A 108,770-nucleotide genomic window follows, 5' to 3' on the forward strand; every position below is an offset into this window, starting at 1 on the left:
TGCGTAGTTTTTAGTAAAACAAAGCAGTAACGTATTCTGCACACATGCCAGACATACGACGGAGGAAGAAGAGAGCGCAGGTCTGACCTGCCTGCGACCTGACTGGTCCCCAACAGAAACTACAAAGACTCACTAGAGTCTAGCCCAGCGTTTCTACAGCGATGTACCTTCAGATGATTTATTGTGTGGTTCTCAATGCTAGGATGCATTTTAAATGTTGTGTGAAGTAATCCCATTACAAAGCTGCCCTTTGTTTCAGGCCTGCAATGCAAGGGTGTATGCATGAGTGTATATTATAGCGCTACATTAAGATGATGTGATGAAACATCAGATATTTTACATTCCTACTGTATGGAATAAAAACGACAGTAAAAGTCACCTAAATATTCTCCTCCATACATTCCCAACTTTTATGACTTGCATAGAGTGTTTTATTTTATTTACTTGAAAAGTGTGTGTCTGCTTTAAATTATAAGCTAGCTACTTTTTTCAGAGAGGAAACTGGAACAGGATCAAGTAAAGATTTACAAAGTAATATAATATTTACAAAATACTTGGTGGAACATCTCACAACAAATTAGTCTAACTAGTTACAGGTCAGCGGAAGTAAACGGAGGGACAATGCTCAAAATCACATGTAAATGACCCTGATCTTCCAGCCTCTAACTGCATTAAAAAACAGCTAAGATTCAGTTCTGGAAATGGCTGCACAGCCTCGGGAGTACCGCCAGCAGAGAGAGTTCATCTCTGCACTCGGTCGGTCTCGTTGCTAATTTATGACCACTGACGTTGCAAACAAGAAACATTAGTAAACAAACCTCTTCCACATACTTCCCAGGCTGAAATTCTTTGGTTGAGGTTCTTAAGGCTGCGAAACAGCGCCGTAATAATTTATTCTTCTCCCAGAAAAAGGGGAGATACAAATAAAAGAGCAGATGTTGTTGTTCAGCGGGAGGACGAGCGGGAGAAAAAGTCTTGGATAAAGTGTTTGTGGCTTTCATCCTTGGCTGACCCGGGCCTAATCATCACCCCTGAGCCAAGTCCAATCTGTTTGTGTTTCGGATGATTCCTGAGAAAATCATGAGATAACTGTTTCCAGAGCGTCCACAGAATATTTTTTGATGAAGTCTGAATTTGCTGAAAACTCTGCGGCGTAGCAGCGGGGACGGTAGTGAGGGTGATGCTGCAGACGCTCATAATGCAGAACACACTGGAAAAGTTGTGACCCGGTGTGCTGGGAGACCACCCCTCTCTGAGCTTATAAACAGCTGCTGCAGATTCAGCCCGTCCTCCTGCTTCCCCACCTCCTTCACACCCCTCAAACATAATGTACCTTGCCACCATCTGTGTAAACAGGCTTGGCGTAGTAAGAACGGCAGCGTCTCATCTTGTTCTCACCGGGTTCGGGGCCTCAAAGCCCCGTGTGTCCCCGGCTCCGAGGCCTTTAGCGTGTTGTCAGTGGAGGGAGATGGGGAAAGAGCAACAAGGGGATAAAACCATCCTCCTCTTGAGCTTCTGGTCTGGAGCTTTTTAAAATCAATCCAAGGGTAAAACCCTTCAGATTAGCCGGGAGGCAGGAAGAGGAGTCCTGCTTTTTTAATTTTCGGTTGGATGCGAGCAGAGCAGCACAGAGCTGGCTGGGCTTCTCATCCTCTACATGAGGGGGCTCTCTGGCGCTCGCTTCACTTTCTGGGCCCGTGCATTTTTCTGTGTTTGCGAGTGTGCTTCTTGGAAAAGCGTTTGTTTGCTCAAGAGCTTTATTTACATCCACAGGCACTTTTTGGACGCAGTAAATTGATTCCAGGCCCATTCCTGGGTCGTGTCCATCAACTCTGCCACAGTCCACAAACACTCCGTACACAGCGGGACCATTCTCGAAAAGCCCGCCGCTCGCCTGCTCGCCGTGGCACACAGAAGCCATTTTGTGGGAACGTCTTTAAAGTTCGGTCGAGGGCTTGGGTGGTTTGCATTTCACATGTTAACCCTCTACTCTTACTCTTACCTAGATCTTAAATCCCCCACCCTCCCCTTCCTCCGGCCCTGCTCCACTCCTGTTTTTCCAGCCCGTTTCTTAAAAGCAGCTCTGCGTCGCAGGGAACGTCGCAGGAGTTGTGTTGTCGATAGACTCGGAGCTGCTTGAGGAAACCGCAGGATAACCACTAGAAAGGGGCTCAGACAGATAGCGGAGCGGCACTCCAGCAGCTCTCTGTGTGTTCAGTCACAGCAGCCAGATTGTCACACGCGGCTTCTTCGTCGCCGGTCCGCCTTTTTCCTCCAGGAATGCGTGGAGAGCTGTGCTTGTTTGTTGGTAGGGGCATTTCCACAACAAACATGTCTCAATCTTCCAGCTACATCCTCTTAGTTTTCCAGCCGGCCCTACTGGAAACCAGAGGAGCGTGGAAACACATGTGTTTGGCCCCACGCCGTCGACAGATAACCGTAGTATCCGAGGAATGTCTGTAGTCCTGATAAGGGACGTCATTGTCCAGTCGGTTCAGAAACTTAAACGATGCTCCCCGACAACCTCTGACCCCCCGACCGGTGCTGGTGTCTGAGCTGGCCCACAGGGCCTCTCTGTGCGCAGCACAGCTCCCCACCCAGAAAAAGGCACAGAATCAAGCCTTTATACGCTGGATTTGTTATGGTTTTTACTTCTCTCACCTCTTTCACACTTTTTTCCAGCAGCACAGCTTTTGCTAATATGAGGAAGGTGAAGATGTTTGTCTGTTCTGAGCGTTCAGTCAGTGGTGTAAAGTAACCAAGTACAAGTACTTCGTTATTGTACTTAAGTAAGATTTTTGAGAATTTGTACTTTTATTGATACTTTCATTTTTCTGTACTTTTACTTTTACTTCGTTACATTTTCAAGGAAAAAATCGTACTTTTAATCCGCTATATTTAAAATTGGACATGTCGTTACTCGCTACAAATTAAAGGGATTGTGACATGAAAAACACATTTTTCTTGATTTTTTGTGTTTTGTTGGGTGTCTTGACATCAATTACACCCAAAAAACAATGAACTTTTAACATTCAGTGTATTGTGTGCTTTCTGGGATTTTCCGCATAACTGTGCAAAAACGGCGCATCTGGTTTGGTGGCGGATCGTTACGTAACGATCCGCTAAATCACCGCCCCCTCCACCCAGCTCCCTGCCTCCTCTCCTCTCCAGCGCACCATAAAGGCTGATTTATGGTTCCGCGTTACACCGACGCAGAGCCTACGGCGCAGGGTTACGCGGCGACGCGCACCGTACGCTGAGCCCTACGGCGTAGGCTCTGCGTCGATTTAACGCGGAACCATAAATCAGGCTTAACACGGAGCTGTTTAGAGCCTCTTCTCTTCTCATCACCGGAGGAAAACTGCTAAGAAGACCCGCGGCCACTGACTGGACTTAAGATAAGGGGACAGTGCTGCTTGCATGCCTTTATTTTTATGATTGTTTGCTGTGGTTCGCCCTCCTGCTTTTCCGTGCATGCTTCGCCTGTCGCTCCCGGCTTAACTCTCCGACGCCGCTGTGAGCGTATGGCTGGAGGAGGAGGAGGTTTGGAGGAGGAGCGGGGAAATGATTGACAGGAAAGGGGGGAAAGGAAGCATTTTTCACGGCGCAAAAAAACACTGTAATAAAAAGCCAGGAATGGAGTACTAGAGTGAAGTTTTTCTTGTTACACTCTTTTAGACACATTTGAGGGATGTTGGCCAAGACTTTTAATAGTGTTAAAAGCATGTTAAAAATGATGTCACAATACCTTTAAAGAACAGCACAGCAGGGGCGAATTTATGGTTCCGCGTTACACCGGCGCAGAACCTCGCCGTAGGGTACGGGCCCTGCGTTGGTGTAACGCGGAACCATAAATCAGCCTTGAGCGGCAGCCGAGGCGTGTCCATGCGCACCATTCTTTGATTCCACCCCTTCTAAGGTGGTTTTGGCATTTAAACGTTCAAAAGTCTCATCCTTTATCAGCTGGGGTTGCTTAATGTTGTTACTGCATACTACAGGCTGGGGGTGAACCTGTCAGTGGGGCCAATGGGGGACAGCAGCAGTGATGAGCAAAGGGAGAAATTAAAATGGGGTAATGGAAACAAACGCTAAAGGGGTCAGAATAATATCACCATTATTTAGAGTTGTAAGCAAATTCTTGGATTCTTCATTTCTTTGCAATCCTTTTGAAAATAATTTTGTACTTTGAATTTTGTACTTTGTAGGCTACTTTGTACTTTGTACTTTGTACGTCTTACTTTTGTACTTAAGTACATTTTACACCATGTACTTTTGGTACTTTATTATATTTAATTTGACGTACTTTTATACTTTTCTTAAGTAATGTTCTTAATGGGTACTTTTTACTTTTACTTAAGTAATTTTCAAGCAGAAAATCTGTACTTTTATTTAAGTACAATATTTTTGTACTTTTTCCACCTCTCCGTTCAGTTCCCATTAAGACCTCCCCCCCCTCGTTTCTGTGATTATATTAGCTGGAATCTGGAAACAGAGACTGTAAATACAATTTGCGGCAGTGAGAGGTGTATGAGCACAGCACGCTGGTCATCTGCTCACTGGCAGGCCTTCCCTGCAATTCAAATGTTAAGTAATGGGTCATAACCTGCGTTTGTTCCAGGATAGCTAGTCCCTTTGGCAGATTTGAAGTGAATATTTGTTCATTTTTTATATTTTTGAACCCTTTCTATGTCTCTTGACTCTATTTGATTCATTCTGCCCATTTTACATTTAAAAAATGTTCCAACTCAGTTATCTCCTCGTGTCCACCATCCTCTTTGACAGATGTCTCCCTTTCGTGTGGCAGCGCCTTCTCAGCCCTAAAATAACAGTAATATTTGTCAATTCATATTTTAAAACCATCTCTTTGTCGCATGACTCTGTTTGATTCATTCTGCTCTTTTTATATTCAAAAGTGAAGGAACTCAATTATCTCTTTATGTCCACAGTGCTCTTTGGCAGACGTCTGCCTGTGTTTCTGGCCTCTGGTGTGGGAGGGTCTCCGGGTCCTAGAATAACAGTGCGAGCTGTGGAAGTGAGGAGGCTGGAGCGGCTCAGAGAGCCGTGTTGTTGCAAAGGCCAGGGGCAGGGCCTCCTATAGGCGTCCCGTTTGTCTTGGCCCAGCATTCCCAGCCTCTCCGAGCGCCCCTGTGGTCAGCCTGTGGGTGTGGAGGCAGACGCTCACATTCCCCCCAGCCCATGGACGGAGGCATCTCAGCCCATTCCGTCCGTGAGCGCCGTCTGAGGACAATCCCAGTCGCACAGTTGCACCGAGTCACCGCTGATCGCTATCCAACTTCTTATCAGTTCAAATACAAAATGCGAAACCCCTCTGATTTCATCTCCTATCCTGTTTTTACAGAAGGCCCACCTTCTCTGCAGCTGTGAGAATACATTCTGACAAAGGATTATGCACGAGCCCCCCCATTCCTCTAAATTTGCTGAATTTAATATCCACGTGAATAGTTGCGCCGCCGAGATGAGAGAGGCGATAAGATATCTTTTTTCTTTTTTGTCTCAGAAACCATAACACTTTGAAGCTGTTGAATCTTGAAAACCTAAATCAAATTGGACCAGCTTACAGTCGATGTGTTATGTGCACATATCGTCTGCCAATGTAGCAGCAATATAAACCATCTCTCCTGTTTCCTAAGAAGCACCTGTGTTTGGAGACTTAACATTCCACATACTTATCTGACCCAAAAAAGGACTTTGAGCATAGCACACATGTATTGAATAAATTGTACTGTACCATGAAGGTGCACAGTTGCCAAAGGGGTTTTAATAATGTGTCAATAATGTGTCATCTGGCTGCCGGTATGTGGCTTGTCTGAAAATGTATAATTTCAGTTTTTTTTTTAGTTATTGCACACTTTGTAAAATAAAATATGCAAAATGTAACAGCATAATTTTCCACAGAGACTTAAATGTGGACTATTTGACGATCGGCAGTAGGGCGTGAAAAAGTAAAAGAATTTATTCAACAGACTTAATGCTGCACGGCAGAACATCCTAAAGCAAACAGTAGAAGCATTAAAATAAGGAACTAAAACTTAGCATGGGAGGAAATAGAAAAAGTCGGGGCTACGTCCACATAAGTCTGTTATTGTTTTAGAGTTTTAACCTGAAACAGATCTGCATCCACGTTAGCCGCTCAACTCCACGTTGGAGAAGCTCTCTGTCCACATCACACCGCCATAAATGCGTCTCACATGCTCGTACATGCTCTGCAGGCATGTGCACCATGTCAAAACAGCCTAAAATAAATAACTTTTGTTGTATATTGTGCAAATAATGTCTTTCTTCTTGAGCATGTAGGCTTTTGCAACATTACCTGGTTGATTACTCTGTTGTTGATACACATCTGTGTGTTATCTTCCGAGGACAGCCACATGCTATAGGCTAGGGAGATTGGGGAAAGATACGCGGAGACCCAGAGGAGCCAATCATGGAGCACATCCGTGACGCAGCAATGCTTTCATTCAGAAATGCTTTCAGTTCAACGGATTCAGAATGCAGCTGAACAAACTATAGTATATTGAACCTGAAATGAGGGAAACTGGACTTTCTGTTTCAGACAGCAAGATAAGTTAAACCAGAGGAAGAGAGTTAACTCTAGCCTGTTTCAAAAAAACAAGGTAATTTATATTTAGAATATGTTACCATGGTAACAGGTTTTGCTCAACAATCTGCCCCCCCGCCCACCCCTCCCTCCATAAAGCTAAATAAGTTTAAATGTCATTAGGCAATGAATCTTATCTTACAACACACATTTTGGAGACGGCTGTGAACACTGGCATGTCTTGAGCTGCATTCTCATTCTAATTTACTTCACTGTGCAGCACTTTGGTCCACTGTAGAAGCTTATGGTATACAGGTATGGTATGGTATTGATGATGGAGGTTCGCTATAACAACAGGAATGGCAAACATGTTACAAAGATGACAAGATTTCCTGTCCACAAACCCATAAGGGTCAAGAAAATGGCAAAAAAAGGTTCTTAAAACCTGGCTCAAAGTGAATCTTAACTGCCCATCATCTACGTCCCACCACTTGTCACTCATGCAATATTATAGAAATGAGTAAATATTATTATGCAATAATCCTTTCTGGAGTTTCCCTCACCACTGCAGTCACACGGCTACTTTTCCACTCAAATATGTGCTCAAATTCACCTCATGATTGTAATAAAAGGTCTGATTTGGCAAAGAAAAGTAGGAGAATCTCCTCCATTTAGTTGATGTTGCCATGGTGAGCCACGGTATTGGTGGTCTCTTGTGTACTCTCCTAATTCAGAGTCAACACAATCTGAGTTGCCTCAGCTAACTCTAAACTCCTGATTTGAGCTCATCTCAGGGTTTGTTGGCTCTGAATAAGTATCCCAACTACAAAGCCCCTGTTCATCCACGTTAGGCTACAACAGCTGCACTTACAAACTTAAACGGGGTCAGTGGTGGATCAAAAACCACAAGATAAGTTTAGCATTTTCACATGAAAACAGGTTGATCTGAACGTGACCTCAGGAACAAATATTTTGTTGATAAAAGAAAACCAAAGGGAGAGAAACGACCAACACGATCAATAACAGAACCCGAGGATGAAAAATTAACAGAATGACAAAAAAGCCCTTTCAAAATAAAAGAAAAGCTAAGATGAAGCATGGGAATTTAAAGGGAAGAATTAAAACAAAAACAAATATTTTTAAAAATCACAACAAAACCCACAAACCATGAGCGTTTCCTTGTTGTGACAACTGCATACTGTAAATGACAAGCCTCTGGCACTAACCACTGCTGAAAACAAAACTCCAGACTCGGACCCCCTCCCTCTCTCCACTGTTTTCCTTTATGCAGACAGAAACAGCACACACACAAACACACATGCACACACACACATACACACACATACACATACACGTTACAACAGACATGCAACTTGCACTCAAGCCCCTGTTTGACCTTTTAGCGTGATCCAAACAAACATCCGCTGGCCCCTTTAAGAACCGCATTGTCTGGATACATTGGTCTATTCTCCCGAGGAATGGTTACTAAAGAAAACATAAATTTAAAGTTTGAATGCTAACACGGTTGTTGACTTGCATGTGACTACCACACCGGCTCATTCATACTGCAGGGGCCTTTAGCGCGACCAGTCAATGGTTGGACTGTTGACCCTTCACCCGGGTCGTAACTCACGCTCGCGGGGCCACCGGGGCTCGCCGGGTTACTCCAGTACGGTGGTGTTCTTTCCAGCGTGATAGTCTTTAAATGGAGGGCTTGAATGGACGAGTTTCTGCTGAAAGCCACAAGGGCCCATATTGGTAGCATTAATCACCGTCAGGACTGGGGCTGTTTTATAGCCAGGAGATCTCCATTTATTTGCCTAATTGTCCCAGTGTGTCCGCTTTTCCCCCGCTACTCCCCACACGGCCCTGCAAGTAAGAAGAGACAGGAAAGATGAAGAGCAACGTGAACCTGGATTACCTCCGTCTGCGTTTCCATCTCATTTTGACTCTCCCTCACGCTTGTGCCTCGGTCCACACGCGCAGGCACAGGTGCTCATCGCTAATCATACCAGGATATTATTAGTCCCAGCCTGGCGTAGGAGTGTGGGGAGATCTAAGTTTGCATAGTGTTCAGTCCCCGTTGGGCTGTTTTTAAATCCAGCAGAACAAGGCCCCTCTGTGGTGCTGCTCCTGTCAAAGTGTTTAAATTAGAAAGAAAGACCTCTCCCTCATGTTTTCGGGGGGCTTTTACTCCTTTTTTTTTTTCCAGAAATGCAGGCTTTTCTCCCCTCACATTATTGCTGCTGTAAAGCACACCAACACAATGCTCTCCCACTTTGTCTCGCAGGAACGGGGCACACCCACCCCACTCAATCATTAGCACACAAACAGACAAATGCAAACACGCAGGCCCCACCCCCACCCCCACGCCCACCCCCCCTGCCTGTTATCCACGGTGTATATAAAAGCTGGATCGAATTGCACCTTGAGCTTAATTGGCGCGGCTGTACAGTGTGCCGCTGTTGACAGTGACAAATCGCTCTTTCAAAGCCCCAGACAACGTCTGCCCACTTCCACGAAGAACGCGGGACGAGAAACATAAGTTAATTGCCCCCTGGCAGGCGTTCAAACTGTGTTGTGACTGCACAGAAATTCTTAGCAGTTGAGATCTTTGGAGATTCATTTATTCGTGTCGATCTTCTCTTCTTGGCGGTGCCTGCCTGCAAGGAAACTGGAGGGCAGCAAGGCGTGCTCCGAGGGGCCTCCTGTCTGCGTTTCGACTCAACTAGAGCCGGGCAAAAAAAATGTTAACTGCACGGCCCGATCACGTAGCCGCCCCGGCTCAGGTTTTTCTTCCACTGAATCTCTGCCATAAGAGCAAACAGTTCACAGATCACATGAGACACCTAATTCAATTAGGAGCAATCTGTTATTTTTAGGAGCTCAGATGTGGCAGTGTGAATAAGAGTGTGTGAGAACACAAACGTATATGTGCACAGCTGTCAAGGCGGCGTAGAGGAAGGTGTCTCAGAAATCCTCCAGTGTGAGTTTGCATATTAGTCAGTGTTTGTTCTGCATTAAGCTCAACTGGGGAAACTCTGCTCATGCTAGTTGTCTTCGATATATAGTGCTGCTTTTTGTTTACGTTCCATTTTACTGATGAACGTCTGACGAACTATCTCAGAATCAGAGGTGTCAAGTAACAAAGTACAAATACTTTGTTACCTTACTTAAGTAGAAATTTTGGTTATCCATACTTCACTGGAGTAATTATTTTTCAGACGACTTTTTACTTTTACGCTTTACATTTTCACGCAATTATCTGTACTTTTTACTCCTTACATTTTAAAAACAGCCTCGTTACTCTATTTCATTTCGGCCTTTAAAATAAAACTATCCAGTTAAATTGCTCCATCCGGATAGAGTGAATTTGGTTGTGGTTGTTTCAGATGTTCTTGTCCAGTTTTGTTCTTACATCCGTTCCCTCAGATTCCTGCAACTAAACTTGGATGTACATTCCAATAAAGGTTAGGATAAAAGATAACACGCCTCTGAAGTTTGACTTTTTGCACCATTACAATACTTATAGGCAACTAGTCATCATATCTCCTGCTCTCTGAAACACATGTTAATGCTCAATAGTACACATATATGGTTCTTTAATATATTTGCATTATACTAAGATGCATTCATTTTCATTGGCTTTTGTCCTTAATGGCTTTTTCCCCCCTTACATTACTTTTACTTTTATACTTTAAGTAGTTTTGAAACCAGTACTTTTATACTTTTACTTGAGTAAAAAACTTGAGTTGATACTTCAACTTCTACAGGAGTATGTTTAAACTCTAGTATCTATACTTCTACCTGAGTAATGAATGGGAATACTTTTGACACCTCTGTCAAAATCAGAAATCAGAAGAAAGAAAAGGCAATGGTGCAATAGTGTCCATATAAGTGTTGGAGACAAATAACCTTAAAGTTATTGTAACCCCTGGGGTTCAGGAGGAGAACAGCGTTGGGGACAGAGGTCGGGTCTCACAGGCCGGACAGCAGAACCTGCGACCAGACGGCAGATGTGTGTCTAGTCCGTGAGAATGTGACGAGACGGGCTGCACGCCTGCTGCTCATGCACGGGGCTCAGGTGGCCGGCAGGAAGTCCAATAATCTCAGAACACACCCTCACTACGTTGTGCAGGCGGTTCCTGTCCTGCAGGGTGATGGAGTGATCCCAGCAGCACACGGAGAAAGATAAAACACTCTCCGTGATGTGTAGGGGAATGTCAGGAAGATGTTCTTGCTGACAGAAAAGCAGTTCAGTTTCCTGTCATCAGCTAATTTCAGCAGGTGACAGTGAGGTTGTGTAGGTGAAAGTATGAGTAGCAGCAGGGAAAGCACCCAACTCTGCAGGGAGCCTGTGCAGGTGGGGAGGATATCAGAGAGGTTACTGTTAATCCGGGCCGGCTGGGTTCAGTTGGTGAGAAGGTCCAAGATCCAGGGTACGCGCTGACTGCTCGTGTCGAAGTTCTGATGGAGGATGTGGGGGTGCAAAGTGTTAAAGGCAGTGGAGAAGTCTGAAAATAGGAGCCTGGGCAAATATGGCATACTGCAAGCCTTTTATTATATCTCTTGCAGAGAATATGTTAAACACAACAGGAAAGACGATCTGCTCACTGTCAGTCTGAGAGGAGCTTTGAATGCAGACGGGTAGAAAAACAAAACCGTGAGGAAGAACAGAGCAGCAGATGACTGTGAAGTCACTGCAGATGAACAGGAAGGAAGTAAAACAGCAAAAAAAAAAGGTAATATTCTCAGGGGAGCTTTTTAAACTTATATTCAACACTTCATTTCATATTCCCAACATTAACGCTTTCCCAGTAAAGAAAATGAATGGCTTTGTTACAGATCACTGGAGGAAAGGGGAGGAAAGGTATGTTGTTGTAGAAACATGAGGGAATGCATACTCCTTGCTCTCCCGGCTGCACTTAAAAAGTGTTTAGTTGGATGTAAGCTATATGTCCTATAGCCAATAATTGTTATGAGAAAATCCAGGTCATGAAAAAGGTCACACTTTTTGATGATTGATGTGCATTGGCGCTGTGATGTGTTCAGAAATGCAGAGAGCTGGAAGGACGGTTCATCCCATTTCCCGCTCTGAAAACGAAGATGAGCTTGATTAAACTAAACTCTTCCCAGATCTTCTACGTGGTAAAAAGAAAGTGACTTTCTAAAAATGTCCTACTACGCTATTAAAATGCAGAATAGATAGATAGATAGATAGAAGTTTATTCATCCCCGAAGGGAAATTCAACATGGCCCTCAAAGAAGTGGTCTGGATTAAAATGATTAAAATAGCTGCTGTGCGACAAAGCTTGTCAAACCTGGACGCTCTCGCAAATTTGTCTTCCTAAGAAGTGTAAACAGACCACCATAGAGCAGCAGGAGCAGCTAATATTGCACGAAGGTGGTCTTGCAAAGCGGGAAAGCAGACTGGAGCCCGTCGAGCATGACCAACCGGGATCCTTGTAGCCGGTTAAAGGTACAGTAATGTGCAACATATCACAGGCAAATACACAACAGAGTATTAGGGTCAAACTAAGACAAAAAAAAAACTGTCATAATGATATGAGAAAAAACAGTCATAAAATTACGAGAATAAAGGCAAGGCAAGGCAAGGCAAGGCAAGGCAAATTTATTTATATAGCACAATTCAACACAAGGTAATTCAAAGTGCTTTACATTGACATTAAAAGCGGCAAGACATAATAACAAATGGGTAAGAATAAGAAAAGAAGTAAAATAATAAAAGGCACAAGCTGTTAAAAAAAATAAGGGCAGTAGAGTAGAGTACAGCAGGTTTAATTTAAGAGTACACTTCAGTAAACAGTAATGTTTTTAACCCTGATTTAAAAGGAGCTGACAGTTAGAGCAGACCTCAGGTCTACAGGAAGTTTGTTCCACCGGTGAGGAGCAGAATAACTGAACGCTGCCTCACCTTGCTTGGTTCTGGTTCTTGGGACACATAATAAACCAGATCCAGATGAACCTCAGGGGTCTGGGAGCTTCATAGGAACTAACAGATCAACCATGTATTTTGGTCCAAGACCATTCAGTGCTTTGTAGACCAGCAGTAAGATTTTAAACTCTATCCTTTGACTCACTGGAAGCCAGTGTAGTGATTTCATGACCGGTGTAATGTGGTCCAGTTAATAAATAAAGTCATAATGTTGCGAGAATAAAGTCGTAATATTACGAGAATAAAGTCGTAATATTACGAGAATAAAGTCATAATATTATGAGAATAAAGTCGTAATGTTAAAAGAATAAAGTCGTAATTTTATGAGAATAAAGTCGTAATATTATGAGAATAAAGTCGTAACATTATGAAAAATAAAGTCGTAACATTATGAAAAATAAAGTCGTAATATTACGAGAATAAAGTCGTAATTTATGAGAACTCTAACAGGAAGAGCAGTCTTCTCCCTGTGTTAAAATGAGGAATATTGAACGTCTTGTGAAATTATATTTTGGTATCAGTTTCACAAATAAGGAATAAAGGAAATACTTCATCTTTTGGCACATCAGCATCAAATTATTATCAGTATAAGGACGAGGAAAAATCTTTATGATCATCCTCATTGTTTCCTGAGAAACAACAAAACCTCTTTGAATGGAAGCAGATGGAACTACCGCTAGCCTTGCAGTCGACCACTACTATACTATACTATAGTATACCAGACAGCTCCTCTTCCACAAAAGATGCATGTGCTCTTCCTGTTAGAGTTCTCATAAATTGCGACTTTATTCTCTTAATATTACGACTTTGTTCTCATAATATTACGACTTTATTCTCTTAATATTACAACTTTATTCTTGCAACATTATGACTTTATTCTCGTAATTTTATGACTTTATTCTCATATTATTATGACTTTATTCTTGTAATTTCCAATTTTTTTTTGTCTTAGTTTGGGCCTAATACTCCGTCGTACAAATAGGAAATGAAGCAAAATTGTAAAAAATGTGATGGCAAAAAACTGGAACATCAACGAGATCAAAGAAGCGCCTGCTGCTCACGCTGAGGACCAAATGTCTCAGCAGAACAGTGGCCCTACACGGGACATGGTCATCTCTGATAAAACAGCAGAAATGCTCTGCAAAACAGGCGTCTACAGAAGCAGGTCACAAGTTATTAATTAATCCAAATCCCTTTGAGCCAAAGAGGAAAAACATGACTCCAATGATGAGCAGGGTTGAAGTGGACGAGAGAGACATTTTCGATACGTACAGCTCCATATGGACAACAGCTGCCCCATAAATCCTGCAGTTCTGGTGAGCCGTTTGAACAAGACAGTTGACCTCCAGTGTGAGACTGCAGATTTTTCACTTTCGTTTTGTCGCTCTGTTTTGTTAAATCAAGCTCGTTTGCTACAGTTTCGGCATAGTTAGGACTAAAACACGCCCGTTTACACACTTGTGTATTTATAATGATGCTAACAGGCACCTGCTGTATCTGGAGTTTGTCCCTGCTCACCTTGCTACCATTATCGTCATTGTAATAGCTCCAGGAGCATCTGTAATTACCACAAACCCTTTTCTCCTAAAACCCACCAAAGATGATCTCAACAGTTATAAAGCAAAAGTTGTAGCTATGTTGCATTTTTTTCCCAATATATTTTAAGGTACGAGGAAACAGGCACCACCTTTTTCGCAGGCGGCTTCAGCGGTCTGGGTGTGTCTTGTCCTAAAACAACCTTTTCTTTCTCATTTTAATTATTTCTGACACAGACAGCGCAAAGATTTAGGTCGAGCCGGATTCTCAGACATGACTTCATGCAGCCTTGGTGGTTTTTATTTTTTCATTTTGTTTTCAGAAACTCACCGCGTAAATCCACATTTCAACACTTCCTATGGGTGAAATATGTGTGTGTGGTTCTGTATATGTCTATAAAAATAACATACAACATCTGGTTATATGAGGAGCTCCGGTTTCTCCCGATGTAACATTGTTTTTACAGCTGTGTAAGGCATCGCGCAAAAAGCAAGACACGCACGTGGTTTTCAGCTTTTGTCAGCGTTTGGTCTAATTGTCTCTGTCCCCTTTCCCCTCTCTTCCCTCATATTTTTCATTCTTCTGCCTCCCCTCGTTATCTTCCATCCATCTCTCCCCCGTCTCCATCTCAGACCTTTCTGATAACCTGGCAATGGATGACTTCACCTTCCAGGAGCAGCTGTTGACCCCTCGGCTGGCCACCGCTGGAGTGGGCGGCGTCTCCTCACCCGCCGCTCCCCGCAGGACGAGCCGCCCGGCGTCGCTTCTGTTGGCGGCGCTCGCTCTGCTCCCGTCGTACCGACACTGACCCGCCAAGGTTTGAAACTGTGCAGGAGCTGAAACCTTTTGGATTCTGCTTTCTGATGCAAAGTTCAGTGGGTCATGAAATGAAGAATAACCAACAGAAAACACATCTCTTAATGTATCTAAAGTAAAAACCTGTTTTGTTTAATTTCACAAAAAAAATTGGTGTTCTTAACTAAACCCATGAAAGGATAGTTGATTAAAAAAAAAGACATCATGAACATAATAGGCCCGTATAATGGTCTACTTCCATCCCGCTTATTTCAGCTCCTGTGCCCTTTCTCATATCAGCTCCCTCTGTAGTGGCGGACCGTTATCTCTCCCCTGGATCTGTGAGTGAGGACCAAACCCACACGAGACCTTTTTTACAGCGCTCCCACTCAGTCTGAACCAGCCCCGGCCCGCAGGAACAAGCCCGAGAACAAGCAGCAGTCAGCGGCTGACATTTTTCTTCACGACAGTAAATCATTTCTCGCCAGCGCCGGACATGAGGAGTTTTAATAAGCATCTCTTTCCTTGACGGGGAATCACGTGTAAAAAGAAAAAAAACATGCACATCCTAGCTACTACTTTAATCTCTGTGTTTCAGTCTGACTGTTTATGTCCCAGTGATATCTAGGCTATTTTCCTTCACACGTTCACCTGTTTATTTGGGGATGAAAGGAACGATCCAGTGGTTATAAATCCTTAAATTGGTTTTTATAAATGTACAGGTGTATATTTCTCTGTGTTGGTGCCATGTTTATGAAACAATGTGATCGTGGACTGAAGTACTAGCTGGACGGTGACGCATCGCTGCAACTTTCCAGCTTGTTCTTTGCCCTCCTGTGCAAAAAGCAAGCAGTGATATGAAATATAAATATGTATAAAAGTGTGTAAATAAATCTTGTTATGCTTGTTTGCATTTGAGCTCATGCATTTTCAAAGTCTGGCATTTATATTTAATCACTTGCTCTTCTTTGTTTGCAGATTCAACCCAGAAATCACATTTCTTTTCATTGTTTGTTTAAATCTGCCTGCTTTTCAAAGTCAAATGTGATGAACAGTGAAGCCCGACTCTGTGGTTGTTTATACTTGATGATGTGTGATGGATGTATGCAGACATTAATTAGAAACTGAAAGTTATCTGCTGCTGACGCGGCAGCGCGCAGCGTGGGCCGCGCTCTCAGCCCCTTGTTTGTCATATCTGAAAACAAGTCTGGCCGACTCCAGCTTCACATGTGGGGTCCGGCTCACTGAGCACCGGTGACCTCACACTGGACCACCTGAACAAGCTGCAGCCACAATTTAGCTGATTATCCTGGCAAAATATGAGTGAATCCACGTTGAAATATGGTTAGGCAGAAACATTCAATCCATGTGGAATCCATGTTGAAGCCTGGTCTGCAACACAAGAATACGTTGATTCAACATCGATTACACGTTGGCATTAGAATTGGATGATTGATTGATGATTGATCCACCATAAATCGTCGACCTTAACCAAAAAGCAACCTTTTTCACCATAATTCTACATTGATTTAACACATTTTGCTATCCGGGTAGTCACATCTTTTTTTTTTCATGATAACGGTTGTTATGAATAAAGGTTAGAGTCAATGTCCGATCCATGATCTATAACTGGTGGTTGATAAATAATAAATGCTTATTGATGCATTTGTTGTTGTTTTTTTTAATGTTCATGGAAAAGGTCAAATGTAAAATAAACATGTTTTGGGTTTTTTTGCTTTGTGTTCCACTAATGAAATATCTTGATGAATGTAATTAAAAAAAATGATTTCAAATCTATATAAATCACAGTTTGAAAGAGAGATTAAAACTGAAACTCCTCTACAGGGATGAAATTAAGAACTTTTTTTTTCAAATACTATAGTTACAAACTGACGTCGTGATTCTTTAGTATTCGGCTTGAAATCAAATCAAATCAAACTGTATGTATAAAGCACTTTTTATCCACAAGTAACGCAAAGTGCTTTACATAATAAAAATCAACATTTAAAAGCACATCTGGTCATTTTCACACACATTCTCATTTTAATACCCACACAGCACAGGTGAGGTTCTCTGGTCGGCTGTAACACAGATGAGAACCGTAGTAGTGGAACGAGGTCTTGCCAAAAGTTTTTGTTCTTACTTTAGGAACAATTAAAAGGCTGGTACCAGAGGACCTCAGGGTACGGGAGGGTTTATAATTTAAAAGCAGATCAGATAAATAAGAAGTCCTGAGACCATTAAGACACTTGTAAACTAATAAAAGAACCATAAAATAAACTCTGAAACGCACAGTAACTTTAAGACTGAAAACTGGAAGACTGGAAAGAAACATGTTTCCAGAGGTGTCAAGTAACGAAGTACAAATACTTTGTTACCTTACTTAAGTAGAAATGTTGGTTATCTATACTTCACTGGAGTAATTATTTTTCAGATGACTTTTTACTTTTACTCCTTACATTTTAAAAACAGCCTCGTTACTCTATTTCATTTCGGCCTTTAAAAAAAAACTATCCAGTTAAATTGCTCCATCCGGATAGAGTGAATTTGGTTGTGGTTGTTTCAGATGTTCTTGTCCAGTTTTGTTCTTACATCCGTTCCCTCAGATTCCTGCAACTAAACTTGGATGTACATTCCAATAAAGGTTAGGATAAATGATAACATGCCTCTGAAGTTTGATTTTTTGCACCATTACAATACTTATAGGCAACTAGTCATCATATCTCCTGCTCTCTGAAACACATGTTAATGCTCAATAGTACACATATATGCTTCTTTAATATATTTGCACTAAGATACATTCATTTTCAATGGCTTTTTTCCCCCTTACATTACTTTTACTTTTATACTCTAAGTAGTTTTGAAACCAGTACTTTTATACTTTTACTTGAGTAAAAAACTTGAGTTGATACTTCAATTTCTACAGGAGTATTTTTAAACTCTAGTATCTATACTTCTACCTGAATAATGAATGTGAATACTTTTGACACCTCTGCATGTTATACCTTTTTTTCAAATGCTGAGGTCCTACTGATTTACATGTGAAAGTTTGGGTTAAAATGCCCCAAAACTACAGCAGCGCTCCTTTCAGCCGCACGTTACTTTATCTGTTCACGAGTCAGTTTTAATGGCGGAGCGGTCCACGCCTGTCTTCTGGGAAGTGTACCTCTTTTGAAACCGGGGTCATAGCTTTGCGCTGCCCACATGATGTGAAGTCGGGAGGAGATATAAATAGTGAGGCCAGATAATTATACTCTGAGCTGGTCGGTGATGCAACAATACCCTGCAAGTCTATTCTCAGAGGCCGCCCAGACTAAGGGAAGCGCTTGTGTTGTGGTGGGGTTTTTCATTGTCTTAGCTGAGATGAACTGACCAGGTCTAAGACTTCTGGATGAGAGATTCAAATCAAGAAAGGAATAAATACAATTTTGATGTGGCAGCCATTTAAATAATGTTTGAAATATATTGTCTGAGGCTTTTAAATCTAATCAGCTCCGTTAACCCTCTCTCCTTCCTGCTAAGTGCTACAAATGCTCCTTGGAGGAAAGACCTCTTTACATTTGGACTTCACACGTGACCCCACCCACCATTACACCAGGGTGGGGTGAACACTGATCCGTTGTGCTTATGAACACACTAAAGCGTGTTGTAGTATTATTGATTTACCTCCTGAACACGCGAGGTCGCGTTAAGGTGATGTCAGAGACGAACTCGGCATGTCCAAATGCGTCGGGAGCATTTTGGTGTCAGCTCCTCAGAGTCACAATGCGGATGTCTCCTCTTGGACTTTGCCCAGCTTTCAACACGGGGGGGGGGGGTGATTCATTGTTCAAACAACAGCTGCCAATTTGTACATCAATAGTAGCCACGCTTTGTTCAGGTCTAGATGACTAGCTGACGGTTTAGCAGGCGTGGCTGAGAAGTCACTACAACGACATGCACACTCCTACACATCATAACTATAGTCACACATCAGTCCCATCGATTATGGTGCCTCCCCTCTCCGCCATTTAATGTGTTTAACATGTTTGCAGCGAGGAAAATGCTCCAGATGTGACTCATCTGCAGCTTAACATCGAGCTACGTCGTGCTTTGCGTGGATTTGTTTCTCGACTGACCTGAGACCAAACTTTCTGTTGTGTCAGGTTATCTAGTCGGTGAGAGAAGCCACTCGCCTCTGATTAGTCTGAGCAAAACAAAGCCAAACGACCCCCACTTGGGGGAGGGGTATTAGTGTCAGGTGGACTGAATTAAGTAACATAAAGTTGCCATGGCTGTCTTCCAGGCAGAGCTTTCCTGGAGTTGTCAGATTTCCTTATGTGAAAATGTGGGAGGTTTATCTAAGGGAGATTAAAGCAAAATATCACCAGGGCGAGTCCTGAAGCGCGGTGAACATCGCACTTATGGCTGTTAGGGAACACATCTTCAAGAGGTGCAATGAGAAAAATAAAGCAAACAGCCCCTCGGCAGCTGTTATGGCGAGGACACGGGGTGTTGCGAGTGTATGTGTTACTTCATGTGCTTTCCACCCTCTGATCCACTTCAAAGCCCTTCATGAATCGTGTAATTTATGTCTCTGGAACGGTCTTGTAGTTCTCCGGCTCCTCAAAGCAGCGCGTGAATCATACGTGTTGGTCTTTGGATCGGTATTTGTCTTTCCCCTGGCAGATGATGAGACGCTCCGGGCACAAGATCTGCACTCTCTGCGGTGTTTTCCTACAATGAATGCAATTAGTCTCCCTCGCAGACTCACCTTAACCAGGTAACAGGCGCCCATTCACACTCCAGCAATAAAACAGTTCATTAGCTCTTAATTGTTTGTATTTGGGCTCATTTTTTTGAAAGCCCGTCTGCAGGCCCATCAAGCAAGGTCGACCCCTCACAGCTCCTGCCTTTGCAAACACACTTGAAAATCCCGTTTCAGCGCCCCAAACGCCCCGCCGTAACTTTTCACTCTCTGCCCAGCAGATCGAGATAAAAACCCCATTATCACCCAGCTGTGCCTTTCTCTCCCGAGCTGCACCGCAGCTTTTAAGATGGAAAAGAGACTGATTATTAGGAGATGAGCAAACGCTGGCTGCAGGGAGAGCCGCAGCCAACCCGGGATGGGGGGTTACTCTCTGAATGCTAATGCGAGGCTGGAGAATGGGCAAACAGGTCTATTGAAATGCAGAGTTCACATGTTTTCTTAGGGTAATATTAGGGCAATGTTGAAAAAAAAGCCCACATTATGAGAGTTAAAGGTCAATTTGACGTTAGTCAGCAGCAGCAGGGAGAACTGCTGACTAAGGGGAACTGTTGCGTTTTTTCCGTCGGAGCGATTGACCCCCCCTATGAACATTTATTTCAGCACTATTTCCCTGTGACAGAGGGATATTTGGGCTGGGCTAACTTTGGATGGTCATCAAACAGTGCACATACATTAAAATAACAACGTAAATCAGGTGTTTCAGAGTGTATCGGCTTCCCAGTCTTGTCCAATTTTTACCAAGCTGGATGTCGAGATTCCTCAACCACGGGGAAAAGCCTGGGACATGTCATGCCGCTCAAAGCTCATTCATGTCTAATTACCATGGCACTAGACCATTTTCTTAGCCTTTGTTGGCCCATTGAGAGGAGCTCCAGGCCCACGCTCTCCCATGCGCACAGCTCCAGCATCCTCCTCCTGCTCCTCAGCAACCCCTGGCTTCCCCTGCAGCAGCCGCAGTCACGCAGAATGAATGGAGCCACCTCAGGAATGTGGACACAAAAGGAGGAATGTCATTTTGCTGAGTGCTACTACCCCCCGCACCAACGGACATGTGCGCACTCACACCACACGCACACAGGAGCACCCGGCAAGTCCAGACATGAAGTTAGAGCTCCTTATGATTGTTCTCATCGTCCCCTATTTCAATTAAGGGATCTGATCACAAAATTGAGTCCAATAATTTATGGAGATCGTGGAATTAAATTTTCCATCTTTGGGGATTTAAAGGAGATTTGTCCCAATATCTACCAATTTTTCACTAAAGATGGAGAGACTGGCCCAGGCGTGACAGCCAGCACTGACTCAACAAGCCGATGGTTTGATTTTCACATTACTGATCTAACTTAATCTTATCCGAAAAGAAACACTTTTTTTCCTGTGTGGCAAGAAGGTCACAGGTCACATAGAGCAGCGTGACACGAGATAAGGCCAAGTGGACCTTGAAATGCAAAAATATGTGATAATAAGCAGAACTTTGCATCGACTTAAATCAACGCTACAGCAGCAACTTTAAGGACAACTAATGAACAAGATCATCTTCTGTTTTGCGTACCTCAGCAAATCATGATGATGCTGAATATGCACTTCAATGTGTGATTATGGATCCTCTCTTCATGTGAACTCTAATCAATGTCCACTTTTACAGTTCCATGCCCACAGAGACTGTTTGTCGTACTTTACACTCCTGTTATCTGACAGGCAGCTGCAGATTTGAAATCTTCTCACAGAGCAGCGCTGACCCGTGTTTGTGTACAGAAAAACCCTGCAAGTCATTTTTTCCCCTCACGGTTACTAAAACACTTGTCAGGAGTAAACCCCTGGACTTTAAACAAACTGTATTGTCTTTTAAACACAGACCAAAAAAAAAAAAAAACCCACTTGGACAAAGACTGTGTTTGGTGCCAACTGGTAATAAAAGCATAACTGATGATAACGGCACGGATCAATGTGCAAGATGAGATCATATCGAGGAGGTCTAGATTTAAGAGTCCTTGATGTGGTTTGTGCAAACCATCAGCAAAGTAAATGAAAACGGTTTATTGACACTAATTGCTTCACTTATTTGGAATTAGAGATGTGAAAGACACATCAGGAAAGTCCGTTAACTTCAAAGAGGCTTTATCTGCTGCTATCTGCCACCCTGACAGTAAAAACAGATAAGAAACCCCCTTGTCTCTCCCCAGGTCAAGCAGGGGTCTGCAGTGAGAGGGATCGTGATTGTGCAGAGCTGGTTTCGGGACTACTTCTTTGCCCAGTAATAAGTCAAGGCCTCGCGTTAAGCCCCTGCGAGTAGAGGCTCCACCCTCAGCTCCGCTCCTGCTTCCCAACACCAGTTGCTGGCTCCCTTTCTGCTCCAGACTTTGCAGAAACTTAGCCAGGGCTCCATCAGATCCAGGGCTGGAAGTGTGCAAAAACTCCACTCCTGGTGTTCCCGGCGTCCCAGGTCTTTGTCCCCCGGAACTTCGCTCGCTCCTCCTGGGTGTCCACCGGGGCTCTCTCCGCTCGCATCTGGATCCCAGCGCGCCCTCGCGTCCCGAGCCACGGCAACAACAACCAAACAACCAAAAAACCAGCTAAAAAAACCCCAACAACAGCCACCCTGAGCAGAATAACCCAGCACCCGGTGTGTTGAGAGAGAGAGAAGCAGAAAGAGACGGCGGGAAGGAGCCCACCTCTCCCGGCACCTCCGCAGCCTCCGTCCGCCCCGGAGCCACAGCAGCAACTCTGATTGTTGAGGGGGGAAGAAAAAAAAAAGTTTTCAAAACCAGTTTTTGCTCCTAGTATTTGACTTTTACCTCAGTGTCGAGTCTGGTACTCGACATTGAACCGGCGTGTGTGTAAGTTGTGAACATAGGAGAGGGGTTTGCGGCTTTTTTTCGGTGTTTTTCCCCCCTTGTTTCTGCTGCTGCTGCAGCGGTGAATGAAGCGCGTCTCCGGGAGGAAACTCAGCGTGGGACTCGCACCGACTCCGTCTGAACTTCCACTCACCTGAGCGATTATACACCAAATTTTTTTTCTTTTTTTCTTTTTTTGGCTGTTTCCCCCCACCTGTCGAGGCCGAGCACAGACATGGAGGCGCTGGTGGTTCTGCTGCTGGTGTGCACGCCGGGCGTGTGGTCCGTGTCCGGCTCCGCGGAGCCGCGGCTCAAGAACTGCAACGAGGTGCGCGCAGCCTACAGCTCCAAGGGCTTCAACGTCAACGATGTCCCCAACAAAGGCGTCAACGGTGGGTTCACCCCCCCTTATTTCTGCTGTTTACGGGCCTGTTTTAACCTCGGGGGGCCCTGGATCCCCGGTGGCCCCGGGACTAAACAAGTTAAGGCTGATTTATGGTCCTGCGTTAAATCGACGCAGAGGCTACGGCGTAGGTTGCGCGTTGCCGCGTACTTACGCCGTAGGCTCTGCGTTGGTGTAACGCGGAACCATAAATCAACATCAGACCGGGACTCATAACTCCATCCTGTTAAACATTGTGCAGTTTTATGGTTAGAGAAAACACCGGGCACATAATGTGCCTTTATTCAGGTCAATATGTAACCATGGTTAAACTTTTTTTATTATTATTATATCAGAATTAGAATCAGAATCAGAAAAGGGTTTATTGCCAAGTTTGTTAACACACACACAATTAATTTGTTGTGGTGATTGGTGCAATACAATACAAATATAAAAACAAATATATAAGAGATAAAATAAAATGTATAAACAGAAATGTACAATATGAGGTTTTAAAGTGCCGGATATGAGTTTGTACAAAAAGTGACTTAGGAAAACTTAGGACAGATAAAATGTATAAACAGAAATGTACAATATGAGGTTTTTAAGGTGCCGGATATCTAACGAGTATATCTAACAATACTGGTTATTGCAGCGCATTAACTTCCGTGAGGAAGACTGTCCAGCCGGCCACACTCCCGCTGCTCCGTGGGGTAAACACGGCTGTGTGTTAGGAAACACTTGTAGGTAATTCCTAACAATGAGGAGGTATAATCATCGGGGCCGCCCGGCGCGCCCCCGCCCGGCGCGGCCCTGGCCGTGTTTATGTCCGCGCTTCCTATAAGGCTGTGAAGTGCTGCGATCCAGTAAACACGACTGGAACCGGCTTCCCTTTTAGTCTCACTTTATGGTGTAACCCTTTTCCTTTGTGTTTTGTGGAGCTGTAGGACCCCCCCCAACCCCCCACCTTAGGGTGAGAGAGAGCACATGACGGGATGTGGAGCACCAATGATGGGGCTGATATGTTGATAATCAGTGGGGTGAGGGGGCAAATCAATGAAGCCAATCATGGGAGAAAGCTTGGTAATAGACACTTTGGCAAGGAAAAAAAAAAAGGAGAAAGGGGGGAGAAAAAGGGGGGGTTACAGTAAACACTTGTGGGGAGCTGGGGATTAAATGCTGCTGGGTTCTGCATACTTGCATCACTCTCACTTCCTCCAATCCTCCTCTTTTGTGTCTTTTGGTTTTGTTGGTTGTAATAAATGCTCAGCGCCGACCCATTCGTTCTGGGCTGGTTGTTGTGATTATGAGATTATACATGTAGGTCACCTAGGTGTGGCTACTCACATGCTTTTTTATTTGGAGGGGGGTATTTGATGCAAGATAACTCTGAAACCTCCTGGCCGCCAGTATTTTAGCACTCTGTTTCTGTGATCACATTTAGTGTGATCTGGTTATTCTTGCAACGCTTTCATCTGGGTAGTTAGAGGAAGGCCAGACTGTTGCACGGCTAACCAGGATGCAACTAAAGAGAGACCTGATTTGATTTCTGAGTCTCACACCAACCCGACAGGTCCTTTTGTGTGCGTGTGCTTGTGCTGGGGATGTTTAATGTCGTAGAAGCCCCCCTGACAGGCCGGCGTGGGTCAGGTTGACTCTCCTGCGTGTTCTGGGGGTCTGAAGGCGGAGTTGTTTCTCAGGTTTGTGGGCCTTTTTCCCTGCCACAGATTCCTGGTGCGTGTCTGGGCTTCAGGCCCGGCCGGCCTCAGTGAGCGACTCTTTGTCATTGATAGACACTGAGATAATTGATCCACAGAAAACAACACGGCCTACTGTCATTAATGAGTGTGTTTGGGGGGTGGGGGTCCCCGCTCACAAAAGCCCCACGTTCTTGAGATTCCTCGTGTTGTTGGTCTGAAATGGCTTTGGTTGAACCCGTCAGCGTCTCAGCTCCGCTGTAATTACTGCACAGCACGTCTCTCTCAAGCGATACACTTCATCCTTCCTTTGTGTACATGTGTCATAAATGTGATTTGTGGAATTATGACTCGATGAAGACGAGGGATTCGGAGATCGCGTTTTTTTTACGACCGCAAACATCTTGTGTTGTTGTTGGCAGCTTTGCCATAAGAATGTTTGTTACCATTGAAATTACTGTCGGGCTCATTGGGAGCCAGGCTTCAGGATTCAGCTCAGATATTTGAATGCAGGAAAAGTGAAGTGGAAACTGTGATTGCTTGAGCACAGGCGAGGTGAAGTGGTGCACGGGAAACAGCGAGCGTGGTCGGAGCATTCCTCTCTCATCCCAAGATATCGCTCGTTCACCACTCCCGTGGAAGCGGTTCAGGGCTCCAGCTTCCGGGTCTCGTGTCTGCTGGCGGAGGATGTGTTTTGGGGCCTGCGGTCGAATACCTCACATAAACGGGGAAGAAATTACACTAACTCTCCTAATGATGACAGATAAATAATGTTGGTAATCTTGATGTAAATGGTGGTTTTACACTCTGTCAGCAAACGGCGTGTTTTTTCTTTCTGTTCTCAACAGTTGTTTGATGGTGTGATGAATACTGTAAAGTATCTGCTGCACAGCTGGAATAAGGGCCAGCTCTTGAAGCGCTGCCTGAAACGCGTTGACTAAACCGTGTTAAAGGTTACTCTTCTGCAGAGCTGGATGCAACAATTCGATGGGGGGGTTATGGGGGGGGGGTCCAATCTGCTTGAGTTAACTCTGGCAATCAGGCTCGGTGTCATGCTTCAGGTATGGGACAATCACGGAGATCAAAGGGACGAGTGTCGGTTTCCCTCTCCCTTCAGCACGTGGAACATCCCCAGCTCATAATCACACCAGTGCATTATGAGTGAAACGTGAAACGTGCATGACCTCAGTACGCTGGCCCCTCGGTAAGCCCGAGACGCTCTGCAGCCTCGCACTGTAAGAGATCCTTCCCTCTCCGCCAGCGGCGGCGCTCCCTACATCATAACCGTTTGAGAAATAACAGGCCATGCCACTGAAGCAACATTTGGTAGATAAGATAAGAGCGGGGAATTGGAGCACGCCGTCTGTGAGAGTTTGGAAAAGTCCAAAGATCAATATTTGAGTGACTCTGCTCAGAGCAGTTCCCCGGTACTCTACTCTTTTAATATTTAACCAATATGCAACCCGCCAAGAGCCTTGCGTCCCCCTTCCAAGGTTAATCCGCCAGACTTCTGCTACATTATAAGTTACTTCGTTGAGAACGGCTTCAGCGCCGCTCTCAGATGAGAAGTATAAATCACCGTCTTGCTGCGTGTGCACAGTTAACCTTGATAAGTCATTTTCACACATGGACACTGGAGAATTTCCTGAGACGCCACGGAGAATTAGGCCTGGACTTTCTCAGGAGTGGCTGTGCTTCACAGCGGCTGATCTGTTCTCCCGGCTGTAAATATGCAGGATTGGTGGCTCAGGACACGGGCCGCGCCGCAGGAGGATCAATGCAGTGTTTTTAGTTTAATGGCGCCGTTGCACGAACTCGGACATATCTGCAAATGTTAGCGAGCAAACAGAGACATTAATATCCCTCGACGGGTATAAATGCACGAAGGTGCTACTTTCGTTATCCAGATATGGCCTGATGTGTTTTTTTCCCTTGGTGTTATTACCAGGTAGTTGTGTGGGTCAGCCTTCGTCCCGTCTAGCAGAAATGCTGCAGACATGTCTCCCGTGCACGCCCTCAGGGACATATTTCTCCTGTAATGTTATAAACCCCCCGCCTTATTGAAATGCTTGAAGGTTGGAGACTTTTCCTCTCATGGCACATGGAGACTGTAAACAAGTCTGTTTTGCTTTTAAGTCCCCGGTTCTAGTTTTTATTTTGTAACTGAAGGCTGTAACATTCAAAAGAATAAGGTACGGTTGCACGTTGTTTCTTTTTCCTGAGCCCGTGCTGATAGGTGAGACAAAAACAACTTTATAAGCCCGGATAGGTTGTTTTTTTTTTCTTCTTTTCCGCCAGATATGAAGGGACGAAACTGATTTTAGGTGTGTCATTCACTCGACAGTCTTTAGTCCCACCCTTTAGATACGGCTGCTCTCGGTGCTACATTCATACATGTGAGTCTGACTCACACTAGCCCCGCTGAATTAGTCATAGTTTGTCAAAGCCACATCTTGAATTGGATTTAGACTTTTATATCCGTTAATTTATTTCAGCCCATTACAGTAAGGGTATGATCTAGTGTGTGCGCCTGTATCTGTGTTTTTTAAACTAAAAAACAAGTTTATTCCCCTGGACAAGGCCCTCTTTTTCCCACAGAGATGGGTTGCATTAATGTCAAACACTTGTCTAACGGAATGAAGGAGGTCCATATATCGGAAACACCAAAGCCAAAGTATGAACAATCATCTTTTATGGCGTTCCTCAGCGATGGGTTGAATCTCCTCAGTGTTTTTCCCTTGAAACAGTTCAATAAATTTCCTGGCCTGCTTTTATACCGTTTTATTATATTATGTTTTTGTCGGTTTCTTAAAGCTGCTGTTGTGATTTTGTGTTTTGACACTCGGGAGTTCTTTGTGGGCTCTTAGCCACCCGCTCGGCCTTCGTCGCTGACAGGAGTCCACAATCACAATCCGAAGGGTTTTCTGCCAGGACGGTGGACTGGTGCGGTCTTAAGTATGTGATGGTTTGAAAAAGTAGGCTTCAAGCACATGGCTGGACCTGCTTCTCAGTCAACTGCAGTGAAAATGTGGCGGTTCCTGTTGGTCTCTGCCCCCCTAAACGTGAATCACCCTCTCCGAGTGTTTTACGAGCCTTCAGAGTAATTGGGTTTTGGGTATTGTGGGGCCGTGTAAACCCGGGGGAGCCCGTCTGTGACATCTGTAGTGTCCAGATGGGGCCAGCAGCTACACGCGCCCACCAGCTCTTATCGCTGTCCTGCTATCACAGCATGGTCGCCCAGCGATCGCCGGCCGCCGTGGCGTCCTGTCGCTTTAATCGCCACCCCGAAAACAAATCAGCAGTGAAAGTAGCTGGTTTCGGGGTTGGGTGGACCCGGGTTTGAAATGTTTTGTCATCCCAGACCTTGTTTAGACTTTGAACAGCCGTCATCAACAACAGTGGAATGTTAAGTTTCTCCTCTTTTAGTATGCTCCCAGTGTAGAAGCGCTTCAATAGCTATGTGTGTGTGTGTTGGATGAATGTCCGTTATCCCATCACTTTACATCCTTTTGCTTTGGTCCCCCCCCTCCCTTCCACCCCCAAAAAAAGGAGAAAAAAAAGTGAGCGACAGATCAGTGGGGGGTAGATGCTCTGTGTGGGAACAATTGAGCACCCCCTTTTCGGCCTGCCTGCCTCCCCCCTCCTTGACACATTCCTCACCGGACCACCAAGACCTCCACACAGGAGTCCCGGAGCTGGGAACATACAGCAACAAAGAGAGCGCTGGAGGGACTGACCGAGGCGTGCAGAGAAAGAGGGGATTTGACTGACAGGAAAGAGTTTTGTAGCGGGGTCAAGCTGAATCTCTGGGAGAAGAAGTGGGTCAGGCCCGAGACCCACGGTGCCTGTGTGGGCAGCGGGAGTCTTGGCAGCTAACGATATGCACACATGCATTGTACGTCCAGCTTGCCTCCTCGTCTGAGAGCACGTGCCTGTCCAACACCATGAAAGGTTGTGAGGGAAGGTTTGCAGCGAAGGCCTTCCCGGGCCAGTTGGGCCACTTTTGGCCCCCGTTGTATGCGGCTCGAGTCTTTGCTGATGCAAACTGAGAAATCCGGATCTGGCTTTTGTGGTTTTCTGTATTCTGAGTTGAGAGGAGCAGCCCTCTGAAACTCTTACCAACATGTCCTATTTTCACGTTGGTAGAAGTGGGTTTTCTCTCTTCCCCCCACTCTGACCGACTGGCACAAACTGCTGCTGACTCTCCAGATCCTCCGAGAGGTTTGGGCCCATTCCCGCTTGTCATATCTCTTTCTCAGTTCAGAAAAGCTGCACCAGAAAAGATGAAGTGGATATGTCCTGGCACATGTATATGGCTCTGATTTCAACCTGTGACAACAAGGAGAAAAACCCACAAGGAGTTGGCTCGCAGTGTGAGATGAGATAGCTTAGCAGACAGAAAACAAGACAGCTGGGGAAATTTTGGTTTTCAGTTACATAAATAGCTCTCTCTGTGTAGAGTTAATTACCCCAGCCTGTCCCTAATGAGCACCCCTGGTGTACCGGGGCAGATGATGCACAGATTATTCAGGCAGTTTTGAAATCGCACAAAGCGTGATGCGATGCACACGTGCGGCGCAAACAAACACGCCGGAGACGAGCTCAGCTGTAAGCCTGTAAAGACTTGTCCACACAAACATAACGCAGTGTAAGTGGACACAGGGAAAGCTGAGAATGTGACGAGCCTCAGAAATCAGAGTTGCAACAGAAACTCCTTAAGTCAGCAGAAAAAGCCTGTAACATTCTCCAGCCAGACTCCTGGCCAGTCCTGCCTTTTCCTCCCATTATGAACCATATTCCAGTACAAACGTCTCCTCAATGCAGCCACTTTCACATCATAGCAGTTCTCAGGGATCCTTGGGACTGGGATTTCCTTGCTGCTCATCATCTTCGTTAATGGCACTTCCATCTAAATAACATGGAAAGATCTGGTCCAGTTGCTGGTGGGTGATTTCCTTTGACCTGGGCGAAACGGTTGGTCGTGTTTCGTATGGCGGACCAGATGGTTTTCATTGAGTTTTTCTATTGTTGAAATGGCCAATAAAGGAAAGATGGCAGTGGAGGTTCCTGCCACCGTCCCCCTGGTATCTAGGCAGCAGCTTTCGTGTCAGTCACCTTGTTGCTGGTGTCACTCAGCCAGCGGTAAGGAGCGTGGCGAAGGGCTGCCGGCTCTGATCCCAGACTGCAGGGGCGGCCGCGCCGAACCCACTCGCCTGACATGAAAGGCTGCTCGATGGCCAAACTGGTCTCGTGGCGTTAGCCGCCAGATGGGCCGTGCGGTCATGATGTAGGTGTAACCCGACCACAGTTAATTGATTTGCTATGAAGCCGCAGTGAGCTCCAAGTCTGTGTTGATAGTCATCATCGTTAGGATTGGTGTGACTCGTCAGAGGCCTGTGTGGTTTTGGAGAAGTGAAGAAGTGAAGGCCGGGGGCTGGCCTGGGTGTTGGGCTGAAACCTCAGGTCTGGGAGGAGGCCAGAGGAGCTGCACTGCCCGCTAATTACTCCCAAGACCGGCATCAATACTCCCCCAGATGAGGCGCAGCTTACATTTCCAAAACTACAGTTAGCTCAATATCTATTTGCTCAGTCCCTCTGTGTGCTGCTTGCTCTTGCATTTATTTCCATATAAATTATATTGTTTGAGATCAAACCCCTCGTCTTCTGTCAGAGGAAGCCAAAAGGCGGGTCTTTAGCTGCTCCTTGCAGCTTTGTGAAGTTGATGCCATGCGTTAAAAGCAGATCATCAGAGCTTGGATTTAAAACATGAAGGAAACAACAGCAGACAGCCTGCTGGCTGAGGGCCAGCAAGCAGGGAAAAGAGGGGGGGGGGTGCACATGAAAGGATCAAATACTGTGTTCAATGATAGCGCCAAAGCTGCAAATCATTAGATCAGTTTGGGGTTATTTTTTTTGCTAGTGATAAAATGAGTCGTTATGCGGGAATGCAGGACTCTGGACGCGAGTCTGACATTCTGTGAATTGCTGGGATGGCGAGTAGCTTCGGTTCATCGATGCGTCGTGTGCTTTTCATCAGGAACAGACGGTGACGGCCATGACTGATGGCCATTATACCATTGTAGAGTCCGGTTTTGACTTTCTGGTCCCTTTGACGGGCAGCAGTGAGTGGGTCTCCTCCCGCCACCTCTGCCGGTGTAATGTTTCCTAGGAGCCAACAGGTATATCCAAATCTTTGTTGCCCTTTTGTCGCTTTGAGCTCCAAGAAATCTGATCCCGTACCTGACCTCATTCTGCCTGGGGGGGCTTTGCCAGGCCTCGTCCTCCATCAACATCTGGGAGACTTCAGCCGCCTTTAATTGTCTATTATAAACATTGTCAAAGACCTCCGTGTCCTTTTTTTAAAGACGGGCTTGTTGGCTTTTGCTTGCTGCGGTGACATGTACCATTTGCATCTTCAGTCATCCCCAAAGCTGTTGCCGGTTCCAAGAAAGTTGATTCTTGTCATGCGAGCTTTCACGGAGAGCTGCAGCTTGCACAGAATGAATGCGAGCCCACCTCAGATGTTGTGGTCGGTGGCTCGTGCAGAGTTTGGGACCTAACCGTAAACCCACCGGTATTCCGATTCTCCGACACCACGACAGTGCTCCTGCAGGGTCCCACGGTAGAGCGCTCGGCCGCAAGTGAAGAGTGTTTTTTCATTTTCTCCTTTTAAAGTCTGTTTTCATTTGTGTGCCGAGAGTCAGTGGAAAGATGGAGGTCTGCTGTAGAGGGACAAGCCAGGAAGGTCTTTTGTGCCTCTCTCTCTCTCTCTCCCCTTGTGACGATCACTCTGTGCTGTAACTTGTTCTCCCCATTTGTCTGCAAAATCTCTGCCTGTCTCTGCAAATCTTAAACATAACAGCCCCGCTCACGTTTCCTCCCCACGCACGTGCACACGCAGGCGCGTGGACCGGCCGAAGCGTCACGGGCGAAACCTGTAGCGAAAGCAGTGGGCCGAACGCTGGAGAATCCCGAGTGGACGAAAGGCACGAGAGGTGTGGAAAGGGTGAGAGATTAAGACGAGCTGTTAACGGGAACCGTCTCCTCCCGACTCCCACGGCTTCCAAGACAAGATTCCCAGCAGAGTTTGAGAATGTAGGAGAAGTCTGCTGATGTACTTGGAGGCGTGTTGTCGTTCCCCCTCTTACATGTGAATCCAGTCTCTGTACTTGGCACCGATAGCTAGGTAAGAAAAGGAAGAAGAAGAAGAAAGATTGGGCTTTTTTTACAAGCATCCAGCAGTCAGCAGTTGTTGATTTATTCACCAGCGGGACGCGTGGAGCACGCTGTGACAGTTGCCCAAACTCGATCACATCTCGAAACAAGCCGCTTGTGTGTGAAGCATGACTTCCTCGTAACCGGGTTAAGAGGCATCATGTCTTCATGGTTAGAGACAGAACTGGCAAGTGTTGAAGGTCTGATATTTTTATGATCTGCTGTCTTAGAAGCTTTGTTGTACTCAACCTCTGTCAGACCTCATTGCTCTTTATGACCCGAATGTAAACCCTGTTAAATGTCACAAGAGCATCACTATGGCGGCTCTTGTCTTTGAGGATTTAATAACCAATGCCTGACCCTGACCTCACAATTTCCATCCCAGAAATATCCTTATTTTACTTTTGCGGCCTGCAGAAGCCCGTGACGAGCCGCGCTTCATGCAGTGACGCCCATTAAGCGTGAAGCGGTCTCGCAGTCCCAACGCAGTCTGCAGGTGAAGTGAGAGTAGGCACTGGACAGAGACGGAGAGTTTGGTTTCTGACTTGTTGAACGTATTTGGGGAAGTGCAGGAGCAAATCGAAGCCTTGACAAAGCGCTGACCTGGGAAGTGGTGAAGGCAGGGAGCTTTTGTGTGGGGAGACAAAGCCGGAGATGCCGGGCCGGGACGGGAGAGGGGAAACGGACAGAGCGAGAGGCCGGGGCAATGTTGTGGAATCTCCCCAGGGGCTTCTGGGTAAATGTTCATGGATGACAGCATTTTGGAATTTCACAAATGGAGAGTTTTAATTGGCCCGAGGCCCCGACTGGTCTGGTAATCAGAAATGGATTCAGGTGGCAGCGGGGCTCGGATTTATGGATCCCAGCGTGTGCGTTTGTTTGCTATATGGACTGGCTTTTGGAATGTGCTTCACATGTTGGAGAATAACCCGGCACGAGCGTTTTTATGTGGCATTTCTTTACACTTAACACACTTTGTGTGTAAAATTCAGGATATGATGCAGGGTAGGTTTTAATGAGTCCCTGCTGCGTCCAACACAGAACCAGACATGTTCTCCTTCCCTGATCCCACCAGACAACGACTTCAACCCAATCAGGTTTTAATAATCAGGCTTTTGAGCCGATTCTGATCGTATTCCTGATTTATTTAATGAGACATTCTGTTACACAGATATTAGTCGAGGCCTGTTAGCTCACTAGTTAGCTGAAAGCTCTCGCTCCAGAGAGTACTCTCCTGGAGCAGAACTTCCTGCATCATAAAGGGATCGTGAGCATTGTTCTCTGCGCCATAAATCTCTCATTTCATAAGCAGCACTAGTGTTTCCTGAGCTTACCATTACTGAGGGATTTCCTCCCACTTGTAGATCCTTTTATTTATGGGTGTTGCTGATGGTCTGTGTGATTGTTTGTCTGCTCTAACCTTCGACACCTCAGGCCTAACGCTGCTCCGCTTCGCTTTATTGGTGCCGTCGTATTTGGGAGGGAGGCCTGGTCGTCGGTCACCGCACGCAAAACCACTGTTCTCTCTGTAAAAGTGTCAGGAAAATGTAGGAGTATGTTTGTGAGGTTTTTTTTTTTTTTTTTGTGGGGTTTTTTTAAGGCTTGCGGAGCATATCGTGAGCAGAATCAGTCAGCCGTGCTGTGGTCGAGGGGTTCGGTTCAGTAATAAATATAGATTTACAGAGCACAGTCTCAGATTAGCAACCAGTCAAGACTGTCTGGGCGTCTCGATTGATCAATCTTCTAATCTGCATGTGCTGCAAGGATGTGATTAAATATAAAGCTAGCAGAAGTTGTGGGGCAGAACTGCTAACATATAGGTGAGGAGCTGCTGGAGATGAAGCTGCTCTTCGTCGGCCGTCTGGACCAGCGAGCAACGGGCTTGCAGATATGGAAATCATTGAATACTTTCCAGTTCTGATAGGTCAACCTGAATGTGAACTTGTACAGTTTAGTTTGGTCTCCGCTCTTGGGTTTTATGAGCAGCAGTGAGGCTAAAAGAGCAGGAGCATCCGGACATCCAGGAAATGGTATCAGTTTCAAGATCTTGTACACATGACATCTTTGTCTCTCGTGTGGAAAAATGGATTATCTTTGGACCAGTACCGCCTAGTGATGTATAGAGAGTATATAAATACAGTTACTATGACGGCAGACTTAAGGCTTTGCGTACTAACATCCTGTAATTGTTACATTTGTGCCACCAGTGTTTTTTACACTCTGGACCGAGCAGGACAGAAAAACGTGATGTTTCGTGTGCAAACACACACAGAACCAGCACTGTGGAGCCCCGAGCACAACTCAGGTCTGACGTAATCGGAGCGTAACCCCTGACGTGTGCGGTGCACGAGTTAGGTCAGAACATTTCATGTTCTGGTCCAGTTCAGCGTTGGTATTTACCATTTTCCTAACCACTACTTCTTTGTAAGTCACTCCTTTAGTACTGTACTCTGGCTGATGTTATTATTTAATTATGTTTATATATCCTCTCAACACCGAGAGAGATTTATCTGCAAGTGATAAGACGATATCAGAGTTACAGTTTCATGCGAGTCTTGTTTGCCTTGTCCTGTACTTCCTTATAATAAAAGTTGTGGCCATGTAACACTTGTAGTCAAAACCTTAGCATGCTACGGGCTCGTTTGTAAGGGTGTCAGGCTCCCGAGTCGAGGAGAATTGTGTCAGAAATCTGGGTTACTTTAGAAAATAAGATGCAAACCAGAGATGTTCACGTCTGGCTGTTTGTGCAGATCCACAATAGCTGGCTGTCCTTCAGACACTTGGACATGAACCAAAACAATCACTACAGGTTAATTGACAGCCAGAACTCCAGTCCCAGCAGGAACACTGAGCACCCATTAGGTAAACGCTTAACTTTTACAAATAACACGGATGGGCACTTCTGCCTTTGAAGAAGTCTCCTCCCAGCATGTTCAGAGCTTGTTTTTTTGTTCTCTTTACCTTTTGTACAAACTGGCACCTAAACAAACATGACCGGCTTGGCCAATGCTCATAACCTGTCGCTGTGATATATTGAAGGTGGCTGAGGTAGATAAAGGCAGGTGAAAAGGTTGCCCTGCTCTGATCAGCGCCAACAGATGAGAATGTTGCAGCGATCCTTGACACGCGGTCACATGGCTCCTGCAGCCGTTAATAGTTTTAAACATCCCAGGACCGTCAGTCTTTCTGAGCTGGTTCAAGAGAGGAAATGCAGCCAAACCCCCGCCCCACCCGGAATTTTCAAAACCAAATATTAGCTACAGTGCAAGTTGATAAATTTGATTTAATGACTCCACTTACAAGCAGTAAAATTGAGTTATTAGGAGAGACGAAGAGCATTTATCAGTTAAACTTTAATTCAATTCAAAATAGTTTAATAATCCCAGAAGGGAACTTAATTGTTGCATTTAAGTCTTATCAAGAAGTCGGACTTTAGGGGGAAATGGGATTGCTCAAATCTACGAGTGTGTTTTCAACAGGCTGTGTGTGTGCGTTCATCCTTTTTAATCAAATATCTGTGAATGTGAGGGTTTACTGGGTTTTAGCCGGTCAGTGTTGAACCTCCGTAAAGTTGTTTACATGTATAATACATTCAGGAAATGCTTGAGGTTTATTCCGATTATGGACCGACATATTTTTCTGCTTTTGATGATGCAATCGTACATTTATGTTTCTTTAAAATCATCTAAATGTTAAATGAATCGGAGACGTGGATGTAGAGCTTAACATTTTCACATTTAATCTACTTCAAAACAGATTTTAAGTTTGCTGAATGTGACCGAGCCAGTCTCGGTTAGTTTCAAAGTAGAAACGACCTGAAGTAAAACACACAGGCTGCAGTTGTGTTGACTGGCGGTCCCTGCAAGTGTTGTCATGCATTTCATGGATCCCATTCCAGAAGAATCTGCGGGTTTGGACCGACGTCGCTCTCGGTGAAAACCACCGGGAGCCTTATGGAGACCCGTCTGGTAACAGAAAACCTACGTCATAGCAAAACCCTCATAGACAGAGAGGCAGCTCGTTCTCTGCAATGCAGAAATCACAATGGATGACTTCACTCCAGCAGAAGAAGATGTGGTGAAAGTTCAATAATGATAGATAATATTTGATCCCGTTTCACTCAGGTTACAGAATGGAGTGCTAATGCATAGAAAACACAACAATATTGGTTTAAAAACTTGCTCCATGGTTGCGGTGCAGCGTTCAGGTTTTACAATCGCTCTGAGAAAGTGAGTCAGGTGAGTCACTTCTTCCTGGAGAAAAAAGGTTGCTTCAAGTCAGCAGAAATAATCTGAATCATCACGAGATTTTACCAACAGAAAACTCTTGAGTAAGTTTATACATCACATTTAATCAAACTTAATCATGGTTTGTTTATATATGTATATATATGTGTGTGTGTGTGTATTAGTGCTTGTGCTTCAGAAACATGGAGAATGTCGATTTACCCCAGAAACTATTCATGTTTGGAAGTCCTGGCTGCTCCACGATCCACGTGACTTCCACTCTCTCCAGCTCCATACGTGCACACGTCTGTGAAACTGTCGTAACTGTCTCATTAAATGGTGCTGGCCCTGATCATCTCCATATGAACACTTAAATCTCTAATAATAGTTTCAGCACAACTCCTCTGGCAGAGTGAACAAGACACCCCCAAAAAAACTCCCTCCCCCCCCAAAACTCCCTCTGACATGAAGGCTTTGAGCAAGAGGCCGCTGTTGTTGAGAAGCAGACCGTAAATGTTTAACTCCTACATGTTGAAAATAAAACGGAGCTCTGGACTTGGCTCACCTAGTTAGAGTTTCCACGAGCGGGCGGGAGGTGTCGTGTAGGAGACGCCTCCTGCCCGCCGCGGACTTGTCCAACCAGCACGGCGCTGCTTTCCAGTGGGTCACTTTGACTGTACGGGTTTGGATTTCATAAAACCACACACACATGTTGCCTAACACTTTTCTCGTGAGGGGGGGGGGCTTTCATTTCAAGGTGAAACAACTTTTAACAGTTCAAACAAAACAGGTACTTTCCATAGTAATTACTGAAAACGGACTAAAAGCAGTCATTCTGACACGTTTGCTGTCAGATTATGCTAATTTCTGTATCGAGGCTTGCATTCTGGGGATGAAACACTGAATTAGTGACTCAGACTAATTAGAGAGGCTTTTCCTGAAATGGATAAATGGCACTTTGGAGCGAGCAACGTGTCAGAGGACTTTATTATTTCTGAATTCCAGACAGAGACCACAAATGCAGGGTTCTCGCAGATGAAAGTGGGCTAACTCCAAGAAAAAAGGGCGATTTGACAACTTGCTGCAACAGGAAACTACTTAATAAGGGAATGAGTCAGAAAAGGCAATTGGTGTGATTTAGAAGGTGAAATATGCAGCTGTTTCTTCTCGTTTTTCATCTCCTTTCAATTGTGGTAGCGCCACACGGCCCCCTCGCTTTTTCTTTTTCTTCTTAAAACCATTGACAATTTCTTCTTTTTTTTTTTTAATTTTAATGCCTATAATAGACATCATGAAAAGCGAACACCTCAGAAAAGCCACAGCACCGACTCCACCGCCGCCACGGGTGGAGCGCATGTTGATCGTGCATGACAGGATGTGGAGTAGAAAAGAAAGTTACCCAACAAATGGCACCGATCCTTTAACCCCCGGCATAATTACACCCTAGACGGAGGTGAAGAGCAGGAGCAGAATGTTATGGCTGCAGGGCGTGCAAATTTACACCGCGCCGCGTAACGCTCAGTGTACCGGCGGTGCTCGCCAATTAATTGTCGACCTTTTGTATTCCTGAATTGTTTTGGCTTCTTCACACATGCCGTAACGCTCGGAGGCCTCGCAGACGGTTACGAGCAGCTTGAAGTCAGTTCACACGTTGTTCATGTCTCAGAAATATCTCATCCGCCGTCTCGAATGACTGGTTAGGGGATAGATCCGTACATGTAGAGCCGCATAAAATGTCAACGCGCGCTGATGGCTGTGTGAACGCTTAAAGCAGGGCTACAGTCACAGACGACCAGGCTCCAATTAGTGACAGATGAGGGTCAGCGGTTCATGATGTGCGCTACCCCGTGGCCTCCTCCTCCACTCCCTTTGCAGTTTTAAGTGGAGTTGAGGGAGCGACGGAAATAATCCTTGATGGACTTTTATGACCTCAAGTCGGAGTGTGTGCGAGCGTCGCCGCTCACGTTGCCTGCGAGCATCTGCGGCCTTGTGGCTTTTTAATTGCCGCTGTATGTGGCTGTCTTTTTCTCTTTTTTTTTTTAATGCAGTTTGTGGGCTGGTATGTTTTTTATTGGCGCGATCGGGGACGAGAATCCCTGCCTTTGGTGGATGTGCTGGCTGTCGTGGGGGGTGGGGGGGTCAGAGGACACAACCTCTCTCAGAGGAATTGCTGTTAACCCCTGACCCCTGCTAGTTAAGCCTGCAGGGTGGTGGTGGGCGCGGTGGAGGTGGAGATGGAGGTGGTGGTGGAGGGGGGGGGGAGGACACTTTGAGGTCTGTCTGGTTCAGGGGCACATGATGGCAGGCAGAGGGGGTGGCGAGGTGTCTAATCTGGTTTTTGTCTGTGAGGTGTTTCCCCCTCCCCCCACCGTCCTTCCTATGAGAACGGAGTCGGAGAGGCAGGACAATGTCAAAGGGAAGTGACTTATTTTATGAGCCATTTAAAGGGGATGGTGGTCCGTCCAACAAAGGAGAGGCAGAGAATCAGCGGAGAGCCGATGAATGCCGCGACACACAGGCCCGTGTTTGTTTACAAGATGCCGCTCTCTTGTCTCCGCCACCATAAACGGCAGTTCCCCTCTTCTAAGTGACACCACCACAATGCTGTGGCACTTTGTCTTATCACTTCTTTAAATGATGTGGGAACCCGGAGGGCTTGAGAGGCCTGTGAAAGGAACGGGGAGACAGTTCGTAGAAGAAGAAGCAGCTGATGCATCAACCCGACCGACTTTTCCTGCAGAATAAATACCGAGCTGGAAGCGCGCCGGTCTGCGTGATGCTCATTTTGGTCACTTTTGTCTGACTTTTTATCGTAGTGGAGACATTTTTTCTCCCTGCGGTTTTGAGAAATTGGCCGTCCCAAATGTTTAGCAGGCTGACAATCCTTCAGTTTTTCAGAATGCTTTGAGGTAACAACGTGACATTTGTGCAGACATTCCTGCGACATATTAACGGTTTCAACTCTTATTTGTGTACTTTGGTAACTGGGGCTATTTTCCACACGGACATAGTCCTCTCGGTTGTGTGCCTTTTGCTGTGGGCAGGCGGGGGGCCCTGCGAGAGGAAAGACTAGTTGGCTCTTTCACCTAAATGTTCAGCTTGTGTATGCGTGTGTCCGTGTATCTCCAATCATGCGCGTACAAAGAGCCATGTGTCGAGCGGCGATGTGATGTGTGAATATGTTTACACAAGGGCTGCCAACTGTGCCTGCCCATGAGTGGCCGTGTGTGCATGTACATGCATATGAGCTCAGGAGGGGTTCGGGGAGAGCGGGTGATGCCTGGAAGCAGAGAGATGAGTCTGAGGAGAAGTTTGAGGGAGGAGGAGTCACTTGAGGCTTATTTGGACTTGATCCCAGACAGAGGGGTCCACTTTATGGCGCCAGGGAGCATCCCTCCCTCCGGTGCCCTGTTTAGACGATTGTATTGCTATGAGTCACTTCTGATCCCGTTGGACTTTTTCTCTTTAACATTTAAGACACATGGAGAACTTTTTTTTAAAAGGTAGCGCTTGTCACTTAGTTTGATAGTGGATCGTGTTCATTTTTAGATGAGTAGCTGGGAAGCAGAGGTGTCAAGTAACGAAGTACAAATACTTCGTTACCTTAAGTAGAAATTTTGGTTATCTATACTTCACTGGAGTAATTATTTTTCAGACGACTTTTTACTTTTACTCCTTACATTTTTACACAATTATCTGTACTTTTTACTCCTTACATTTTAAAAACAGCCTCGTTACTCTATTTCATTTCGGCCTTTAAAAAAAAACTATCCAGTTAAATTGCTCCATCCGGATAGAGTGAATTTGGCTGTGGTTGTTTCAGATGTTCTTGTCCAGTTTTGTTCTTACATCCGTTCCCTCAGATTCCTGCAACTAAACTTGGATGTACATTCCAATAAAGGTTAGGATAAATGATAACATGCCTCTGAAGTTTGACTTTTTGCACCATTACAATACTTATAGGCAACTAGTCATCATATCTCCTGCTCTCTGAAACACATGTTAATGCTCAATAGTACACATGTATGGTTCTTTAATATATTTGCATTATACTAAGATGCATTCATGTTCAATGGCTTTTGTCCTTAATGGCTTTTTTCCCCCTTACATTACTTTTACTTTTATACTTTAAGAAGTTTTGAAACCAGTACTTTTATACTTTTACTTGAGTAAAAAACTTGAGTTGATACTTCAACTTCTACAGGAGTATTTTTAAACTCTAGTTTCTATACTTCTACCTGAGTAATGAATGTGAATACTTTGCTGGGAAGGAATGCACCTCCTAAAGTAAAACACGAAAAATGTGGCAAGTGGGAAGAGGTGCCTCCTTAAAGCGCCCGTCATCTATTGTTCTCATTAGTGGCTGGACAGATAACCTGCGGTGAAACACAGTCAGCAGATTCCCAGACTTTATCAAGCCATGTCAGACTACTGTTGCGTTGTATATCTGAACAAGGCTGCTGTGTCTGTGCCGGTCATCAGTTCGGGGGTGGGGGGGCTCTTTAAGTGCTGCTGCAGTGATCTATATAAATGCATTCAAAATGTTAAAGCTGGTACGAGTCGTGAGCTAGGAAGGCCTCGTAGCAGCATGCACAGCCAGCCTGTAGATGGTTTTTAGTCTGAAACAAAGCAAAGGTGGTTCCTGTTGTGAAGCATCTGTCTCCGTGTAGAGCTCAGATACTTTATCGGAGGTAAAAAAGTCTGTTTGAAATGTCACATTTTCTCTCCCGCTGCGAAAACGAGCCAACGAGAAACGGGATTTGTATATAAAAGCAATATATGGCGCATGTGCTGCCGGATCTCGGCAGGCCTTGGGGCGTGTGCAGCAGCTGATCCCCCTCCTGGGTTTTCATCTCCATGCGGTCACAGGGGAATTGTACAGATCCACTGTTTTTAAAAAGAATTGCATAAATTGTAAACCTCTAAATGAAAACTATAAAAAATGTCCAAACGCATACTTGCAGAAGCAGCTAATACCGTTTTTAGACGCGCCAGCAGCGTTTCAGCCACGTGGATATGACCGGGCCCAGTTTAATATACAGGATTCCTGACTTGGTGGTTTCAAGCCAGAGCAAAGGAATCTGGGATTTTGAATGAGGCTGCTTTTTAAAGAGGAGGGGGGAAATAAAATCAAGGAAACACATCGGGCTATGTCAAAAGCTTCAAGTAGCAGGAACATGTTCACGCACACAGAGTCAGTGAGCACAAGCCGGTGGGGAAAACTAAACAGACTGTTGGTGCTGAGATGCAATGAAAGGATCCCTGTGTTCTCGGAGATTCCAACAGCCATGTTTAAAACAAAACATTATTGCAGCTGTGACTTTGCATTCGCCCTCCTCCGACCCTCCTTTTTAATTGAATGTTTAACTCTCTTCTGGCAAAGCTGACGGTTTATATGTTTTATCAAGACCGTCGGGGTTGTGTCACAGCACAAGCTGTCTGTGTTTTGTAATGAGTCTCATGGTTGGTTTCATAAGCATGTCTGCACTGATGATTAGCTGGGAGAAGCTAAACGTCCGCCCTCAACGTTTGTACCAGCTCATTCCCAAACCAGAGAGATGTTTTTTGTTTGGAGTTGATCACTTGACACCCCGTGAGCTGGATTACGTTTGCGTTTTCCTCTCTCAGCGCAGCGTGACTGTAGATTTGCTTCGTCATCCACAGAGGGGCCGTCGTCAGGGTTACGATTATCAATATCTAAAAACCAAGCGTGGATGAAGGAAATTTGACTTCCACGTGTTGCGGCATTAATCAGCCCGAGGCTGGAGTCAACCTTCTCACCTGCTAAGTGGGTGAGAAGTTAATCCTCCGCTCTTAAAAACGGTGTTGTAGAAGGACAAAGCACTCAGAAAAAGCCTATCAATCAAAACGGAGGAGTGCCAGGATGAGAGCAAATCTCCGTAGAGTGGCCTGCTTAAGGCTCGGAGCTGAGCTACCTGGAGGAGCGATACGCTTGATATGGTGAATGGTGGCGCTGTTGAGAGGGCTGGGGATCCATTCAAATGTCAAGATTCGATTCCGATTCTTAAGATTCAGAATCGATTATCAAGATTTGATTTGATGCGATTCGATTCGATTCCAATATTGATTTGAGTTAGTGTTATTAAAACGTTTTTTTGAGCTGTTGCATGAATTATATGACTGTAGTTATGCAAAATATTACTACTAGTATTATATTGAGATTCAACAGCAAGTATTGGCAGCTAATGATGCTGTAAGGACCAATCACCTCCCAGAATGCTGATAGAACTGCTTTCAGAAACATCATGTGGGTCAGAATTATCAAACAGATCCAGGGAGGAAACGGAGACGGATGAAATCGCTTTTATTTTTTCCCACATTCCGTTTTCATTTGTTCCATTTTTGGTCTATTTTGGTTTTTAATTTTTGAGCATTTGGTTTTTAGCATTTTTTGCAAATGTAACCCCAAGACAGTATATAAAGTAATGAACAGGGTGCTTGCGCAAGTCTTGAAAGTCTTAATAAGTATGGAATTTTGAAACACTGTTTTCCAGACCTTGAAAAGTCTTGAATTTTGTGTGAAAGTCTTAATAAAGTATGGGGAAAAAATGTATGGTAGAATTTTACAGTATGCTCAAAGGCATTGTGAAATGAGAAATAGAAAGGTAGGCTATAAAACTTATAATTTTACTAACTAGTCACGTACTGTCTTCACCTAAAGGAATAATATCCAATCAACGCTTGCCTAGCCTACTCTGGAACATTTCGTGATGTTACTGCTGAGGTCGATTGCCTAGTGGTCAACAGAAATGGGTTGTTGCGTGTTTTCGAATTTATGGCTATAACACCCGAAATTTACAAGTGCGTCTTGGGAAAAAAAATATCGGTTTTAAAAAAGTCTGGGAAAAGTCTGGAATTTTAATTTGGAAAAAGAGCAAGCACCCTGATGAAATATAGACAATTTATGCAATTATAACCTAACACTTTAATGTTTTCATACCTTTAAACATATTTAAAGGCAAAAACATGGCAGCAGTTATTCTCGTGTCCAACAAAACATTCCTTTTTTGGGGATAAACAAAAAAATAACCAAAATTTGTAATGTAATGATGAAAAAAAAAAAAAATAGATAGATAGATAAATAAAATTTTAAAAAAAATAAAATAAAAAAACCCCAATAAATCGATCTTTAGACATATGAATCGATTTTTAGGAATTAATATGAGAATCAATTTAGAATTGGGTAATCGATTTTTTTCAACACAGGCCTAGCTGTTGACTGTGTAAAACTGAGTATTCAGCGGGATGCGTGACTGACGGGCTGTTCTCTCTTGCAGGAGCCCACCTGAAGGTGTGTCCGCAGGGCTTCTCCTGCTGCACGGAGGAGATGGAGGACAAGCTGAGCCAGCAGAGCCAGGCGGAGATCAAGGCCCCCGTGTCCAGGCTCAGCACCAGCCTGCAGTCCACCTTCAAGCAGAGACACGACCACTTCGACAGTAAGCAAACACACGCGCCGTGCCAACCTCCTCCATTGTAGCACTCGCAGTTGGGGTTTTTGACGAACGCCTCCACCTGCTGGCGCGCCGCTCGGAGCGGAGAGACGGTTAGCATGTGTCCCGCGGCCCGTCCACCTGTCTCTCAGCGATTTGGCTCCTCGCCTCATCAAATCCTCTTCCTCCGTAGCTCTGCTTCCACCCCTCCTATTAGCTCCCCTTCTCCCCGGAGAGACGTGCATGCTTCCAGACAGACCACACACATCTCCAGATTTTGTCTTCGCTGTACTTCCTGTTCCTCTGTGTGTGTGTGTGTGCGAGCACATGTGTGTGTGCCTGTAAATATTGGGATCAGGTTTCCCCTGCCGGGGCCCTGGGCGCATGGGAACACGCAGCAGTGCTGACTCACAGGGGAAGCGGGGACGGGTCTGAATGCCCTCGGCCAGCTGACCAACCGGCCTCATCGCCCTGCAGCTCTGCAGAGACGCTGGCCGGCCCGAGGGGAGAGGCCGGAGGCCCGAACAGACCCAACGGAGGAGGAGGAACAACCATTGGATCTAAAATACTTTAGATTCTGGCTTGTTAAGGAAGAATGAGTTCAAAATTAGCCGCTTCCTCGTCATCTGTGTGCATAGTTAATGTGCATTTGTGGGCCTTTGAGACCCGAGTGTCTGAGAGCTAGTGAGGGATAGCCGGCAACAGGGAGCGTGTGTATTGCAGCCAGATGTTAAGAGGAATGTGACGTGTCGGAATGCAGTGGCTGCTCGGGCCGTCCCTCCCCTCTCTCTCTGTTACTGCCCTTTGTCCCCGGTTCATGCCTCTCTCCCAAAACCCCCCTCTCTCTGCCCCTCAGACTCCTCTCTCTGTCTGTCCATCATCCTCCCATGAAGGCGTTGCGCTGCGTTCATGCTCCTGCTTGAAACGTCCGTGCTGGGCTGGGCTCCGTCCTCCCATCTCGAATGGCGGGGGCAGTTTCAGTTATTGGCTAATCTTTCAGTCACTTGTTTATTCTGCTGTAATGTCATCACTGCGGAAAATTCCCTCCGGCTGCCAGAGCCGAGGATGTTTTCAACCTGTTGCAGACATTTTCAAGATGTAGGAACAGCCGTGGCTAAAAAACGGTCTTTTCCGTGGCTGGTTTTGAGGAACCGATACCTGAACCCAAAGTATATAGTCACGCACTTGTGTGGAAGCTTTGGACTAGAGTTGCTTTCGTCAACGAAAATGATGACTAAATATCGTCGTCAACGAACCTTTATCACCTGAGGAAAACCAGACGCAACGAAAATGCTGGTCATGTGATAATAACGATAATTAAATATACAATGTAGTATCGTAGACGAATAAAAACAAGACTAAAATGTAGATTACAAAATAAAAACTCTGCTAAAATGTGTCTTCATTTTCGTTGACCAAAACGAGACGAAATGTTCTAACAAAGATCCTTAATGTCCATGTTTTCAGTAGTTTCCTCTGGTTTAGTTCTGCTGCTGGTGACGTTAGTCCTCAATCCCAGTCACGCTCTAGGTTCACGTCAGTTTAAAACAAAGTTACATAGAGAAACGCGGGGATCTGCTCTGGGGCTGGAGAAGAAGAAGAACCATCTTTGGATACACTTTCCTACATAGACGTGGAAAAGAAAACCCAATGTGTCGTCGAAAAACAAAAAGATGGGAAGAAATTGCAGAAAAGTAAATATGTTGTAAACTCAAATGAGAGTCTTATGTATCCGGGATGAATGTATTCTTGAGTCTATAAGGTAACAATAATATAATAATAAGATAACCTTGTTTGAATTATAAAATGGGTTTGACTAAATCCAATCTTTGACTAAAACTAGACTAAAATGGTCCTGGACAATTCTGACTAAAATAAGACTAAAATGCTCAGACTTTTAGTCGACTGAAACTTGACACGACTAAAAGGAGAATGAACGAGACTAAAACTAATAAAAACTAAAATGATAGCTCGACCCAAAAACTAAAATTGAAACAGGCTGGCAGAAACAACACTACTTTGGACCGGTTAGTTTTGTCATCATCGACTCCACTTTTCCCAGTCGCATCCCACCACACAAATCGTTGTCATGGAAAAGTGATAGCGGGATCTCACACAGTCGGAGCCCAAAGCTCGTCTCTCGGCTGACAGAAGCAGCCGCAGGGACTTTCTGCTCTTCTTTAATTTCCTCCCTCTTTGTGGCCCGTCCTGCTCACAGGTTGCTGCTGTCTCTGACCCATTAGGTGAGGGGATCTCTTTACAAAGACCTGCTGTGCTCTCCACTACCTGCCCCATTAGCCCACCTCTCACACGAGGGCCGGTAACGGGCTCGGGTTACGGCCCCCATCGCTTCCTGCTGCAACGTGGAACACCTTTAACGCAGGCACTTGCAGTGGGCGACGCCGTCACAGGATGCATTTATCACCCTGTTTATAGTTCCTAACAAACCCGTGCAGCGGTGATGACATCGCCCAAGCCTTCAGGAGAAGTGGGAGACGCACGAGCTCGTAAACACAGCTGCGACTGTACGTGAAGACAAACGCCACAGCGCTGCACTTGCACACTAACAAACTCAGGAAGTGGTGTATGTGATTAGGCTGGGCTCTCATCATGCGCCTGGGGCAAGGAGTCACGGCCAATTAAGACGAGAGCCAGAAATAGTTCTCTCCCCTCTCTGCGTCTCGTCACAGTGGGTTTGTTCTGGCCGCGGCCCGTCTGTCCGGTTGCAGTGACCCTTTACAGCAGAGCGAGTCCATGTCTGGGAATTAAACACTTGGATTAAGGCCCTTTCTTGCCTTCCAGACAGACACACACACACACACACACACACAGGCCATCTGAACCAGTGGTTTCCAGCAGCAGGAGGGACGGCATCCCGTAAGAAAAAAGGGAGAAAGAAGCTCAGGGACTAATTGGCGCAAATAGGATGCAATTACTGCCTGGGCTGAGACTGGGAGGAGCAGAGTTTATAAGGACAGTGGCGGGAGGTGTGAGGGGACGAGGGGGAAGCTCCCTGCAGGAGGAAGTGGGAGGAGGCCGGGCAGCTCCTCAGCTCCGGTGATTGATTGGGCCTGAGATTATTGCACATAATATAGGCCTTTCTCAGCATGTTGGAGTGGCCGCTGTGGCCGCTGCGGCCGCGTGGAAGAGAGACGGAAACTCTGGGCCGAGTCGTCCGTTTCCCTGACATTAGGCTCCAGATTACACTCTCTTTTTTTTTTTTTGGTGTAACCCTTCACCCAGATTCTCCCGCACCGCTGAGTGACACGGACTTCTCTAATGGAAAACTCTTGAGGGAGCGTTGAGCTCCTCGGCCTCGGCCCGCTGGCAGAAGGCAGCATGTCATAAACTGTGTTTTAATGACAATGCAAGATGCTTGTGCAATGCTGTTCATGCTCCAGACTCCTCAGCCTTGGCCAGCGGGCCTCCGGGCTGCTAACCCCCCCCCCCCTCCACCCTCTCTCTCCCGCCGCCACCGGTCACACGCCCTGCACATGCCCCTCCCTCCCGGACCCGCGCTTAGCGCTGCAGCATGGAGGCATTATGACTCCAATAAACTGCAGGAGGAAGATTCACGGTTCAGGACTGGAGACGTTTCAGGTTTTCCCGGTGGTTCATGCCTCTCCCTCCTCCTCCTCTTCGCTCTCTCGCTCGCTCGGTCTCCTTTCACTGACTTTCAACTTGTGGCTACTATGACATTCCAGCGGTGGGGGTGGAAGCGTTTTCTTTTAATCTCTGTCAGTGGAGCATGGAGCCCGGTGCCCTCTCCCCTGGCTCTGTGTATGTGAGCGTGGTCGGGGAGGGAGGGGGCGGGGGCGGGGGGGGCCGTGATGGAGGGGCTGCAGTGTTTCCGGTATCCTTGGCGACACAGTGGGGATTTGGAGTTAAAAAAGCCCTCAACTTAACCCGCCCCAAGACTCCCCCACCCCTCCCCTATCTCATCTCTTTCTTTTTAGTGTGTCAGTCTGAAGTGGAAGTGACAGCACTACTTGGGGACTGTGTGTGTGTGTGTGTGTGTGTGCGTGCATGTGTGTGTGTGTGTGTGCATATGTGTGTGTGTGTGTGTACTGATGGCAGAGAGCGTTTAGTGACTCCCCCTGTGAGAGCATGGGAACTTTACATGTGAAAGCGCAGTGGGCATCCAGAGATGCTGCAGCAGGACAGGAGCTCTGCTCCGTACGGGTCGACCAGAGAGAGGTGGAGAAAGGATGGACTTATTTATTTATCTATTTATTTTCAAGTATGAAGGGGGGGGTCAGAGTGTGTGTGTGTGTGTGAAACTGAAGGTGAAACATTTTCAGGGACTCAGGAATTCCCATTTTGTTCAGATTAAGAAGACTGGGAGGGGCATGTGAGGAGTGTCCATAGGAAAAGAGGTCTGGATTATTGGGGGGGGGGGGGGGGGGTTAAAGCGGTGGACTGGGGGGTGATGGACATTCCTCAGGATGAAGTAGGTCATTGTTCCCTGTCTCTAGTGAAGAGAGCTCTCTGAAGTAACTGATGAAGTGAAAGCGGCGGAGGGAGGGAGACGCAGAGCTGCTGGATGGGGCCGGCAGTGTCCGTATACGGGAGGGGGGAGGAGGAGGAGGAGGAGGAGGGGAGGGGAGGGGGGGGTCGCATTATTCAATTAATCCTATTGAAAATGCCTCTGAAGGACAGTGTAAGAGAAGCTGGCAGAGGGGAGAGCGAATGGATTGTGACAACAGAAAGATGTGGTTGGTGGTCAGCTTGAAGGGGCTGATGTGGGGAGACAACTCTGGCCGGTCCACACAGGCCGGGGGCGCGGGGAGGGGGGGGGGGGGGATTGTTGCGCATGACAGAGATGCTCCAGATCACCTTTTACCCCCCCCTGCTCCCCTCCTTGATGTCAGAGCAGGGCCTTTCTCATCCAGATCTGCAGCCGCTGGTTGTTATCGTTGGGACTTGAAGAGTCGGGGAGTTGGCACATGCGAGGATGGATGGTGTCATTCTGATTTCAGAGGATGGCACCGACTCAAGTTGACTCAGAAAGCAAATATTGTTTTTGATGGGCTTGTTTTTTATTGCTATTGGTTACATTTGTGGTGATGTTTTAATTTGAATGTCATTTCTATGACATAACTGGTAAGTCAGTGTTGCAAGCAGTATTTTATCCTCGCTTTTATTGTCTTTTGTCAACTTCCCCGGTTATTCCTCGCCCCTAACCTTTAACCCCCCCCCCTCCTCCCTCCTGTCTCCACAGAGTTTTTCCGTGAACTCTTGAAAAACTCTGAGGTGTCGCTGCACAACATGTTCGTGCGCACGTACGGCATGATGTACGTGCAGAACGCGGAGCTCTTCAAGGACTTCTTCCGGGACCTGACGCGCTACTACGTGACCGGCAGCGCCGCCATCAACCTCGACTCCATGCTGTCGGAGTTCTGGGCCGACCTGCTGGAGAGGATGTTCAAGCTGGTCAACGTGCAGTACGAGTTCAGCGACGCCTACATGGAGTGCGTGAGCCAGCACACGGAGCAGCTGCAGCCGTTCGGCGACGTGCCGCGCAAGCTCCGCATCCAGCTGACGCGGGCGTTCGTGGCCGCGCGCACCTTCGTGCGAGGCCTCGCTCTCATGCACGATGTGGTCAATAAAGTGTCCACGGTAAGTGAAATATGCTCTTTTGTCTTTGCCAAAAGAGGCTGCAGCTGTCCCCCGCTGATAGTTGAGCGGGTTTTCCACGTCCATCCCTCCCCTCAGTGTCTATGACTTCATATCTTACTTGGAAGCGCTGGCTGCACAGCCTCCGATAACATAAACCTCTTTGTCTCTTCAAGCATGACTTGTTTTTCCATTGTACCGAGTGATTCATTGATGATTAGATTATTCTGTTTGGTGGAGTTGGCTTACTGAAGTAATGGCCGAGCTTTAGAGTATGAGTGTGTCCATGAGTGTGTAGGATGAGGCCGTTTTCCTGGATTAGTGAATCATTGGAACTGCCGTCTGCCTCCTCCAGGTCAGCGCGTCTCCCAGCTGTGTGCAAGCGGCTACCAAGATGTTGTACTGTCCCTACTGCTCGGGCCAAGTGGCCCTGAAGCCCTGCCAGAACTACTGCCTGAACGTGATGCGCGGCTGTCTGGCCAACCAGGCCGACCTGGACACGGAGTGGAACAACTTCCTTGGTGAGCAGACATGAATGATGCCGGTTAGGCCAAGCCAATCCCGATTCCACACTCTTATAACTTTTAGAGCTCTATATATTTCATTTTGCCCCAGGGTATATTTATACAACCTCGTGCTTTTGTTCTCATTGCCATTTTCCTTCTCATATTTCATCAGCGACCTTAAGCTACATCTCATCTAATCCGGATGTACCTACATGCAATGTGGATTTAATGGAAGAAATGTGGCAAAAAACCACATATATGTATACATAAGGACAGTGTTTATTGTCTAAAGTCATGTAGAGACTTGTCCTTCATTCTTTAGCCTGCTGTTTAAGTAAACCAGAGGGAGGAGCGCAGAAGTTCTGAGTCGTGGGCCTCCGAGTGAATGAAGCTCTCGCGTTGCGTAAACACGGACCATGATTACAATCGGGTGGTTCACATGTCTGTTAATCTTTACAATTTATATTAGATGTGTCTTACATGTCAAGGCAACTTCTGACACTGCTGGTGTCTGGTTTCTGCTGCAGCTTTTTGCTCGGCTTTGTTTTACATTGGCCTCGTGCTGCCACCTAGTGGATGATTTATGAAATGCACCCTGGTCCTGGGGTAAAAAAAGAAATTCAGCTGTTTCTTCTCGGTTTTTCGTTCGTTTTTATTTATTTCGAACATGTGTGTGTGTGTGTGTGTGTGTGTGTGTGTGTGTGTATGTATGTATATATATATATGTATGTATATATATATATATATATATATATATATGTGTATATATATATATATATATATATATAAGAATATATATATATATATATATATAAGAAAAAAAGATAAGAGAAACAAATACAGATGGGCATTCCGCCACATAAAGAAAAAAAAAAAAAAACGCATCAAAACACATATTTCAGTTACATGTTCGAAAAGGAGTGGGAGGAAGTATAAACTTATTTAATCCCACCCCCTTTCCACAACTAAACATAAATTATATGCCTGTATTTACACTTTATACTATACACTAATTTGTATAAATAAATAAATATATATAATTTTTACAAAAATAACCTGTTTAATACCAAATGTAAGCTCTATCATAAATATAATATAATTATGATATAAATATAATATAACTATGATATAAATATACTATGACTATGATATAAATATAACTATGATATAAATATAATACGTATATCTATACAAACATACAAAGACAACATGACAAAATAGCAGAACACACACACCTGCTGATCTTTAAACACAGTCTTCACTTTTATACCTCAAATAAACTATGTCTTTATATTTCTTTTTAAATTGTTTTATGTTTGTACATTCTTTTAACTCCAAGTTCAAACCATTCCACAGTTTAATTCCACAAACGGATACACAAAAACTTCTTTTTGTTGTACGCACAAGTAAAGATTTGAAGTTTAGGTTTCCCCTTAAATTATAACCCCCTTCCCTCCCAATAAATAATTTCTGAATGTTATCTGGTAGCGAATGATTTTTTGCTTTAAACATTACTTGTGCAGATTGAAATGCCACTAAATCCATGAGTTTTAGTACTTTAGACTGTAAGAATAGTGAGTTAGTGTGATCTGGATATCCAGCCGTATGAATGTTTAAAGTTGTTGTGTTCTGGTTTGCAGATGCCATGCTCGGTCTAGCGGATAGGCTTGAAGGTCCCTTCAATTTTGAGTCTGTCATGGATCCAATAGATGTTAAGATTTCGGAGGCCATCATGAACATGCAGGAGAACAGCCAGCAAGTATCCCATAAAGTGAGTATCGTTTTAACTTTGTTGTTGACCAAAATAGAGAGACTATTTAGAGCCACTAAAAGTACTCATTCTTCTTGGCTTGTAACAGGTTTTTCAAGGATGTGGGGTGCCTAAACCAACCACAGCGTTCCGTAGCACGCGCTCTGTGAAAGAAACGGGCTTTACTGGCCGTTTCCGCCCTTACAGTCCGGATGCCAGACCCACTACCGCTGCCGGGACCAGCTTAGATCGACTGGTAGGGGCTTGGAGAGCACAGAGAACAAAACACTTACTTTTGTCTGGGTGTGTGTGTGTTGATCTAACCGATTTATTGTATCTGCACAGACGACTGAGGTGAAGAAGAAGCTGAAACATGCAAAGAAGTTCTGGTCCACACTGCCAGAGACGGTGTGTGCAGGAGAGAGCATCGCGCCCCGTGACGAGTGCTGGAACGGCACAGCAAAAAGCAGGTAAGACCCCAAGAGCCCAAAAACTTAGTGCATGCAAAGTTTACGTAAGAGCTGGACCAACAAGCGTCTTCTCGTGCTCACGCAGTTATGAATCGGATGTCATCGGCAACGGGCTGGCCAACCAGATATCCAACCCAGACGTGGATGTGGACATAACCAAACCTGACATTCTGATTCGGAGTCAGATTGCCGTTTTGAAGGAGATGACGAGCTGGCTCAAAGCAGCGCACAGCGGCAACGACATCTCCGTGGAGAACGGTGAGGATGCAGAAAAACCTGACGTCTGCGGCCGTAGCCGCACCTGCATGACCTTTAGTAGGGCTGGGCGATATGGACCAATGGTCATATCTCGATATTTTCTAGCTGAATGGCGATACTCGATATATATCGATTTTTTTTCTGTGCTATAATTGGGGTTTCCCCCAAAGCATTATAGCATAGCATCTCTTTTAGCTTCATTTTTTTCTGAGGCAAACCCTTAAAAAACAGTCAGTTTTAATACAAAGCCTCGTGCCAAATGTCACACAGGTACCTTTATTAACAGAGGTCTGCACAATATCAACATGTATAAAACAAATGAAATAAAAATAAACTGCCTGCATATATAGAATAAAATGCTTCTTGAATAAAATAAAACAAATATCCGTTTCCTGCATAACAATTAAATTAAAATACACTGTGCAATTAATACAATGTAGACAGTAACAGGCAGACTTTTCCACTGAGGTTGACAGTTGTGCAAATAACAAAACATTTGTGCAAATCTCAAATAAAACATTCAAGTCAATTTGTCACAAAATAAGCTATATCAAAATCATAATTTTTCTTTTTCTTTTTTTTTTTTTTTTTAAATCGATATAAACGATATTGTCTCGTACCATATCACGTTTGAAAATATATCGATATATATTAAAATCTCCATATATCGCCCAGCCCTAACCTGACGTCTGCGGCCGCAGCCGCAGCCGCACCTGCATGACCTTTTAGGTTTTACTGATTCATTTCTGTTTGCAGATGAGGGTGGCAGCGGCACGGAGGAGAGCGGCAGCGGCTGCGACTCGCCGTCTTGCGACACGGACGAGGACATTTACTTCTCCACCCCTCCCAACCCCGTGAAGCCGCGGCTGGACACGGTGCATCGAGCTTCAGCGGGCGGCGTGGCCTCGCGGGGGAGCGCGGCGCTGGCGCTCTGCGGCCTGGGCCTGGCCCTGCTCGCCTCGCACATGAGATAAGACTGGCAGAAGCGGGAAGAAGAGAGGATCAGGAATAATAGAACGAAGGGGAAAACTGTCAGAGAGACTTTAAAAAAAAAAAACTGCCTTCAGGACCTCAGACTGTCCGCTGTTGAGGGGGGAGACTCTTCTTGATATAACAATAACTTCACTATTAACTATTTGTATGTTTTTAAGGACAGCGGTGTACAGCAATGTGGTTTTCTTTTCAAGAAATCTAACCCCCTCCCTCCCCCCCCCGATAAACCTATTCACCAAAGGCTCCTCCGGAGCTTCCTTACGGTTTTGCTTGCAGGATTACAAACATTTATATCATTGTTTTGTTGTGGCGTCTCCACCTCATGATTCATGATTCATGTCGTGCCTTCTTCAGCGGTTGCCATCTGATATTAGGAAGGAAGTGCGGTCGAACGGGGCTCGTCTCCGTCGTTCTGAGGATGTTGTTTCCTTCCATTTATCAGAGTTTAAATGAATAATAGAAAAATGGGTTTCGTTGCAGCGCGGCTATGAATGTTTGGATTTCGTAGCGGCTGCCGTGCACGTTCTGAATGTGCGTCACTGTGAATGTTTGGCTCCGCTCAGAGATATCAGCCTGCTGCCGGCCTCGGCCGCGGAGCAGCTGGAGCTTTTCTGGCGAGATGATGAAGAAGAAGAAGAAGAAGAGCGGCTTTAACAGGATCACAGTGACAAACGCAGGTAGTTTCGTTTGACCCAAAGATGGAATCATTACTCATGGGAGCCGTGGGGGCGCCCGGCAAAGGGCACACCTGACTATTGTACGCCTGCTACGAGCATTATCGCGACCTAACCTTTAATTTCCTCGTCGTTTTAATTTTTATTTTCCAGTTTAAGCAGTTCGTTAGTAAGATTATACCTCATGCATACTCTCATTGTCAATGCAAACTGGTGATGCTGACTTGAAAGGATCTGATAAAGTTAGATAAGTGGCTGGTGTTCCCCCGTAATTAACCCGGAAGAAGGCAAAGCTGGCAAAGTCTCGGACGTCCTTGTCGGTACTGGAAGCTCGGCTCAGCTCGGCTCAGCTCGGCTCAGCTCCGCACCGACGGTCTGACCCGATGGAGTGGTGGCTGAAGAGAAAAACAGGCGTGGACATGTATGTTCAGAGCATTTCATACTAAACCAGAGGAACAAAAGACCGTTTTGATCAAGAGAAATCAGAAAAATGCTATTTTAATACAGGGTTTAATGTTGAGGAGGTGTAACTATTAACAATTATTTTAGTATGAAGATATATATATGTGGTACTACAGGCGGATGGTTCTGGTAGTTTGATGGCGGAAAAGGACGTCGTGCACAGGTAAAGGGGGCACTTGTAGTCGGTGTGCACAGTCGCAGTATGTTTTTCTCTTTTCCTTCCGTACCTCCACCCCTCATCCGCCCCCGCCCGTATCAATGTACTCATCCTGAAATATTTGATCTACCTGTTCTCATCGTCTCAGCGCTAGGTGGAAATGCTGAGTGTCACAGTAACGTTTTTATTTGTTTTTTCCATATTTGGTACATTATTGGCATCTTGTCACGTGTAAGAAAAGAAGAATGTAGATGTTGGTAAATGATCAATATGCACAGATCCCCCGAAGCACAATGAAAGTTCTTCTCTATCTTCTATTTTGATAATCAGGTTTGTGAACTGCTTTATGTGGCTATTTCAACTTTAAACTGATGCTGCCTCCTGTAGCTTTTGTACAGTAACTTATATCTGTATTCGAATGTCATTGCAAAAATGCTTTTAGAATTGACTGATTATCCCAAATATAGTTTCTAGTACATTTCCGAGTGCACAGCAGAGGTGGAAAAAATGCTCATTTACCCACGGTAATTTATTACAAGCATCAGGGTTTTGAGTATCTATTTAGTAAAAAAAATTGAAAAGGGGGGTTTGCATTCCTGTCCAGCCTCCGCGCAGAAAACGCTGAAAAGAAAAATGACAAGTCTTTTGCTACTTTGGCTTTGAAATTGACGTGTTGACAGTGATCCTACGTGACATTTTCTTCAGGTTATCGAGATCTGTTCCAGCTTATTTTTTAGAATCAGACTTGGGAGGATTTGATGAAACATCTATGCAACCTGTATGAAGTACCGAAGCCTCGATTTAAAATCACAGCGCTGCTTCCCAGCAGCCTCTTTTAGTGCAACATCTGCAGGTGATCAGTTCAGTTCTCCTTTGTTTCGTTTTTTTTTTGTTTTAGCGTTCCACAAACATTTCTATAAGGGCTTGTGCATGTGTTTGTGTCATGTTAGAGGAGTTGTGTCAAGCTTAGAAGAAACACAACCTTCTGAGAGTGGGAGTGAAGGTTATGGGTGACGATGGTGAATGTCTGTGCTTGCAGGCCAGGGCAGCAACATTTATCCAGCTGGCAGGAGATGGTCCGGCTGCTGGATGTTCATCTAATCCACAGAGCAACGTCGTTCTCATGACTTAAAAGTTGAGTTGGACAGGTGTTGAAACCCTTTCCATCTGCCTTTGGCCCACAAGAACAGGAAGAACTCGCTCTCCGAGGAGCTAGCGAGTGACTGAAGAGAATAAAAAAATGTGTAAATAAAGAGCAGCCATTTTAGATGTCTCTAAAAGAGGCCTTAACAATACACCAGATTTTTACTTGTCAGAGTATCTCCTAAATGTTATCGAAGAAAAAAAAAAAAAAAGAACAAGATGAGATAGATGTTAAATTGTAAGAGAAAATGTATTTTAAACAACCTTTGTTAGTCTTGTGGAAATAAAGACTGCCGATATTTACAGGAGTGTGAGCGTGTGTTTGTTTACAGTTCTTGTGGCCTCCAGACTTCAGTCGCGTCTGTGGTCAAACCGGCCGCGCGCTCGATTTCAGACGACCATTTCCTGGGTCTAGTTCAAGATCCCACCGATTACACACATACCTCCTTACTGAACATGTTTACTGTGTAGATTTGGAGAAATTAAGGTTCCCATTCAATATTTTGAATAGAAAAAGCCAAATGCTTGATGTTCATATGAGGTAAAACACTTTATGGCATAATGTCTGACAATTATTGGTTTATTCCCCTTTAAGACTACTCTGGATGCAAAATCAAGCAAACAGTTTCACTGTAAAGGTTTTGGAATATCGAGGTGTACCGGTATATAGATATTTTTTTATCCAATGAGCCCAGATCCATGCGCCTGCCTTTGAGTTACTATAAAAATATATACCACATAATTTCTAACAGACTTTCCTTTCAGATCAGGACTAAGCTTACTACACTACTTACACTTTATATATTTTTATTGTTTAAATAAAATAAATAAATCATCTTGCTTTGGACTTCGCAAAAGGTCGACCGCCTTTGCTGTTTTTTTTTTTTTGTTTGTTTTTTTATTTTATTTTTGTACATGTGTAAAAAAAAAAAAAAAACACTTCATGAGAAGTTTAAGAAAACAAAACAACAAAACAAAGAATTGCATCCTTTAAAACTTGCTATCTTGATTTACATGTGCCAAAAAAAGGAGTAGGAAGAAGTGTAAACTTATTTAGTCCTACCCCCATTCACTGATCATTTAACCTGTATTTATAATTATTCACACACTACTCACACTGCTACATAACAGTATTATTATTATTTTATTATATACTGTAATTATACTCACACACATACTTATACATGCATACATACATACACATAGTTGAATATTTCTATATATTTGTACACACATGCCCATATAAATATTTATATAAATATACTTATTTGAGTTACAATAAGACACATTTCCTGGTAATTTCTTTTAAATGCCTGCTTGATTACCATTTTTCTGACAACACACTTCATATCAAGCATTTTTAGTCTAAATATGAGAAATTGATGTTCTAGAAATGTTATTTTTACTTAACAGCTATGTTTGAGTAACTGTGATATACATCAGAAATACATCTCTAACTGAAATATCCTCAAAATCAAGTGTTTTTCCTGTAAAAATGGTTGGTTTACTCATTTCATAGTTTTTAATAACGATAAGCCCAAAGTAGTTGATGTTGTCAGACTCTGGTCCGTAATTTTTCTGATAAATGTGATTTAGGTTTACGTGGATGAGACTAAATACTAAACATTTGTCATTCAAATCCAGTCAATATTTCAATACTATCAACTCAAAACGTGATGAACACAGTGGTACAGGGGGTTTTATTAACCCAGTGAGAGAAAATCCAGACAACTTGCTCACACGAGTACGTTCGCTCGGGGGGTCGTCAGCCGGGGACCACAAGTCACAAATGTCTCGCTCCGTTTCCTGGAACATCTCCTGGTGACGGACCAGTGGATGGAGAGGTCTCCCAGTAACTCCACGCAGCGGGCCTTCCTCAACACAGTTGCTTTCTCTGCTTCATCTGACCAGTGCCTGGTGGGTAATTGCAGCTCCGTGGCCCTCAGCCCGACCTCTTTCAGTAGACAAATAGCTGAACTTCCTACAAACCCCCCTGTGCAGCCTCCACTGGGAAGAGTCTCGCACTGCATCCACTCTCCCTGAACTCTGCAACCAGGGCAGAACACTTTAACCTCGTCTTTTTGTGGGATTCCTCAGCCCCCTCCTCTCTTGGCGTCTTGGCCTCAACCAGCAGCACGAACCCTCTGGCCGTGGCCCTCAGCAGCCAGACGGCTTTCCATGGAGGAACGATGGTTGGGCGGGAGCATTAGCCTAAAGAATAGAGTTTAAACAACTAGGTGCAGACCAAAAAGCCACTTTCTATATCTTGTACTTTTTATAGGTTGTAGGTATGTTGTGCACTTCATGTTCCTCGTGACCAGAGTAAAGATATTTAAAGTGGACACAAGTGTCCACAATGTTATATTATTGCAACCCAGGTATTTACATTTCCTATTAGATTTAAGGTATTGCCATTGTACACCTTATTGGTGACACATTTTGGTAAACATTTTCAACGTACCAGACTGAACGGTCAAAAATGGCCAAAAGTCAAAGGTCGTACAATTCAAATGAAACTGGACCTAAAATGACAAGATGCTCTGAGTTGATTCAGACTTGCTGCAACAGCAGTTCTGGGAGAGGAGACCTTGAATACTATCCACAATCAATACATTGTCCCATTGTTAGTTAGTTTAGTTAGTTAATATTTATTTCGGTCAACCACAAACATAAAAATCAACAAACAAGATAACACAGGTTTTTCCCTGGTCAAACATTGTGATTATTTTGACCGAAAAGGTCTGGGCTTGAAGCATAAAGCTTATCTTGCCCACCTTTTAACAGAATAGAATATACAAAAACAACAAATGAAGTATCATAACTCTACACAAAATAATAATAACAATAATTATGATGATGATAATAATAATAGTAATAATAATAATAATAGCAATAATGATAATAATAATAATGATAGCTCTGAAAACAGAAAGTGAAAAGATGCTAAGGAAACTGACAAAACTAATTTAAGTTGACATTTTATCTCATGCATGTGTGCATTCTTCTTTGTTTGCTTATTGTGTTTCTATGTGTCCATTACCTTTGCTTTGAATAATATGTTGTATGCTTTTATTGAGTTTGCTATTTTAAGGTTGTTGTGTAATGAGTTCCACAGTTTTACTCCTAAAACGGATAAACATCTGCCCTTTGTATTTGTTCTTGTTGAGGTATGGAGAATCAATATTTATGTCCAATTCAAGTATTTTTACATGATTTCTTGGGTATTTGAAGTAGAAACTTCCAAAGGTATATTTTTCATCATACAGTATTTTGGCCTAGAAAGCTCCAAATCATTTGAAACTGATTGTAAACATTGCCGAGAGGATTGCAAACTTAAGGTGAAATGGAGTTTCAGGATCTCAGCTCAGCCCAGCTCGAGCCGGTTAACTGAACGTCTCTCTCCATCTCTAAGGGAGAGTCCTATGGAGGAAACTAATTTCAGTCCTGTGTATCTTATTCTTTTGACCACTACCCACAGCTCAATGCTAGAGGTGAAGGTCAGAATATGGATCGAACAGTAAAGATAAATGTTTGCCTTTTGGCTCAGCTCTCTCTTTACTACAACAGACCGGTACAGACTACATTACGGCTCCTTACCTGCCTGTCAATTTACTGCTCGAGTCTAGCTTTGTGAATAAGACCCTGAGATACTTAAACTCATCCACTTGAGGCAATATCTCACTCCCAGCCTGGAAAGGGCATTTCACTCTTTTCTGACTGGGAAACATGGTCTAAGATTTGAAGGAGCTGATTATCATCCCACCTCATCACACTCAGCTGCAAACAGCTCCAGATAAAGCTGAAGATCATGGCCTGATAAGCCAACAGAGCCACAGAGCCTTAACTTTGCAAATTATGTCCACAAAGGTTATGAACAGAATCTGCAGCACTGGACTAGCAGGGGGGGTGGATGGATGATCTTGCAAAGACTTGTCAACCAAAACAGCCTTACAACACCCAGACCTTCGAGGAACTCAGGATGGGTCTTATTCATCCCTGCGGTCCTTCACAATGTTCACATTTCTATCACTCTTCTCAGATTTCTGTCACTCTTCATATCACTCAATCATACTCCATCCATCCATCCATCCATCCATCCAGTCAACCATCCATCCAATATTGATACTTGCTTTAAAGGTAATCGGGATCATGATGGTCATGATCAGGATTTCACACCCGTCAGCAGAGTAAAAGTGGGATTCACCTTAGACGGGTCACTAATTTGTGTGTACTATAAACCCGATTCCCAAACCTGTTGGAACACTGTGTAAAATGTAAATTAAAAACAGTAAACAATGATTTGAATATCTTAAATTTTATTTATATATATTTTAACAATAAAGTTGCCATTTGTGAAAATTCAGTGTTGTGATTTCTTTACAGTTACATGATTCATTTGTCTTGTAACATAAGAAGTGAAATGATGAGGAATTGGAGTAAATATTGGTGTAACTATTTAGAATTAAATTCAATCTTCCTGTGTGAATTAGTGTGAAGACGAGGTGACTAAAGGCTGATTTATGGTTCCGCGTTACACCAACGCAGAGCCTACGGCGTAGGTACGCGTCGATTTAACGCAGAACCGTGGACACGCTTTGCTACGCAGCAGCAGCTCTTCTTCCCGGAGCGACGCTTTGTCTCCTCCCCTGCTACACGTCATTCAAGCAGCCAATCAGCGCAGAGCCTCATTATCATACCCCCCCCCCCCCCCCCCCCCCTTCCCTTAGAATGGAGCACAGAAAAAGGGGTTAGAAGTGGTAAAACTAGAGACATGGCCCACAGGCTGGATTTCTGATTTATGTAGAAAAAACAAGCTTTAGATTGTTTTTAAGACATTCAAGGCCTGTTTAAAATATACATTAAATGCCATAATATGTCCCCTTTAAAACAGATTTTTTTATTCCAAATAGAACATAAAAAATGATCAGATGTTGAAACCATTTCACCATTTCATGGAAAATATTGGCTAATGAATTGATATTTTTTTGTCTGGATTGGATTTATTTATTGATTTATTGAATTTGGTCTATTTAGAAACCACAGACGCACCATGAAACACAAAATCCTGCAATTAAGGCCCAGGATGGTTGGGCTGCTAGAATCCTGCATCAGAAAAAGGAGGGTCAATATTCCTCCCTTAAAACAGATGAATAATGCACAACACACCTTGTTGTCTATCTGCGAAAACTGTGACTGTGAAGATTTTTAAGCCTACCACCCCACTTGTTGTGGCAGGTTGGCACAAATCCACAAAAAGATGTCAATCATGAAAACAGAATAATAGTAATTACACAGTATGGCAAGACAGATAATTATTTTAGTAAGAATTTAGTAAGAACTCAGTTACTCAGTCAAAGCCTTTATTTTATTTTATTTTATTTTATTTTATTTTATTTTATTTTATTTTATTTTATTTTATTTTATTTTATTTTATTTTATTTTATTTTATTTTATTTTATTTTATTTTATTTTATTTTATTTTATTTTATTTTATTTTTCAACGCGGTACAGTATTGTGTGCACCACTGAAATCTGTCCGGCGGAAGTTGTGCTCTCGGCCTCGTCCGTCGCAAAACAATGGCGAGCGGTATCGGCAGTAAGAAAGAAATATATATTATATTTAAGCTTCTCTTTGATAGGTCTTGTGATTTACTTGTACCGTCGATAATAAGGGGAATAGCATAGGGTTTTACTTGTTTTGAGCATGCAACTTTGCAAATTAGTTTTGTTTTCGTTGCTTGACAAAACACCGAGTCGTGTGTCACAGGAAAATGTCCCCCCGTATCAACTCCGCTAAGCTAGCGCTAGAAAATATAAATACATTCAGTATTTAAAAAAAATGTTCTGTAAAGTTATGGGTTGAAAAATATAGACGTATTTGTTATAATTCGTGATCAACACCCAGCAGAAATGCGAAACAGACGCTGTAACAATCTTAAAGACTTCTCACAAATGAGGCTAACGGTGTAAAACCTGCAAATTATTTAGCAGATTTGCGATTTAATCTGAATTTAAACCGTAAAAAGGAAAAAAAAGAAAGAGGTGACTGTTATAAATGACAGAGCATGGCAAGTTGATACAATAGACAAATAAATAAAAGTAGAAAAACAGCTGGACAACCAATATGTGACATAATGTTGCACAAAATATAAATCAGTTTAAAATATCGTTTTGTACATACTGGACCTTCATGGTATAAAGTACCGCTTTTTATTTTCGATAGTAGCTGAGCTGCTGAATTACTATTTGACTGATTTGTTTCAGGGGAATTAGTCGACATTCATGTAATAATATCTGCCTGCAGCTCAGAAATGTTAAAGACTTCTCTCAGCTGGATGGAAGACTGTGCTTTTCAGAAAGTGCAGGACATTGAATAAATCCTAGGTTTGTTTGTGCTGTATTTCCACAGAACACAAGATACTGAATGTGGGGCCAACAGAGCCCTGGTCAGTCAGAGAAAAACTGTGCCTGGCCTCCTCTGTTATGAGGAGTGGAGACCAAAATTGGTAAGTTAAAAAAAAAAAAAAAGAAATTGAGTTTCTTAGGTCTTTTTTTTTAATATATATAATCTTTTTATTTGTATTTTTGGGCAATAACAAAATGGTAAAAACACAGATATCAAAACCAACCCTATCAAGTACCCACCCACCCCACGATTGCATGGCTGTACAAGATAATATATAGCTGTGCAGAGGAAAAAAAGAAACAAAAAAAAAAGAAAAACTACTGTACAATAAAAACAAAACATATTGGGTAATAATAAAGTATAATAAGTATAATAACATTCCCAAGGTATATTACGCTTATCTGCTTCTGCCTCCAACGCTTACCGTTGCTGCTTGTTATCTGATCAAACAATCCATGTTTTCCTTCTTCAGCTTCGTGCTCTAACATTAAAAATGGTAAATAATAAACATCGATATATAGCTGTAGATTGTAGCTACAAAAATAAACTATATTCCTGAACTCATCAGAGAATTTGAAAGATGCAAGTTTTCAGACTGATAGAAACACAGGATGAGCAGGAAGGAAAGCTGCCAGGAAACTGCAGTTTGTGAGTATGTCAGAGTTAAAATGGTCATTATTAGTGTCACATCTCTGAGACAAGAATAGATCTGATTATATTTGAGGTTATACATTCTTACATAGATTGTTTATTTCTCATTAAATGCTCATGAGATAACGCTCCAAAGATTTAGATGCCTACATTGCATCACAGTTTCTCTATATTTTCTATAAATATGAACATAATTAATGCACAGGGGTTATCTCTGTTTTTTATATTGTGATATTTTCAAGACGAGTGTTTGCCAAAATGTTATACTTCTGCTAAATTTGAGAAGCCTACAATGTAAATACTAAGTCATAATATTCGCCTGATTTCTTAACAACGAACCTCTTGATTTTCAGCTGAAATAAAAACACATGAGAATGTATCTGTAAATAATCGCTTGAATAAGAAACTACATATACATGTCTTCACATGTATGTACCTACAGCTGGTCTATTATATAGTTATATTTAGGAGTTTCTTCTATGTTCAAGGGTGTCTGTAAGCAGAGCCATCAAGCCTTTCTCAGAGCCCGGTCGGCCCCCTGACTGGTTCTCTCAGAAGGTGAGACCTTTAGTGTATTTTCTGCATTTTTTTTTTTCTGCCTGACTACTTCCATATTACGTATCTTGCACTGACTAGCATTGTCTTTGAGTTATTCTGACAGTTTTTCTCTCTTCTTTACAGCACTGTGCGTCACAATATTCTGAATTGCTCGAAGCCACAGAAGCACCAAAGTCAGTACTACAGCCCAGATATGCTGCACTGTTGCATTGGTGTTTTCATTATTCAAACAAAGATTATGTCATTTGAAGGTTAAATTTAAGTGTTCATACTGTCTCACTCCAGGCGGAAGCGAGGCGAGAAGGGTGAAGTGGTGGAGACAATTGAAGATGTCATCGTTCGTAGGTTGACTGCTGAGAGGATAGAGGAGCTGAAAAAACTACTGCGAGACACGCAGGAGCAGTACAGGTATATATACACTCCAGGTGAAGAGGATAAAACTGTTGGTTTCGGAAACTTCTCGATTTGATTATTTCATTCATATAACTTTCGTATTTGTTACATGCTCTGAAATTGTAATTTTGAATATACAAAAGAGGTTTAATGCAATAAGCAAAGTGTGCTAACTTGCTTAAAGGCATAATGAAACTGCTTGTTTTTTCCTTCTACATAAATAACACTGGAGCTGTAACCGTTCACATGCTCCACATTTTCAGTACAATAATCACATCAAATGCTTGAATAATCTTAAAACAAAGCTATTTTTAAATTACTTAAGTGGATCATGAATGAGGCCTCTTTAAACACTAACCACAAAGAATATACTGTATCTCCTCTTTAACTAAAACATTTTTTTTCAAAAATAAACAGAAATACCCAATAAGTGGGGAAAAAAAAACAAAAGTGCAATTAAGAGGCTACTTTGCTTCAGCCTTCTTAAAACTCAAGGCTTTTCATTAATTAAATTAGATACTTATATTAAAAAAAAAATGTGACTTCATGCAGCTGGATTAAGTTTCCAAGACTTTTCTCTCATCAATGGCAGTGAAATGATGATCGATGTATTTTCATTCGTTTTGACACGTTTGTGTGGAATCACTGACGTACTGAGACCGTTTTGACCTCCAACTTGTAATTAAAGCATAGATCACATAAACTATAGGGGACCTCTAGTCTCCAGTTGGGGGGTAACGGTATCAGGGAGAGGTTTTCTGTAGAGATGAGGCCAACTGTTTCCGCTTTACAGTGGAGCTCCACCATCCCACAGTCTGCAGCCACACTCGTCTAACCTCACTGGAGACTTAAAAGATGCAAGATGCCCCCCTTTTTTTTTTCCTTCTCTTCCGCGTGAACTCAACAGTACCGCTCCTCATCTAAGCACTCTAAATCCACACACTGCACTCATATGACATGCCACACATTGGTTCATCTGTGATCCATTACAGCCGTACTTAACTTAACTTAACCCGCTTCCTCTGAATAAGAGGCTCGGATGAAACCCTTCCTCAGGAAAAGCTCGGTCTGCTTTTCCTGAGGAAGGGGTTCACTGTTTATCACTATTGTACATCAGCTTTGGTGAAATTCCAGATTTTGACAAAAGCTATTAAATCAGATGCAGAGTTGGTAAATGCTATTGAGTGCAGAAAGGGGCGTCAACATCTGAGTTGGTTTTGAATAATCTTTTTCCAAAATCATAACCTCAAATATATTTTTTAAAAAGCGATCTTCTTTGACTTGATGTTATGTTTGTTTTCTTGTTGTCCTGATAGGAAACTGAAGAAGGAGGTTGATCTTATACACACGGGCCACATGGATTCCCAGCTGAAGGAGCTGTTGGCAGAGATCACGCAGTAAGACTCTTTATCAGTTTCATAATCATGGTCAGGTTAGAAAGGTTTAGGCTTCTGCAACGATGGTGTTCATGATCACCATAAAGCTTTTCTTCCACAAACGTTGGGGTGACTAACAATAATATTCACTTAAGTCATCTTTCTGGTCAAAATGTGACCTGGTCCGGCTCTTGTGTTCATGGTGCACCTAATACCGTTTAAAATCCAGCTAATGTTTTTGTTATGCTTACCATGTCAAGGTTCATCATCCAAACCTTCTTACATCTTGCTGTTTAGTAAAAACAGGTCATCTTTTTGATAGTAAGAATGCAGGATGAATGCTCTGTGATACCTCAATAGTTGTTCATGGAGATTAAAGGGTTACCGTTGTGGTAATTAAGCTTGTAATCCGTGAGTCCCCACATTTCCTCCCCGTGTTTTTCTTCTTTTACCATATCCTTGTGTTGTCCCTTGTGAAAGTGCTTTTTTCACTTCCAGAAAGAAGAAACAGGATGAGGAGGAAGCCGAACAGAAGAGGAAAGCCACAGAGATGGCCTACCAAGGTATGTTCAGTCTGCTCTTTATAAAGCACATCTGAGGAACTTTATAGTATTTCTTAAAGAAATAAGTTTATATTTTATTACATGGGTATTCATTTTGAACTTTTGTAGTTACTTTTAGGCATGCAATAGCATCCTTCTCTAAATGTGACTGTATAGCCTCAAAAATATCTGGGATATGGACCAAGAACAGTTCCTGATTAGAGTATTCAACAGTTTGTTTAATGTAAGAAGTAGACTCATACCAAACAAACTCTCAACTAACGCTCTTCATGTAGTCTTTTGTTCAGAAAATATGGATTTGTGTATTTCTCTACAGAAACACTATCAGTTTTTTGTTGTTCATTTTCTGTTAAAATCATTTTTCCTCTACCACTTTTGTACTGAGGGTGTGTCAATACCGTAACACCAGTATCTGTTCACACACATATGTGCCATAGATGGTATAATTACCACACCAACCCTTCATGACATCACCTGTGGTTTTGGAGCTTCTTTATCTCGTCTTGCATCACCATGTTGCCGTTCATCCCCCGTACAGTTGTCTTGAATGTGAACTATTGCTGTGGAGACCAAGACCGGGTTCTGAACCAGGCTGTACATGTGTTTATTTCTGCTGCAAATGCTGACATTTTAGCGGCGATCGCCTTGCTTTTGGAGCCAGCTCCTAGTGGTCAGTCAGTGAACTGCAACTGTTCTTATTTTCATGCTGGTTTGGACTTGAGTAAGCTTGTTGTAGATTGGACTGGATTGTGGGCAAACACTGCATTCATATGTTTAGTAAGTTTCTTGCGCTGATAAATGTGTTGTGACAAGATGCTTATTGGTTAGAAAGCTTTCAGACATGGAAAGAAGCTGTGATTTTTCCTGTTTAAGGCTTCATTATCAATCACAGTTCACTTTTTTTAAACGTATATCCTGTATTCATATAAACCGTTTTGTGTGGACTCACGTGATGCCTCTTGTCCAGCTTTGGATGGTTTCTGTCCTTCCCCTCACCCTCATTTGAATAATAATAGCTGAGCTTAATCTACAATCTAAGCATTATAATTGAACATCTCTTCCCAATACCTCATGGTTGTAAAATCTTTGGGGAAAACAAAGTGGATTAACTTTCCCTCTGACCCTCTGTCTTCATCACAGCTCGACAGGCCGTAAAAAACACCCCCAAGAGGCTTCCTAGTGTAACCGTGCGCTCTCCTCTGGGCACCAGCCCGTCAAACCTGGACTCTCAGGTGGATTCTTCAGCTCCCACGCCCCCCATGGAGACAGGTGGAGCTGCTGCTGACGACCCCACCACCCATTCAGTCGTAAGAACACCATCATACTGTGTTTTTGCAGTGATCGGAGAAAAGAATGCTGAGTCATATGTTTTAAATAAGGTTGTCTTTGTCTTGCAGAAACTCTTAAAGTCCTGTGTCATAAAATGAATGTTATTAAATGCATTTATAGCTAGCCAGGGAAGTGTTAAGTTAGGCTTCGTTGTAGAGTGCATTTAACTTTGGCGTTATTAAAGTTTCAAAACATTTCTTCAGTTCAGCATCATTAGACAGATTTTATAGGAATATCTGTGGCGTTATGGTTTGGTGGAAACGATACGCCTGATGTAATGTTTGGAGGAAAGGAGTACTGCTGCAGCTCCACTTAGGGATGGTTTCCTGCGTCTGCCAGGCTCAGGGCGTTGGAGTGTTTCTGCCGGTGACAGACCCGCCTGGATCGGTGCCCAAAGACGGAGGCCTGGCTGCGCTAGTAGACGACTCGCCACAGAAGAGACTCTTAACCCAGAAAGCCACGCCGCCACCTTCACCTCTTTTATCAGAACTGCTGAAAAAGGGGAACCTCATCTCGGCCACCCCTCGCCTGGTGAGCAGCATAGTCTGAATCATCACATCCAAACCCATCATTTATGTCGTCATTTATTCCCACGGTGGCATAAATGATCAATTTAAGCTTTAACAGCACATTTAAAATTGCACATGGGGGAGATAATTTTGGATTATTTCTTTTAGAAATGTGGTTCGAGTGCTGAGCAGTGGATGGGGTATTTAACGGGTGCTCACAGGAAAGTACAGAAAAGAGGTTTTAGGCTTCACGATCCAACAGATGCAGTTCTTCAGTCGTAAAAAAGTAAAACAACTCTGTCATAGTTCCTGATTAGTATGAATAGGGGTCAAAATGAAATAATGTTCCTGGGTTTATTTGACCTGGTCCATGTTTATTTATCCAAACCCAGAAAAAATCAAAAGAAATCCTGATAAACATAGTTTATATCTTATTATTAACTCCATTACCAACTTCAGTCAGTATTCATTCATTGAGGATCATTTTTCATTTTCCATAAAAGAAATTATGTTAAAACTTTTTTTTTACTGCACATTGGAAAGACCTGCATATAAATTACAATACTTTTACATTACGTTGATTTCTTTTTATTTCATTTCTAATAAAATGTTATTTTATTTCAATCCCGACCCTTGTATCCTGACCTGTCTCTGGGGCTCCTCCAACCAGCTCTCCAGTGTAAAAACCTGCATGTTTAGTTCGTAGCTGGTGTTTGCAGAACATGCCTGTGACATTAATTCCTGGGTTATAGAGTCGTGGAAGCTGCTCTACCTTCTTGTCCCACACCGTCCTAATCGCTGCCCACTTGTCTCCCAATTATCAAATGGGATGATCCAGAGACAATGTGGCACGAAATATGGAGGACTGGGCCACCTGGGCCTGTCTCTGCGTCCCACATATGATCCTGATTCATCCTTTGACTTCAGGCTGGATTAGGACATATGAATATGCATGTAAATGCGTTCTATCCAGATAAAGACCAAAACACTCCTTCCTTCTAGGTTAGTCACTTAGGCACTGTCCTCATGATGTTTCCTGCCAATAGCTTTGCCTGATATTTATTCAGGGATGAGAACTACTGTATCCTATCATTTTCTTATGTGAATAATAGATATCAGCTCCCTCATTTGGTTCACAATTACGAGTTTCCCCACGGCAACAGAAAAGTCATGACAACACCTGCACACTCACACTTTATCGATGCGGTGAAGACAGTATGAAGAGTGAGAGTGAAAGAGGTGAAATGTGTCTCACAGTTGCAAAGAACATATGACCTGACTCAAACCTGCAGATGTGGTTGCAAATATGTGAAATGAACCGTTTTCATTTTATATTGATTATACTTATTAAACCAATAAGAGGTTTCATACCCAAGAAATTACAGTTTTAAAAACATTTTTGGACTCTGAAGTGGGTCAGTTCGAGCTACAACATAACAGCAGGGTTAATATTGTATATTAAGTAATACATTATTATGAGCTGTATCTAAGGGCTTGAATTCTTTCATTGCTTTGATGATGTTAATCTTTTGCTAGTAACAACCTTAACCAGGATTTTCCAGTTTAATCTTGCTTTTTTCCTGCCCTGGGTCTGATCACTTGTGTTCTTATGGTATGTTTTGGTGTCAGGTTGCAGAAGGAGACTCCTCTGGAAACCTGAGCAATGGTGTACAGACCGCCACAGCAGGTACGGTCTTGGCTTCTGGTCACGACGTCATTACAGGTGAACTTTCTAATCTACTATAACTGTCGCTCGTGTTTGTTGTTCAGTGTGTTGTTCAGCACACACCTGTGTTCTGATTTGGTGGTTGTCGTCTAAGATAATTTCATTCATGGAGCTTCCAGATGTTCCCAGCAAACAGTTTTCTGTATTTTCCATAATCCAATATTAAAAAGTAAAATGGATACACCAAAAAGTCCAGTCCGGCTGTGTGACCACATAGACACAATGGAGAAGATAATTAAAGCCTGTTAAGGCTCGTCATTATTCTAATTTTAAATTTACTTAAACCTTTGAAGATAATTTCATCTTTTCATCCTCAATGAGATGATTGAAATGTAAAGTAGCACAGGCTTAAAGATGAGGAAATACAAAAGAGATTTTCCTGAATCGTGTCCTGTATCATCCTTTACTTCAGCAGCTGAAGCTCACCGTCTCCCCCCCGCCTTTACAAGTGAAACCTGTTACAGATTGAAATAGCTTATGAATATATAAAGGCTCCCAAGCTGTCTGAATGTTTTGCTATAAAGAGCATTTGCTGTATGTGACAGGAACAAAAGTAGATGTGATGCTACATTTATTTCCCAAAAATTTGGCCTCAGTTCTCTTCATAAGTATGTCGGGCACTTTTAACCCCTCAGATTTTCTATAAAAGTTCACATGCTCCGCTTTCAAGTTTGTTGTGTTCATTAAATGGCACACACCTCTCTTTTGCATACAAAGACATTATTAACAGGGATCCATCAACATTAATGGTTTGCTGTCACCTCATTTTGTCTGAGGAACAATAAGTATTGCATACCTCTCTTTCATTCCCTGAATGATGTTCAGAACTCAGGACTTTGTGTTTTCGCTTGTGTTCTCATCTATTCACCTGAATGTGTGTGCAGAGGGTGAAGCAGAAGCTGTGGTGAAAGCAGAGCTGGGAGAAGAGACTGGATTAGTAGAGGAAGACCTTGTAGCGGTTTCTTACATGGGAGATGAACTGGACCTAGAGACAGTGGGAGGAATCATTGCCATCATAGAAGAGAAGGTACAAACGGGTTATGTGTAGGAAATCACATTGTAGGATTTTTAAAGACTTAATTCGTAAATGATGGTGAAAAATAAGTATTTGTTTAGTCACAAACAAGCAAGATTTCTGGCTTTCACAGACCTGTAACTGCTTCTTTAAGAGGCTTCTCTGTCCTCCACTCGTTACCTGTATTAATGGCACCTGTTTTAACTGGTTATCAGTATAAAAGACACCTGTCCACAACCTCAAACAGTCACACTCCAAACTCCACTATGGCCAAGACCAAAGAGCTGTCAAAGGACGTGAGAAACAACATAGTAGACCTGCACCAGGCTGGGAAGACTGAATCTGCAGTAGGTAACAGCTTGGTGTGAAGAAATCAACTGTGGGAGCAATTGTAAGAAAATACAATCAAAATGATGATGAGAACAGTGAGCAAAAATCCCAGAACCACACGGAGGGACCTGATTGACCTGCAGAGAGCTGGGACCAGAGTACCAGAGGCTGCCATCAGTAAAACACTATGCAGAGAGGGACCTGGATCGTACGGTGCAAGGTGTGTGTCCCTGCCTCAGCCAGTACATGTCCAGGCCCGTCTGAAGTTTACTAGAGAGCATTTGGATGATGCAGAAGAGGATTGGGAGAATGTTATATGGTCACATGAAACCAGAATACACACAACTTGTCGTGTTTGGAGGAGAAAGAAAGCTGAGTTGCATCCAAACAACACCAAACCTACTGTGAAGCACGGGGGTGGAAACATCATGATTTGGGGATGTTTTTCTGCAAAGGGACTAGGACGACTGATCCGTGAAGAATAAACAGGACAGTGTATCATAAGATTTGAACCCAAACCTCCTTCCATCAGGGGGGGTTGAAGAACGTGGCTGGGTCTTTTAGCAGGACAATGATCCCAAACACACCGCCCGGGCAACGAAGGAGTGGCTTCATAAGAAACATTTCAAGGTCCTGGAGTGGCCTAGCCAGTCTCCAGATCTCAACCCCATAGAAAACCTTTAAAATTGAAAGTCCATGTTGCCCAGCGACAGCCCCAAAATATCACTGATCTAGAGGAGATCTGCATGGAGGAACGGACCAAAATACCAGCAACAGTGTAGAAAACCTTGTGAAGACTTACAGGAAACATTTGACCTCTGTCATTGCCAACAAAGGTCATGTGACAAAGTTCTGAGTTGAACTCTTGTTACCGACCAATTACTTATTTTCCACCATAATTTACAAATTCATTCTTTAAAAATCCTACAATGTGATTTCCTGGATTTTTTTCCCTCATACACACATACAAAACTTACTTTCTGTCAATAACCAGTATATGTTGATGTGTAGTCTGTTTTCAGCACATACTGATTTAATTTTCCTCTCATTTTTGCTCTGCGTGCTTCTCTTCATCCCCCCAGGTGGACGACTCCGTGGAGGCTTTAGATGCCGCTGCTGTGGAAGCTGCTCTCTCTCTCTGTGAAGAGGCCGTCTCAGACGGCCACACCCTCCCCGGCCCCTGGGAGACCCAGGAGCTGAAGCCCTCAGACCCCACACCCGCGGTCCAGGACTGCAGCTCCATACAGGAATCTCAGGATGTGGCCTCCATGTCGGCCCCGACCCCCAGCAGCCTCGAGACGCACAATCACCTGGACGATAAAAGAGAAGAACAGTTTAAGAGAAGCGGCGATGGGGCCGAGGTGACGGGGAATGCCACGTCTTCCATGACTTCTGAGGACGGGGCGATGGGAAGTGAAGTTACGGAGGAGGGGGCCGCAGTGAAGGAGTTCGGTGAGGCGACAGTGAAGAGTGAGGGGGAGGAGTGGAGCCAGCCTGAACCCAACCCACCGTGTCTCGGTGAGTGAAACCAAAGTGTACAGACAGAACGAGTGTTCACTTGCTCTTCTTAATAGGCCTCTGTTGAAAAAATCGATTTTCCGATTCTAAATCGATTCTCATATTAATTCCTAAAAATCGATTCTTATGTCTAAAGATCGATTTATTTTTTTTTCTTTCTTTATTTCTTTCTTTCTTTCTTTTTCATCTTACATTTTCGCCAGGTGAACTTTAATCCACACAGTTTGTCATGGCACTTCTGAAAAATGCCAGGTGCTTCATGGCAATATGTGTGCGTGGTGACAGAATAAATTGGATAAGCTAAAATGATTTGTTTACTGCATGAACTGTTGCAATTTCTTTCTTTTTTGCACTTTAAATGGATATGGAAAGGCCTGTTTGAGTTATTTATTTCTTAGTTATTTCACAATAATTATTGTGAAATTATTATTTCACTAGTTATTTTACAGTCATATAATTCAGGCAACAGCTCAAAAAACATTTTAAATAACACTAAGCCAAATCAATATCGAATCGGATTGAATCATGATAATCGATTCTGAATATTAAGAATCGGAATCGAATCGAAATGTTTCCCCAATTTGGCATTTTTCGGTTGTCAAATAATCTCTGTTACTATGTGCTGTGCTACTGAAACAAAAGCACATCAGGGACGTTTCAGGAAGACCTGGAAATTCTGTGAACGGGGTAAAAGAGGTTTTCACAGGAAGTTAATTTTCGGCCCATTAATCATTCCTTCAACTCAGCGGCTTCGGTTTTGTGGATTTTGCACCACAGTGCCTCCCCCGATGGGCCAGAACAACATTTGTGTCATCAACCTACCGACCACATGACTCAGATGTCCGGTGAATGCAGGGCAGACATCCTGCTCTCTGCTGCGCTGTTGTAGCTTCCTCAGATATCGCTGACCTTGGTTACCTTACCTATTCATTTCCTTTTTATTATGCTCTGCCTTTTCTTAGAGTGCTTGTTGGGCTGACTCATTCTTTTCATTTTCTCATAATGGATTTAATGTTGATCTGAAAGATATTCAGGATTTGTTTTGTTGTTTAATACCCCAACCCCTCTTGTGGTGGTCTCAGGCCACGTTTACACATAGCCGGGTATTTACAAAAACTGATATTTCCCCCTCTACGTTTTGAAAAATACCATCATTTACACGAAGCCGCATAAATATGCTGTTTAGGGGAGCATAAAGTCATGCTAGACAATCAGAATCCTGGAAAAAAACGTCAACAAATGACACGTTTAACTTCCAGTTACTTCCAAGATGAACGAGAGTCTTTCGTTTGGAGTGACAGAGAAGTGGAGTTACTTTTAAGTGTAACTTTAGAATATAAAACAGGTAAAATACAAGAAAATATTGACGGTGGCCAAAGAAATTGTAAACACAGGTCGCACACATCACACTGGTGACGTTTCTGTCGCATAATGTGACGTTCTGAAGCCTAAATGTCTGTTTCCCTCTGTTTACAAGCAAACGTGAAGACGGAGGTCTTGCAAATCTCCACTTTGGCCGGTGTTTTCAGAACTGATCATTTTTGGTGACTTTGAGCTTCGTTTTCGTGTAAACGAACAACCAAAACGCATGAAAACACCACCGTTTCTGCTACGTGTAAACGAGGCCTTATTTGGCAGGTCGGGGGTGGTGTGGAGCTTTTCATGCATATGTTTATTTTCCATGTTGTAATATAACACAATGGAGAGAAAGAAGATTCTTTTGTAAATGACTTAGTTTGGATGTTTTTCTAACACGTGTTTCTCTCCTGCAGACTCTGAAGACAGTTCTGTGTCTGGAAAAGAGAGCAAGGTAAAACATAAAGCCCACTAAACATGTTGGAGTTTGCCACGAAAACAAACATTTCAAACAGTTTGTCCCTGTTTGTGTGTCGATGAATCCAGGAGGTGAAGGAGGAAGAGGCGGGGAGTGAGGGCGACCCGGAGGAAGGGATGGAGCTGAAGGAGGACTGTGTGGAGGGGGAGGGGGAAGGTCCCTACCTGTCCGAGGTGGAGCGGGCCGCCAGCGAGAGCGAGGACGGCTACGGCCCGCCCTCCCAACGCTACACCGCTGATTCCCTGGCCAGCAGTCCAGCCTCGTCCTCTCAGCTGTAGGTGTCCAGGTGCTCACACAAACCCTGTATTTATCGCAACCAAATATTTGAGGAGAAAAGTTGAATTAAACGCTCAGCTTGAATTTGTCAGCAGGACAGAGCAATCAGAATCAGATGAAATCCTTTCCTCTTGCCTAGTTTCTATTTCCATTTACTGCTCTGTGACCGTTGTACCCTGACGTTCTCTCCCTCTCTCTCTGTCCCCGGTGCTGTTGTGTTGTCTGCTGCATCAGCTCCACGTGTGGAGAGGACCAAGAGGCGGTCCAGGCACAGAAGATCTGGAAGAAAGCCATCATGCTGGTGTGGAGAGCTGCAGCCAACCACAGGTGTGCTTCCTACTCCACAGTGGATGCTAACCTATCTCACATTAAGTCCCAATAAGAAAGCTTTTTACTAGGGATGCTCCGATACCGATACTGCCCTCATATACTCGTACTCGCAAAAATCCTCCGATACCGCGCACCAATACTTGTAGTTACTGGTTAGCGCCACTTGGGGGAGATGTTGAGCCGCCCAGCGGCTCCCCGGGTCAGTCTGCAGCCTGACTGAGCAGCCACAGAGCAGCAGCTCCATGTTTCAGTTTGTTCTATCTTCCTTAATTATACAAACTGGACGGATCAGTATTACCCTTACTCACAGGGAACTTTATTAAACACTCCACGTAACTCACAGTACGACATAAACAATCCCATTGTTACATTCCGGTTAGCCGTTAGCCGGTTAGCCGCGCCAACAGCCCGCAGTCTGTCTTGCTTCTGTCGTCGTCCCTTATCTTGAAATATGTCCACACTGCTGACATCCCACTGCATTAATTGTCTCTATCTTACCTGAAATGGTGCTGCCAGTCTCACGTAGGGTTGCCACCTTTCAGAAATAGAAATAAGGGACGCTCCGATTTCAGCAACGCAGACCCCAAAAAAAGGGACATCCCCAAAACTTCTAAAATGCATAGAAATGTATTTTTTTTATATGAAAAAACTAAATGCTTTGATTTAAAGTTTAAAGTGCTTTAATAGCATTGAACTTGCATGACTGTAGAGACATCCAACCATACTAGCAACTGAAATATCCTCCTATGCTACGTATGTCCACATCAGCCAAGGTGTATAATATAGCCTACAGGTGAAGAATATGGTGTAAAAGTTAATTTATTTCAATAATTCAACTTAAAAGGTGAAACTAATATATTACATAGTGTCATTACATGCAAAGCAAGATATGTTAAACCTTTATTTGTTATTATTTTGATGATTGAATTGTTTATTGATTTCATAATATAGAGATTTTTTCATTTGGGGTTTTCATAAACTGTGAGCCATAATCACCAAAATTATAACAAATAAAGGCTTGAAATATCTCACTTTGAATGTAGTGGGAAATAATATATTTGTTTCACCTTTAGTTGAATTTACTAAGAATGAAGTTTTGCAATATATTCACATTTTCCAACCTTCACCTGTATATTATTACATCAATAAATAAGAGCATAATATGTGTGGTTCAATACGGAATGCAACTTTTTAATTCCCAATTACGGAACAATTCCGTATTTTAAGGGACGGGTGGCAAGCCTAGTCTCACGGGTATTACTCTATATAACCGGACTGTAAGAATGGGATTGTTTATGGTCTTCTTCTTCTGTTTTATTGGCGGATCGCAACCAGATCGCAGAGTGTGTATAATCATTTCATTAAGCCTGTTTTTTAAATTCTATTTGATTATTTATGTTGTTTCACACGGACGGCTTCAGGTGAAGCACATGTGCACATGTGCAGTTGATGAACCTGCGATGAGACTAAAGCACGGAGGAAAGCCCCGCTGGCCGAGTTTGGTTTAAAATTGAATTTCTGTTGCAAATAAAACCTTCTTCCAATTCATTGCATTTTTCATTGCATTTTTAGCCTAGTTATTTTTGTGGTAGAAGTATCGGATCGGTACTCTGTATCGGCGAGTACACAAATTAAAATGGTATCGGGACATCCCTACTTTTTACTTTTTCTAAATTGTGAAAGCCAATTATCTTTATAGTAATCTTTCATCACGGGTTAATCGGCAGCTTCATCCTACAAAAACATGGTTTGTTTTAATAGAAGTGTACGGTGTCTCTCAGGTACGCCAGTGTCTTCTTGCAGCCTGTATCAGATGACATCGCCCCCGGTTACCACAGCATTGTGCACAGGTCAGAACACACACATCTCAGCTAAACTCATGTCAAAAGAAAAACCTCAGATAAATGTATAACTTCCCGTTGGGGACTGATTAGGTTTTACTGGACTGAACCAAACACAGTTTTTAAGTAATTCCACCCCCTCCTCTTTGCCCCCGCTCAGACCGATGGACCTGTCGGCCATAAAGAAGAACATTGAGTCCGGGGTGATTCGTACCACAGCGGAGTTCCAGCGCGACATCATGCTGATGTTTCAGAATGCCGTCATGTACAACTCATCAGACCACGACGTGTATCACATGGCTCTGGAGATGCAGCGGGACGTCCTGGAGCACGTCCAGCAGTTCCTGGCCACCCAGCTCATCATGCAGACCTCAGAGAGCGCCATCTCGGCCAAGAGCCTCCGCGGCAGGGAGGGGAACCGTAAGCCGGGGGAGCCGGCTGAGAAGGTGGGTTGAAAAGGAGATCCAGCTCAGAGCTGTCTGAGTATCCCGCTAACAAAACCTCACCATGTTTTGAAATTAAACTGTCTTTTTTTCCCCCAAGAGGACTTAAAAACTCCTTATAGATTGTAGCTCCTTTTCCACAAATATAAGACGAGCCGTTTCTGCGTCTGCGTACGTGTCTGTACTTGTGAAACCTCATCAGTCACAGCACAAGTTCTGCTCCAGTTCAAAGTCTCGACATGTACGGTCAAAGTCCTCGGATGTGTCCTTGCTCCACCCATTTACCACCCGTTTCCACCGGACGTTTCCAGTGGGGGCTTGGGTAGACCTCAGATGGCAATGTATCCCAGAATGCATCAACAAGCAGAACTTATGACAGAGGAGAGAGTGATGACTTTGTTGAATGTAGCTTTATGATGTTTTCCCGCAAGACTTTGTTGTTCTAACTTCAAACTTGTGCATAAGTCATCAAAACGGAGTGGTTTTAAAGTTTCCTCTGATGTTTGGGAGTTTTTTTTCTTTTCATTGAACTTTACATGAAATTTCAAAAGCATAAAAACCATTAAAAACAAAGTAATGGATAGAAACCTTTGCCAGAGGAGTCCATGGTCCGAGCAACCTTCAGTGTTTATTTTGTGTCCACTTCAGTCAAATTGTTTTTTTTGAATACATGTTAGCCTGCTGGCTGGGCTGTGATGCCATGAAGGACACAAATACTTCAGGACACCCACTTACAGGAGGACTGAAGTCCACTGCCCTGAGACTTCATCCTTAAACATGACCTAGATTCTAATGACCTAGATTTCTAATGACCTAGATTGTAATGACCTAGATTCCCACACTCATCACAACTGTAACCTGAATGTGCCCCTTTAACAACTGCAGCGTCAGGCATCACCTTCCAACATTCCCGGGGGGTTGAAACATGCAGGGAGAGGCGGGGGGGCTGCCTGAAGAGAAGAGCTCAAAAGTAGGGCAGAGTGAGGACAGGAATAAGAGGAAGCTTCGATGCAAACATTTGTTTAATTGACTGATCGTTATAACTTATTACATCTTCACTAGAATGTGTCACGATGAGTACACCTCCTCCTGTCCCGGTCCTTATGGGAAACTCTTGAGACCTCAATACCTGCAGGTGAAAGACGAGGTCTTTAGTCCTACACGAGGGAACTGGTGGGACAGATTATAAACTTTTATCCTATTGCAAATTTGCAGTCTTTGATTTTGAATACAAGTAAACTGAATTTCATCAGATTGTGGGAGAAAATCACTTCTTCACTACAAATGGACTGCGTGCCGCACCACACATTATATTGGGGAACACGCCTCGCTACATGACACCTCAGACTTCTCACTCGGTTCTCACACTGTAATCTCAGCTGGTGTTAAGATGTGAAGACGGTGACAGAACGTTGTGCCCGGCTCTGAAAAGCTTGATTATGTGTGGTATTCAGGGCAAACTGTCCGCTCAACCTGCTGCTAAGTGCTTCGGTGGAAACGTGTGGACTCCCAGCTGATCTGTGCCCTGCATGTTGACTGCACCTCTCCTGACTGTCTGTGCCTTTCCTCCACTGACTCATGTTCTCTCCCAGCTCCGTCTCTCCGTCTGCATGCGTGACCGTCTGTCTACATATAACCACACATGGAACCTGTTCACATGTCGATGCATCGTAGTTTCCGTGTGTCTGTTTCGGAGCCTGTTGGATGGACGTTGAATTATAACATAAATTCAAGTGGATTTTTACAGAATATATATATGACAAATACCTACACACACATACAGTGGGGCAAAAAAGTGTTTAGGCACCCACCAGTTCTTCCATTTAAAAAGATAAGGGAGTCCTGTAAGTTTCATCACAGGTATGTCTCAACTATGAGAGACAAAATGAAAAGAAAAAAAACAGAAATATCACATTATCTGATTTTTAAAGAATGTATTTGCAAATTATAGTGTAGTATTTGGTCTATAAGAAAAGTTCTCAATACTTTGTCATATACCCTTTGTTGGCAATGACAGATGCCAAATGTTTCCTGTAAGTCTTCACCAGGTTTACACCCACTGTTGCTGGTATTTTGGCCCGTTCCTCCATGCAGATCTCCTCTAGAGCAGTGAGGTTTTGGGGCTGTTCCTGGGCAACACGGACTTTCAACTCCCTCCAAAGATTTTCTATGGGGTTGAGATCTGGAGACTGGCTAGGCCACTCCAGGACCTTGAAATGTTTCTTACGAAGCCACTCCTTCGAGTCCCTGGCGGCGTAGTGTGTTACTGATGGTTCCTTTGTCAATCTGGTCCCAGCTCTCTGCAGGTCATTCACTAGGTCCCCCTTGTGGTTCTGGGATCTTTACTCACCGTTCTTCTGATCATTTTTACCCCACGGGGTGAGATCTTGGTGGAGCCCAGGATGGAGGGAGATTATCAGTGTCTTGTATGTCTTCCATGTTCTAATGATTGTTCCCACAGTTGATTTCTTCACACCAACCTGTTACCTATTGCAGATTCAGTCTTCCCAGCCCGATGCAGGTCTACAATTTAGTTTCTCACGTCCTTTGACAGCTCTTTGGTCTTGGCCATAGTGGAGTTTGGAGTGTGACTGTTTGAGGTTGTGGACAGGTGCCTTTTATACTGATAACCAGTTAAAACAGGTGCCATTAATACAGGTAAAGAGTGGAGGACAGAGGAGCCTCTTAGAGAAGAAGTTACAGGTCTGTGAAAGCCAGAAATCTTTCTTATTTGTAGCGACCAAATACTTATTTTACCGTGGAATTTACTAATTAATTCAGTAAAAATCCTACAATGTGATTTCCTGGATTCTTTCTCCCCATTCTGTCTCTTATAGTTGAAGTGTAGCTATGATGGAAATTACAGGCCTCTCTCAACTTTTTAAGTGGGAGAACTTGCACAATTGGTGGCTGACTAAATACTTTTTAGCCCCACTGTATATATGAAGTGATTTGAAGGGGAATATTATGAAAACAAATCTATAACTCAGACATAACACCCTGAGTGAGAAAGTCGGTCATTCAGCGGATTGTTCATGTTTGTTACGGCACCGTCTTCTCCCACCTTCCAGCTTCACCTGGTGCAGCCGTCACTGCTCTTCTGCAGTAACTTCACCCCATAAAACTAGCTGCTGTGAACAGAGCTGTAATACCGTGTTGGGAAAAGAAGCCGCTGTGCTGTATCTTTATCGGACATTTAAGTGGAACCTCTGGAAAATGCGACGACCTTTGGGGGAAAGGAGACCCCGTCTGTCCCCTGTAATCGCTGCTGGGCTGCTGCTGCAGCTCACGTCTGTACTGCACCTGCTTGTGTGTTCCTCTCGTCTCTGTGTACATACGTGTTAGTTCTGCTATGTCTTGTCTGCACGCCAGAGTCCAAGTGTGTGTTGATGTCATGTGAATATATGTCTGTACCTGCGTGCGTCCCGTGGAGTCTAACGGACGCCTGTCCCCTCAGCGTGTCTGTGCTTCGACGCAGACTCGTATGAAACTTGCTTTTTCACGCACATGTCTTTTCTTTCTCACACCAGTGTTTGTCCTCCTACAGGACAGTGTCCCAATGGCCTCTCCTGCTTTCCTTCTCTCTCTCTTTGTAAGTATTCAGGTTCTCCCTCAGATTTCACCAGAACCCGGCCACGCTCTGCACACGCTGTCTCAGCGCAAACATCACTCACACTTACGCCACGTGCCGCCCACACCTCCGGGTGTCTTTTCTATCTTTATTTCTTACTTTGTTTCTATGTCAGTAACATTACAGTCAACAACAGCAGCTGTAAATGTAAGAACTTTGAATATTAGTTCAGTGGAAGTCATCAAATCATTGTGGATTTCTTTTCTTTTACATGGGCGGGACATTAACCAATAAATGAGCCAGCTGTACAGGACTGTCTCAGAAAATTAGAATATTGTGATGAAGTCCTTTTATTTTCTATAATGCAAAAATGTCATACATTGTGGATTAATTACAAATCAACTGAAATATTGCAAGCCTTTTATTATTTTAATATTGCTCATCATGGCTTACAGCGAAAACTCAAATATCCTATCTAAAAAAATTAGAATATTCTGGGAATCTTAATCTTAAACTGTAAACCATAATCAGCAATATTAAAATAATAAAAGGCTTGCAATATTTCAGTTGATTTGTAATGAATCCAGAATGTATGACATTTTAGTTTTTTTAATTGCATTACAGAAAATAAAGAACTTTATCACAATATTCTACTTTTCTGAGACAGTCCTGTATATATCAGTCTGTGTTAACTACGCTGACCCAACGTAACGTGAAGAGCTCAAACACAAAGAAGATGTTATGTTCTTTGCAGAGCGCCATCACTCAGTGTCGACGTTAGAAAGGAGTTTTTCTGGGATTATTATTATTTGCCATCTGTTTTTCCTTCTGTTCATTATAGAAATCCTTTTGAGTTCCCTCGTCTCAGACTTAAAGTTTCTTTGGTCTTTTTTTTGCAGTCAGGTTTTACGGCCGTTGCTGCTCCAAGCATGGAGACGCAAATCTAGACCATCCGGGTGCAAGGCCCTCTTTCTCTCTCTCACACACACACACACACACCTGCTCATACATCCGTGTACACACTCCCTGGCACCCTCATGACCTTTACCTTCATTTTGCACACAGTTTTCTCATCACACACACATACAAAGCGGCTCCAGTAACCTGTCATCACCCAAGCTTCGTCGTCCTTTGGTTAAAGAGCCCATGCTGGTTTCCTGTCTTTTCTTTTATGTGCGGTTTTCCATGTTTATGCATGTTCTAATTTCTTTTCTCCTTCTTTTTCCTTTGAAGTCTCACTGATCCTTTTTTATTTCTTCTTTTTTTTGTCCTTTTTGTCCTTCATTTGGGGAGGAAGCCCTCCACGGTGGACTGTGCTGTGTTTGTGTATGGAGCCCCGTCACATGAGGAGGTCCTCTAGCCTACAGGGCCTCCTTCCACTCTGTCCAAGTGACTCCGCTTTCACGCCAGCGTGCTAAACGTTTCCCCCCTCTCTCCATCTGTACTCTGTTGCAGGATGGTGGCACCAGGGGTCGCCGTAGCGCCATGGAGGCAGACCTCAAAATGAAGAAGTAGACTCAACCGTTACAGAACAAGACACTTAGACATGCAGCTCCCTGGATATGAATGAAGTTGGAAGTCATTTTATTCTGTCACTTAGGATGCTTTTTTCTGGAGATAGTTGAAGGTTTGTGTGTATGTGCACAATTACTCTTCTGTAACTGGGCTTAGACGGGCATATATGTGGATGAGTGTGTGTGTTGGTGTATCTGAGAGGGCTGCACAGTTAACTTTTTCTGTTCTTAAGGTTACAGTGCAGCGCTGTAGGGTTTTTACTGCAGGCAGGAACATGCCAGCGCTCCACTTTCCCCAAGTGTCGCTTAACCAGCAAAAGTAGTCGTCATCTACCCCTGCTGATAAAGAATGATAACTTTGTAAAAAAGGAAGAAAAAAAAAAGTCATTTTCACCAGCAAATGTGTGTTTTAGATAAAACAATGAAGGGCCTAATGACCTGCATCTCCCAGATCAGGTTAAATAGTGTGTGTTAATTCTGATCTGTCCATTCAGTGCAGTTATGTGGCCAGCTCACATCTGCTGAAAATACTCTGGACAACAAAACAGGACATGAATAACGCATCATTCACTGTTTCACAAATGACCTGTTGTGCATGTTGGAGCGATTCTGCACAAAGCCATTAAATCTCAGCCTGAGCATTGCTGTAACGCCATCCCATGGCTCAAATGGCTCAAGCTGGCCGTTCATTACATACAGCGCATGTTTTAGCCCATTAAAATGCATTTCTGCCAAGCTTTTACAAACCATCAAGCTTTAGATTGAAGACAAGGCTATGATTATATTTAAAGTAAAACCTATGAGACATGAAATGTAGTGGCCATCGCAAATGATTTATCTTAAAATTTGCTTTGAATAACCACCATTTTCATTTAGACTTTAGCTCACAGCCCACAGCTTGGTGTATCCCCGAAGGGCCCAAGAGTTAGAAAAGTGCACCGTCATGTGCTCACTACTGTTACAATGTCATGACATTGTAACTCTGCTGCATTTCCTTGACCCCACTGTTATTTTCATGTTGTGAAATTAATGTAGGCCTATTGCCATCCCTTTAACTCATTAAACCAGTCCGACCATGAAGCAGGCCGAGATCTGCAGAGACTGTATGCTGAAATGGCAGTAATGTCCAAACATGGATGGGCGTAAACGTGGACAGCGTCGGTGCCGGAGGAGCACCAGTTCATCTCCACTCAGGATGTAGCTCGTCTGAGTGCACGCTGTGAAATGGCATAGGAAACGTGTTTGTCATGCGAGTTAGACCGGAGTACAAATAAAGTTTGTACCTCAGAAGAATCACATAGCTGTGTTTGGATAGTTGAAACATGTTTTGTTGTACATTTGTTAAATAAAGATTTGATTTAAGTGTAAAAATGTGTTGATTTATTATGAGGTTTTCAGTTTGTCATCCCACACTTCCTAGTCCAACCGGACTACCAGCAACACCCTGGCCCTGCGTCTCAGCCTGGAGATTAGACTTCATCCACTTCAGTCCGTAAGCAAACCAATTAGAAAGTCGTAAACAATGAGCTGGCAAGACAGCCAGCAACTACTGGAGTAAACATGAACTACAGGACAAAAGAAATGTATTAAAATAGATTTATTTCAGTTTCATAAATAAAAATGGAACACTTCAGAAATGAGACCAGCCCAATACTGAGAAGAACTGAACAGTTTTAAACTATAAGACTTGCAATTCATCTTGTAAAATACATAAAACACTTTTTAAAGATGCACTTAAAGACTTGCTCAAAGTGACATTTGTGTACATGAAAAAGTCCAGTGTATGCTACTTGTGCCCACATTTAAGACAGGAAGAACGGACCGGGTCTGCAGTTTTCACATTACAAATAGCTAATGTCATGAACAACCGGACTGGCGGAGGAGTAGAGCTTCCTCTTCACCAGCCGGTACTCTGCTCTCAGCTTCAGCACCTTGCTGGTGTCAAACAGGTGCTTGAGCGGCGGCCAGCCGTCGCCCTGGTCCGCCTTGAAGACCACAGACAGCTCGAAGGTCGGGGTGACGGCCGGGTCAGGGAAGATGCTCCCCACAGACTTCAGCCCGTCTTTTTTACCCTCGATGTAGAGTTTGATGGAGGCGCCCCGGAGGCCGCAGGGCTCCTCGGTGGAGGAGCGCAGGATGTGGTCCACCACCCTGGTGGTCAGGTGACGGGGCAGCAGCAACATCTGGCAGTGGAGGGTGGATGCTTTGGCCTCTGTGAGGCAACGCTCCAGCTGCCGGGTCACGTCCTGATGAAGGAGCCGCTGTTCATCCTCTACTCCAGCATCCAAGGTAGAATCTGGTTAAAAAGACAAATACTTGTTATAGATACATTTTTCACCTATAAGAAGAGTTTGACCCCAGTCATCATACTTTCATCACGCGTTTCCAGAGGTGTCAAGTAACAAAGTACAAATACTTCGTTACCTTACTTAAGTAGAGATTTTGGTTATCTATACTTCACTGGAGTAATTATTTTTCAGGCGACTTTTTACTTTTACTCCTTACATTTTCACGCAATTATCTGTACTTTTTACTCCTTACATTTTAAAAACAGCCTCGTTACTCTATTTCATTTCGGCCTTTAAACAAAAAACTATCCAGTTAAATTGCTCCATCCGGATAGAGTGAATTTGGTTGTGGTTGTTTCAGATGTTCTTGTCCAGTTTTGTTCTTACATCCGTTCCCTCAGATTCCTGCAACTAAACTTGGATGTACATTCCAATGAAGGTTAGGATAAATGATAACATGCCTCTGAAGTTTGACTTTTTGCACCATTACAATACTTATAGGCAACTAGTCTCATCATATCTCCTGCTCTCTGAAACACATGTTAATGCTCAATAGTACACATGGTTCTTTAATATATTTGCATTATACTAAGATGTATTCATTTTCAATGGCTTTTGTCCTTAATGGCTTTTCCCCCCCTTACATTACTTTTATACTTTAAGTAGTTTTGAAACCAGTACTTTTATACTTTTACTTGAGTAAAAAACTTGAGTTGATACTTCAACAGTAATATTTTGTATCTATACTTCTACCTGAGTAATGAATGTGAATACTTTTGACACCTCTGCGTGTTTCCCCATATGAGCAAGGGTTTAAAGGGCTGCATTGAGTCATCAGACTAAAGTCTTGTATCAGCAGCTGAACAGACTGGACTACTCAGCCATCAGCTGATCCAACACCTGAACCCATTGCGTCAGCCTGAATTATGGTTCCGCGTTAAATCGACTAATAACATCCCACTAGAGTAGATCTTTCTAAAATAACTTACAGGCTGAGTTGCAGTCCCTCTCCTCGCAGCTCTCCACACTGCCCCGCCGGGCTGACTTCATCCTCCTGCCCGGAGACGCCAGCTGCAGGAAGTATTTACCGATCATCTCTACGAGGCTCTCTTCCTCCGAAAACACGGGCACCCGGTGTCCAAAAGGCAATGCCGTGCTATAGACCATCCTTTCTCTTGTTCGTGAAGCTCCGGTGTCTCCTCCAACAGTTTGGTCTGTATTGTCTCCATGTATTAAGTGAAGCTGAAGATGAGCGTCTGGATGAGGGGACTCGACGCTTTTATACCGGCTGCAGTTGCGTCAGCTGGGCTGTGGGCGGGGCTTCGCGGTGGGCGGGGCTTAGCGCCGTCCAGAAGGTTCCGCAGCCAGGTGGGGGCGGAGCCTGGAGTACCAGTGAAACTAGACTGGATATTACATCAGTGGAAGCACACAAACTACTTACCTTTTGTTTATTTGTATCTTTATTTTTAGTTTTTTATCTTTATATTACGGAAGAGTATTAGGGCCAGGCAGGAGGAAAAAAATATTTTAGAGGAGGAAGATTTTTTTTTTCATTATGCACTTCGATAAAAAAGTCGAAATGTCGAGAAAAAAGTGCACAATAAAAAAAAAATCTTCCCCTCTCAAATATTTTTTCTCCTGCCTGGCCCTGATACTCTTTCGTATTATATGGGTGTTTGGCTTTTGGGGTGTTTGATTTGTATATGACAGTGCTGTGTGTGTGTGAGATGGAGAGGGAACCTCAAAGGGATTAATAAAGGCATCTGAATCTGAATCTGAATATACACATATGTCTTGTTGTGAGTGCTTCAAACTTGTTCAATATTTATTTTCAGTGCAAGATACTCATACAAAATTCGCTTTTCAATTCAATTTTATTTATATAGCATCTATTACAACAGAAGTTGTCTCTAGGATCTTACCAGAGACCAGAACATGACCCCCGAGCGATTATTACATAAACATAATATAAACAGTGGCAGCTAAAAACTCCCTAAAAACATAGTAGAAAGAATATGTATATTGTTCAAAGGCTTTAAGCACCCTTATACTTGATTTCTTTAAATAAAAGTTTTTTTCTCCCCGTCTCTGAGATGGAAACAAATAATACACAAACAGGACTTCAAATTAATGTCCCTGAAAACATCTGTATGACAGTGTCCTTAAAAAGGATTAAATATAAGCTTGCTTCTGAGGCAGATCACTATAAATACTGACTTTTGCTTGAGTTTATTTCATTTCATAACGCACGGTTTTACTTGTGTACATATCATTGAGATAGGCCACTGTGGGTTTCTTTATAGCCGGTTGCCGATTACCTGGAAATGGCTGATTATGGTTCACTGATTAATCAGTCAACCGATTAATCCAGCTCCAATATTAACACTGTATTCTCTGTTTGCGTGTTAATAAAGAGACTTCTGCAGAGCATTGTGAGCAGTTACGGTCAGCTAGAAATGTAATGATTTATCACCTGTCATGGAAATACACCAGCCTGTGACTCATTTAAGGGCTGAGGCCTCAAAGATAATTATCACTGTGAAGGCGGTGTATTCATGTAATCAGTGGCTGAAGAGAAGATCATTCTCACATTCATCGAGTTTCCTTTGCATTTATGCACAAAAGAAAATAAAATCTCTGAATTTGCTCTAAAGTTAGCAGGGGGTTGGTGTTTCTACTGAACGGTTCTTTTCATCGTCACTGTCCGTATCTTGTCCTGGGAAAAAACTCAAAGACACTCAATATTGGAGATGCACAAAAAACATTTTTAGTCATGTTTTGTGATTACTGCAGTTGAGAAAATAGATGATGAAGGCAGCGGGTGATCATTCAAATGATTATTCAGAGGGAAGGCCTTATGTAAGGCATATTGATTAAGCAGTGGGGTGTCACAAATACGTCCTATTAATGAGGCTAAAAACAGCTGGATACTAGATGTTGATCACATTATATTGGCCGACTACATCACATCCAGAGAACTGGGAACGTGTAAAGAGTGTTTCCATTTAACTTTTTTGCAATAACAAGGATAATCAAATTGACCGAAACCCCCCCCTCCTGGAAGCGTAAAAGGTTTTTTCCGAATTAGAGTCATTTCCATTCCAGGACTTCTTTTGTGTTTCAGAGGAAGTGTTCTGCTGGAGACCACAGAAAGGTGCTGTAATTCATCATACGTATATGCTGTATAAATGCATGTATACTTTACCTTAAACGCGTTAAGTATGTTCACCTCTTGGATGATATAGAAAATATTCCACATATTAATAAGTGGAGACTTTAAAGTTAAAAATGTGTCTAAAATAAACCTGCTGCTGTCTCAGAGGTGTTTCCTGACCAAACAGAGGCTGTATGTGGTCATACGCAGATGTTTTAAAGCAGGAAAGCTGAAGAAATGAAAATGAAACACAAACCTGGATTAACTGCATACAATGTATGACGATGTTTGTAAGAACAATGTTCACATTTGGGAGTAAAAGTACCCCAGTACATCTAAATGACAGTACTTCCTCTTAACACAATAAAGTCACAGTCTTTAGCTAATGTTTGTTGTTCATCAGGTCATGAATGTATCTTTTGTTTGAGTTTCTAGTGCATTGGTATAAAATTTCCGTACAAGATTCTTGGGAAGCTCTGGAAGTGGAGATCAAGTCTGGACTTGGTGACGTGAGCCGTACTTTACTCATAAGTGAGTAAACTGTCTGACTTACGGCGTTTAGACAATAACACACACACACACCTGGAGGAAGCCAATAAGCGTTTCCTCAAAACACAGGACTGTTTTTCTGTTTTTAATCACTGCTCCAGGTCCATAAACCTGCCCCCGCCACCTCATGAGCACCCATCTCAGGTCCACAGTACTTTTATTATTAATTCCTAACCCTTTTTTGAATTGTAGTTCAGTATCCACCCTGCTGTCATGGTGAAGGGGCGGACGCTGTCCAGGTAGGGGCTTTTTCAGCAAGTCATCCCCCCGCACCTGAGTCACCCTGCTGGGAAATCTCCCTGTGCTGTTAGCCAATCAGATGCAGATGAGCTGCTGACGTAGAGTGTCTGGCCACCGAGGGGGAAGTGTGCTTCTGCAGAAATGTGAGGGAACTAGCCACAAGGCGATGACACTATTGATAGAATATCAGCAGTATCTAATGGATAACCACAACTGGGGGTGAAAAAGTAGGAAAGTAGATAAGTAAATAAAGTCATCTGTTTTTCTCTATGAAGTTAATCTTAATTTTGACATGAGCAAAGAACAGCCGCGCCTCCGTCGCTGGTTATGGGTAAGATGTGTTGAATGAGTGACAGGTATGAACAGCAGGGAGGTCTTTAAAAAAAAGGGAAGAAAGACATCTGTGCCTGCGTTTCAGCATTTTATAAGCTATTCAGTTTAAAATGCGGCTCCACAGATGTACAGGTCGCCCATGCCGTTTGCATTCGTATAAGATAGCCTGGTTAACATGTTATATACCGTAGTTCTCCAACTTTGAGTGTCTAGAGCAGTGTCTCCCAACCTGGGGTCCGGGCCCCCCCTGGGGGGGCACCAGTGATCTCTGGGGGGGGAGGGGGGGGGGGGGGGGGGGAAACTTTGTCTGCTTTGAGGATATGCAGTTGTAAAAATTATATTTGCACATGTTAAATAAATAAAAAATCATAATAACACACCTAATGGAATACTGTAATCCAAGTCTGTACAAACCCACTTAGAAATATTTTGGTCATTTTAAAATACTAAGTTTTTTATCAGGATAAAAATGTATTATTTTATCATTATTCAACATTTAATCATACTACTACTCCGACAGGTTGTTAAAGGAAAAATGTAAATACATTTTGCTCTCATATTAAAAGAGACATTTTTCAGAAATATTTTTATGTCCTTGCAATTATTTTTTGTGCGTATTTTATACATTGGTGACACAAAATGAAGGTGAGAAAAACCAAGTCATCTGTATACAGGTTAAACCAAAGAGAAATGTATCAAAAAACATAATTAATGTTCATTTTTTCAATTAAAGGTTTGTAACGAATCACTTTACTCTTTTGGTGCCAGTACGTACGGGTCGGGGGGCCCGACTGGTCTTAAACACAAGTAGGGGGGGCTCCAAGGAAAAAAGGTTGGGAACCACTGGTCTAGAGCACAGGCTGCTTTTCTTTTTTGTCCAACTGTTAGTAAGAAATTGGACTTTACTCATTGATCTGTCTCCCACGTGGTCTTTCACAGAGCGGCCGCTCCTTCGTCTGGGATGCTCTCTTTGATACCCAGTTATATTACTGTCACTTGTGGGGCGTCTCAGTGGGCACTCTTTTTAGCCTTACTCCATTTTTTCAATGTTTTTCTTCCTTTTGCACCCCAGACATATTTGTTTCTGTTGTAAACTAAGTAAAATTGAGCAGATACCACCGTCAACACAAAAATATATATGGATAAAACTATCATATCCGTCAGTTGTGCAATTTGATATGTGACGCTTGTACTGATTCCAGTTAACTTCAGGGTTTGGATGACTTGCTGAATTTTCCATTTCATTTTTACTGTTTTTACCCGTGTAAAGCCGGCTCTGATCTCATTCCAGCGCTGATGCTCGGTGTTATTAGCATTGGTGAAGAACAGGTCTGACGTGTCTGCATCAGTTACCATACTGTGGAAGCAACTACAGATCACACGTCCTTATCTTACACACAGAAAACTTGATCAGACCACACAAATGCATATGACTAGCCTGATGTAACCATGATATTGACGTGCAGTGATGTATGTTTTCTGCTGACTGCATAAGAAGTCTCCTCTGAATTAAGTTTACATTAAACAGGTTTGAACACAGTTGAATTAAGTCATTTTTATCATATTTTTCCTGAATAGAAAAGACTTCAACAAGTTATGAATGCCAAGTCTGACGACCTTAACCTCTTATGTGTTGCTGATTTCATGTTGTTGATCTTTTTTCAAGTTTTTAGCTTTATGTCGTGTTTGCATTGTTGCGTTTACGCAAATGTTCTGCACGGATCAAGTTTTATGTCACGTTGAACTACTTTCAATATAGTGACCAAAGTAGCTCTTCCATATGGAAGCGAGGTTCGTAAACACCAAAATAAGTCATTTCTATAATCTCAAAACAGCTTTAAACTTCTTGTTGTGGTCATGCTTATGAGAGAGGGGAAAAAAAGTCTCAGTTTCTTGTCTGCCTGGTTCGCATAAGAGCCTCTAATGGATCCTGGATAAACAGCTCCATGGCTTGGGAACAGCTGGCCTAAAGGGCTTAGTATGGTGTAGACGAGGCTGAGACTCCCAACTGTGTCCAGTCTGCCTCTTAATCTGCTTGTGACGTTCTGAATAATGTGAACGTGCCAGATCTGGAATCGCTGGTGTTGATAAAGCGGAGGATCAGGTCACCCTGTCCTCCTCCGTACGTCTTCCACACAGGCTGTAAATAAATCAGGCTGATGTAACCTGTCACAGAGGTTTCAGCTCAGAGCTCTCAGTCATGAGGAATGTGAGCTGCACGTGTGTGCATGTGAGATGCAGATAAACAGGCGGGGCCAGGTGTCTCGTGACTGCCTCTGTTGTTTATGCGCCCTTAAAATTCATATTTGTTTTCCAGCTCTTCTTCATCTCTTTTCCTTGAACGTTCCTGCTTCTGTTGTTTCCCAGGTTCTTTCCCTCCTGATAAACAGTTTCTAATGTTTTTTCTGTTCACATATATTTTATAAATGCAATACAGTTTAAAACAAATTTGATGTTTTCATTGTGATAGATTTGTTCATAGAAACTTTTCAACAGTTGAAGCATTTATTGTGTACTGGATGAAGCCTCCACACTCCAGCGCAGGACATGGCTGCAAGCAGGGCCGCCGCAAGGGGTGTTTTTTTTTACTTCTTTTTTTTTTCTTTTTTTCCCTTATAAATATCAACAGTCACGTTCCATTACAGACCTAAATGTGTACTAGTCTGTGCATATCAATAAATATATGTGCAATGATGCGCGTGTCTGTTGTTCAATACAACTGATCAGACCAAGCGCAGACACAAGCTGCTCTGATCCAGACGGGTGGAGTTGGAACAAACTGTCACACAATGTCGAGAGAACGAGACAGATTCAGGAAATTTCCATCAGAGGATGAAAAAAGAAAAAAACTAAAGAAAATGGAAGATTTTAATGCCTCTCTGAAAGGCTCGTTTGATAAATTTGTTAGAAAAATCACCAATCCGACCGGGTCTCAAGCAGCCGTGGGGCCCCATGTCGAGGCAAGAGATGTATTTTTGCTAATTGGAGAGTTAAAATTGCGCATATAGACACCCGATCCGACCCGAAAAACCCCCCAAAATTTGGGGGTTTTTGAGTTTTTCGAAAGGGCCCCCCCCGGCCATTTCGCACAGGGCCTCGCAAATCTCCCAGACGGCTCTGGCTGCAGGACATGGCTGGCCTTCAGTCTGCTGCACAGGAACTTAATTATATATTAACTTTCCTGCTCTCTAAATGTGGATGACAAACCTGTCCTGAAGTAACATAAAAAACTTAAGTAATTTAAAATGTCTAAATTCAGGTTTTCAGTCTGTCTAGTAATGTTTATAAAACTTTTGTGTCAAAGGTTGAATGAAATGCAATGTGACCAAATACTGTTGTTGTTGTTGAGATTTACAATCTCAAGAATATTACAGGTTTTAAAAAGCCGGCAGATGCAGCGTAAACACTATGTGGCACAACTGGGACTAGTGTTTTATCCAAGTATTTCAATGTCCATCAAACTAAGCTCAGACATCACATTTATCTTGCCCCTCACTGTTATTTCTGTGTGTTTTGTTTTTACTAGTTTGGTGGGTATGTTCAGTCTGAGTTTTTTCTTGTCAGTTTCCCTTGAGGCCCTAACTGTGTAACCTAAGCTGTTAAGATGCTCAAAAGGGAGAAAGGTCTGAGAGCTGGTTTGGATTGTTAAGAGCACAGCAAGTCAGACAGCTCAAACTGTGCAATGCACCCCGACTAAAGCCTACGGAGGACACTAGACAGGAAAAGCACAACAAGGAGACTCTAATGTTTTCATAAACTTCCATAGACCAGTCACCTTCTCCCTGGGATAATGTGTGAAAGAATCACATTCGTCAAAGTTTTGAAAGGTTCTGCAGAAAATGTAGTTTGGGGAGAGCGACTATAACCACACGTAACACGACTAATTCCTTCATCTGGAAGCAAACTTTACTCGGTTGAATTCTCTCTGTCTCTGTAAAGTTTACCCAGCACAGAAAAAGGATCATGAGATGAAAAACTGTATATTTTTTATCTTTTAAGTTTTACACGGATGTAAGTTTAAACTTCCAAAAATGAACATAAACAACCTTTTATTTATTTATTTATTTTTCTGGACCCTGGTGATGATGGTCTCCGTACACGGCCCGTCTGCTCAAACAAGTGACCCCTCCAGCGCCCACATCCAACCTCTCTGCATATAGTCACAACATGTGAGGTGGAGGTGGAGCGGGCCTGTAAACATGACATTCAGAAATGTACAAAGCTGCCAAATGCAGTCAAATGAAAATATTATCACGTAATAACAGAATACCAATATTTGACTTTTTACCACCGGTATATCATGGTGCAGGGATTCTGAATTTATGTTACGGATTCAACCTCACAGGTCAACTTTCAAATATTTGTACAAAGACCACAACAACAGCTGGCCTTCGTTCTTGAAACTATCGTTTTTTTTTTTTTACAGATTTCATTTACTTTAGAAAGTAATGCTGAATGATTAAATTGAAGAATATTACGTAGTTACAGCTGCAATCCACAAAATAGAGTGATGTGTGGACACACAACTTCATGTTGCTGTTGTCGACAGATGTCAGTTCTTCAATTCAAGTTTGCTGAGAAAGTGAGTCAACAGTCAGCTTCTGTTGCAATGCAGTTTTTACAGAGGAAACGTGAAATACAGCTGTTAGACATCACATGATTGTGAGATTTCTTAGCCTTGATTAGTGCAATCACTTGTTGCATTTAGACACTCTTGCATGTCAGCACGGCTACTGTGGAGGTAACTCCGGAGCCACCTGGCCAAATGGAAGGACCTGCTGTTTGTAGCAGCTTTATATAAATGACCGTTTACAGAAGCAACATAACTTCTCTTTGGGGAATAATTGAGTAACAAAATTGATCTAATTGAATTTTCTGCTAACATACACCTCACCTTTGACAGTGGAGGGGTGTGCATTTGATGTTTTCGGAAGTTTTGAACATATTAAAATAAAATAGTTATTCCTCGGACGGCTACAGCGGTCCTGTTAGCTGACAGCTGTTAGATGTACGACGTCCACGCAAGGGAAGGGTTTCTTCACAGACATTATTGTTCTAATACAAATTGATACAAAATGATTTTGTAGGCGGATCTGAAATTAACGCAAGAATAAAAAAATGACTAACCGTCATTTTTACTGTTATATTAACTTTCATTGTCAGTTGAAAAATGAAACAGATCAAAATGTATGCATAACTTAAATAAACAGATTTAAGAGAAAAGTCTAGACTTCAGACGACCATCTATCACCTATGATAAAGAACATTCACTTTTGTTAGGGACCAAAACAGTGATAACTGAAGTAATTAATAACCGAGGAGGCAAGCTTCCCAGGTCAGATTTAATTGTAAATGGCCTCTGCTTTCATAAAACTTGGCTTGAAATTGTATATTTATGACAAAATAGACATGTGTCAACAGCAGAGGTTGTGAACTCTCCTCCTTCTGTGTCCACTGACAGTCATTTGTACAATTTCTGTCCTTTTCAGACACGTTTTGCAAACACAAGAAGTTCAAATCAGTTTGTCTATGGAGAGCCTGTTCACACCATCAGTTCTGAGGCTTAAATGAGCAACTTATCCTGATGTGGGCAGATTGCCCTTTAAGTTTGCAGCAAACACATGTTCTGTCCTCACTCAAAACTGCTTCGGCTCATGTTGTTTTGGTCCCGGCTGAAGTGTACACCCCTTCTCATCTAATACTAGACCTAAAGTTGCAAATTACAAATTAAATGCCTGATATCCTATAAGAATTGTACGTTTTTAAAACTGCCTCCTAAATATTTGGCATATTTTGTTGTTACTGTTGTGAAGTTATGTTTTTAGAAGTTCAGATGCATGAAACATTTCATGAGCTAATTTTTCCTAATTGTGAGAAGTTGTGTGGATGTGCGTGGATGGACAGCCGGCTCTCCCTGTGCTTGACCTCATGAGTTCTGGGGGTAGCTGTTTTCCTCAGGGTCCTTCAGGGACTTTGGCCTGTCCAGGCTGATCATGAGCGTGGGCTCCCTGCTCATGGGCTCGGGGCGGCGCCACTCCCCGTTCAGGGGCGGGGCGCTGGCGGTGCTGGAGTTTAGCTGTTCAGTTTCCTGTTGAGGAGCGGGCCCGAGGCAGAACTCCTCCTTCTCCTGCTGCTTCACGTGTCTCAGGATGGCTTCAGACAGGTAATGAGGGCCATGCTGGCTGTCATCTGGAAACAGGGAGAGGAAAAAGAGAGGATTGGTGCTTTAAACTCTAACTATTAGTTATTGTTTTATTCTGATAACAGCAGCTGCAGCATTGCAGTGGACTGGAGACCTGTCCAGGGTCACCTGAAGAGAGCTGGGACTCCAGTAGATCCCTGTGGCTCTACATGTGTGTGTGGGCGTGTGAGTGTGTGCACATGTATATGAGTGTGAGTGAGTATGTGTGTACGCGTGGGGGGTGGGGGGTGGGGCCGTATGGAATGTTTTAAATTGTGTTTTTTATTGTTATTTTATTCTGCATGTAAAGCACCATGTGTTGCATTTTATATTGTATGATTTGGTGCTATACAAATAAATAAAGTTTAAGTTTAAGTTTACATAGGAATTAAAGGGTGTGGATAATGGACAGATGAATAAGGCCCAATACCAATACTCCCCCTACTTTCTTTCACTAGCCCTACTTTCTTTCACTAGCCCTAAAAAAAAGCCAGAGATTTTAGGGCACTTGAAATCTTCCCAGGGCCCTGTCCCAATACTCCCCCTACCCCTCGTTTTCATCCCTACTTCTAATCAGGAAGTTGAGAGCCAAAAGCTGTTCTAATTTCAGCTGTAGCGCTGTTAATATGCCACTTTATTAAGTTTTAATATTTTTCAGGCGTAAAAGTAACCTTTAAGATCCCCAACCGGGGCTCAGTTTATCCAAATAACGCCTGTTAAGAAATTTGATCTGATGTTTTCGGCGATGATGAGACCGGGGCGCAGCAGCAGCAGCAGCAGCCGGAGTACAGATGTGATCGCCAGGTCAACCTGCGCGTCGTCCCAGGGGAGAAACCTGCAGCTCTGTGGAGATTTACCGCTGGCTGAAATAAATCATTTAGGAAGATAAATGTTGGTTTAATAAATGAAATCTAACAGTTGTAGCTACGTCTGTTAAGAAATTTGCTCCGAAAATTTTGAGATTTCTGCCTGCCGGCTCTGGAGCTTATGGGTCTGCGTTAAATCGATGCAGAGCCTACAGCGTAGGGTACGGCGTAGGGTACGGCGTACGGCGCGCGTCGCATCGATGCAGAGCCTACGGCATAACCTACGGCGTAGGTTACGTAACCTACACTGTAGGCTCTGCGTTGGTGTAACGCGGAAATAAATCAGCCTTTATTCTGGCGAGGTTTGACAAAGACTTCGCAACAACGGGTAAGTGAGTGATTATATACATTCACTGAGTGAATATTATGAAGGTAAAATATATATTTCTTGCTAGAAATGTAATCAAAATGCATTTTTATGCAGAAACTAACTCAAAATATTGATTTTATTCACTAAAAAATAAGAAATGTCCGCCATGTAGTTTTTTTTTATTCAGTCCGCAAATGACGACGAAAAGCATTCTGGGAAATTTTTCTGGCCCTAGATCAAACTAGTGAGCATCCGAAAACACTCGATCCGTATGGACAAATTCATAGCCACTACACTAGTTTTCTTCACTACCCCTAGATGAAAAGAGGAATTGGGACACCACTACCCTCATGGGAACGCGCTAAATTTAGGGGTAGGGCTGAAAAGTAGGGGTAGGGGGTGTATTGGGACAAGGCCTAAAACATCGCAATGCAAGAGCTGAATGGAGCCTTTGTGAAGTGAAACTGGACTTCTAGCTGTCTCCCTAAAGAAAAACAATATTTGAGAAACACGCACACACACACAAAGTAACTATAAATACACAAATCCCCATCGTCGGCCCTGGGGGAGATAAACTCAAAGCCAAAATCCCCTTAAAAGCAGTCTGTGTCATGCTACGAGGTGTGTCAGGTGTTCACAGCCACACACGTGCACGTATTCATCTGTTTTCCTACCATCTAGCAGCACGAGTGTGTAGCGGTTGCGACACTCCAGCGAGTGCTCCAGGATATCCTGCAGCGTCCTGTAGAAGAGCAGGACCTGCTGTCTGCGCTCAGGTTCCCCGAAGCCTGCACTTCTCGTCTGTGACATCTTGTAGAGCGTCAGCAGAGGTGTTGCGTACTCCACCGCACAGTCGTAGACCTGATTACACACACATACACATGCACACAGCAGTTTTCATCATCTCAAAGGGTGTCATCATCTCAGACGGTGTCATCATCTTTCTCCAATATCTTATGTCACATTGATGAGTGCTGTCTTTTAGTTCCCAAAAGCAGAGTCAAGCCCCCTACGACATGATTAACCCAACAGATCTATGTTCCCATGTCACCATTAAAACAATGTATACACACACAAATGAGAACACACATTTGCTGAGCAGATAATCCTTTAAAAGGCTGTTGCACCCTGCTGCCTTCAGGCGTGCTGGGTTACAGTGTTTTACAGGTAGATGGCGCTGTTACTGTGCTGCAGCACATAATAAGAGCCACACTGGTGAATTCTCCGGTTCAACCACAAGGTGGTGCTAAAGCAAAGCCGTGGGGGACCACTAGGGTAGCCACCTTTCAGAAATAGAAACAAGGGACGCCCTGATTTCAGCAGCGCAGGAGCCAAAAAAAATCCCCAAAACTTCTAAACTGAATAAAAATGTGTTTATTTTATATGAAAAAACAAAATGCTTTGATATAAAGTTTAAAGTGCTTTAATAGCATTAAACTTTCATGACTGTTCAGGCAGCCAACCATATTAGCAACTGAAATAGCCTCCTATGCTACGTATGTCCACATCAGCCCAGATGTATAATATAGCTACAGGTGAAGAATATGGTGTAAAAGTTAATTTCTTTCAATAATTCAACTAGAATATGGTGTAAAGGTTAATTTCTTTCAATAATTCAACTAGAATATGGTGCAAAAGTTAACTTATTTCAATAATTCAACTAGAATATGGTGTAAAGGTTAATTTATTTCAATAATTCACCTAAAATATGGTGTAAAGGTTCATTTATTTCAATAGTTCAACTAGAATATGGTGCAAAAGTTAACTTATTTCAATAATTCAACTAGAATATGGTGTAAAAGTTAATTTATTTCAATAATTCAACTTAAAAGGTGAAACTGGTATATTACCTTGATGATGGAATTGTTTATTGATTTCATAAAATATTCTCTAATTTATTTTTTATTTGGGGTTTTCATAAACTGTGAGCCATAATCATCAAAATGATAACAAATAAAGGCTTGAAATATTTCACTTTGAATGTAGTGGAAAAATAATATATTTGTTTCACCTTTAGTTAAATTTACTACGAATGACGTTTTGCAATATATTCAAATTTTCCGACCTTCACCTGTATATTATGACATCAATAAATAAGAGCATAATATATGTCCGTATTGGTTCAATACGGAACGCAACTTTTAACTTTTAACTTTTTATATATATATATATATATATATATATAATAATAACATATAAAGATCTGGGCACAGATGCAGCAGGTCCTGTTGTCCCTCCACAAAGATTTTGCTGGCCTTAATGTTTCCTGTGTTTTATTTTGCTCATTATTGATACATTTAGTGTTGATGTGTGTGTGACAGACGTGTGTATGGGGCGTTAATGAAAATACGGGACAAATCGCATCCTGTATTAGTTCAATAAGGAACGCAACATTTTTTTCTCAAATAAAGGACAATTCCGTATTTTACGGGACGGGTGGCAACCCTTGGACCACAGTGGCCCCAGAAGCTCTCGTGAGACTTACATTTAAGTTTCTCAGAGTACTAATTGCTTTGTGTGTACAATGGGGGTAGACATGCGCCACAACCCAAGCCTTCACGTACCGCCCCCTGCTCGTCCTGCACTCTGTAGACACTATGCTTGTAGACGCGGCCCCGGACCCCCGCCACGTCCAGCTGGTTGTTTGGGAGGTTGTCGTAGAACTTGATGTTGCTATCCTGGTCCTCCAGGGTGTTTGAGATGTTGACGTCGAGAGGGATGAGGATGAGCAACTTCCTGGAGCCGCGACTCCACAGGACGCCGCTGGCCTCATGCGTCTCGCGAAATGCATCGATAGATTTCTCCAGATCTGGATGAATAGACAGAAAGACATTCATTAATCCAGATCCCCTCACTTACATCCAGTCGTACCTCTTAGGTGTTGTACAAGGTGTGCTACCGTGACCTTTCCATGGAACAGATCCTCAAACATTCATGAACTCCAAGACCTCCTTAATAATGAGCTCTCTAAAGTGGATATTTGGTTTAAAGTAAATAAACTCTCTCTTAATATTAAGAAAACAAATTATATATTATTTTGTTTCAATAAAAACGAATAAATATGGAAAATTTGGCCTTTCAGATCGTAATAAATGATGAAGAAATAAAGAGAGTAAACTCTACAAAGTTCCTTGTGGTCCTCATTGATGTCTAAATTTTAAATGTAATATAGATCACCTCGTGGAAAAACTATGTAAATATGTCGGTCTGTTTTTCAAACTGAGACACCTGCTTCCACGCTCTGCCCTTCTCACTCTTTATAAAACCTTGTTTGAACCTCATTTAAATTACTGCAATATTATTTGGTTTCATCTAAAAAAATTAGAAGTTTTACAGAAAAAAATTATCCGTGCCATCTCTTGGACTGAATTTAATTCCCCTACTCACCATCTGTTTGCCCACTATGGTATTCTTCGCCTCAAAGAATATAACTACTTCCATAATGCATGTACAATATATCAGGTGGTCTCAGGTTTGAATCCCAGACTAACTCAACTCATCCCAATCTCTGTTCCCCAGCACACCCATAATCTTAGACATAAACACCTTTATTATAGGGAAAAAAGGTAAATTTGTGGGAACAAGTTTGAGTGTTGTGTGTCGGGGACCACAGATTTGGAACGAGCTGAATGATGAGCTTAAAAAGTCACAGTCCATCTCCATATTTAAACGGCAGTTAAAGAATCAATTGTTAAGCTCATATATATAAATGTAAACTCCAGGATCACAAAATGTTTCATGTTAAGTGTTTGTAATGCGATATGTTGTATGTATTGGTAGTCTAGTATAATGTGCATGTTGTTTTGTTTTGTGTGTATTAAGTGCAAGTGTATGTATGTATTCCTGCCTACTGTATTTATGTTCATTGGCTCCTACCATAAGCTTTTGATAGCTTCTCCAGGAGACCAATTCACATGTGTGAGTGTGAATAAATCAAATCAAATCAAATCAAATCAAATCAAATGAAAAAACTGTGGCGAGTGTATGTTGATGATACTAACATGGCAGTACGAGCTGCAGGTAGCCCAGGTAGAAGGACCAGGCCAGCCCGTGGGCTACGTTCATCTTCCTCTGCTCACAGATGTCTGACACCTCCACCTCTGAGGGAGCCTGCACACCCACCACAAACACAGGCACAGGGATGTCACAGCGCTGCACATCTGCTGCTCAGGACTCACCGAACACCTCCCAACCAGTGTCAGGCACAGGAAAAGGTCAGTCTGGCACCCATGCCCTTTCTTATGTAGGACACATATATTTTTAGATATAATTCAGTGCCAACGCGAAGGACAGACACAGACTGCGTTTACATGCACTCAATAACCCTTTTAAAACCCGAATATTGGCAATAACCCGAATTTGCACGGCCATGTAAACACCAATAACCCCTTTGAATAACCCGAATTTGCTCATATTCCGGTTTTTAAAAACCCGAATATGACCCCTGGGTTACTCCTTTTAAAACCCGAATATTTGGTCATGTAAACACCAAACGGAATATCCCCATCAAACGGAACATGAATTTGTTTTCTGCGCATGCTCTGTTCACAAGGAATCCTGATCTTTTGAGTCCAGGAAGTTCTTATAAACAAGAAACGCAAGACCAGGAGGAGACTAATCACTTCATAAATGTAATGCAGCATTTGTTTTGAATTTGGATACAGGAAGAAGAAGCGGAAATTACGCTAATTGCGTCATCACGTTCTCCGCGCGTCGCTGGTTTGATCGAGATATCCCGAATGATTAATTACCATGTATACAGGGATAACCCTGTTTGCTCACGCATGTAAACAGAATGTTCTGAATGTTTCAGTAACTGGAATATTAGCAATAACCCGAATTTTGATTGCATGTACAGTAAACGTAGTCACAGTTACAGATCATACCAAGCAGTTTGAGGAAATCTTGAGCTGAGGGTGTTAGAGTCTGAGGGCGAGGACGTGTTTGAGTCCATGTCTCACACATTCACCCACTCACTTACATTCTTAGTCTATGCAGATTTATAGGTCTTTCCATTGGGCTGTCTATGATACACAATCACACAGCAACATATGTACTGTAAGCAATGTGCGGTTTTGTCCAAACACAGCAACACGCCATCTTTAAAAAAAAAAAAAAAAAAAAAAAGCAACACGCCATCTAAAAGGCCGCTAGTCAGTGCGGGGAGTTGCCCAGACCTGAGGCACAGGAAGCCAGCTCAGGAAGTTTACTTCTGAGTAAGATGAAAGCTAACAAAAAGATGAAATGAGGTAAATGGTGTGATTTAACATGAGATAAACGGCATCAAAGGAGCTTACCGGTGTGTTCACTGTCAACACCACCCGCGGCTACAGCTGAGCGCTTACAACTTGTATTTGCAATTCTGGTTTTTCTTTTTTTTAACCAACGGCTATACATATTTTTTAGGCCAATTAGATATTTAAACAACACAAATAACCTGAGATGAAATAACTGGTACATGTTCACGTAGTCCTGAACTGGCCAGGGTTCATGTGGGTTGTCAACTAAAGATTGTACTGCTATTAACCCTTGAAGATGTTCAAATCTGTCAGCACTTTTCCATCCACACAAGTCAACACTTGAACTTGAGAGCAGTAAAGCCAGTCTGAACCTCACCACGACTCCCAGGCTTTTGAACAGCGCATAAAGAACCGGAGCCAGGACCAGCAGCTCCCAGCACTGGCCCCTGTGTTGGTGTCCTGTCAGGTACAGACAGAGGCCGGCCAGCCCGGCGGCCAGCAGGGTCTTCCCCCACAGCCCGCAGGCCGCCAGCACCTGGCTGAGCAGCGCTCGGCCTCGATACCTGGCGGAAACACAGAGAAAGAGCTGCTCTTAACAACACGCTCGTCGCAGCAACAAGTGATGAGTGAAATATCTTGAAAACATATTCTGTTCTTTTTTTATTCAAAAGATGAAACCATTTTCAGAGGACTTAATGAAACGTCAATGGCCCGTTTTGGTCAATACATGGACACAGTACAAAAGCAACCTTCTCAATCATTTAAACCAGGGGTCTAAAACTCATTTTGCTTGGCGGGCCGGATTTGACCAATTTTTTTCTCGCGGGCCGCACACTCAAAATAACAAAAACGGTGCGAAAATTTTTTTTTCAATTTTTTTTTTTACTATTGTTATCTAATCCAATATCAGTTTAGTTAATTGTAAAGGAAATATGCACTTTGTTTACACTCTAATTATGTAAAATATATTTCTTCAGGATCTTTTCTTGAAATTTCTCGTTTTTTTTCAAATTATGTAAGATACTTTTAATATCATTTTACAAATGATAATGTTTTTTTTATATTTCACTTTTTTATAGGAAATTTAATTAAAAGCAAAATCTTTCTTATTACATCCGAAAGTGTTTCTTTGTGATTTAGAGATTTTTCCAGTAGTGCAATTAAGTGTATGTATTTTTAAAAATTGGCGCGGATATTTACGCCAGTGTGCCGAAAAAGTCAGCACTTCTCTTTTAACTGTTTTACTTTGTCACTATCCTCGTATTCAAAACTGAAATTCTCCGAATAAATATCTTCTATCATCTTTTTTAGCAGTGATATCTTTCCTGCGAAAATATATAATAGTAGTCAGTTAATAAAAATAAACAACCGTCTAAAATGAAATAAAATCAGCAAATGCATTCTAGAAAACAAAAAAATTTTGAAAACTGCTCTCTTTGTGGAATAACGATGAATTTGTAGAAGAAACATATTATCGGATATGCTGTGATTCATGGCAATTATTTATGCCTTCCTTTTTAGTAAATTAACATTTCGGTTTTTTGCGTTGGAAACTTCTCGCGGGCCGTATGAAAATCTCTCTCGGGCCGCATGCGGCCCGCGGGCTGCACATTTGACACCCCTGGTTTAAACGGTTCACAGCAGCTGGTTTGAGATAAGTGCTGGTCACTTGTGATCAGATATATCTGGATGAACATTACTACGAGGTCGACTACTACTACTACTACTACTGTCATTTAGTAGACGCTTTAACCAAAGCGACTTACATCTGAGAGAACACACACCATTTGTGGAGCAACTTGGGGAGCAATTAACTAGGGTTAAGTCTTAGTTACCATTCCTGGGTCATCCAGACCCAAGCCCACCTCTGTAGCCACTAGACTACCACGCCCCCCCTAAAAGGATGAAGTTGAGTCTCTCACCGCGTGCGTGAATGGTGCAGCAGCTCCTCTGGGAGGAGACACAGCCCGTGGAGCAGGGGGCCAAGCGTCACCATGAGTATTGCCATCGCGACCCAAGTAAATAACCTCTGAGGCCCAATGAGGACCATGCCTCCTGTTGTCACGGCAGCCACCACTGCGGCACACACCCTCGGGAGATTCCCACGAGGTTGAAGGATTAAAGCTTCTTGGTCTCTGAGGGATTGCATCTGTTAGGAAAAACAGTCATCAAGCATTAAGGAGCACTTACATGAAGACACAGGCATCTGCCACTCAGCGTGGAGGGCCTCTTCAACCTCAAAACTGCTTACAGACATTTTTATAAAGTTTGAGCTATTTTTGTTACACAGCCTCTGTTAGGAAAGTTATATGCTGTATACTATTGCTGTTATCATTTATCTACACACACACACACCTGAACTTGTATAAAAGCTCACGCTCACACAACGCAGCCACCTACTGGAACATACGATCACACCTCTATACAGACATATGTCCTTTCCAAGAACTGTCATATATCACTTCCTTCTGAGAACTGTCAAGTAAGAATTGTGTACATTTTGTCTTTCTTATATGCAAACTTGTGTCAATAAAAGGAATGTGCACGCAGAGGCTCATTGGATTAGAGTGGAGGAGTTTAGTCCATGGGCCAGACCAGATGTCAGCACCACTCAAGGTGACCAAACTTACTTATGATTTTTGAAAAGATCAATGTCTATAGATGATATTTTGGTACGATAATCCTTCCTGAGTGGCAGCTGTATCATAATTATCAGCTCATGAAGTTACCACCCCCTTCAGGTTAATCGATGATTCTAAATTGGGTATATTATACATTTCCTGAATCCTTATGGGCCTGTGAGTATTCCATTTTTTGTATTTTTTTTTTTTTTTGTATTTTGTGTCTCTAATGTTGTTTATAAAACTAAGCTGGTTCCTTATCTCATTGTGGTGTCCTTTATGTGGTGTATTTGCATGATAAAGACCAGTTTGTGAAATTAGCCTAGTGGCTGCTCATAGGAGCCTAATGATGCTCTTCTAGTTTAAGGCTCACAATGACCGGTAACAACAATATAGTAGGGGTATATTATACATTTCCTGAATCCTTATTGTCCTGTGAGTATTCCAGTTTTTGTATTTTATGTCTCTGTTGCTCCTAGATGACACAGGGCTAAAAGATAGTATACCATTTAGGAGAAAATTCTGTAAAAATGTGTGTTGTTTATAGTTTAAAGAGCTGCAGTGAGCTCTATGTTGGTCAGAAAGATTCACATCTTAGCTTGAATGAATGCTTAAAAGGTCCCCTTTAAAATGATACCAAAGATAATATAGTGAAACATTGACAGAAATATCCTGTACATGAGTCTAAACCAGGATATGCACCAGCATCTAAAATGTAATTTTCTGAAGTGGGTGGGTAACTTCATGAGCTGATAACTATGATCCAGCTGCCACTCAGGAAGGTTATCATACCAAAATATCATCTACAGACATGGATATTTTCAAAAATCATAAGTAAGTTTGGTCACCTTGAGTGGTTTTTTTGGGCTCTGGCCCATGGACTAGCTGGAGTGGAACTGCACTGAGCATGTCTAGTGTTCTTAACTCTCCTCCTTAGAGCTCTCCCCCTGCTGCAACGCTGAACTAAAGGACCTTTGTCTGTCTGATAGGAAAAAACCTAACAGCCTCAATCTCATCTGCTCAAATGAAAGTTAATAGACTTTTGTTAATAATACATGAAGGGAGTTTTCTTTAAAAGAGGCTGCCCCGTGTACTGCAGTTTTATCTGGCTACAGCAGAGAGTGCTGTCCACAACTACATGCAGCTGGCAGATCTTTGTTGGCTCTCATCGAGTCTGAAGCTTTCTGTAAATCAGCGTGGGAGGTTCTCAGTGGGAAAACCAGCAATTCGTGGCGCGCACAGCCTTTAACAGGAGCGCCTGCTTTCAGAAGAAAACCAGTTTGTTCCAGTGAGACATCGGGAGCTAATTATCTAGTTTGTACAGGAAGTTTGTGCTCTGGCACGGGTGAACATTGCTTGTGCAATGACTAGCTTTAGGCTATGACACGTTTAGTCTTTGTTCTCTTATCTTATATATTACTAGGTGCTGTGACGTCACAGACACTGATGGGATGTGGTGTTAAGTGTCGTATTGGCCCTGATAGTATTGTTTAACTTAATATCTATTAAATGTTGGCCATCAAAATGGCACATTTCAAGTTAAAGACGTGTTGTAATGGGTTTATAGTTCTCATTGTCCAAACTGAAAGTACAAAGTGAAACTAGAAGCTCGTATGTTATTTAAGCCTGCAATACTGGATCTGAGATGTGACTTTCTCCCTTTGCCCTTATTCAAATTAAAAAACAGATATCAACAAAATTACCAGATGTATTTATAATGATGCAAAAAAAGGAAAAAATAATTAAGAAAGTTTTGAAACTTTTAACAGTCACATAAGTTTGATCCTAAAGGAAGTCTTGAGTCAAAACACTGAACCTATTTAACATCAGATATAACTATCCAATAAACTTTATCCCTTTCTCGTGTGGTAGATCTTTTCAGCTCTCAAATCATTTAACACATCTTTGCCAAAAGGACAGTTTTGTTTCTTTGAGTCCAAGTGGTGTGAGGTCTGCAGTCAGTGCTGCAGCAGATGACAAACAAAAACCAACCTTTAAACTTTAAACAAGTTTAAACTCACAGTGTAGACTGGTGGAAATGCAGCTAAAAGCAGTTTGCGACTCATTCCAGCAACGTGTCGCTGCCAAAAGTCAACTTCAGTCAACTGTACTAATAAGTATCTCAGGAAATGCCTTTTACACCTCTAGGCTGTCATCACAGTCATGCTATGGTGTAAAATTACAATATAAAAACATATGTTTGCTGAAGAATAACATAATATAAGCAGATCTATAAACAGATATTTACATTTCTAATCATTTTTGAATTTATCTTATACATTTCAGAGTTAAATCCTGGCGAGTCACAAAGATTTCCATGTGCCATAGGCAGTATGAAAGCAGGTTTATTTACATTTGACTCTTTACAGCTGTGTGCCGTCTTTGTCTGATACACCCAGATCTCTGTCTCTGTTCATCACTCTGACAAAACCATACGTGTATTCTCCAGCTGTCCAAGAAAGAAAATCATCCAGGAACTCACCTTGGTGTGTTTTATCTGTGGCAGATAGCAGAGACGTCTTTTGTCAACTGATTTTTCTTTTGTCTCTTCTCTGCTGATGTGATAACTTTCAGTTTCATTTTCCTGTTTATTGGCTCTCTATATCAGCGCCTCCCTGGGTGGGGTCTCATCTTTTTTTTTTTGTCTCCAGACTGTCTGTGTTAATGGTAAAGCCTCCAAGTGCTGCACCCACCAACCACTGGCTTGCTCTGTCTAATCCTGCTCATCCCGCCATGTTTCTGCTCTGCTCCAGCACCAGCTGCTCACACCTGTTGTTGGTCCACTCCAGCCATGAATCCCCCCTACCAGGACAGCCCCGGCCCGAGTTCCTCTTTCTGCTGATAAAAACCACAACCCACAAACAAACCAACAAGAAGTATTACCTTATGGCACTTTTAGCCAAAGCAACTTAAGGTAAGGAACAATGGCACTTCAACATGTGAGCTGGGGATTGAACCAGCATCCTCCTGCTTGGAAATCCATCTCCTCTCCTGGGGTATTCCTGCTCTGTCATTTCTACCTAACGCTGGTTTACACCTTTTGAACCTCAAGGTTTTCTGCCGTTAAACATTGTGTCATTTCACAAAACTATACAGCAGAACAGTGTACAGGGTGCCCTTGACCTTTATGTTAACTCTGTGATTGTCTATCATCCGATTTTTAATATTTATTGCAGTGGCGTCAATTCAGTGGAAGCTAAGGTATGGCAAGGTTACGAGTCACAGAACTTAACTAGAGTATCAATCAACACGCCCAGCAAATACTCATCACAGAAGTCTGCTATGTAGCTTATCTGTGTGGTCAAGAAAACTGGAACTTTTTCAAATGCAGTCTCGCTCACTGCAAAAACTCAAAATCTTACCAGGAATATTTGTCTTATTTCTAGTTAAAATGTCTCATTTTTAGTCAAAAAATCTCATTACACTTAAAACAAGAGTCATTACCAGAAAAATAACTTGTTATTTGACCATTTTCACCTATTTCAAGTACATTTTCACTTGAAATAAGTAGAAAAATCTGCCAGTGGGACAAGATTTATCTTCTCATTACAAGCAAAACAATCTTGTTCCACTGGCATATTTTTCTACTTATTTTAAGTGAAAATCTACTTGAAACAGGTGAAAACGGTTGTTTTTGAGTCTTGTCTTAAATGAAATGAGATTTTTTTTACTAAAAATTAGACATTTTAACTAGAAATAAGACAAATATTCTTGTTAAGATTTTTAGTTTTTGCAGTGTATAATAACTAGTGAAATCGATCATGTTGTTCTGATTTGCATTTGTAGTTATTCTACATGTATTAAGTAATAGAATAATCAATACAAAGAGACACAGAGTAATTCCATAAAAGAATTAAAAAAAACAAACATTTACATTTAACCCTTGAAGCCAAGGTGTGGCGGCTGCCATACCTTGCCATACCCAATTGACACCCCTGATTTATTGTACTGGTAAGTATGAGAGAAAGTACATCCTCTTTCAGTTCTTGGGATCTCTCATATCAGTCTTGACTTTTTGAAAAGCAAAACCACATGGAACCTGATCTCAAATATTTGGATCCACTTCAAATGCGGACTACTTCATAAGTAAATGAGTGTGTAGTGTAGTTCCTGTTTAAAAGAAAAAAAATCTAATTCACGGGAATCAGAGGCAGTTTCCACTTGATGTATCTGACTTTTCCTGCAGGCTCATTTCGTAACTTTATCCTGCAGGCTCATTGTGTAATTTTGTGTCTCTGGGGGGCGTCTTTTATTGCTCTTCCTGTAAATGCCAACTTATTTGTTCTACATGATAAGAAGGCGTTTTTCCATCTCCGTCATATCACAAAGATTAGGAGTATCCTCCAGAGTGATGCAGAAAAACTAATTCATGCATTTGTATCTTCTAGGCTAAATTACTGTAATGTGTTATTAGCAGGGTGTCCATGTAATTCTGTGAATATCCTCCAGATGATCCAAAATGCAGCAGCGCGAGTGCTGACAGGAATCAGCAGGAATCAACAGGAGAGACCACGTCTCTCCTGTGTTAGCCTTCCTCCATTGGCTTCCCGTAAAACTCTGCATATAGAGCCCAAAACAGCCTAGCTATTAGATATTTGCAAGACCTGATAGTACTTTATGTTCCTAATAGAGCTCTCGGTTCTCTGAGTGCAGGTTTACTCATATTTCCTACAGTATCTAAATGTAGATTTGGAGGACGTGTCTTCTGCTATCAGGCACATTTACTATGGAACCAATTTCCAATTGGGGTTAAGGAGGCTGACACCACCTCCACCTGTAAAACTAAACTTAAAACCTTTCTGTTTAGTAAAGCCTATAGTTAGTGTTTAGTAAACCTCTAGTTAGTGTAAACTCTAATGTGTTAGGGCCAGTAGTCGTAGCTGCAGCTGCAGGACAAAACTATAATAGTTTAACAGAGCTTCATCCTAGATATGCTGCTATAGAGCTGGTTGATGTAATTATTAATTATAAGTATTTCGTAACCATTATTGTTCCATTTTTCTTGTAGTTTGTTGTGCTGCTCTTTTTCATGACATTTTGAAAAGTAAAAACACATTGAACCTGATCTTTTCAGATCCAATTTGGGTCAGATACAAATTTTATTGCTTTAAATGTGACTTCTGTGTGAGCATCTATGTGGTCTGTGTTCTTCAGGATGACTTCTCTTGGCTGACATTTGTTATTATGAGTAAGAAAAAGGATAAAATGCCCAGGAATTGTCAAAACCAGTGGTGAAAGCCACCGGCCCAAACACCGGTACTGTAATCTTAACGCTCCTTCTTTTCATCTTTATTTAGACGTGCCTGTTTCCCTGCGTAAAAACAGCTGCAAAAACCCTCAACACATTATTTGTACTTTTTCCACCAGCATAAGAT

The 108,770-nt window shown here is 43.0% G+C and overlaps 5 protein-coding genes across 7 annotated transcripts in view; 3 read left to right on the forward strand and 2 right to left on the reverse strand.

Moving 5' to 3' along the window:
• Positions 1-16,511, forward strand: part of gpc3 (glypican 3) — a 154,240-nt gene extending 137,729 nt beyond the window's left edge. Inside the window, exons 8-9 of the mRNA XM_061726391.1 lie at positions 14,684-14,868; positions 15,147-16,511. Coding sequence (XP_061582375.1) covers positions 14,684-14,859 — 176 coding nt within the window. The 3' untranslated portion in view covers positions 14,860-14,868; positions 15,147-16,511. The remainder of the gene's footprint in view (positions 1-14,683; positions 14,869-15,146) is intronic.
• Positions 16,512-21,929: 5,418 nt separating this feature from the next.
• Positions 21,930-55,733, forward strand: gpc4 (glypican 4). The gene is made up of 9 exons (XM_061725840.1): positions 21,930-22,822; positions 43,249-43,407; positions 48,623-49,020; positions 49,373-49,538; positions 51,164-51,294; positions 51,383-51,529; positions 51,619-51,743; positions 51,829-52,001; positions 52,758-55,733. Exons 1-9 carry the CDS (start codon positions 22,666-22,668, stop codon positions 52,973-52,975), a joined length of 1,674 nt encoding a protein of 557 aa, XP_061581824.1. The 5' UTR covers positions 21,930-22,665; the 3' UTR covers positions 52,976-55,733.
• Positions 55,734-60,981: 5,248 nt separating this feature from the next.
• Positions 60,982-82,978, forward strand: brd8b (bromodomain containing 8b). Of its 3 annotated transcripts, none has more exons than XM_061725841.1 (19): positions 60,982-61,026; positions 61,840-61,936; positions 62,976-63,045; positions 63,169-63,218; positions 63,331-63,453; positions 64,755-64,835; positions 65,313-65,377; positions 66,518-66,684; positions 67,046-67,237; positions 68,845-68,938; positions 69,826-69,968; positions 71,369-71,804; positions 73,577-73,614; positions 73,707-73,912; positions 74,149-74,241; positions 76,026-76,094; positions 76,246-76,531; positions 80,076-80,120; positions 81,555-82,978. In XM_061725841.1, the coding sequence occupies exons 1-19, from the start codon at positions 61,008-61,010 to the stop codon at positions 81,612-81,614; spliced, it is 2,334 nt and encodes a 777-aa protein (XP_061581825.1). In that variant the 5' UTR covers positions 60,982-61,007; the 3' UTR covers positions 81,615-82,978. The 3 variants fall into 3 exon arrangements, with proteins under 3 accessions (XP_061581825.1, XP_061581826.1, XP_061581827.1); XM_061725842.1 differs by having other exon boundaries at positions 68,845-68,902; XM_061725843.1 differs by lacking the exon at positions 80,076-80,120.
• Positions 82,979-83,195: 217 nt separating this feature from the next.
• si:ch211-39i2.2 (DNA damage-inducible transcript 4-like protein-like) lies at positions 83,196-85,174 on the reverse strand. The gene is made up of 2 exons (XM_061726393.1): positions 84,891-85,174; positions 83,196-83,909 (listed from the first exon to the last, which is right to left on the reverse strand). The coding sequence occupies exons 1-2, from the start codon at positions 85,066-85,068 to the stop codon at positions 83,455-83,457; spliced, it is 633 nt and encodes a 210-aa protein (XP_061582377.1). The 5' UTR covers positions 85,069-85,174; the 3' UTR covers positions 83,196-83,454.
• A 7,778-nt stretch (positions 85,175-92,952) lies between these two features.
• Positions 92,953-106,077, reverse strand: sting1 (stimulator of interferon response cGAMP interactor 1). Its single transcript, XM_061726394.1, has 7 exons — positions 105,878-106,077; positions 102,697-102,923; positions 101,151-101,337; positions 99,536-99,644; positions 98,099-98,343; positions 96,209-96,395; positions 92,953-94,366 (listed from the first exon to the last, which is right to left on the reverse strand). Exons 2-7 carry the CDS (start codon positions 102,921-102,923, stop codon positions 94,104-94,106), a joined length of 1,218 nt encoding a protein of 405 aa, XP_061582378.1. The 5' UTR covers positions 105,878-106,077; the 3' UTR covers positions 92,953-94,103.
• Between the last annotated feature and the right edge of the window lie 2,693 nt (positions 106,078-108,770).

The sequence above is a fragment of the Cololabis saira genome, chromosome 7 (assembly GCF_033807715.1).
Source record: "Cololabis saira isolate AMF1-May2022 chromosome 7, fColSai1.1, whole genome shotgun sequence".
Classification (NCBI taxonomy): domain Eukaryota; kingdom Metazoa; phylum Chordata; class Actinopteri; order Beloniformes; family Belonidae; genus Cololabis; species Cololabis saira.

Excerpts from the sequence above, each read along its gene's own strand:
- gpc4 (XM_061725840.1), top strand. The coding sequence starts at position 22,666 with ATGGAGGCGCTGGTGGTTCTGCTGCTGGTGTGCACGCCGGGCGTGTGG. Across the intron at positions 49,539-51,163 it reads GGAGTGGAACAACTTCCTTG|ATGCCATGCTCGGTCTAGCG; the intron begins GTGAGCAGACAT and ends TCTGGTTTGCAG. Across the intron at positions 52,002-52,757 it reads CGACATCTCCGTGGAGAACG|ATGAGGGTGGCAGCGGCACG; the intron begins GTGAGGATGCAG and ends TTCTGTTTGCAG.
- si:ch211-39i2.2 (XM_061726393.1), bottom strand. The coding sequence starts at position 85,068 with ATGGTCTATAGCACGGCATTGCCTTTTGGACACCGGGTGCCCGTGTTT. Across the intron at positions 83,910-84,890 it reads GAGGGACTGCAACTCAGCCT|ATTCTACCTTGGATGCTGGA; the intron begins GTAAGTTATTTT and ends CTTTTTAACCAG.
- brd8b (XM_061725841.1), top strand. Across the intron at positions 67,238-68,844 it reads TCTCGGCCACCCCTCGCCTG|GTTGCAGAAGGAGACTCCTC; the intron begins GTGAGCAGCATA and ends TTTTGGTGTCAG. Across the intron at positions 76,095-76,245 it reads TACCACAGCATTGTGCACAG|ACCGATGGACCTGTCGGCCA; the intron begins GTCAGAACACAC and ends GCCCCCGCTCAG.
- sting1 (XM_061726394.1), bottom strand. The coding sequence starts at position 102,923 with ATGCAATCCCTCAGAGACCAAGAAGCTTTAATCCTTCAACCTCGTGGG. Across the intron at positions 101,338-102,696 it reads CTGCACCATTCACGCACGCG|GTATCGAGGCCGAGCGCTGC; the intron begins GTGAGAGACTCA and ends TGTTTCCGCCAG. Across the intron at positions 94,367-96,208 it reads CACACTCGTGCTGCTAGATG|ATGACAGCCAGCATGGCCCT; the intron begins GTAGGAAAACAG and ends CCCTGTTTCCAG.